This window comes from Macaca fascicularis, chromosome 19 (genome assembly GCF_037993035.2).
Source record: "Macaca fascicularis isolate 582-1 chromosome 19, T2T-MFA8v1.1".
Classification (NCBI taxonomy): Eukaryota; Metazoa; Chordata; class Mammalia; order Primates; family Cercopithecidae; genus Macaca; species Macaca fascicularis.
The window spans coordinates 41,436,063-41,565,400 of NC_088393.1; the positions used below are offsets into that span (position 1 = coordinate 41,436,063).

Genomic DNA, 129,338 nt, shown 5'->3' on the forward strand with positions numbered 1-129,338 from the left:
TCAGTAGTTCATTTTTTGTCATTGCTGAGTAGAATTCCATTGTATTGATATACTGCAATTTTTGAAATCCATTCCTCCGTTGTTCACTTTTCAGTTTCTGGCTGTAACAAACAAAGCTTCTATCAACATGGGTGTGCCAGTCTTTGTATGAATGCACGCCTTTATTTGGATTAATAGCTAGCAGTGAAATGGTTGTGTCAAACAGTAGGTGTATGTTCAACTTTTTAAGAAACTGCCAAACTGTTTTTCAGATGAGATCAGGTGTGTTTAGGGTGATATGGCCGTAGACCCAAACTATTTTTCAAAATGGTTGTTCCAGACTGGGCGTGGTGGCCCATGCCTGTAATCTCAGCACCTTGGAGGGCCAAGGTGGGTAGATCACCTGAGGTCAGGAGTTGAAGACCAGCCTGGCCAACAGGGCAAAACCCCATCTCTACTAAAAGTACAAAAATTAGCTGGGCATGATGTCAGGCGCCTGTAATCCCAGCTACTCAGGAGGCTGAGGCAGGAGAATCGCTTGAACCAGGAGGAGGAGGTTGCGGTGAGCTGAGATTATGCCACTGCACTCCAGCCTGGGCGACGGAGTGAGACTCATCTCAAAAAAAAAAAAAGAAAAACACAAAGTGGTTGTTCCATTTCACATTCCCACCAGAAGTGAATGAGAGTTCTAGATCCATATGTCCAACACTTGTTAGACATTCTAAAAGTATGTAGTGGTATCTTGCTGTAGGTTTTTTACTTATCTAATGACATTAAGCATCCTTGACTCGGTATGGTGGCACACACTTGTAATCCCAGTACTTTGGGAGGCAGAGGCGAGAGGATTGCTCGAGCTCAGAAGTTCGAGACCAGCCTGGGCAACATGGCGAAGCCACTTCTCTATTTTTTTTTTTTTTTAATACAAAAAAATTTATACCAAGCACTTTGGGATGCCAAAGTGGGCAGATGGTTTGAGCCCAGGAGTTCAAGACCAACCTGGGCAACATGTCAAAACCCCATCTCTACAAAAGTAATACAAAAATTAGCTGGGTGTGGTGGTCTGAGCCCATAGTCCCAGCTACTGGGGAGACTGAAATAGGAGGATTACTTGAGCCCAGGAGGTGGAGGTTGCAGTAAGCCAAGATCGCACGACTGCACTCTAGTCTGGGTGACACAGTGAGACCGTGTCTCAAAAAATATATACATATAAAATTTTTAAAAGACATTAAACATCCTTTCATGAGCTTATTTGCCATTCATATATATTTTTTGGTGAAATATGAATTCAAATATTTTGCCCATTTTTTTTTTTTTTTGGAGACGGAGTCTCGCTCTGTCGCCCAGGCTGGAGTGCAGTGGTGCAATCACGGCCCACTGCAGTCTCAACCTCCCAGTCTCAATCGATCCTCCCACCTCAACCTCCTGAGTAACTGAGAATACAGGTGCAAGCCACCACACCCAGCTAATTTTTGTACTTTTTGTAGAGACAGGGTTTCGCCACGTTACCCAAGCTGGTCTCAAACTCCTGGGTTCAAGCAATCTGCCTGCCTCAGCCTCCCAAAATGCTGGGATTACAGGTGTGAACCACTGCACCCGGCCCTTATAAATATGGCCTTCATAAATAATATCCTTTTATTCTCTTAAAAGCATATTTCAAAAGCATTCTTAATTTTGATAAAGTTTAATTTGTCAAATTTTTTTGAGACGGAATCTCGCTCTTTCTCCCAGGCTGGAGTGCAGTGGTGTGATCTGGGCTCACTGCAGCCTTCACCACCCGGGTTCCAGTGATTCTCCTGCCTCAGCCTCTCAAGTAGCAGGGATTACAGGCACGCACTGCCGCGCCTAGCTAATTTTTGTAATTTTTTTAGAGACAGGGTTTCAACATGTTGGCCAGGCTAGTCTCGAACTCCTAACCTCAGGCAATGCATCCACCACGGCTTCCCAAAGTGATTTGTCAATATTTTAATTTGTAGCTTGTGCCTTTAGTGTCCTATCTAACAAATATTTGCCTAACCCAAAGATTTTCTCCTGTATTATATTTTTCTCTTGAACTTTTATAGTTCTAAATTTTAGAATTACATCCATGATCTACTATGTTAATTTTTATATATAGTGTGAGATATGGGTCAAAGTTAACTTTTTGCATATAGATATCCAATTATTTCAGCCATTTGTTGAAAAGATTATTTTTTTTCTGAATTACCTTTGCCACTTTGTTGAAAATTAATTGATCACATAAATGTGAGTTTATTATGAAATCTCCATTCTGCTCATTAACCTATTTATGTGTCTTGACACTGATGGCACATGGTCTTGATTATCATAGCTTTATAGTAAGTCTTGAAATCAGATAGGTTTTGTTTGTTTGTTTGTTTTTGAGATGGAGTTTCGCTCTTGTTGCCCAGGCTGGAGTGCAATGGCGCAATCTTGGCTCACTGCTACCTCTGCCTCCCAGGTTCAAGCGATTCTCCTGCCTCAGCCTCCCAAGTAGCTGGGATTACAGGCACACACCACCACGCCCAGCTAATTTTTTGTATTTTTAGTAGAGACGGGGTTTCACCATGTTGGCCAGGCTGGTCTTGAACTCCTGAGTTCAGGTGATCTGCCCGCCTAGGCCTCCCAAAGTGCTGAGATTACAGGCGTGAGCCACTGCACCCAGCCGAGATCAGACAGTTTTAATCTTCCAACTATTTTTTTCTCAAAGTTGTTTTGGCTACTCCATGTCCTTTGCATTTCTAAATGAATCTTAGAATCAGCTTATCTAGTTCAACAAAAAGAGCCTACTGGGATTTGACCGAAATTCCAGTGAATCTGAAGATCAATATAGGAAAATTAACACCTTAAAAATATGGTCTTTCAAACTCTATGGATGTGGTATATATTTCCATTTACTTAGATATCCTGTAATTTCTCTCAGAAATGTTTTGTACTTTTCATGAGCAGGCCTTGTACATCTTTGGTCAGATTCATTCCTAAGTATATCATACTTTTGTGCTCTTTTAAATTGTTTTTTTGTGTGTGTGTTTTAGAAACAGAGTCTCATCTGTCACCTGGCTGGAGTGCAGTGGCATGATCATAGCTCACTGACACCTCAAACTCCCGGCCACAAGCAATCCTCCTGCCTCAGCCTCCCAGAGTGATGGGATTACAGGCATGAGCCACTGTGTCCAGACTATTTTTAATTTTTTAATTTAAAACTTATTTAAATTTTTTAATTTAATTAAAATATATTTTAAATTTTTAGTTTTTTGCCAATATATAGAAACATAATTGATTTTTTTTTGTCTGTTGATCTTGTATCCTAAACATTTGCTAAACTCACTTATTAGAGTAGCTTTTTATACATTCTATAGGATGTTCCATGTAGACAATCACGTCAGCTGTGAATAAAGACCATTCTCTTCTTCCTTTCCGGTCTGGATGCCTTTTATTTCTTTTTCTTGCCTATTGCACTGGTTTGAACCTGCAATACAATTCAATGGAGGGATGGGTGGTCTTTTCACTAAATGAGTGTGGGTCAATTAGATATTCATATAAAAAAGTGAATCTTATAAACCAAATAGTATCTGAGACAGGTCTCCATCAATTTAGAAGTTTATTTTTCCAAGGACCTGAGAGAGGTCTGTGCATTTCTCCAAAGATGACTTTAAAGCCTTCAGTATTTAAAGGGAAAAAGCAGGCGGGAGGGAATGGTTACATTACTAAATCCACATGTTGCAAAAGAAAAAGAGCGCATAGGGGAGTGAACAGTCAATCATGTTATTAGTCTCCTGCTCAGTAAATCAGCACTTTACATAAGATAAGGTGAACATAGCATAACTACCTGTGGAGATCTTCAACCTTTTATCCACAGCTCTCTGCTTAGGAACGAAAGGAAAGTTAGGTTCTTGCCTGATTCAGCTTTCAGCTTAATTTTTTCTCCTTTTTGCATAGTGAATTTTTTTTTCTGTGTACTCTCACAGAATGGAATGGCATAGTGAATTGGGGTCCCGAGTTTCTATTTTTCTTTCACAACCTTTACCCCTACCTAACACCAAACACAAAATTTAATTTGAGAAGCATCATCGACCTCAATGTGAAAGGCAAACCAAGAACACTATTAAAGAAAATATAACAGATCATGTTAATGTGTAAGCATAGGCAAAGGTTCCTTAAACAGGATGCAGATGCCAGTAACCATGAAAGATCAATAATTTATAGAATAACTTTCAGTTGTACATTAATTAGTAAAATGTGTGTACCTCAAAAAACACCATTAAGAAGGTGAAAAGGTAAGTGACAGGCCAGGAGAACATATTGTAAAACATGTATCAAAGAGCCCTAGAAATTGATAAGAAAAAGACTGACAACCAATTTTTCTTTTTTTCTTTTCTTTTCTTTTTTTTTGAGACAGAGTCTCACTCTGTCACCCAGGCTGGAGTGCAGTGGCACAATCTTGGCTCACTGCAACCTCTGTCTCCTGGGTTCAAGCGATTCTCCTGCCTCAGCCTCCCAAGTAGCTGGGACTACAGGCTCGTGCCACGACGCCCGGCTAATTTTTTGTATTTTTAGTAGAAACAGGTTTTACCTTGTTAGCCAGGATGATCTCAATCTCCTGACCTCGTGGTCTGCCCGCCTCAGCCTCCCAAAGTGCTGGGATTACAGGCATTAGCCAGGCCCAGTTTTTTTAGAGGAGGGGAGGCGCACAGGCTTGCCCTGACCTTCACCAAAGAGGATAGCCACAGGCCAATAAGCAGAAGAAAAGGTGTTTAGCATCATTAGTCCATTTGCAAATTAAAACCAGGACAGAGATGCTGTTGCAGGTCACGTGGACCCCAAAATTGGGGCTTAATCCAAGAAGGTTCTTGGCCTTGCCCAGAAGAGAATTCAAGGGCAAGCTGATGGTGTTAGCAACTTTTCTTGAAGCAGCCGTGAATAACAGCAGCAGAGGGGCCGCTCCTTGCAGAGCAGGGCCACCCACAGGCAGTGTGCCCAGAGGAGCAGCTCAGAGGCAGTGCTGCAGTCACGCGTATACACACTTTTAATTATATGCAAATTAAGGGACAGATTATGCAGAGATTATTAGAAAAAGCGTGGTAACTTCTGGGCCATCAGGTCATTGCCATGGAAAGCGATGGCAATGAGCTGATGACTTCTGAGTGGTGCCATGGCAATGATAAAGTGACAGAGCACACCACTAGGGGTGTCTTATGGAAAGCTGCTTCTACTCAGTCCCTGTTTTAGCTAGTCCTCAATTTGGTCCAGTGTCCAAGTTCCACCTGCGGGGTCGAGTCCTGCTCCCTGTCACAACACCACTACAAACCAACATGCTCAACGCCACTATGATGGAAAACACACGGCATCTACCAAAGCTGAACATACTCTGTGATCTAGCAACTCCATTCTCAGTATAGATCCAACATGAGTGCTGTGTCCACCAAAACACATGTATGATAATGTTCATAGAAGTTTTATTCTTAATAGCTAAAAGCTGGAAACAACTCAAACATCCATCAACAATAGAATGAGTAAATAGATTGTATCCACACAATGGAACACAGTCCTGTGCCACTTAACGATGGGTATACTTTCTGAGGAAGGTGTCATTAGGTGATTTCATTATTATGCAAACCTCATAGTGCACTTACACAAACCTAAATGGCCTGGCCTTTACCCACCTATACTATATGGTATCATCTATTACTCCTACGCCCCTAAATTAATTGTACAGCATGTTACACTGTGGTCAACTGTTACACCGTAGTAGGTATTGGCCAGGTGCAGTGGCTCATGCCTGTAATCCCACTTTGGGAGGACAAGGCAGGTGGATTGCTTGAGGTCAGGCGTTGAAGACCAGCCTGACCAACATGGTGAAACCCTGTCTCTACTAAAAATACAAAAATTAGCTGGGCGTGATGGCGGGCGCCTGTAATCCCAGCTACTCAGGAGGCTGAGGCAGGAAAATCTCCTGAAGCCAGGAGGCAGAGATTGCAGTGAGCCGAGATCTATGCCACTGCACTCCAGCCTGGGCAACAGAGAGACACTCCATCTAAAAAAAAAAAAATTAAGTGTTTGTGTATCTAAACATAGAAAAAGTATAGTAAAAATATAATACAAAATATTTTTCAAAAGGTACATCTGTGCAGGACACTTACCGTGATGGAGCTTGCAGGACTGAAAGTTACTCCAGATGAGTGAGTGAATGAGTGGTGAGTGAACGTGAAGGCCTAAGACATTACTGTACACTACTCTCAACTTTATAAGCACTGTACACTTAGGCAACACCGAATTTATTTTTTAATGTTTTTATTTGTTCCATAATAAATTAATTTTAGCTTTCTGTAACTTTATAAGCTTTTTTAATGTTTGACTTTTGTACTCTTGTAGTAACACAGCTTAACATATTGTACAGCTGCAAAAAAAGTTTTCTTTATATCCTTATTCCATGAATTTTTTCTATTTTTATTTTTATTTATTTATTTTTTTTTGAGACGGAGTCTCGCTCTGTCGCCCAGACTGGAGTGCAGTGGCCAGATCTCAGCTCACTGCAAGCTCAGCCTCCTGGGTTTACACCATTCTCCTGCCTCAGCCTCCCAAGGAGCTGGGACTACAGGCGCCCGCCACCGCGCCCGGCTAGTTTTTTGTATTTTTTTAGTAGAGACGGGGTTTCACCGTGTTAGCCAGGATGGTCTCGATCTCCTGACCTCGTGATCTGCCCATCTCGGCCTCCCAAAGTGCTGGGATTACAGGCTTAAGCCACTGCGCCCGGCCTTTTTTTTACTTTTTAAACTTTTTTGTTAAAAACTAAAACATAAACACACACATAAGCCCGCGTCTACACAGGGTCAGGATCATCAATATCATTGTCTTCCACCCTAACATCTCAGCCCACTAGAAGGTCTTCAGGGACAATAACATGCATGGAGCTGTCACCTCCTGTGATCATAATAATGCCTTCTGGATACTTCCTAAAGGACCTGCCTCAGGCTGCTCTCCAGTTAACCTTTTTTATATAAGTAGAAGGAGTACATTTGAAAACAACAATTGAAAGTATGAGCCAGGCACAGTGGTTCACACCTGTAATCCCAGCACTTTGGGAGGCCGAGGTTGGGCAGCTCACCTGAGGTCAGGAGTTCGAGACTAGCCTGGCCTACGTGGTGAAACCCCGTTTCTACTGAAAATACAAAACTTTAGCTGGGCGTGGTGGCAGGCACCTGTAATCCCAGCTACTTCGGAGGTTGAGGCAGGAGAACCGCTTGAACCGGGGAGGTGGAGGTTGCAGTGAGCCAAGAGCGTGCCACTGCACTCCAGCCTGGGCAACAAGAGCAAAATTCCATCCAAAAAAAAAAAAAAGGATGATATAGTACATACAAATACAAAATGTTTGTGAAAGAAATCCAAGACTTGAATAAATGAAAAGACATGCCATGTTCATGGACTATAAGACTCAACACAGTAGAGATGACAATCAGCCTGAAAATGATATACAGGTTTAATGCAATTCCAATTGCATTGTTACTGAAGATACTGTTTGCTAGAGGGCATGAAGCTTTTAAGTCGGCGCAGCTCATGCACCTGCTCAATGCAGATCTTGTCTTCTTGTACCTGAGCCCTCTGCTGAGTTAACTGCTACAAAGCTTCCTGCTGCTGGAATGCCTGATTCTGCCTTGCTGGTGTGTGTGATTCCTGCCGTGAGTCCTTCTGAACAGGCCAGTTGAATCAATGTTTTTTGTCTGTTTTTGCTTTTGAGATGGAGTCTCGCTGCGTCACCCAGGCTGGAGTGCAGTGGCAAGATCTTGGCTAACTGCAACTTCCACCTCCTGAGTTCAAGCTATTCTCCTGCCTCACCCTCCCAAGTAGCTGGGACTACAAGTGCACGACATCACACCTGGCTAATTTTTGTTTGTTTGTTTGTTTGTTTTTTTAGTAGAGATGAGGTTTCACCATGTTGGCCAGGCTGGTTTCAAACTCCCGACCTCAAGTGATCCGCCCACCTCGGCCTCCCACAGTTCTGGAATTACAGGTGTGAGCCGCTGCACCCGGCCCGTGAATCAGTGTTTAGTTGAATATAAGAAGACCCCGGTGGGCATTGCAGAGTGGTGGCAACAGTAAACTAGACTTTCAGTCCCTACATTTCATTTGGCCAAGGAACTATGAGATGACAGGGATAAGGAAGGAAATGTAGACGAGGCTTTGAATGCCTAGGTAACAGCGTCCATCTACCCAGCTCCTGGCATGGAAAGCTCTCCAGCCCATGATGGGGAGCAGATGTGGGTTGAAATGAAACCAAATTCATATTAAGAGGAGAAACTGCTCAGTGTTCATGAAGAGGATCCAGGTAGAAACCTACCTGTGGCCGGGCTGTGGGGACGGATTCATGTTTGGCTGGGATGGGTGTTGGAGATGGAAGGTGAAGACAATGGAATGATCCTGCAGACCCCGTTCTTGGGATGGGACTGCCACTTGACAAAGCAGGGGAACTGCCAGATTCACTCCAACTCCTCCAAACTCCAATTTATGAGGGAGAAACGTTTGGGAACCCCCAAGACCGTATAGAGCTAAAGCAGACAGGCAGGGCTACAATGGCAACAGATTAGTAGGATTTGGTGAAATCCCATTAAAACGTTAAAGAAAGCTCTCCGAGTGTGGAAGGGGTAACCTAAACAGCATCCGTGAGTCTGAAAAGCTATGGGCTGAGGGTGCACCAGTCAACTGAACCCTGCATTGGAGTCGGACCAGTGTCCTCTGCCGCCATCTAGTGAAAATTCATAGGAATGTGGACATTTTCTAAAGTGACAGGAGATTTTTTTAAGCAGTCATAAATAATTGTTTATTTTAAAGGTCTAAGTCATACTTTAAGACTGGATAAAACCCTTCATTTACATATGGCAGACAGGGGGAAAATATACTTTTTATAAAATGCTTAAACAACTTTCACTGTAGTAAGTTGGTTTTGTTAAAAACTATCATGGGATATCGTTTATGTAAAATATCTAGGCCAGAAAATATATATATATATATATACACACACACATATGCCGGGCACAGTGGCTCACACCTGTAATCCCAGCACTTTGGGAGGCCAAGGCAGGTGGATCACTTGAGACCAGGAGTTTGAGACCAGCCTGGCCAATATAAAGAAACCCTGTCTCTACTTTAATAAATAAATAAATAAATAAATAAATAAATAAATAAATAAAAAGCTGGATGTGGTGGCACATGCCTGTTATCCCACCTACTCAGGAGACTGAGACATGAGAATCACTTGAAGTGAGAAGGAGATTGCAGTGAGCGGAGGTCGCACCACTGCACTGCAGCCTGGGTGACAGAACAAGACTCCATCAGAAAGGGAAGGGAAGGGAAGGGAAGTGGAGGGGAGGGGAGGGGAGGGGAAGGGAGAGAGGAAGGAAGGAAGGAAGGAAGGAAGGAAGGAAGGAAGGAAGGGAGGGAGGGAGGGAGGGAGGGAGGGAGGGAGGGAGGGAGGGAGGAAGGAAGGAAAATGTTTAGAATTCACGGAATAAAAGGAGTATCGCATGCATAATAAAGACTAATTCGGTTGCCTAAAACTGTTTCAGTTGCCTAGCATATGGGATGACATCCCATTGGGGAATAGAAATAGAAATAAAATACAAATCCTGGTGATCACCGAAAGTACTAACTTGTTTTTTGTTGTTGTTGTTGTTGTTGTTGTTGTTTTTCTGAGACAGTCTCATTGTGGAACCCAGGCTGAAGCGCGGTGGTGTGATCATAGCTCACTGCAGCCTCAAACTCCTGGGCTCAAGCAGTTCTCCTGCCTCAGCCTCTCCAGTATCTGGGACTACAGGCGCACACCACCACGCCTGGCTAATTTTTTTGTAGAGACAGGGTCTCATCATGTTGCCCAGGCTGGTTTTGAACTCTTGGGCTCAGGCAATCCTCCTGCCTCAGCCTCCCAAAGTGCTGGGATTACAGGTGTGAGCTACCGCACCCAGCCTGAACTTGTCCTTTTTTGTCAAAGGTGTTAACCAAAGTCTTGGAGGTACACCATTGGCAAAAGTTTAACAAAATGCTTCTGCATGAGAATCTAACCTTAGGGTTATTTCCCTGAAAGTATGTGTCAACTACATTGCTAGGCAACTATTGCTTAGAGTCAAAATGATCATTGGTACCTGGTACCTGGAATCACCGGGTAGTTATATGTGGTGTTTATACCAGTTTTTGCTTTCTAAGTGTGGAATTCTTGTAACTGGGCATGTCCCTTGCAGAGACCCTGGAAGCTATGTTTATGGAATGGTTATGGGGTTGTCTCCTTTGGGGCACAGGGCTTTTAAATCAGGAATGCTGAAAGCAGTGGTTCGTGGCTATAATCCCAGCACTTTGGGAGGTTGAGGTAGGAGACTTGTTTGAGCCCAGGAGTTCAAGGCCAACATGGGAACATAGTGAGACTCCATCTCTACAAAAAAAAAAAAAAAAATTAATTAGCCAGGTATGGAGGCATGCACTTGAGGTTCCAGCTACTTTGGAGGCTGAGGCAGGAGAAGCGCTTGAGTCCAGGAGTTAGAAGCTGCGATGAGCCACTATTGTGTCACTGCACTCCGGCCTGGGTGACAGAGTGAGACCCTGTCTCAAAATCATCAATGAATCCAGCATTTAGGGCAGCTCTCCTAAAGGCCCAATGTAGATCTCGCCTGTCTCGTTGTATCTACTGAGTGAACTGCACCAAGGACACTAGATTTGAGGAATGACTATCTGAAGGAAGCTGCCTTCGTGACAGCTGGGGCCCCCGCGCTTCATCCTTCTAAATACTCTGAATGTGACTCGTGGTCATCTTGTGAGTTTGAATAAGCCTAAGAAGACCACTAGTGGGGATTGCATCAGTTATACCAGCCAAAATCCTTTTTCTTTTCTTTTCTTTTGAGATGGAGTCTCACTCTGTCTCCAGGCTGGAGTGCAGTGGCCTGATCTCTGCTCACTGCAGCCTCCGCCTCCTGGGTTGAAGTTATTCTCGTGCCTCAGCCTCCCAAGTAGCTGGAATTACAGGTACCTGTCACCACACCCAGCTAATTTTTGTATTTTTGGTAGAGACACGGTTTTGCAATGTTGGCCAGGCTGGTCCCGAACTCCTGACCTCAAGTGATCTGCTGGCCTCAGCCTCCCAAAGTATTGGGATTACAGGCGTGAGCCACTGCGCCAGGGCCTCTTTTGTCTTCTTTAATTTGGAATGCTTCTTTAACTTTTTTTTTTTTTCCTTTCATGACATGGACATTTTGAAGAGAACAAGCCTATTGTTTTAGTAGAATGTCTTCAATTTCGCTTTGTCTGATGTTTCCTCATGGTCAGATTCTGGGCTGGGGCTTCCCCCACTTTAGGGAAGTCCACTCTGATACCCTCCCCCAGCCTTGCTCTCAAGTTCACAGCCAAGGGGTCAAGCCCATTGGAGCCTGCCCACTGCCACGTTCTGGAGGACAGGTTGGCAAATTTTTTCTCTAAAGGACCAGAGAGTGAATATTTTAGGATTTGCAGGCCACATGGTCTGTGTCACAATTTGACTTTGCCATTGTAGCCTGAAAGCAGCTAAAGATAATACATAAATGAATTAGCATGGCTATATTCCAATAAAGTTTTATTTACAAAAATCAAGTGAAGGGCCAGATTTGGCCCCTGACTCTAATCCATGTCCCAGTCCCCAAAACCTCCAGAATTCCATGCCCAAACAGCCTCCAGTTTGTTTCCAGGGTAGGCCTCTCTTTCCTGCATGCTGTATCCTGAGGGGCATTATATTGCCATGTGGGTGTATGTTTTCCCTAGACTAAGAGGTGACTGGGTTTTGTTTTGCTTTGTTTGAGATTGAGTCTGGCGCTGTCGCTCAGGCTGGAGTGCGGTGGCATGATTTCAGCTCACTGCAACCGCTGCCTCCCAGGTTCAAGTGATTCTCATGGCTTTGTCAGCCACTGCGCTCGGCCAAGGTGGCTGTTTTGAGGGCAGGTGTGGATACACAAGCTGAGGTGTCTGCAAGAGTGCAGGTGAAGACTTGGCACATTGCCAGGATCAAAGTATCCTCCCACCTCAGCCTCCCAAGTAGCCAAGACCAAAAAGGCATGTATCACCATGCCTGGCTAATTTTTTAAAAAATTTTTAGGCCAGTTGGGGTGCCTCGCGCCTGTAATACCAGCTCTTTGGAAGGCCAAGGCTGGTGGATCACTTGAAATCAGGAGCTGAAGACCAACCTGGCCAACATGGTGAAACCCCATCTCTAATAAAAAATAATTTTAAAAAATAGCCTAGCGTGGTGGTGTGCACCTGTAGTCCTAGATACTCAGGAGGCTGAGGCAGGAAAATCACTTGAACCCAGGAGGTGGAGGTTGTAGTGAGCCGAGATCACGCCACTGCACTCCAACCTGGGCAACAGAGTGAAACTCCATCTCAAAATAAATAAATAAATAAAATAAAAATAATTGTTTGGGCCAGGCACAGTGGCTCACACCTATAATCCCATCACTTTGGGAGACTAAGGCAGGCAGATTGCTTGAGCCCAGGAGTCCAAGACCATCCTGGGCAACAAGGTAAAATTTTGTCCCTAAAAAAAATTTGCTTTACCTAGCTGGCACGGGCCGGGTGTGGTGGCTCACAGCCATTATCCCAGCACTCTGGGAGACCAAAGTGGGCAGATCACTTGAGGTCAGGAGTTCAAGACCAGCCTGGCCAACATAGTGAAACACTGCCTCTTCTAAAAATACAAAAATTAACTGGGCATGGTAGCACACGCCTATAATCCCAGCTACTTGGGAGGCTAAGGCAGGAGAGTTGCTTGAGCCTAGGAGGCAGAGGTTGCAGTGAGACAAGATTGCACCACTGGACTACAGCCTGGGTGACAGAGCGAGACTCCATCTTGAAAAAATAAAAAAAAAAATTTAAAAAAAAATTAGCCGACGTGGTGGTGCACACTTTCAGTCCCAGCTACTCGGGAGGCTGAGGTGAGAGGATTGCTTGAGTCTAGGAGCTCAACGCTGCAGTGAGCCGTGACTGCATCACTGCAGTCCACTCTGGGTGACAGAGCAATACCCTGTTTGACAAAAAATAAATAAATAAATAAGTTTTTGTAGAGGCAGGGTCTGGCCATGCTGCCCAGGCTGGTCTGGAACTCTTGGGCTCAAGTGGTCCTCCCACCTCAGCCTCCCAAAGTGCTGGGATTATACGCTTGAGCCACCAGCCCAGCTACAATTCTAATTTTTCTTTTTTTTTTTTTTTTTTGAGATGAAGTCTCACTCTGTTGCCCCAGCTGGAGTGCAATGGTGCGATCCTGGCTCACTGCAACCTCCGCCTCCCGGGTTCAAACGACTCTCCCACTTCAGTTTCCCAAGTTGCTGGGACTACTGGTGCACGCCACCAGGCCCGACTAATTTTTGTATTTTTACTAGAGACAGTGTTTCACCATGTTGTCCAGGCTGGTCTCAAACTCCTAACCTCAGGTGATCTGCCCACCTTGCCCTCCCAAAGTGCTGGGATTACAGGAATGAACCACCACGCCTGGCCTAGAATTCTAATTTTTAGACATTTAGACGTATGATATATCATCTCCATTTGCACTTTGCACCTGCCCCACAATGCAGGGGGCAGCCTGTGTGAAAGCACAAACGTTTCTCAGAACAGTCTTAGCCAGGCTGGCCTGGTTCCCACAGATGTTCACCTGGGAAGGTAGTCGGCAGACTGGCTTCTACCTCCACATCTCCCCTGGGAGCGTCCGGAGCGATTCCCCGGCCATGCCTCCCAGCCTCCCCTTGCCTGCAGCCACTCAGCTCAGCACCGGGCCCCAGCCTTGGTGCTCAGCTTCTCCAAAAAGACTTCATCTCAAAAAAAAACAGAGCAGAGAAGACCCCAAACTGACCAGTTTCTCAGTCTTCCCACCCTCTACTTCTGGAATCTCTTTTCTTTTTTCTTCTTCTTTTTTTTCTTTTGTATACATTTAGGGGGTACAAGTACAGATTCCTTACATGCATATATTTCGTCATAGTGAAGTCTGGGCGTGTAGCATATCCATCACCTGAATAAAGAACAATGTACCCAACAGGTAATTCTTCAGCCCTCATCCCCCTTCCCACTCTCTCACCTTCTAGAGTCTCCAATGTCTGTTTTTCCACTCTGTATGTCCATATGCACCCATTGTTTAGCTCCCTCTTATAAGAACATGCAAGGCCAGGCACAGTGGCTCACGTCTGTAATCCTAGCACTTTGGAAGGCCGAGGCAGGCAGATCATGAGGTCAGGAGATAGAGACCAGACTGCCTAACATGTTGAAACCCTGTCTCTACTAAAAATTCAAAAAAAAAAAAAAATTAGCTGGGCATGGTGGCGGGCACCTGTAGTCCCAGCTACTCAGGAGGCTGGAGAATGGTGTGAAACCAGGAGGCGGAGGTTGCAGTGAGCTGAGATCGCGCCACTGCACTCCAGCCTGGGCAAGAGAGTGAGACTCCATCTCAAAAGAAAAAAAAAAAAAAAAGATCATGCAGTATTTCACTTTCTGTTTCTGAGTTATTTCTGCTAGAACAATGGCCTCCAGGACAGGCATGGTGGCTCATGCCTGAAATCCTGTACTTTGGGAGGCTGAGGTAGGTGGATCGATCACCTGAAGTCAGGAGTTTAAGACCAGCCTGGCCAACATGGTGAAACCCTATCTCTACTAAAAATACAAAAATTAGCCGGGCGTGGTGGCAGGTGCCTGTAATCCCAGCTACTTGGGAGACTGAGGCAGGAGAATCACGTGAATCTGGGAAATGGAGGTTGCAATGAGCCAAGATCATGCCACCGCACTTCAGCCTGGGTGACAGAGTGAGATTCCATCTCAAAAAAAAAAAAAAAAAACCTAAAAAAACAAAAAATAACAATGGCCTCCAGCTCCATCCCACGTGGCTACAAAATACATTATTTCATCCTTTTCTAGGGCTGAGTAGTATTCCATGGTGTACATGTACCACATTTTCTTTATCCAATCCTCAATTAATGGACACTTAGATTGATCCATGACTTTGCTATTGTGAACAGTGCTGTAAGGAGCATATGGGTGCAGGCGTCATTTTGATATGATTTATTTCCCTTTGGGTATTTACCCACAGCGGTTTTGCCGGATGGAATGGTAGTTCTGTTTTTAGCTCTTTGAGAAATCTCTATACTGTTTTCCATAAAGGTTGTACTAATTTACATTCCCATCAACAGCGTACAAGCATTCACTTTTCTCCGCATCTTTGCCAACATCTGTTGTTTTTCGTGGAATGTCTTTTCTTTAGAGTTTATCTAATTGCCTTTAACCTCCTGATATGTGAACAACAAATTCATCCCTTGTGGCAGCATTAAGACCTTTGGAGGTTTCTTGTTCTCCCTCTCTCATTCATTGAACACACCCACCACCACCACCACCGTACTACCATGACTACCCTATCTCTGCCATCTGATCAGCACAGGGCCCGAAGGCACATTCCCTGTACTCAGAACATTACGAAGCAACAGGATGTTGTAGGAGTTACCATCCTACCAACACTACCGCATGCTCATATCCAAGATGCTTTGGAATTCCAGCTAACAAAATAACACCAATATGGTACCCAGGTCACATAAGCACTCAAGTGTATCCAGAAAGATGACCAGTTCTTTAAAATGTGATCCCATGAAATATCTCTACCTTTTCACAATCTCAAAAGGCAAGTGACAGGTATTGCTCTAAATATCACTTTCAATAATATAATACTTGTGGCAAGGTATCCTATAATTTTAAGAGCTACTGCTATGTAATTTACATAATTACTATAATATAGTAACAGTTACATAATGCACTGTTATTTTCATTATTTTGCTCAGTGTTTTTACTTTTATCCTAAAATTGCTTTCATAAACTCAAAAAGTTGTTTCTTTTAATACTTTTTCTCTAGAGAAAAAGCAATTTTATGAAAGTATTTTGCAATAACATATTGATTAGTTATTCTATCATTTTATTTGGCAATAGTTATACCCATTCCTTAGCATAATTACTTATTTATCTCTTCAATGACCCAGGTCACCATCAGAACACATAATTACTCAAGATAAGAGGTTGGGCAAAGCAGGAATTTTGCACACTAAGAGGTAGAGCCATATCAGTTATTGAGTACGTTAATTTCTTTTGTAACTGGGTGCTGTAATAAAAGAGCTGAGGCTTGGACTTTAAAACTTGTGGTACAAATCTTGACCCAGCTGTCAACCACCTCAAGTCAAGACTATCACCTTCCCCGGCCCTTAGTGCCATTATCAAGAGAGGAACTTACAAGAAAGCATTAATACCGGTGATATTAATGTGCTAGTTGTTATCTCATGATGTGCAAAGTCTTCTCATTGGATCATGATTCCCAGTGCTGTCATGGCATTGCTTTCCTTTGACAGATTGTGATGGTTAATTTCTCATGACAACTTGGCTAGGCTAAGGGATGCCCAGATCACTGGTACAACATTATTTCTGGGTATGTCTGTGCAGATGCTTCTGGAATAGATTAGCATTTGAAACAGGTAACTGAGTAAACATTACTCTCAACCATGTAGGCAGGCATCATCCAATTTACAAGACCCTGAATAGAACAAAAAGACAAGAGGCCAGGTATAGTGGTTCACGCCTGTAATCCCAGCATTTTGGGAGGCCAAGGCAGGAGGATTGCTTGAGGCCAGGTGTTCAAGACCAGCCTGGGCAAGAGTGAGATCTTGTCTCTACAAAAAAATTAAAAATTAGTGGCCGGGCGCGGTGGCTCAAGCCTGTAATCCCAGCACTTTGGGAGGCCGAGACGGGCGGATCACGAGGTCAGGAGATCAAGACCATCCTGGCTAACACGGTGAAACCCCGTCTCTACTAAAAAATACAAAAAAACTAGCCGGGCGAGGTGGCAGGCGCCTGTAGTCCCAGCTACTCGGGAGGCTGAGGCAGGAGAATGGTGTAAACTTGGGCGGCGGAGCTTGCAGTGAGCTGAGATCCGGCCACTGCACTCCAGCTTGGGCGACAGAGCGAGACTCTGTCTCAAAAAAAAAAAAAAAAAATTAGTGTGGCGTGGTGGTGACATGGGATTTGTTCCCTTGACCTTGACCCCCTTCATGAGCAGGAACTGGAGTGGCTCATTTTGCTCAGCCTGCCGCTGGCCACTCCTTGCAAGAGGGAGTGTGCGAGCAAGCGAGTGTCGGAACCCGAGGGAATGAACGCTAGAACCAGGTTCTGGAGGGAGCAGGCTCTGTATGGTCCTCACAGCAGCATCCAAGCCCCCGCCCTCTTCACACCCAAGTTCTTGTCTGGCACCCAGGAAGAATCAGGTTGCATGGTCAGATTGAAGGGTAGCATATGTGGAGGATTTTACTGGGTGATGGAAGTGGCTGTCAGCGGGATGGGAATTGGAAAGGGGATGGTGTGGGAAGAAGGTGTTCTTCCCCTGAAGCCACACCATCTGAAGTTAGCCGTGTCCATCAGTCGTCTCTGATGCTCAGTCGTTTGTGTTGTTCTGCCAGTTGAAATCCTTTTATGGGCACAGGATAGGGATGTGGTAGGCCAAAAAGGCAACATTTGGGCGGAAAAACAGAGTCAGCTGTTTTCACTTAGGGGCGTAGTTCCAGGCTTAAGATGGGGGGGAAGGGGGGTTAGCCAGGAGCCCAGCTGTTCTGTATCAGTGGTGCATACCTCTGGTCCAGCTACTCAGGGGGCTAAGGTGGGAGGATCACTTGAACCCAGAAGGTTGAGACTGCCGTGAGCTGTGATTGTACCGCTGCACTCCAGCCTGGGCAACAGAGCAAGACCTGTCTCAAAAAAAAAAAAAAAAAGAAGAGGGAATTCTCTCTCTTTCTGTTTCTCTCCTTGAGCCAGTAAGTTCACATTTTCCTGCCCTCCGACATCAAAGCTCCTGGTTCTCAGGCATGCACCCTACCCCTACGCCTACACTTTTCCATTCTTTGGCCTTTGACTTCAGACTGAATTACACCACTTGCTTTCCTGGATCTCCAGCTCCTAGACGGCAGATGGTGGGACCTCTCAGCCTCCATAATCACATGAGCCAGTTCCTACAGTAAAGCTCTTCTTATCTCTCTCTCTCTCTCCTTCTATTTATATTTATATTTATATTTATATTTATAGAAGGAGAGAGAGAGACAGACAGACAGCGATTCTCGTGCTCAGCCATCTGAGAAGCTGAGTTTACAGGTGCCTGCCACCACACCCGGTTAATTGTTGTATTTTTAGTTGAGATGAGGTTTCGCCATGTTGGCCAGGCTGGTCTCAAACTCCTGGCCTCAATAGGAGATAGATAGATGATAGATAGATAGATTGATTGATTGATTGATAGATAGATACATCCTATTGGCTCTGTTTCTCTGGAGAACCCTAATACACAGATGATGTTATCTGGACTTTTCTGCACAGGCAGCGGTGTGCTGGAGCTGTCCTCTCTCTTTGTTGGAATTGCACCTTGAGAGTAAGTGCCTCCTTAAATCGTGTGCCCTAGGTGCCTACTTTGCCTCACCCTAGTGCCAGCCCTAGTACTTTGGAGAAAGATGCACAAAAAGCCAGCAGATGCAGGAATAAGCCACTGTAATCATGTCTTGGTCTAAAGAGCTCCGGTTCCTGAAGTTCCTTCATAGAGGAGTTGGCCCTCTCCATTCCTCTGCATTGGGCTGACAGTGGACCTAGAAGTCACTGGATTTTATCTTCATGTCCCATCATTATCATCCATCTCAAGAACTTTTTCATCTTCCCAAACTGAAACTCTGTATCCATTAAGAAATAGTGCTCCAATCCCCCTGCCCTCAGCCCCTGGCAACCACCATTTTACTTTTTTGTGTGTGTGAGACGGAGTTTCACTCTTGTTGCCCAGGTTGGGCTGGAGTGCAGTGGCGCGATCTCAGCTCACTGCAACCTCCGCCTCCTGAGTTCAAGCAATTCTCCTGCCTCAGCCTCCCAAGTAGCTGGGATTACAGGCATGTGCCACCACATCTGGCTAAGTTTTGTATTTTTAGTAGAGACGGGATTTCACCATGTTGATCAGGCTGGTCTTGAACTCCTGACCTCAGGTGATCCACCCACCTTAGCCTCCCAAAGTGCTAGGATTACAGGCATGAACCACCGTGACTGGCCCCACCATTCTACTTTCTGTCTCTGTGAGTTTGACTACTCTAGGTACTGCATATCAGCGAAATCATACAGTATTTTTGGTTTTGTTAGAATATCCTCTTTTCAAAATGAATAAACCCCTGGTTAAAGATGGTGGTTTAATCCTATAGTTTATCACCACTCCCTCCCAATACCCCACTAAAATAATAGTAAAGGAGGTAACAAGTTGGAAATCTACAACGCATGGGAAGCCACCAACAGATAAGAAATTTCAACAAAATTACTAAAGATGTTAAGTAGCCAGGTGCAGTGGTACATGCCTGTAACACCAGCACTTTGGAAGGCTGAGACAGCAGGATTATTTGAGGTCAGGAGCTCAGGACCAACACAAAAAGATCCCGTCTCTACCAAAAAAAAGATTAGCCAGGCTCATCATGTTGGTGTGTGCCTGTAGCCCCGGCTACTCTGGAGGCTGAGGCGGGAGGCTCACTTGAGATCAGAACTTGAGGCTATAGTGAGCTATGATTGCACCACTGCACTCCAGCTCAGGTGACAAAGAACAAGACCCTGTCATTAAACTTTAAAAAAAAGAAAAGAAAAAAAAGATGTAAAGTAGAGGGTGGACCCAAAGGACAAAACTATAGGACCAATACCACTTATATGAGGTTCCCAGAGGGGTCAGATTCACAACCACAGTAGGCAAAATGGTGGTTGCCAGGGGCTGGGAGAAAGGGGAATAAAGAGTTCCTGTTTAAATGGGTACATAATTTTATTTGTGTGTTTGTGGCTTTGTTTTTTGTTTTTGCTTTGTTTTTGTTTTGTTTTCAGACAGAGTCTTTCTCTGTCACCCAGGCTGGAGTGCGGTGGCATCATCTTGGCTCACCACAACCTCTGCCTCCCAGATTCAAGTGATTCTTGTGCCTCAGCTGCCCGGGTAGCTGGGATTACAGGCGTGCACCACCGTGCCGGGCTAATTTTTGTATTTTTAGTAGAGACAGGGTTTCACCATGTTGCCCAGGCTGATCTCGAACTCCTGAGCTCAAGTGATTCACCTGCCTCAGCCTCCCAAAGTGCTGGCTGCGCCTGGCTGGGGATAGAATTTTAGTTTGGGGAGATAGAAAAGTTCTGGAGACAGAGGGTAGTCATGGTTGTACAATAACGTGAATGTATTTAATGCCATCGAACTGTACACAGAGAAATGGTTAAAATGGTGATGTTTATGTTATGTGTATTTCATCACATGCTCACAAAAATAAAGGGTAGCAGTAATGGACGAAGCGAAGCAGAGGCTGACAGGGACTGGAATGGCCACGGAGGGGAGGTGGAGAGGAGAATAGCAGCCAAGCAGGGAGCAACCCATACCTTGCGACCTCCAAGTGGCTCAAGCCCCATAAATTCCCGGTAGAGCAAAGGATAGAAGTAAGACATGGAGTGGAATCTTCCTACACCCTGACCCTCACGCATATGACACAGCGCATTTTGGGAGGCCGAGGCAGGTGGATCACTTGAGGTCAGGAGTTTGAGGCCAGCCTGGCCAACATGGTGAAACCCTGTCTCTATTAAAAATAACAAAAATTGGCCGGGCGCGGTGGCTCAAGCCTGTAATCCCAGCACTTTGGGAGGCCGAGACGGGCGGATCACGAGGTCAGGAGATCGCGACCATCCTGGCTAATACGGTGAAACCCCGTCTCTACTAAAAATACAAAAAACTAGCCGGGCGAGGTGGCGGGCGCCTGTGGTCCCAGCTACTCGGGAGGCTGAGGCAGGAGAATGGCGGGAACCCGGGAGGCGGAGCTTGCAGTGAGCTGAGGTCGGCCACTGCACTCCAGCCCGGGCGACAGAGCGAGACTCCGTCTTAAAAAAAAAAAAAAAAAAAATACAAAAATTAGCCAGGCGTGATGGTGCACACCTGTAATCCCAGCTACTCGGGAGGCTAAGGCAAGAGAACTGCTTGAACTAGGAAGGTGGAGGTTGCAGTGAGCCTAAATCTCGCCACTACACTCCAGCCTGGGCAACAAAGCAATACTCTATCTTAAAAAAAAAAAATCGAATGTCTTAAAACACCCACAATCTGTCATTTAGAGGTTCACCAATGTCTAGAGAATGGCTTCCTTCCTGATCACCCTAAGTGAAGGCCTCCAGTGAGTAAGTCCACTAAAAATACAAAGGCCCTCAACAAATGATTTATGACATCGTTCTCATATACATTCCAATATGGTGACTTTGATGAAAGTCTCCAACATGCAAGACTCACTCTAAGATAAGCAAGCAAAAAGCAGGACCAGGAGGCAGGCACATCTCCATGCTATGGAACTGTCAGCACAGCCGAGCCCATGCTTAGTCAGAACCAGTAGCACATGTGCATAATGGGCCCACCCTATCATGCACACAGCCTGGACAGCAGGCCTGCGTGGAGCAAACAGAGGTAACTCAGGAATAGAAAATAACTTTAAAATTTCTCTATGTACTTGGCCCGTGAGCTAAATCTGCATTTATCATAGCTGGAAATCAATAGACAACGTCCAAAATGGATGAAACAAGAACTGGTGATAATGGGATACTATTCAGCCATTAAAAAAAAAGAAATTGCATCTTTTCACCTGTATCCCCAGCACTTTGGGAGGCCAAGACGGGAGGATCACTTGAGGCCAGGAGTTTGAGACCAGCCTAGACAACAGAGGGAGACCACTGTCTCTAAAAAAAGAAAAAGACATCATGTCTTTTGCAGCAACATGGATGGAACTGGAGGCCATTATTCTAAATGAAACAACTCAGAAACAGAAAGAAAAATACTCCATGTTCTCACTTATAAGTGGGAGCCAAATAATGTATACACAAGGACATTAAGTGTGGACTGATAGACACTGGAGACTAGAAAAGGTGGGAGGCTGGGAGGAGTGTAGATGATGAGAAATGAACAGGTACAGGTTGGGCGCAGTGGCTCATGCCTGTAATCCCAGCACTTTGAGAGGCCTAGTTGGGTGGCTCTCTTGAGCCCAGGAGTTCAAGACCAGCCTGGGCAATAGGACAAAACCCTGTTTCCACAAAAAATACAAAAATTAGCTGAGTATGGTGGTGCATGCCTGTAGTCCCAGCTACTTAGGAGGCTGAGGTGGGAGGATCGCTTGAGTCCAGGAATGCCAGGCTACAGTGAGCAGAGATCGTGCCGCTGCACTCTTGCCTGGGCCACAGAGTAACAGCTTGTCTCAAAAAATAATAATAAAAATAAAAAATAACAGGTGCAACGTACTTTATTCAGATGATGGATGCGCTAAAAGCCCTGACTTCACCATTACTCAATAGATCCATGTAACAACATTGCACTTGTACTCCTAAAATTAACACAAATTTAAAATAGGACCAGGTGTAGTGGCTCAGGCCTGTAATCCCAGCACTTTAGGAGACAGAGGTGGGTGGATCACTTAAGGTCAGGAGTTCAAGACCAGCCTGAGCAACATGGTGAAACCCTATCTCTACTAAAAATACAAAAATTAGCCAGGCAAGGTGGTGCATACCTGTAATCCCAGCTACTCAGGAGGCTGAGACACAAGAATTCCTTGAACCCAGGAGGTAGAGGTTGCAGTGAGCCTAGGTGGGTGACAGAGCGAGACTCCATCTCAAAAAAAATAAAATAAAATAACTTGTGACCTAACCATATTATTTCCATGCAACAATAACCACCAGGAGAAACAGGTGAAGGAACTAAATATGGTTACCTCCATAGGACCACGGCTGGGGAGAGAGAGGCTGGAATGATTTCCATGCATCATAAACCCTCCTGCATAATTTGATTGTTTAATCTTACGCATGTATTAGTGATACTTTGATTTTTTTTAAAAAAATGTTCCAAAGAAAATGACTAGAAGGTTTTTTCTCCTATAGCATTGTTTCATTCTGGAATCTTCCAATTAAGCTTTTGGCTAAACACATAAATATGATAATGATAATTATTCAGGAATCAGGAGGTTTGTAAAAACATTGTGTCATTAGAGTAATCAAGCTCTGCTCTAACACATCTTGGCTTTTTGGGATAATTAGACCACACTGGAGGCCCAGATGGGGTGAATGAGAAAGCCATGGGTGTCTGCCACAGACTAACAAGAAAACATCACACAAACCTACTCAGCTGGTAGTTGAAATCTGCATGTTAACTTTGTACACAAGGAAAAAGGAATAAAAATACTAGATTTAGGGCAAACCATTTCACTTTAAAAACTAAGTACAGAACATGAGTGCAGTAATTAATGTCCTACATAACTTATTTTAAGCCCTTGTGTTAAAATCGACTCTTGGCTGTGGGGAGGGGACAGGTCTCACTCTGTCCCCCAGGTTGGAGTGCAGTGGTGCAGTCATAGCTCACTGCAGCCTCTATATCCCAAGCTCAAATGATCCTCCTGCTTCAGCCCCCCAGTAGCTGGGACTACATAAATGCACCACCACGCTGTAGAGACGGGATTTTGCCATGTTGTAGAGATGGGGTTTTTGTAGAGACAGGGTTTTGCATATTGCCCAGGCTGATCGCCAACTAATTTTGTAGAGACGGGGTTTTGCCGTGTTGTCCAGGCTGATCTCCAACTCCTGGGCTCAAGCGATCTGTTTAGCCTCCCAAAGTGCTGGAATTACAGGCATGAGCCATCAAGCCTGGCCTAAAACAGAATCTTTAAAGCCAGAAGTGATCTCTTCTACAGGTTCCATTTTTTAAAAAATTCACCTCCTACTGTGAGCATAATACCAAAAAAAATTTTTTAACCTATTAATTCATCTAACCAAGATATATTGATTCCTACTCTCAGCCAGGCCAAGCTGGAAGTAAGAATGCAATAGTGAGACCGGGCACGGCAGCTCACGTCTGTAATCCCAGCACTTTGGGAGGCTGAGTGGGTGGATCACCTGACATCAGGAGTTCAAGACCAGCCTGGCCAACATGGTGAAATCCCGTCTCTACTAAAAATACAAAAATTCGCTGGGCGTGGTGGCAGGCACCTGTAATCCCAGCTACTTGGGAGCCTGAGACAGGAGAATCGCTTGAACCCAGGAGGAGAGGTTGCAGTGAGTGGAGACTGCACCACTGCACTCCAGTCTGGGAAACAAGAGCAAAATTCTGTCAGAGAGAAACAAAGAAAGAGAGAGAGAGAAAGAGAGAGAGAGAGAGAGAGAGAGAGAGAGAGAGAGAGAGAAAGGAAGGAAGGAAGGAAGGAAGGAAGGAAGGAGGGAAGGAGGGAAGGAGGGAAGGAGGGAAGGAGGGAAGGAGGGAAGGAGGGAAGGAAGGAAGGAATGCAATGGTGGAAAGACACATACAATCCCTGCTCTCAGGGCGACTTAAAGGCCAGTATAGAATATACACAAGAAAAGAGACAATGTCACCACAATGTGCAATGACAGAGTTTGGTAAAGGAGTACAGTTGTGCGACAACAGAGTTGGTACAGGTTGAGTAACAACTATCTCAGACAGCAGATCTCAGGGCAGCAGTGAGAAATCTCCTGAACTGAAAAATATCTAGGCTGAGCTGCAGTGAGAAGGCTTGATGGGAAGAATCTGGGAGAAGTTTCATGTGGTTTCTGGAATGCAGGACAAAGGCTTGGAGGGATGAGGCACAGTGGCTCACTCCTGTAATCCTAGCACTTGGGAAAGCGGAGGGAGGTGGATTGCCTGAGGCCAGAAGTTCAAGACCAACCTGGCCAACATAGCGAGACCCACCTCTCTCTTTATACTTAATCATATTATATGATAATGATATGGTTTGAATCTGTGTTCCCACCCAAATCTCATGCCGAGTTGAAATCCCCAATATTGGAAGTGGGGCCTGGTGGGAGGTGATCAGATCATGGGGGTGCTTTCTAATGGTTTAGCATCATCCCCCAGTGCTGCTCTCATGATAGAGTTCTCACGAGCTCTCCATGGCTGTTGAAAAGTGTGTGAGAGGTGGCTCCTGCCTGTCATCCCAGCACTTTGGGAGGCTGAGGCGGGTGGATCACTTGGGGTCAGGAGTTTGAGACCAGCCTGGGTAACAAGGTGAAACCCCATCTCTACTAAAAATACCAAAATTAGCTGGACGTGGTGGTGGGCGCCTGTAATCCCAGCTACTCGGCAGACTGAGGCAGGAGAATCGCTTGAGCCTAGGAGGCAGAGGTTGCAGTGAACCGAGATCGCACCACTGCACTTCAGCCTGGGCCACAGAGCGAAACTCCATCTCAAAACAAAACAAAACTTGTGTGACATCTCTCCCCACCACTATTTCTGCTCCATCCACATAAGACGTGCCTGCTTCCCCTTCCCCTCCCACCACAGCTGTTAAGTTCCCTGAGGCCTCCCCAGCCATGCTTCCTGTATAGCCTGCAGAACCATGAGCCAATTAAAACTCTTTTCCTTATCAATTATCAAGTCTCAGGCATTTATTTGTAGCTTTGTGAGAACGGACTAATACCAATAATATAAAAAATATTAGTAGGCCAGGTGTGGTGGCTCAAGCCGGTAATCCCAGCACTTTGAGAGGCTGAGGCAAGCCAATCACCTGAGGTCAGGAGTTCAAGACCAGCCTGGCCAACAAGGTGAAACCCTGTGTCTACTAAAAATACAAAAATTAGTCGGGTGTGGTGGCACACATCTGTAATCCCAGCTACTTGGGAGGCTGGGGCAGGAGAATCGCTTGAACCTGGGAGGCAGAGGTTGCAGCGAGCTGAGATTGCACCACTGCACTCCAGCCTGGGTGACAGAGCAAGACTCCGTCTCTAAATAAATAAATAAAATTAAGTTAAGGCTTGGTGGGAGTAGAGAGACACAATGGGGGAAGGTAAAGGCGAGAGACAAAAGGTGAGACCAGAGATTTAAGCAAGTGCCAACTCACACAGGCTTTTATAAACAACATAACCAAGGATATTCTAAGAGAACAGAGCAAGGAGAAGCTATTAAAGCCATTGATGTCTCTGGGGATGGGGGGAAGTAGAATAGACTGAATGTTTATGTTCCACTAAAATTCATAAGTTAAAACCTTAGCCCTCAAGGGGATGGTATTTGGAAGTAGGGCCTTTAGATTAGGTCGTGAGGGTCAAGCCCTCATGGATAAAATTAGTGCCTTTAGGGTTGGGTATGGTGGCTCATGCCTGTAATCCCAGCACTTTGGCCAAGATCATACCATTGCACTCCAGTCTGGGCAACAAGAGTGAAACTGTCTCAAAAAAATAACAATAATAATTTTATATATATATATATATATATATAGAGAGAGAGAGAGAGAGAGAGAGAGAGAGAGAGAGAGCACCTTTATAAAAGAGATTCTGGCCAAGCATGGTGGCTCACAAATGTAATTCCAGCACTTTGAGAGGCCAAGATGGGAGAATCACTTGAGCCAAGGAGTCTGAGACCAACTTGGGCAATATGGTCAAACACTGTCTCTATTACACTTTTTTTGAATAGTGGGGTGCTGTGGTAAATGCCTGTAGTACCAGTCACTATGCAGGAGGCTAGGGCAAGAGGATTGCTTGAGCCCAGAAATTTGAGGCTGTCATGAGCCATGATTACACCACTGTACTTCAGCCTGGGTGACACAGCGAGACTCTATCTCAAAAGACAGAGACAGCCGGGCACGGTGGCTCACATTTGTAATCCCAGCATTGTGGGAAGCCAAGGTGGGAGGATCACTTGAGGTCAGGAATTCAAGACCAGCCTGGCCAACATGGTGAAACCCTGTCTCTACTAAAAATATAAAAATTAGCCAGGCATGGTAGTGCATGTCTATAGTCCCAGCTACTCGGGAGGCTGAGACAGGAGAATTGCTTGAACCCAAAAGGTGGAGGTTGCAGTGAGCTGAGATGGAGCCACTGCACTCCAGCCTGGGTGACAGAGCGAGACTCTGTCTCAAAAAAAATGAGAGAGACACCCAGAGAGATCTCTTGCCCCTTTCTCCATGTGAGGTTTTAGCAAAAAGACAGCCATCTATGAACCAGGAGGCAGTCCCTCACCAGAGACTGAATCTATCAGCCTTAATCTTGGACTTCCCAGCCTCCAGAACTATGAGAAATAAATTTCTTTTGCGGATAAGCCACCGGTGTGTGATATTTTGTTACAGCAAGCAGCTCAACCGGACTAGGACGGGGGGTGGGCAGGGAGTCTTGAGGGACAGGTCTGGCATCATCAAATTTGCTTTAGAAATATTATTTTCAGGCTGGGTGTAGTGGCTGATGCCTGTAATCCTAGTACTTTAGGAGGCCAAGGCCAGCGGATCACTTGAGGTCAGGAGTTCAAGACCAGCCTGGCCAACATGGCGAAGCCCCGTCTCTACTGAAAAATACACAAATTAGCCAGGTGTGGTGGCACACACCTTTAGTCCCAGCTACTCTGGAGGCTGAGGCAAGAGAATTGCTTGAACCCAGAAGGCAGAAGTTGCAGTGAGCTGAGATCGCAACACTGCACTCCAGCCTAAGCAACAGAGAGAGACTCTGTCTCAAAAAAAAGAATTTTTTTATTCAGAAAAATTAATATAGCTTAGTTTCCATTATTTTGATTACTTTCCAATTATACATGTCTTATCAATTTCTATTGTTCGTTGTTAGGGTAGTTGGACAAATATTTGAGAAATGGTAAGGATAATAAAACTAATTGTAGAATGCTATTAAATTCACAAACCACTTAGTCATGCTTTTACTGCATTTACTTAAGAGGCAGATGGTATAGACAGATTTGCACCTGGTGCCACCATTCTTCTGCCCTATGTCCACTGAAGGCACTGGTAATAGCTCCTGATGTCTCAGACACAGTCTCACAATCCTTCTCAACACAAATCTCCAGGCAAGAAGTATCATCTGCTTAAGTTGTCACTTGATAAAAAATTATATTTGCGCCATCCTAAAATGGTGTAAAGCACCTACATTGTGGAATTACAACCACTTGATTGAAATCCATGACGTCCAGCTTAATACTAGATCTAAGTTACTTGACTTCCACTTTTGAGTGGTGTGTGTGTGCGTGTGTGTGTGTTGTGTGCGTGTGTGTGGTTTTTGTTTCATTATATTTTAGACAGGGTCTCGCTCTGTTGCCCAGGCTAAAGTGCAATGGCACAAGCTCAGCTCACTGCAACCTCCACCTCCCAGGTGTTGCCATGCCCAGCTAATTTTTGTATTTTAGAAGAGACAGGTTTAACCATGTTGGCCAGGCTGGTTTTGAACTCCTGACTTCAAGTGATCCACCCGCCTTGGCCTCCCAAAGTGCTGGGATTACAGGCATGAGCCACCGTGCCTGGCTGGTTTTTATTTTTTGTTTTGGGGAGTTTTTTTGAGACATTCTCTCACCCTGTTGCCAAGGCTGGAGTACAGTAGCATGATCACAGCTCACTGCAGCCTTGACCTCTTGGGCTCAAGTGATCTTCCCAGCTCAGTCTCCTGAGTAGCTGGGACTATAGGAATGTGCTATCACATACAACTAATTTTGTTTTATTTTTGTAGAGCCAGGGACTCGCTATGTTGCCCAGGCTGGTCTCGAACTCCTGGACGCAGGCAATCCTCTTGCTTCAGCCTCCCAAAGTGCTGGGATTACAGTCATGAGCCACCATGCCCAGTCAGTTTTCTCATTTTAAAAATAGACATAAAGACATGTAACAGAGGGCTGCTGTAACTAAATTAAGAAGCAGCAAACTATGAAATTGTACCATCTATGTCTTTATACCAATTCAATGATCCTGTTTTGGAAAGAGAGAGTAAGAGAAAGATAGGAATCAGTAACAATTCCACTCAATGTGCATGCACCCCAGAGCATGTATGAGATGAGAGACACTTTCCCTAGCAATGGTTATTAGTTTCGGTTTCAGTGTGTCTCTCACAGCATGAGAAGTTCACCCAGTGAGAGTGGGTCTGTGGTTTGAAGGGACATATTTTCCAAAACACATGGCCCCCAAATGCAAGCCAACAGCATCACATATTGCTTAAACAAAAGACCAGCAGTCTATCTCAACTTTAGAGAAAAAAAAAACCTAGCTAGGAGGGACTCCCTAAGGATATAACAGATATGCTCCTAATGAATTTAAATATGGCCAAAGGCCGGGTGTGGTGGCTCACACCTGTAATCCCAACATTTTGGGAGGCCGAGGCGGGTGGATCACCAGAGGTCAGAAGTTCAAGACCAGCCTGGCCAACATGGCAAAACCCTGTCTCTACTAAAAATACAAAAATTAGCCAGGGATGGTGGCACATGCCTGTAATACCAGCTACTCGGGAAGCTGAGGCAGAAGAATCGCTTGAACCCGGGAGGCAGAGGTTGCAGTGAGCTAAGATCGTGCCACTGCACTCCAGCCTGGGCAAAAGAGTGAGACTCCATCTCAAAAAATAAACAAATAAAATAAGAATAAAAAATAAATACAGCCAAAAAAATCTTTCAAATTCCTCTTCCAATTAGGCTGTAAAGATCTAAATAAACCACCAGTTTTGTTGTAAACATGGGGGAAAACAGATAAAGTAAAATATCATATTGATTTTTCAGATATCATAAAATAGTCTAAAGGAACTAAATTCTAGAGAAAGGGGACAAGGCTTCATAGGTAGGAAAAATTAGGGATCAGTGGGGGCATTTGCCAAGTCTGGGCATGGGCAGGCAGAAGATGGGCCCTGCCACAGAGGATGGGGCTCTGCTTGGCTAAGAAGAAACCACTGATTCTTTAAACATGTCTATGGGCTGAAGCAACAGATGGAAATATCTAAGAACTCAAAACACAGTGCTAGTCTTCCACTTTTGCTAAGTGGGTTGCAGTGCAGGAGGCTGGGTCTTCCGTCTTCCTCACTGAAAGACAGAGAGAAAACTCCACTAACTCTTCATGCTTGGGTCCAAAATTCCACTAGAAGAAGGGGCCCATAAGACACAGAGCACATCTTGCCCTTAAGACATTTAAAATCCAGGTGGACAAAAGCTAACTGAACCTGCAACTAATCCAACCCCAATTCAGCTCCAGTCTTTTTTTTTTTTTTTTTTTTTGAGACGGAGTCTCACGCTGTTGCCCAGGCTGGAGTGCAGTGGCGCGATCTCGGCTCACTGCAAGCTCCGCCTCCTGGGTTCACGCCATTCTCCTGCCTCAGCCTCCTGAGTAGCTAGGACTACAGGCACCCGCCACCGTGCCCGGCTAATTTTTTGTATTTTTAGTAGAGACGGGGTTTCACTGTGGTCTTGATCTCCTGACCTTGTGATCCGCCCACCTTGGCCTCCCAAAGTGCTGGGATTACAGGCTTGAGCCACCGCGCCCGGCCTCAGCTCCAGTCTTGATTGGATCTGACTGATCAGCTCCTCATCCTAATTGACTGGCAAGAGGAAAGGGCTTGCCCTCTCCAGGGAAAAAATATTTACTTCAGTCACTTTGGTTCTTTACAATGTCTAGTGTACAGTATCTAGCTAGACACAATATCTGGCATAAAATTAAAAATTATGAGATGCAAAGCAGGAAAATGTGATTCGTAATCAAGAGAAAAAACAATCGATATATGCAGATTCTTACATGACTGAGATACTGGAATTTGCAGATAAGGACTTTATGATAACTACTATAAGTATGTTAATGAAATTAGAGCGTAAAATAGACAAAATGATAAGAAGATGATTTTCTTTTTCCTTTTTTTTTCTTTTTTTGAGACAGAGTTTCACTCTTGTCACTCAGGCTGGAGTGCAATGGCATGATCTTGGCTCACTGCAACCTCCAACTCCCAGGTTCAAGCGATTCTCCTGCCTCAGTCTCTCCAGTAGTTAGGATTACACGTTCCTGCCACCACGCCTGGTTAATTTTGCTATTTTTAGTAGAGATGGGGTTTCACCATGTTGGCCAGGCTGGTCTCGAACTCCTGACTTCAGGTGATCCACCTGTCTTGGCCTCCCAAAATGCTGGGATTACAGGTGTGAGCCACTGTGCCGGGCCAACAAGATGCAGATTTTCAACAGAAAAATACACTCTCTTTAAAAAGATAGGTGGACGTGGTGGTGTGCACCCGTGGTCCCAGCTACTTGGGGGGCTGAGGTAGCAGGATCCCCTAAGCCCAGGAGGTTGAGGCTGCAGTGAGCTGAGCTTGCACCCTGTACTCCACCCTGGGTGACAGAGCAAAAGCCTGTCTCAAAAAATTTTTAAAAAATTTAAAAAAGAGAGAAACTCATTAATCTGGGGATCAAGTGTACTAATACTAAGGTGAGATGCAATCTCAGGATAAGACTTTAGAGTATTGTTTACCATATATACATATATATACACCATATATATATAAAATATACACATATACACACACACACACATATATTTTGGAAACGGAGTCTTGCTCTGTCACCCAGGCTAGAGTGTAGTGGCGCCATCTCAGCTCACTGCAGCCCCCTGCTTCCCAGGTTCAAGTGATTCTCGTGCCTCAGCCTCCTGAAAAGCTGGGATTACAGGTGTGTGTCACCACACCCTGCTAATTTTTTTGTGTTTTTAGTAGAGACAGGGTCTCATTGTGTTGGCCAGGCTGGTCTCAAACCCCTGATCTCAAGTGATCTGCGTGCCTCGGCCTCCCAAAGTCCTGGGATTGCAGGCATGGGCCACCACGCCCAGGCACTACCTCTAATTTTTACTGGCTTCCAGAAATAACTCATCATGCTGTTCCAAGAAGTGAAGTTAGCCAACAGGATCTACTTCCGCTTTCAATCCAAGTCCATGCTCCTCCCAGGCAACCCCAGACAACGACAGAACACAGCAGGGGTATTAGGGCCTAACTATTTCTGTTCCAAAGAGCCATCTTTGCTCCAGGGCTTCCTGTTGGGTTGGCCAAGACGTTGTCAGATCTGCAGTACAGTCTGGGGCTCTCCCAGCTCAATCCTGCTTCTTCTCCCTTTTACCTTTCCCAGGCATTACCTCCAATAAACCTCTTAACTCTGGCTCAGCATCTATTTCTGAGAAGAACCAATAGACACACATGGCTTTAGAACTCAACCTGTGGACTGGCCTCCCAAAGCGCTGGGATTACAGGCACTTTGGGAGGCCGAGGCTGGCGGATCACTTGAGGTCAGGAGTTCCAGACTAGCCTGGCCAACATGGTGAAACCACATCTCCACTAAAAATACAAAAATTAGGTGGGCGTGGTGGTGCATACCTGTAATCCCAGCTACTTGGGAGGCTGAGGCACAAGAATCGTTTGAACCAAGGAGGTGTAGGTTGCAATGAGCCAAGATCATGCTACTGCACTCCAGCCTGGGCCACAGAGTGAGACCCTGTCCCAAAAAGAAAAAAAACTCAACCTGTGTAAAGATGTGTCTCCTCCAATATGTGTAAGATGACTGACCCAACAACCAGGCACAAAGTAGACTTCCAGTAGATGTTAGGAATCTTTGCCTTTTGCGTCACTTAAGGTATGTGTTTGCTGCTCAGGAGAGCCTCAAAATAACACTGCCACAAATAGGACAGCTGACAGTCCAAATGGTAAGGTGGCTTCACAGTGTCCCAAAAGTCCTGGACTTCTAGCTGATCCTGTGAAATAGTCAGATAAGTGAGTGAAGCCATCTTGGACCCTCTAGACCAGGCAAGCTGCCCCCAGTGATTCCAGTTGAGGCTACATGGAACTGAATTGCTTAGTCAAGCATGATCCATGAAATTGAGAGGTATAATAAAGTGATAATTGTTTTAAGTCACTGAATTTGTGGGTGGTTCCTGTAAACAGAACACATCTCCTAACTAATACAGAGAGAAAACCTTACTTTAAAATTGTATATCTAATACCATGGTACCACAGCATTTGGAAATTACTACTTTCCTGCTTTATTTTTATATGTTGTTCGTTTTTTTTCCTTTTAAGAAAGTCTTTATGCTCACACAATTCTGTATTCAGTTTTTTTACTTAAATATTATTTCAAAAGCAAGTGCTTGTTTTTGCTACATAACCTCAGTTTTAATAGGGCCATTTTACATGGAAAGTTTGCCTTTTTGAGATAGAATTCACGTATCATAAAATTCACTTTCTTTTCTTTCTTTTTTTTTTTTTTTTTTTTGTGATGGAATCTTGCTCTGTCATCCAGGCTGGAGTGCAGTGGCGCAATCTCGGCTCACTGCAACCTCCGCCTCCCGAGTCCAAGCAATTCTCCTGCCTCAGCCTCCTGAGTAGCTGGGATTACAGGCATGCACCACCATGCCTAGCTAATTTTTTTTGTATTTTTAGTACCATGTTGGTCAGGTTGGTCTCAAACTCCTGACCTCGTGATCCGCCCACCTCAGCCTCCCAAAGTGCTGGGATTACAGGCTGGAGCCACCCCACCTGGCCCAAAATTCACTTTTTAAAGTATACAATTTAGTGGGTTTTAGTATATCTACAAAGTCATGCAACCATTATCATTATATACTACCAGACATTTTTTTTCTTTTTCTTTTTGAGATGGAGTTTCACTCTTGTTGTCCAGACTGGAGTGCAATGGCGCTATCTTGGCTCACTACAGCCTCCACCTCCTGGATTCAAGTGATTCTCCTGCCTCAGCATCCCAAGTAGCTAGGATTACAGGCGTGTACCACCACGCCTAGCTAATTTTTTTTGTATTTTTAGTAGAGGCGGGGTTTCCCCATGTTGGCCAGGCTGGTCTTGAACTCCTGACCTCAGGTGATCCAACCGCCTCAGTCTCCCAAAGTGCTGGGATTACAGGCATGAGCCATTGCACCTGTCCTACTTCCAGACATTTTTATCACCCCAGAAAGAAACCCTGCACCCCTTGGTAGTGACCTCCCATACCCACTCCTCACCCCCATGTCCCAGCCCTTGCAGCCACTAATCCACTAATATTTTCTGCCTCTATGGATTTGCGTGTTCTTGGCATTTCTTTTCTTTCCTTTTCTTTTTGTTTTTTTGAGACGGAGTCTCTCTCTGTTGCCCAGGCTGGAGTGCCTCTTGAGTAGCTGGAATTACAGGTATGAGCCACTGAGAGTGAGCTTATCCTTTTTCCATCTATAACAATTTCCAAATTTACATCTCCATTTCAGATCTCCCGACTTTTAGGGTCATACCAACTATGAAGTAGATGGAATTGCTTGGTGTCCCAACAGGCACTTCCAGCTCAACAAGTGCAAAATTATCTACATCTATTAATATTTCCATCCCCCCCACAAATAAACTGCCTTTTATCCATTCTCCTTATGCCCATCACTGGCCCTAGGACTCACCAAGGTGTTCAGTCCTGGAACTGGGAGTCCTTAACTGGCTACAACCAATCAGTCACCAATCTTGTAGCTTCTACGTTATGTTTTGCAACTCATGGCTTCCTGCACCCTAGGGCAGCAGGAACTATGTATAATGCAACTGATCAGTTGGTAGCCCATAGTGTAATATGCACATTAATCTCCGTTTCGTGTACTAGAAACAAGGTTGAGAACTGTGACACATCGCAGGATTCCTAAAAATCCAAAATCCATTGTTGCTTCCCTGCTTAAAAGCTCCTGGCAGCCTGTAGAAAAAATAAATTCTTCCCCATTAATGTTTTCAGCAGTAGAAGCTCTAGAATTTCTACACTTGAGGAGCTATGGGGTAAGAAAGAAGATCTGGAGGCTTTGCGAGGCTTGTCCAAAGCAATTCCCAGCTAGTACACTGTTTTTTCCTTATATTTGTCTCTATTTTATGAGGCTAGGGGATGGCTGTTGGACAACACGGGAGAAACAAGGCCCTCAACCCTCACCACCTTTGGTGTGGCCACTGCTATCCACTATAACTCCTAATATATTCTGCATACTTTAGGCTCTGGCCATATTGAATTGCTTACTTTCCAGAACATACATCTCACTCTTCCTCCTGTAATCACTCCATCTCCTGTTTGATCTGAAAGCTTCTTAATCCCATCTCCATTTCAGGCAAGATTCGAAGTCCCCCTCATACCATAGACAAAAATTGGCTCAGGATAAATCAAAGACCTAAATGTAAGAGTTAACACATAAAACTTAGAAGCAAACATTGTGGGTAAATATTTGTATCCTGGATTAGGCAATGCTTTATTGCACCAAAAGTTGTTGCACCAAAAGTGCAAACAACAACAACAAAAATGAATAAACTGGACTTTATAAAAATTAAAAACTTTTGTGCTTCAAAGGACACTATCAAGAAAGTGAAAAGACAACCAACCCACTGAATGAGAAGAGACTATTTGCAGATTGTAGATCTGATTAGAGATTTGTATCTAGAATATATAAAAGAACTCTTTCCACTCAACAATGAAAAGGAAAATTGCCCAATTTAAAAGTGGTTGGCTGGGTGTGGGGCTCACACCTGTAATTCCAGCACTCCGGGAAGCCAAGGCGAGAGGCTCACTTGAGTTCAGGCATTTAAGACCAACCTGGGCAACATGGCAAGGCCCTGTCTCTACAAAAAAATACAAAAATTATCTGGGCGTACCTGTGCTCCCAGCTACCTGGGAGGCTGAGGTGAAGGATTGCTTGAGCCCAGGAAGACTGCAGTGAGCCATGATAGGGCCACTGCACTCCGGCCTGGTTGACAGAGTGACACCCTGTCTCAAAAAGACAGACAAATGGCCGGGTGCGGTGGCTCATGCCTGTAATCCCAGCACTTTGGGAGGCCAAGGTGGGCAGATCACCTGAGGTCAGGAGTTTGAGACCAGCCTGACCAACATGGAGAAACTCCGACTCTACCAAAAATACAAAATTAGCCAGATGTGGTGATGCATGCCTGTAATCCCAGCTACTAGGGAGGCTGAGGCAGGAGAATCTCTTTTTTTTTTTGAGACGGAGTCTCGCTCTGTCGCCCAGGCTGGAGTGCAGTGGCCGGATCTCAGCTCACTGCAAGCTCCGCCTCCTGGGTTTACGCCATTCTCCTGCCTCAGCCTCCCCAGTAGCTGGGACTACAGGCACCCGCCACCTCGCCTGGCTAGTTTTTTGTATTTTTTAGTAGAGACGGGGTTTCACCGTGTTAGCCAGGATGGTCTCGATCTTCTGACCTCGTGATCCGCCCGTCTCGGCCTCCCAAAGTGCTGGGATTACGGGCTTGCGCCACCGCGCCCGGCCTAGGAGAATCTCTTGAACCCGGGAGGTGGAGGTTGCGGTGAGCCAAGATCGCACCATTGCACTCCAGCCTAAGCAACAAGAGCAAAACACCATCTCAAACAAACAAAAAAAGATAAACAATAACAGGTGTTGGTGAGGATGTGGAGAAAACTGGAGCCCTCATACAATTGCCAGTGGAAAAGTAAAACAGTGTAGCTGCTTTGGAAAATAGTTTGACAGTTCCTCAAGAAGTTAAACTCTAAGTTACTATATGGCTCAATCACTTCATTCCTAGGAGGATTGAAAACACATGTTCCCACAACAACTAGTTCATAGAGGTATTCATGGATATTTATAATAGCAGAAGTGAAAACAACCCAAATGTTCATCAACTGATTAATGGATAAACAAAATATGGTATGTCCATACAAAGGGATATTATTTAACCATGAAAGAATTGCCAAGCACGGTGGTTCACGCCTGTAAACCCAGCACTTTGGAAGGCCAAGGCAGGTGGATAACTCGAGGCCAAGAGTTTGAGACCAGCCTGGCCAACATGGTGAAGCCCCATCTCTACTAAAAATACAAAAAATTAGTCAGGCGTAGTGGCGTGCACCTGTAATCCCAGCTACTCGGGAGGCTGAGGCAGGAGAATGGCATGAACCCAGGAGGTGGAGGTTGCAGTGAGCAACCAGATGGCACCACTGCACTCTATCCCAGGTGAAAGAGTGAGACTGTCTCAAAAAAACAAAAACAAACAATTCAACTTCCTCGCACGGACCTTGTACTGAAACAGGGATTTCCAAACCTTTCTTTGTAGCCACTGTGCACCAGCACCATCAGAGCTCTGTCTCTCTCCTGCGTCCCTCTCTTATGATGCCAGACTTCTCGCCATTTGCTCACTCAGCTCACTACCATCCTGCCTGTGCTCTGCCTTCATCCTGCTGTTCATTCATGCAGCAAATATTAACTGAGCAGCTGCCCGGAGCCAGGTGCTGTACTAGGCCCTGATGATACAGCAGCGACCAAAACAACATCTCTCTCTCAAAATGTTTACATTCTAGTGAAAAAGACAGACACAAATAATTAAACAGACATACTTGAGAGAGATACATGCTATAAAGAAAATGCAAGCTGAGTTAAGGAGATGTAGAGTGATGTGAGTGGTATTATTTTAAACAAGGTTGTCAGAGACGTCATATCTGGAGGTGATACTTGAGCAGATACTGGAATAAAGTGCTCAAGTACCGGTTGAATTAGACGTGACTGGAATAGAACGAGAAGCTAATTCATGTATATCCTTAGAAGCCAAAGTCTGGTTTTCTCTCTGTGTAACATGGGATCAGTAGAGTGAGTAGAGGAAGAACATGATCAGAGTTCTGTATTTTTTCTTTTTTTTTTTTTTTTTTTGAGACAGAGTCTCGTTCTGTAGCTCAGACTGGAGTGCGGTGGCACAATCTCGGCTCACCACAACCTCCGCCTCCTGGGTTCAAGCAATTCTCCTGCCTCAGCCTCCCAAGTAGCTGGGACTATAGGTGCGCGCCACCATGCCCGGCTAATTTTTTTGTATTTTTAGTAGAGACGGGGTTTCACCATGTTGGCCAGGCTGGTCTCCAACTCCTGACCTGTGATCCGCCCGCCTCGGGCTTCCAAAGTACTGGGATTACAGGCGTGAGCCACCGCGCCCAGCCCTGAGTTGGATTTTAACAAGATCTCTCTAGCTGCTGTGTTGAGAATAAAGTACTGGGGGCAAGGGTTGACACAGAGGCAACTTTTAGAAGGCTACTGCAATAATTCAGCCCGAGTAATCGTGGTTTGTGGGAGAGGTGTAGGGATGGAGATGAGGAGAAGAGGTCAGATTTAGGATACATTGTGTAGATATAACGGAGAGGTGTAGTCAGAACAGATGTGGAAGCAAGACAGAGGTCAAGACTGACTCAAGGCTTTTAGTCTGAGCAGCTGAGTAAAAATGGTACCGGTTACATCAACAGGGAACGGTGGTGAAGGAGCAGGTTAGAGGGGAAATAGGGAGCATGGCTTTGGACCCTTAACGTTGGAGATTGGACAGAGGCTAGGCGCGAAACCCGAGTTCACGGAATTGATCCAAGCTACAGACTGATAATTGGGATTGGTGAGTTACAATGGCGTTGCAAGCCATGAAGCTAGTTCAGACCGGCTGAATGAGAGGGACAGGAAGGGACTAAAACACTGAGCCGTCGGGAGAGCCCCAGCTCCAGGGGCAGCCTCGGGGGAAGCTCCCTGGACGATGGCTGCGGTAATAGAGCCGTAGGAGCTCCACGAGGTGCAGGTTCAGTGTCTTAAAAGGATGAGCAGCGGCTAGCCACAACTCGGAGGCGGGTGGGCAGCGCTCCAGGCGGAGGGCCCCGCGTCGGCAAAGACACAGGACCCACGACAAGGCGGCCAAGGCCTGAGTCAAAAGGAGGGCCGCGCGCCTCCTCTCCAGCCCGCAGCAAGCGGTGCCACGAGGCACTCAGCCGGTCCCCGAAGTTCCTCTCACGCGGCCCCAGGACCACCGCCGTAGCCCAAGCCAATAGGCGCTGCCGGGACTCCCGAGGCCGCGAAGGAGCCGGGAGCCAGGAACCGAGAGCCGCCAGCCGTCGGCCAAGTCTCGCGACAGCGCGGCCTAGCCCTCCCAGCATGCCCCGCGCCGCCGCCGCTGCCGCTGCCGCCGCCGCCGCGCCGCGGCTTGAGGGCGGGAGGCTGGGGGAGGGTAGCGGACCCGGCGCCGCCGCCATGTTGGGTCTGAAGCGGCTGCTGTAGGTGTCGACGGAGCTAGCGGGCGTGCGGAGCGGGCGACAGCGGCGTGGGATCTGCCTCTCTGCGAGCAGCCGGGAGCGGCGGCGGCGGCGCCATGAGCGGGGGCACCCCTTACATCGGCAGCAAGATCAGCCTCATCTCCAAGGCGGAGATCCGCTACGAGGGCATCCTCTACACCATCGACACCGAAAACTCCACCGTAGCCCTTGCCAAAGGTACGCGGGACCGGGCCTCGGGGTGGGGGCCGGGCCGGGCGCCGCTCGGGGCTGCTCCCCGCTCCGGCCCGTGGCCTCCTCGTTCCCTTCCCTCCCTCCGTCGAGCTCCGGCAGGCCTTTCCCCTCTCCCCTCCCTTCTCCGGGCCCCGGCGTCGCGGGCCGGACCGCGGCCTCCCCGCGGCTCCCTGGCTTCCGCCCCCCTGGAAGGTCCGCGCCTGAAGCCCAGGGAACTACGGGACTGAGTGCGCGGCGGGCGGGCGGCCCTGAAGTCCGAGAACGGGCTGGAGAACACGGAGAAACGCGTCTTCCAACTCCGAAATTCGGGGCTTCTGTCGTCTTAGCACAAAACAAAGCCGGAGTATTCAAAGAATTTTTCCGCCCAGCTTGAGTTCATCGCGGATGCATTGACTACACAGCACCCATTTTCTCACTTTGTTCATTTCAATTCGTGGCAATCTTCCTCTGGTGAACTCTGAGTAATGTGCTAAAACTTTGGGTTTGCTCTGCGACGCAGACATTCTCGAAATGCCATCGATGCCGTGGAGCAGATCCCATCTCCCTCGGCTCATTCTCTGTTGGTATTTACCTGTTAAACCGGAATCCTCAAAGCCTGTTGTGCAACCATCTCATTAGGGCGCGTGGTAAAAATGCTTGCTGCTGCCCCGACTGCCCTGTTTCTGGAAACGGGTTCAAGCTTGATCCAGGATCCTTCTTGACCAGGCAAGCTTGACCTTTGATCCAGGCTCAGTGGGCGTTGACTGATCCCTCTGGAGGCTCTCTGGGAAAAGGAATTCGGCCGAGAAAGAAGGTGCCCCTACCCATAGTATTAATATTTGGCATCGCTAGAGTCTGTGTGGGTTTTGTTTCCGTTCACACGTGCAGGGCCTTTGCTCTGCCAGGAAACCAGAAAGTAAATAAACTAGCTCCTGAATCTTAAAGGAAATCTCACAACAGTGTAAAATACTTTGGGGGAAGCTAGATAACCTAGGTGATTTTCCCAGCACTTCTGGTAGAGGTGGGAGCTGCATAGCATGGTTAGGGACTCTCTGGGTAGGTTTGGTCCAAGGATAAAGAAGATTTTTGAAATCTGTAAACTTTTAAAAATCGTTAACTGATAGGGAAGTTGTTTCACGGGATCAAGTATTTAATAATACTTGTTGGATGCTCTGGTAAATCCTTTATTTATTTATTTTTCTGAGATGGAGTTTAGCTCTTTAGATCATGCAATGGCATAATCTCAGCTCACTGCAATCTCCGCCTCCCGGGTTCAAGTGATTCTCCTGCCTCAGCATCCCAAGTACCTGGGATTATAGGGGCCCGCCACCACGCCCGGCTAATTTGGTATTTTAGTAGAGACAGGGTTTCATCATGTTGGCCAGGCTGGTCTCGAACTCCTGACCTCCGGTGATCCACCCGCCTCAGCCTCCCAAAGTGCTGGGATTACAGGCGTGAGCCACCGCACCCAGCCTAAGGTAAATCTTTTTACTAGCCCTGGCGTTGGGACAAATCTTATACCTGAGTAGGGAACCCTTTGATGTTTTAGAACTGTACACCATAAAGGAGTAGTACAAGATGGTGATAGTTTCACAGCTCTGCAAATTTGCTGAAGATCATTGAATTATACACTTTTTAAAATCACCAAGTCTAATTTTAAAAGTAGTATGAAAAACCAGGGAGTACCCCCACATTTCCCTCTTTACCTTGTGAAACATTGTATTATGACACATTACCTCATAAAAACACCTGTAGACTTAGCGCTTCAGTGTCTTTTTAGAAATCCACTATAGGATGCATGATGGTATTTGGTGTTTAAGACTTTCCCAGTGATGTTTCTTAAGTAACTTAGTTTTTGCTTGGCCTTATTTTGAATTTATTTTTATATTTTTTATATAATAGTTATTTAGCTGTATAGTGTTTTTCTGGCTTTATGCAATTATAAAAAAAAAAGCCTGTCTTTATGAAATTATGAAAAGTGCTGGGTGAGAGCCAGATATGGGTTGAAAATAATTTCTCATTAAAGTGGTTTAATACATTTTTTAAAGTATTGCTTTACCTAATCTGAATTGAAAGGTGTCTTGCCAGCTTAGTGACTCAATAAGTTGGCTGTGTTACCTTTATTCCTCACAAAGAAAAAAAACATACATTTGAAAATTTTTAGAGTATTTTTGTTATTTTTTAAAAACTATGAACATATCCTTTTATGCAGGAACCCCAAAAGTTTACATTTTAACAACCCACATTTTAAAAACTTTTCAGCAGCTTTTGGAGTCAGTATTTCATTAGTCTGTAATAGTTAAATTCATATGACATAAAATACAAATTTGTTCTTCGTGTCATGACTTGATAAATATTTGAATATAGCAGTGAAAAAAAATTTTTAATCATTGAATTTACGTTTGTATTCATGCCTTTGATATTTCATTCCACATCATTATATGCTTTTTTTTTTTTTTTTTTTTGAGATGGAGTCTCACTCTGTTGCCCAGGCCACAGTGCAGTGGCGCAATCCTGGCTCCCTGTAACCTCTACCTTCCAAGTTCAAGCAATTCTCCTGCCTCAGCCTCCTGAGTAGCTGGGATTACTGGTGCGTGCCATCACGCCTGGCTAATTTTTGTATTTTTTAGTTGAGACAGGCTTTCACCATATTGGCCAGGCTGGTCTTGAATTCTTGACCTCAAGTGATCCCCCTGCCTCGGCCTCCTAAAATGCTGGGATTACAGGCATGAGCCACTGTACCCAGCTGCTTTTTCTTAAGCAACATGAGTTAAACATGTAACAGGTTTGGGGAATTTGATTATGCTTGCAAAAACTGACATTATCCAACCTTTATATATTATTCTACATATTATCTAATCAAAAACTACATTATAACTGTCTAGTCAATACTGGACACTTATTACAGATTTCAAGATTAGAAGCGAGGAGTTCAGTCTTAAAAATTTTAAATTTACATGACTGGTCGAGTAATTCGATATCAGAAAATTTCACCTTCCATTTCAAAATTTGAATGAAGAATGGTAGTCTAAAATAGTAAAGCCAAAGGTGTTTTCATTTGTTTTGTTTTGTTTGTGTTTTTTGTTGTTGTTGTTGTTGTTGTCGTTGTCGTTTTGAGGCAGAGTCTTGCTCTTGCCCAGGCTGGAATGCAGTGGCACGATCTCGGTTCACTGCAGCCTCCACCTCCAGGGTTCAAGCAATTCTCCTGCCACAGCCTCCCAAGTAGCTGGGACTATAGGCGCCCACCACAGCTGGCTAATTTTTGTATTTTTAGTAGAGATGGGGTTTCACCATGTTGGCCAGGCTGGTCTCAAACTGCTGACTTGAAATGATCCACCCACCTTGGCTCCCAAAGTGTTGGGATTACAGCCGTGAGGCACTGCACCCAGCCTAAAGCCAAAAGTTTATTCGTATAATTTATAATACAGCGTGTATTTGGATGTAGAGATCCCTGTTCCTCTTTTTAAACTATGGATTAAGAGTTAATCTCTTTGAGTAACATTCTTAGAATTCTTTTTTGAACTTTTTTTTTTTTTTTAAATTTATCGGGGAGAGTGTTATTGTGAAACCTAACTGCACAGGCTGAAAAGATACATAAAATAAAAATGAAAATTTTTTTTTTTTTTTTTTTTTTTTTTTTTTTTTTGAGACGGAGTCTCACTCTGTCACCCAGGCTGGAGTGCAGTGGCGCAATCTCGGCTCACTGCAAGCTCCGCCTCCCGGGTTCACGCCATTCTCCGGCCTCAGCCTCCCGAGTAGCTGGGACTACAGGCGCCCGCCACTGCGCCCGGCTAATTTTTTTCTATTTTTAGTAGAGACGGGGTTTCACCATGGTCTCGATCTCCTGACCTTGTGATCCGCCCGCCTCGGCCTTCCAAAGTGCTGGGATTACAGGCGTGAGCCACCGCGCCCGGCCAAAAATGAAATATTTTTAAGCAAACATCTTTGTAACTATCACCCAGGGCAAGACAGACATTGCCAGCATCCCAGAAGCCTCGCACCACCTATATTTTTCCATCACAACTATCACCATCTTAATTTAAGCTAGATATAAATGTTTTTCTGACATTTATAGTTTTACCATGTAAGTTTACATCTCTAAATAGAGTTTAATTTTGCCCATTTTTTAACTTTATGTAAATAAGATTATCTTGTATATATTTTATTTTTAGCTTTTATTGTTTCATAGTATTCCATCATGACTATAACACAAGTTTATTCCTTCTGCCATTGTTTTGGGTATTGCATTTAGATTGTTTGCAGTTTGGGGCTATTATAAACAGTGCTTTTATGAACATTTCTGTTTAAGTACACTGATGCATGTTTATGTAGTTTTCTTGAGGTTATATACTTAGAACTTGAATTGCAAGAACATGGGGAATGTTTGTCTTTATCAGGTAATGCCAAGTAGTTTTCCAAAGTAGTTGTTTACTGGTTTTTAGTTCATTTATTAGTATGTAAGAGTTCTTGTTTCATATCCCTTACCAACAACCATACTTAGTATCATATATTTCAATTCTAGCCAATCCTGGTGGGTATATAGTTGTATTTAGTTTTAATCATTTCCCTCATCACTAAATGAGGCACCTTTTCATATCTGGGTCTTTGGATTTCGTTTTTCATGAAGTGTCTTTGAAATCTTTTGCCTTTTTTAAATTGAAACACGTCTTTTTCTAGAGTTTTGTATTCTGAATATATATCCTTTGTTGGATGTATATATTGCAAACTTTTTTTCCCACTTAGTTTCTTTTAATGAACAGAAGTTCTTCGTTTTAATGTAAACATGTTCATCAATTTTTTATGGCTAGTGTTTTTTTTTTTTTAAACATCATGGAGATACTTTGATTATCTTTAAACCTTTTTGTGCTTTGCTTTTTCACATTGAGGTTTATAATGCATCTGAAATTGATTTTGTGTACAATGTGAGATGTTCAGAGCTTTACATTTAGTAAGGGATTCACTTGGTTTATACGGTCCATATTATAATGTAGGGCTTGGATATTATAATTTAAATGTATCTGGAACTATGAACTACTCTTGAAAGTTTGGACTATTTACATTTGATGTGGTATATAATTAGGGTGACCATATGGCCTAGTATGCCCTGGTGGAAAGTCCTTGTTTGTGCCTGTTCTGGCATAATTATTAAAAACATCCCAGCTAGGCAGGGTGACTCAGGCCTGTAATCCCAACATTTCCAAAAGGTCGAGGCCGGAGTATTGCTTGAGCCTAGGAGTTCAAAACCAGCCTCAGCAATATAGGGAGACTCCATTTCTACAAAAAATTATAAAAAGTAAGTTAGCTAAGCATGGTGGCATGTATGCCTGTCGTCTCGACCACTTGGGAGGCTGAGGCAGGGGGGATTGCTTGAGCCCAAGAGGAGCTGTGATCATGCCACTGCACTCCAGCCTGAGACATAGAACAAAACCTTGTCTTACAAAGTAACAGTAGCCTATAATCCCAGCACTTCCGGAGGCTGAGGCAGGCAAATCCCCTGAAGTCAGAAGTTCGAGACCAATCTAGCCAACATGGCGAAACCCCGTCTCTACTAAAAATACAAAAATTAGCCAGGCATGCTGGTGCATCTGTAATCCCATCTACTTGAGAGGCTGAGGCAGGAGAATCACTTGAACTCGAAAGGCGGAGGAGGTTAGAGTGAGCCAAGGTCGCGTCACTGTACTCTAGCCCAGGCAACACAGCGAGACTGTGTCTTAAAACACACACACGCGCGCACACACACAATAATAATAATAATAATCTGTTTCTCTCTTGAAAATGTTTCAGTGTGGATAAGTTATCGCACCATGTAATCAAAAGCCTAATTGCAGAGGTGCTGTGAAATGGGTGATGTGCTTTATTTTCTGCTAGAGATGTCACAGACTAGCTTTAGTTCTAGCAAGTGAAACAGGTAAGTTTGAGGGGCTTTGATCCTTGGAACCTAAGCATATGTCAAGAAGTCATAAAGGCAACCTAGAAAGGCTTTGATGTCAATCTGCTAAGTATGTTTATAGATGATCTGTGTTGCAGTTTGTTTCTGCCATTTGTTGCAGTTTGTAGTCTATGTCACAGCTCTGAATTTATTTTCTTCTCAGCACTGATCATGACTTACACTTAATCTTCTTTGCTTATTTGCCTATGTGTTTATTGTCTGTCTTCACGTTCCCCCTCACCTCCAGACTCTGAGCTCCTGGGATGAAAGGATGTTTAGTTAAAGAGTGAGTAAATGGAAATGATTTAGCATTTTAGCTTATTGTTCTTGTAGACGTGTCTTGGGGATACCTCCAAATAATGCTTTTCCATGTTAACAATTGCATTTCCCTATAAAATTAAAATATCCTCCCTCACATTAAAGAAATCTTGAAGAATTTCAGTGAGTAGGGATACAAGAGGATGAAATCTAGTGACATAATTAACATTATTGGGGAGGTAAACTCTTTCTGACTCAAGCTCAATTATAATTTTCATTTAAAGTTTAAAGGAAGCCTCCCTTCAGGATGTAGGAGGAAATTACACAGTGGTGACATGTATGAATGTTTTATGGAATAGTTACAGTTGTGTTTGCACCTGTGTCTGTAAGTGAATAGGATGCCTAAATAGGCTAAAATGAATGAAACTCTTATCAAAAATAAATTCTTATATTTAGTTAGCTTACCTGGATAATCATTCAAATGAAAACCAGGTTGCTACTGCATTGTGAAAAGAGACTTTGTGAAGAATGATTATATAAGCCACTTGCCTTTAAAATAAGTTGTCCTTAAAATCAAGAGATTAGTGGAAGGATATAAGAACAAGTAAATTGTTAACAGATTTCTTTAATCATCTGCTAAGTCTGGCTCACTGGCATAATTTATCTACTTTTTGATGTTAGTCACGTAGTCATAAACTGTGACCTTATTGAAGAGAGTGGAAGAACTCTGTGTGATGGATAAAATACCTGTGGGGTGCTTTATTTGATTTCTTGCATTATTGGGGATCTAAATGTAGCAATTCACAAAATTACTACCTAAAATGACAAAGATCTAGTGAAACTTCAAGCCTTGGTTTCTTTTTGTTGCCCTATTTAGTGATGTTGTCAGAACTTGGAACCTTGGAAACAGTTTATTATTGTTACATTGTCCACAGAAATACTTGGTAATTCTGGGAGTCTGAAGTCAGGTGTCAAAAACTGTTCATTTTCTAGTAGGGGTAAGTAAGGTAAGCCATGACTTTCTAAGTCGGGAGTAGAGAAAACAGCATAAAACTGAAGAAAAAAATAGTAGAAGGAAGGAGGTAGAAAGAAAAAAGAAATCTTATCTGTGCATGATACATAGCAAGAGTTTTGTATTTAACTCAGTGCCACAGTAATAATAGCAATAACTACAGATAGTTTAACTTGAATTTAATTACTCCATGCTAGAAGATGCTTGCTATAGAAACAATTTGCCTTTCTCTCATGATGCTGTATATTAATTAGCTGTTTTAAAAACTGGATATCACTGAAGTAAATTTTGTTGTTGTTGTTTTGAGACAAGAGTCTCACTCTGTCACCCAGGCTGGCGTGCAGTGGCACAATCACAGCTCACTGTAGTCTTGACCTCCCTGGGCTCAGGTAATCCTCCCGCCTCAGCCTCCCAAGTAGTTGGGACTACAGGCACACACCACCACACCCAGCTAATTTTCTATTTTTGGTATATACAGAGTTTTGCCATGTTGCCCAGGTCGGTCTCTAACTCCTGGGCTCAAGTGATCTGCCTGCCTCGGCCTCCCAAAGTGCTGGGATTACAGATTTGAGCCACAGTGTCCAGCAGATTTTTTAGTGGACAAAGTGTGAGTTGGTCTATAAAATAATTTATTCCCAAGGGCCTTATTCTAGTTTGGTAGGGTTTTTTGTTTGTTTGTTTCTGAAAGAAAATGTGACCCAAAATGCCAGTTGGAATACTTAGCAGCTTTTTGGTCTTGGACAAGTTATTTAACCTTAGCTTTGACTTCTTCATCTTTTCAATAGGAATGGATAATAATGCCCATCTTTCAGAGTCCTTCTGATAATTAAATGAGGTGATGTAAAAGAAGTAACTAGTTTAATGTTGGTGCTTAATAGAGAATAGCTGTCCTGTGTTATTTCCCACCACCATCTCCCTCTCTGTCTAGGTGCTCAGTCTCTCTAGTAGCCCAACTCTGTCAGTCATTCACACCTACTGTAGTGTACCATCATCTTACTGCCTTTCACTGTCCTGTCATTCCCCTCATAACTTTACTTCCCTCTTTATCCTGCTTCAACTCCATGAGCCACCGTGACAGTCAGTACACATACCCACAGCCCCTACCCTATTCCCCTCTTGCTGTCTTATACAAGAAATCACAACCCTGATTATATCAGCACAGATGTGCTGACCAGCCTCACTCTAAATTTATGTTCGCTAGCCTCAGCAGTCATGGTCACTTCCTAGCAGTCACACTATACTTCCATAATCCATTTCACTTTTCTACATGGCTGTTCCATTCATTTTCCTCAAGCCTCCAACACTTCCTCCCCCATCTTCACTTTCAGCCCTTTAACCGTGCTTTCTGTAATAGTTAACTGAGAAAAGAACAGCAAACGAAAGATAATTTTGATAAACTTACCCCTCATATACCCAATTACCTGCATCCGTCCCCCAAACTTCTATTTTTTTTTTTCTGATAAATATGGATAAACTGTTCTTACTTCTGTCTAAGACCACCCTTCCGCTTGTGCAGTATTCGTCCCCTCTTGGTGAGTCAAGGACATTGCTCCAGCAGTTCTCTACTCTCCTCAGTTTTTCCTTCCCTAACGCATCTTTCTGTCTGCTTACAGACAGGCGATTATTTCTTCTATCTTAAGAACAACCAAAAAAACTCCACTGTACTTGAACTGCATTTCCTCTTTTCTAACGATTGCCCCATTTCTATCCTTCCCTTTATAACAAAACTCCTTGAAGTTGTCTACACCACTGGTGTTCATTCATTTCTGAGCCCTCTTTACTAAGGTTTTTATTCCTACATATGAAGTTTTCTTATCAGAGTTACCAAAGACTTCCATGTTGCCAAATCCAGTAGTCAGTTCTTGGTCTCATTCTACTTCACCAGTCAGCGTTACATGGCACAATTGCTCTGTGCTCTGTGAAGCATTTTCTTCACTTGATCGTATGCCATTTTTTTCCTCATATCTCACTGGTTACCTCTCAATCTCCTATGTTGTGTTGATTCAACTCGGAAGCCGCCAAATGTTGGAGAGCTCCAGGGCTCAGTTACCTCCCCTTTTCTCTCTCTGTCTGTTAGCATTTGTTTAGTCATCTGCATTCTTTTGATGATCTCATCCATCTAGTTCCTGGTTTTAAATACTACCTGTATATCACTGACTCCTATCTCTAGCCTGGATTTCTCCTCTAACTCCTGACTTGTATATCACATTGTCTCTTTAACATCTCTACTTGTAGGGATGTCTGCTTAGAATCTCAATTCAGCATGCCCTAAACCTGTTCCTCCATCAGCCTTTCCCATCTAATCAATTGACAGCTCTATTCTAGTTGGTAAGACCAAACACCTTGGAGCCATCCTTAATTCCTCCCTCTCTCTCTCACCTCATGTGATCCTAACCTATCAGCTCTGCTTTCAAACTAGGTGCAGAATTTGACCTCTGACCACCCCTACTACCATGGTCCATTATCTCTCACTAGTCTATTCAGAGATCCTCAGATTCCTGTTTCTTGTTTCCAGTATGTACCTCTCAGTTGATTCTTTCCACTCCTCCCAATTTTACTTGAGTGGATCTTTGTAATTAAAAAATAAAATACATGGAAAAGGTAGTTGACAAATCTTCTTAGTGAACCTATGTTTTCTTGATTGCTTGACTGGTTGGTTGGCTATATATTTCCAAATTAAGAGTCTTTTTTCTATAGAACTTTGAAGTTACTGCTTTTTGTTCTTCTGATATACTGGGGTTGGTGGTGCCAGTCTGATTCTCAGTCACTTTTCTCTCTGGAAGCTTTTATTTCGAATTCTCTGTTCCTGGAATTCACAAATGTGACCACACTGGTTTGTTGTTGTTGTTGTTGTTTGTTTGTTTTTTGGTTTGGTTTGGTTTTTCCTCTGAGTGTTTCTCTGTGGACCTTGTGAATCTGAAGAGTCTTTAAATCTAAGAAAAACTCTTTAAATCTAAGAAACCCATTCGTTCTCTCTACCTCCGACACTCCCTTCCTCCCCTCTCCCCCACCTCTTTCTAGTTCTGTCTCAGATTGATTTCTATCTTGTCTTCCATCCTCTAGCCTTGTTGCTGTTGTTTTTTAATTCCTCATGGATGCGTTTATCCTCCCCCCTGCTTTTTCACTCTTATGTCATATTTTCATATCTGACTCTTGGTTTTATCATTTGGAGATTAAAATATAAAAACAGCCATAAGGAGGCCGGGCGCGGTGGCTCAAGCCTGTAATCCCAGCACTTTGGGAGGCCGAGACGGGTGGATCACGAGGTCAGGAGTTCGAGACCATCTTGGCTAACACGGCGAAACCCCATCTCTACTAAAAAATACAAAAAACTAGCCGGGCGAGGTGGCGGGCGCCTGTAGTCCCAGCTACTCGGGAGGCTGAGCCAGGAGAATGGCGTAAAAACCCGGGAGGTGGAGCTTGCAGTGAGCTGAGATCCGGCCACTGCACTCCAGCCCGGCGACAGAGCGAGACTCCGTCTCAAAAAAAAAAAAACAAAAAAAACAGCCATAAGGAAGAATGCCCAACTGAAAGCAGCTTAGAAAGTCAACATTAAATTTAAACCATTGGGTAAATATAGCAAACTGGACATGCTTTTACTTTTCCTTCCTGTTGATAAATCCTATCAAAACTACATGAGAGGGACTTTTAAAAAAATACGTAAACCCATAGAGGACAAAGTAGATTTGGAAAGGAGACAGCATCAACACAGTGTGGAAGACTGAAAAGCAAATACATGACTTTAAATGACTTAGCAAAGTTGAGAGCGGCAACCTAAGTAGGCAGTGGGAAAAGCCAAGATGTAACTTGACTTTCACCCTAAACTCCTAAAAGGCTCAGGAGTTGATATCAACAGGCACAATGGAAACTAGAAGATTATAGTAATTGGGATGAAGGGTATAAGTTTTGGGGTATAAGTTTAACCTGTTAACTTTTAACTTTATTGGGTATAAGTTACATACTATAAAATTCACCCACTGTAAGTGTGCAGTATAATGAAAGTTGTGTATCTATCACCACAGTCCACTTTTCTAACAATTCCATCAACTCGAGAGGCTTTTTTGTGGACGTTCGTCAGTAGCTGCCTACGACCCCTAGTCCTAGGCAACCTCTGATCTGCTTTCTTTTCTAGACTTCCCTTTGCTGGACGGAGTTTTACAATTGTCACTCAGGCTGGAGTGCAATGGCGCAATCTTGGCTCACTGCAGCCTCTGCCTCCTGGGTTCAAGTGATTCTCCTGCCTCAGCCTCCTGAGTAGCTGGGATGACAGGCATGCACCACCATGCCAGCTAATTTTTGTATTTTGAATAGAGACGGGGTTTCATCATGTTGACCAGGCTGATCTCCAACTCCTGACCTCAGGTGATCCGCCTACCTTGGCCGCCCAAAGTGCTGGAATTACAGGCATGAGCCACTGCTGCCAGCCTTTCCTTTGCTTTTAATATGTAAATTATACTTATTAAATTGATTTTCTAATATTAAAACTTTCTTGCATTTTTAGAAACCTTAAATTTCAAACAACTGTATTTCTCTGTATCAATTATCAGTTGGAGTAATTAGCCATTATCTATAATAGATTCATTACATGGAGTTCATGGTAGATTTCAGGGAGTCTCGATCCCCTGAAGTTATAAGCTATTTTTATTTACATACGGAAACATTTGGGAAGAGGGTTCACAGATGTTTTTAATTTTCCAAGACCCAAATAAATACAAGCTACCTTCGCTATGCCTAAGATACAAGTTTTAACGTATCTTTTTACTTTTCTCCCTTTGTCCCATTTTCCAGGTTTTATCTAATTTGGGGTTTAAATTACCCCTTAAGAGCAGCTTTATTTACAGTGTTGACTTAGATAAAACTGAGTTTTTTCCTTTTTTTTTTTTTTCTTTTTTGACACAGAGTCTTGCTCTGTCACCCAGGCTGGAGTGCAGTGGCATGATCTCAGCTCACTTCAACCTCCGCCTCCCAGGTTCAAGTGATTCTCCTGCCTCAGCCTCCCAAATAGCTGGGATTACAGGCGTGTGCCACAACACCCAGCTAATTTTTGTATTTTTTTAGTAGAGATGGGGTTTCACTAAGTTGGCCAGGCTGGTCTCTAACTGACCTCAAGTGATCCTCCCGCCTCGATTTCCCAAAGTGCTGGGATTACAGGCATGAGTCACCGGTCCTGGCCCTGAGTTCTTATTTTACAACTCAACACTATTAAATTTGTTTGTCTGGTATTTTTTTTTTTTTTTACAACAAAGAGACTTTCTATGGATGGTTATTCTGAGCTGTATGTCTGCTAATATCCCTTTTGTTCTCTCTGTGTTAATATTTTGCATTACCTGGTATCTTCCACATTGTCCATTGTCTGCTTGCATTTACTGCTCCATGTGAAATGTTAGATACCAGTCCGATTCTCTTTTGTATATAAAGAATGTAGTTATTGGTGGGCTTTCCCACACACTTCCCACTGGAACTCTTGGAGGGCTTTTTTCTTCCAACATTCCTGTCTTTTAAGGAATGCATGTCGATCCCAAGAATCAAGCCTTTCTTTAGCTCAGGAAAACTTGTTTTTCTTTGATATTGCTTCTCATTGTGGAACTCCTATTGACAGTCCATTTTAAACATTTATGCTCCTTGTTGTTTATTTTTGTTTTCCAGCTTTTAACCCTTTCTGCTGTAGATTCTGAGAGAGTTCCTCAAACCAGTCTTCTGATTCACTGATTTGGCATTCACTAGTTTCCCTTCTGTTTGATGCTTCTATTGAGTTGTTGTGGGTATGGTGGAGATGTGTGTTTCTTTAAAATATTTGTGTTTAAGTAGAGAATCAATGCATGTGATAAAAACATTTTCAAAAATATACTCAGTGAAAAGTACAGTTTCTTTCCATACTATTGTAGAGGTATGCAGTGCTTATATAAGGATATGTATAAAAATACCAAAATTGGCTTTTTGTTTTCTATTTACTTCTCTTTTCTTTCACAGCCTGCTCTTGTTAGATTTTAATACAATTTTCTCTTTCCTGTATTGAATTGGTTTGCATGGGTATTGTGTGCTCTGATTGTCAGTCTTGATCTCCTTTCAGTCTGGCTAGTCCTCATGTGGCCCTTTTGTTTTTACCGAAATTTATAAACGGAAGTCTAGAATGACTGCTTTTGGTAGCTGGCGTATGCCCTTTTTTTGTTTTGTTTGTTTGTTTAGTTTTGTTATCGAGACAGAGTTTTGCTCTTGTTGCCCAGGCTGGAGCGCAATGGCACGATCTCAGCTCACTGCAACCTCCGCCTCCCAGGTTCAAGTGATTCTCCTGCTTCAGCCTCCCAAGTAGCTGGGACTACAGGTGCCCACCACCACACCCGGGTAATTTTTGTATTTTTAGTAGAGATGGGGTTTCGTCATGTTGACCAGGCTGGTCTTGAACTGCTGACCTCGTGTGATCCACCTGTCTCAGCCTCCCAAGGTGCTGGGATTACAGGTATGAGCCACTGCGCCTGGCTGGGGTGTATGCTCTTTTAACAGCAATGTAGGTCACTGTCCACTGTCCAACTATATATGTCCCAATCCATAGTTCCTCAGTGAGACTGACTAGTATGTGAGGAGTCCTCACTGAACGATTACTTATTAAGTGCACATTGGGGAGATACCCTGTTTTAAGGGATCATGAATTCATTCCTTTGGCTAATTGGTTAGTCAAAATAGAGCACAGGTTAATCTCCTAATTGCCATTATTTATTAATTTCTGTGTGGTGTAATGCCTTTTAAATTATTTATTTATTAACTCTGTGCTAGTTCCATAGAGGATACTCTTTTAGAGTCTAGACTTTTGGTAGCCATAGCCACCCTTTGCCATCTTCCTACCCAGGAGATACATAAATGAATGCCCATGGTTAGGGAAAGCGCACTGAAGCTATGAACTTGGTAGGATTTCGAAGGAGAGTTCACATCACACCTTGAAGTGAACAGTGAATGCCCAGACCAGACACCTGAAATTTGTCCCTTTGCCTCATACTCTATATTCATTCAGTTCTTTGGATTTTACCTCCTAAATACTTTTGACTCCATCTGCTACTTCTCTGCATCTTCCCCAGCCCAGGTTTTCTTCACCTCTTAGATGGTCCACCATTGTCCCTCTTTCTATAGCATGGGCCACCCTCTGGCACAAGTGATCTTTTCAAAACACAAAATCAAGTTGCTCTCTTTTTTTTTTTTTTTTTTTTTTTTTTTTTTTTTTTTGAGACGAAGTTTCACTTTTGTTGCCCAGGCTGGAGTGCCATGATGCAATCTTGGCTCACTGCAACCTCCGCCTCCTGGGTTCAAGTGATTCTCCTGCCTCAGCCTCCTGAGTAGCTGGGATTACAGGCGTCTGCCACCATACCTAATTTTGTTTTTACCATGTTGGCCAGGCTGGTCTTGAACTCCTGAGCTCAGGTGATCCACCCGTCTCCGCCTCCCAAAGTGCTGGGATTACAGGCACGAGCCACCGCACCTGGCCTCCAGTTGCTTTCTGTGGCTTTCTGCTTTTAGTGGTTTTCTGTTCTTAGAAAAACTGGAATCCTTACCCCACTCTTTGGTGCTTATTCAGCTTTATTTCATAGCACACGTCCCCTTCTGCCCTTTACTTCCCTTTCCTTTTTTGTTCCATGAACACGTACAGGTCATCCTTCTGGCTTCACCCTACTCCTGTCCCATATTCATCACCAAATCTGAGTTCAGATATTTATGTTGCCAAAGAAGCTTTCTTTGATCTTCCCTCTATTGTTTTATCTTTTTTTATTATTTATGAGAATAATAACCACTTGTACTATACAGAATCCTTGTGAGAGTTAACTAAATTAATACATATTATAGTGTCTAGCGTATGGTAAGTACTCACCAAATGTTAAGTCAGTGTAAAATCTTATATCCTTCGTGTTTTTTCTTCTTTATATATCCTCAAGCTCTTGTTTCTGACTTGTCCTCATACCCATCCCCTTTCTCAGTCTTTACTGTCACCCTCCATGATTTAGGAAATCATTGCTTCTTGCTTTGAATCTAGCCTCCTCCAATAATTTCTCAATTGTAAAAACTACTTACAGTATTTACATGGCCACTGCTGGTGGTAGTTTTTTTCCTGAAACACAGATCTAGCTGATGTCCCTCCTAAAAAATTTTTAATGACTACATTTCTTTCTGGATAAAATCTAAATTTAACAGAGGTCTTCCCTCCCTGTCGCCCTGCTTGTCCTAATGCTTTTCAGGGGGCAGGGGGCACATGTTGTACCTCTTTCTAGAGTGCCCCTCACTTGTTGGATTCCTCTGTAATATTCACCCTAAGCACCAAGCATGTAAAAGCTTCCTTTCTGCCCCCTTAAATTTTCTGTACTTACTATTTAATAAGCTCTTCATTCAAGAGAACTACTCAGCTCCTGCCATAACTATACGCTAGACACTATGCTTTGTGCTAAGAAACAAAACAACGGAGACAAAGTTCTTGAGGACACAGCATTTAAGCTGGGGCCTGACAGGTGAGTTAGAATTAGCCACATGTAGGCCGGGCGCGGTGGCTCAAGCCTGTAATCCCAGCACTTTGGGAGGCCGAGGCGGGCGGATCACAAGGTCAGGAGATCGAGACCACAGTGAAACCCCGTCTCTACTAAAAATACAAAAAATTAGCCGGGCGCGGTGGCGGGCGCCTGTAGTCCCAGCTACTCGGGAGGCTGAGGCAGGAGAATGGCGTGAACCCGGGAGGCGGAGCTTGCAGTGAGCCGAGATCGCGCCACTGCACTCCAGCCTGGGCAACAGCGTGAGACTCCGTCTCAAAAAAAAAAAAAAAGAATTAGCCACATGTAGAGGCTATCTAGGAAGATGTTAAGGCTATCTCTTATGTACAGTTACAGAGAGATCCTTTGTAAATGTGTTTTGCTTTGTAATAAACCTTCTAAGGAGCCAGTATTGTTTTGTTATTACATCCCTATCTAAATATTCAAATTACCTTTTTGGTTTTATAAGGACCAGATGGGCTCTTAACAAGATGGCTTTGGGGTTTTTTCAGTCGAAGATGATGTAACCTCTAGAGTTAAGTGCGAAGAAGTTGATTTTGAGAATATGTTGCAGAAGGTGAGAGGAACGTCATCTGGATTATGACCTCTGGAGGTGGAGGTAATTTTTTGTCATTGGGTCACCAGTGCTTGGCATGTGATCTGTAAGGTGATTGAGAATATTGCAGACACCAGGGTAGGAGTAAAGCCTCTGTTAGGGGTGTTAAGTTCGTAGTGGGTTCAGGAAGAGATGGTGGAGGCTGAGGGACAGATGTTTTTATTCGGTGCAGTTATGTTTGCTAACAGGAAGCAAGTAGTGTGGGTAAGGGTGAAGAAGGCCAGAGAAGGAGTGTAGACGTGCGGAAAGTGAGAGTTTGTGGAAGCAGGCTGTGATGTGGTTCCAAGAGCTGGACTGTCGAATCTTATTTTTGTAAAGCTCTGCTCTTAAGTAAAAAACCCAGAGTCAGCTTTCTACCATTCTTACCTTTAGGGCCTGGGAAAGAGTACTGTGTTATAGAAGAGATGGTGCTTTTTAGTATTTAAGTAATTAAACCTTGTTGTATTAAATCCATGTATAATACCTTATTCCAAGAGATCTCAGATAGTTTCAGCAAGAGTTTGTGTATGGCACCAAATGGACAAGAGCCGTACTTATGTATAAATGTCAGAAGGAGAAGAAAAATAGTAACTGTAACTTTTTTGTTTCCTGGTTTGCTACTTTTGCATGTAGACTGTTTTTTAAATATGCTGAAGTTGGGTTTGTTTTTCCCACTTTCCCATTCTGTCAACGTCAGTTGTTATTTACTCTAAGCAACCGTTCTTTCATTTTATCCTGTTAGTTTCTTTTATAACTTAATTCAATTCCCTTGATATTAAACACTGTTAAGTATTTTTGGAAGTAGCTTACTTAATAGCTTTTTCTACTGTGTGATTTATTCAAGAAATACTCAAATGTCAGCTGTATGTAGAGCACTGTGTTAGATTCTGTGGGAGTTGCAAAGATGATCTAGTTACAGATCTTTCTCCTGAAGATCTTTAAATTCTAGAAAGGTAGTCTAGACAGAATGATAGAATGCTGTGTGGTTTTCAAAGGAAGAACAGATTACTTCTGCCTGGGTGGAGTTGGGTGATGGCTAATTTTATGTGCCAACTTAACTGGGCCACAGTGCCTAGATATTTGATCAAATATTCTTGATGTTTCTGTGAAAGTATTTTTTATATGAGATTAACATTTAAATTGGTAGATTGTGAGTAGCCTCCACTTGTGGGTGGGCCTCATCCAATCAGTAGAAGGCCTTTAATAGAACAAAGACTGACCTCTGAGCAAGGAGTTCTGCCAGCCTGCTCTGCAGATTTTGGATTTACCAAAAGGCCTCCTTAATCCCCTGGGCCAATTCCTTAAGTCTCTTTCTGTGTTTATATATGCACATCTGATTTATTCTGTTTCTCTGTAAAACCCTGACTGATACCTGGAATCTTCAAGTTGAAATTTAGGATACTCTAGATGTGAGGAGAGAGAAAAAATAGAGGACAGAAAACCTGATCTGTGAACTGAGAACAATGAGCTTGGTTGGAATTTTTAAATTTGAGTATGTTGGGACCAGATCTTGCAGCTGATACTTGACTGAAGAGTTTTAACTTTACTACATCATAAATCTTATTCTAAGTTTTCATTTGAACTTGGTCTTAGTTTCTTAACTTACTTTGTAAGCGTCTTTTGAATAATTCAGTGTTTCATTTGTTGCTCTCAAATTTTGGTATTCAACAGACTTGTTTCTTTTTATTTTCAGTTAACATTAGAGCCTAATTTACAATTTTTAGTTCATGTCAAAAAAAAGTTCAGGCCGGGTGCAGTGGCTCACACCTGTAATCCCAACTCTTTGGGAGGCCAAGGCAGGCGGATCACAAGGTCAGGAGATCGAGACCATCCTGGCCAACATGGTGAAACCCAGTCTCTAATAAAAAAAAAGAAAAAAATATAAAATTAGCCCGGGCATGGTGATGCACACCTGTAGTCCCAGCTACTTGGGAAGCTGAGGCAGGAAAATTGCTTGAACCCAGGAAGCGGAGGTTGCAGTGAGCCGAGATCACGCCACTGCACTCCAGCCTGGGCAACAGATCAAGACTCTGTCTCAAATAAAATAAAGTAAAATAAAAGTTCAGTCTTTGGGAATTTTTTTTTTTTTTTCTTTTGAGACAGGCTTACTCTGTTGCTTGGGCTGTACTGCAGTGATGTGACCTCAACTCATTGCAACCTCCACTTCCTGGGTTCAAGCAATTCTCATGCCTCAGCCTCCCGAGTAGCTGGGATTACAGGTGTGTGCCACCACAACCGGCTAATTGTTTTTTGTTTTTTGTTTTTTTTAGAGACAGATTTCGCCATGTTGGCTGGGCTGGTCTCGAACTCCCAGCCTCAGGTGATCTGCCAACTTCACTCTCCCAAAGTGCTGAGACTACAGGTGCGAGCCACCATACCTGGCCTGGAAAATGTTAATAGTGTCATTTGGGGGGTACTAGCTTTACTTAAGTATGTATTTTAAGTATGTAATGTTTATCATGCTTAAAGTTAGAACATTTTTGGTGTTTTATAATGGAGGTATGGTATTGGGAAGTTTGTCACTACAACTCATTTCTCTGGCCTTGTACTATGATTGTATATACAAGTATTGTATACACTAACAACCAGTTTGACATTAGGATGATGTTGAGTTTGTCTAAATCTGGAGACTGGATTAGATGAGTGATTTTGCCAAATAATTTGACCCTGTTTTTGTTTGTTCATTTATTTGTTTGTTTGATGCATGGAATGCATTTCTATTTTAAAAAATCTTTGGTGTTATTTCGAGCTAGAAATAGAAAATTGATTCTTTTCTTGAGACTGATAAAATTATTAGCTAGGCATCATGGCCCACATCTGTAATCCAAGCACTTTGGGAGGGTGTGGTGGATGGATTGCCTGAGCCCAGGAATTGGAGACCAATCTGGGCAACATGGCGAAACCCCATCTCTACAAAAAATTTAAAAATTAGCCAGGTGTAGTGTGTGTGCCTGTAGTCCTAGCTACTCAAGAGACTGAGGTGGGAGGATAACTTGAGCCTGGGAGGTAAAAGTTTCAGTGAGCCGAGATGGCACCACTGCACTCCAGCCTGGACTGGATGACAGAGAAGGGACTCTGTCTCAATAAAAGAAAAAAGAAAGAAAACATTATTAAAGCAATGTAGCAACATGATGAAGTTTAAAATGTAGAGGACAACCGCCCCTAGTTTCCCCATTCTCCCCAACTACTTTTGTCATTTTCTGTATTCTCTTGTAGGCTGTATTTGTAGGTGTGCGTGCTCATGTATGTTTGAAGTTGAAATTCACATAACATGCAATTAACCATTATAAAGTGTACAATTCAGTGGCACTTAGTGTAGTCACAGTGTTGTGCAACTACCACCTCTCCTTGGTTTCAAAACTTTTCATAATCCTACTAAAATAAAATATCCCTAGGCATTAAGTAATCCCTCCTTATTTCCCCCATACCCTGTTAACCACTAACCTGCTTTCTGTCTTCATGGCTTTTCCTATTTAGGGTATATTATGTAAAAGGAATCATACACTGTGTGACGTTTTGTATCTAGCTTCTTTTACTCAGCATAATGCTTTCACGCTTCACTCTTGATGTAACAAGTATCAGCATTGTGGGTTTTTTATGGCTGAATAATATTTCATTACATGTATTTTAAAATATATATAACATACATATAAGATATATAGAGAACGTAATTTGTCTTTTCATTTGTTGATGGGTATTTGGGTTGTTTCTACCATTTGGCTGTTATGAATAATGCTGATATAAACATTTGTATACAAGTTTCTGTGTGGACATAATATAATCTCTGGCACTTTGTTTTGGCAGCCCTAGCAAACTATATTGTGTGCTTTCTTTCCAGTGTAGTGCTTAGCACACTTGCCAGACTATAAGTTCCCTGAGGGTGAGGACATAAATATAATGCCTGCCTAATATTACTTAAATATTCTAAGCCTGCTGAATTATTATTTTCATTAATTCATGATAATCCCCCAGATATCCCAGAATCAGATCAGTATCTATTCAGCTACATTTTGACTTAATAGTAGTAGTATGGCTTAATCTGAAGCCTAATGCTGTGTTAGCTTCAGAGATTAGGATGTTGAGAAACCAATAGTAGTACTTATTAGAGGCATTGCAAGTGGTATTGAGTGTTTAGTGGACCTTCAAATCCAATTCAGTGACATCACATCCAAGTAAGCAAATAGATTGAGCTCCTTGAGAATAGGAACTGGTTTCCCTAGCATCTAGCATAGGACCTGGGACAGGTGGTGCCCAGTAAGTATTTGAAAGAAACGGGATGAAATGCAATGACATACAGCACCTATGTTCAGCTTAAAGCTCTAGTCACATTACCTATGGGTATTTACATTGGAATGTGTAGTTGCTGTAGAATCCCAAAATGAATAATAGAGTAAAAATGTTCTTTCTCAAAGTACTATGTGTTATGAATGAAAAAAATAATAATAATTAGAACATAATTCAGATTTTGCCAGCCAGGCAAAGGCATTTGTGCTGTAATCTGAGGTATGCCTTCCTGCACTAAGAGGAATGGGGTTTATGGGAAAACTAGGATTAGGAGCAGACCATTAGAAATCTGTGCATCTTTGTAATTTAAGCACTAATGTAAACCTAATAAAAAATACTAGTGTGCTTAAAGATAAGTTAAAATTTTTAAACAAATAATTCGGTAAATTTATAACTTTCCCTTTAAAAACAGTAAAGGTAACCAGAAGTGATGGCACTACTCATGGCTAGGTGTATTTAACTGTTGTTACCTGCAAATGCAAAAACTAAATAACATTTTAGGAAAAACTGGAAATGAACCAATGTGATTTCTGAATGTACTGACATAATTCCCTTATTTACTGATTGCATATGAGCTAATGTATGTGTTGTAGTAGAATAGTTCCGGTAGCTCTTTACCTTTTCTATGCTTGTCATGCCTCCTTCCTCTCTACTCTTAATGCTCAAGTTTTAACCTTCCAGACTTCTCATTTGTTCTGTAACAGTATCTTCTAGCCATATGTGCCCTTCTAATCTGTCTTGTGGAATTTGTTCTTCACAATACTACAAGAACTTGATTGCACTGAAAACCCCAAATCTTATTAAGCCAGCCTCCATCATTAGAGCATGTTTCTCAAACTCTTGGTGTGTGCAAATCATTCTTATTCTGTGATTTCTGTTTTCATGCTTTTTCAGTTTGCTTCATTTGCCATATGATAGAGTTTTTCTTCATACCATATTTTGGAAAGTATGCTCTTGGTTTTAAATTCTACTATGGGTTATTTCCAAGACCCATAGTAGAATTTAACAAATTCTTTCAAATAAAAAATTTTAAAGCCTTCGCTTAGTGTCAACTAACCAAAAAAAAAAAAAAAAATGTGTCAAGTGACTCCTACTTGACATGATGAGAGATGAAAGTGTAAGTTTAGATACTACTACTGTCTGTTCAGTTTTCCTTTTTCTCCATTCATTTTAATCTCCCAATTTTTGTTAAAATGTTGTGATATACTGTTCTTAGTTTGTTACACTTTGTAACTTTCTAGTCTTTTCCAGAACTATTTCTATTCTAGAACCATAGTAAATTGTCATGTACACATCTTTGTTTAAATGAATTTATTGTCCATTTCTTATCTTTGGATGCCACTTTTTTTGCATTCTTTATTTTGATATACCATAACATAAGTCTCTGTGGCTTGTAGTGGTCTGATGTTTTTTTTTTTTCCTGGAAATACAGTGAAAACTTTTAATGAAATTTAGACCTTCATGTCAAGACATTTCTATTCTGTTATAACTTTAATTTTATTTTCTCTTATTCTTTTGTCTGTCTCAGGGGCAGTAGTTAACTGTTGGATCTTCATAACTATCATCTTTTCTCTAACCTTTTTATTACTGTACTACTTTTTCATGACATCTCGTTTACGTTTTCTCAAAATTATTGTCTTCTAGTGATTTGGTTTTAACTGCATTGACTGTTGATGCATTTATTAGTTATGCTGTTTTATTTATCTTGTATAATTTTCTTTCCTTAATTCTGCATGCTACCCTTTCAGTGTTGTTTTGATCATAAGAGTCTATGCTGTTTTTCTTGTGAATGTCGAAGCAGTCCTTTCAGAAAATTTCTTCTATTTTCTGTGATAAATACTGATACTGAATGTATTTCATCCACCTTTTGAAGACTGTGTCCTCTCTGTCAGGGCAAACCGCTGGTAGTGGAAAAAAACAGAATAAGCAAATGAAGACCGTGTCCTCTTTGATTCTTCTCTTCTTTCCTGCCTTTTTTCTTTATTTTGATATACCTTTTTCTTTCCTTCCATCATTGCCTCCCTCCTTTCCCTCTTTTCTTCCCTTCTTTCCATCTTTCCTGTAAAATTTATCTTGATTCCCTGATGTTTCTACTTTTTTTTCCTTAGTAGGTCCTTTCAGTATCTGCTGCTTGCGAAAACGTGAAATGCAGATTCTCTTTTACTTCACTCTGAGTTCACCTGGCTAAGCTCTATTAGGCCTTAGGAAGCTTAATAGAGCTTCTCTAGTTTTGTAGAAGAAGGGCCTTTGACTCTTGCCCCCTCTGCTTCAGGATGATCTCATCTGCTACTTTGGAAGCGTGAGACTTTATTCGCTGTGATGGTACTGAGGTTAGGGGTGAGATTGATTTATTTGTAATTAGTCCTTTCTCCTCCTTACCCTTCCTTTTGGATAAAGGTAAAAATATAAAATCCTCCTGCCTGCTAAAGTACTGTTTGGCCACCAGAGAAGGGGAGTTTCAGGTAGGGCGTTCCGCATTTTTTTCCTCATCACACCTGTGTCCCTGTCCCCATCTTAGCAAGTTGAAGATGCTAGTCAAAATTTCTCTCAGGGGAGGAGAGGGCAAGGGATACTTACATATGGATTCTGGGCTTGGTCTTTCAGTTTCAACTAACTCATTCTGTACCTTAATTGTACTGTTTAATAAAATTTCATGGTATGAGTTTGAGAACTTTTCGTGATTTTAGGGATATTTTAACTTCCTTTTTGTTTTTTTCCTTTAGTTTTAGGGAAGGATCTTCTGCCAAACTACCTGTGCCACTATCTTTCCTGAAAGTCTCATAAGTACTAGAAAGAACTTTTAGAATAAGAGTGTAGGACATTATTTACACTGAAATAATATTCTTTTTTAATTATTTATTTATTTTAAGTCAGATTGTTGCTCTGTCACCCAGGCTGGAGTGCAGGGGCACCATCTCGGCTCAGCTCACTGCAACTTCTGCCTCTTGAGTTCTGCCAATCCTCTCACCTCAGCCTCCTGAGCAGCTAGGACTACAGGTGCACACCAACGTGCCCAGCTAATTATTTTTTGTATTTTTTGGTAGAGACAGGGTTTCACCATTTTGTTGAGGCTGGTGTCAAACTCCTGACCTCAAGTGATCTGCCCACCTCGGCCTCCCAAAGTGCTGGAATTACAGGCATGAGCCACTGCATCCAGCCTGACATTCATCCTTAATCTAGCGCTGCATCAGTTCTGCAACAACAACAAAAAAAGCATATGCATTAAAAATGTTAAGGGGGCCAGGCGCGGTGGATCACTTGAGGTCAGGAGTTCTAGACCAGTCTGACCAACATAGTGAAACCTCATCTCCGCTAAAAAAAAAAATACAAAAATTAGCTGGGTGTGGTGGCACACGCCTATAATCCCAGCTACTCGGGAGGCTAAGGCAGGAGAGTCGCTTGAACCCAAGAGGCGGAGGTTACAGTGAGCCGAGATCGCGCCACTGCACTCCAGCCTGGGCAATAGAGTGAGACTCCATCTCAAAAAATAAAAATAAAAAAGGACCGGGTGCGGTGGCTCACGCCTGTAATCCCAGCACTTTGGGAGGCCGAGATGGGCGGATCACGAGGTCAGGAGATCGAGACCGTCCTGGCTAACACGGTGAAACCCCGTCTCTACTAAAAATACGTTTAAAAAAATGAGCCAGGCGTGGTGGCGGGCGCCTGTAGTCCCAGCTACACAGGAGGCTGAGGCAGGAGAATGGTGTGAACCCGGGAAGTGGAGCTTGCAGTGAGTGGAGGTCGTGCCACTGCACTCCAGCCTGGGTGACAAAGCAAGACTCCGTCTCAAAAAAAAAAAAAAAAAATGTTAAGGGGTTTATTACTTCCTTTAGGATACTCTTTAAAATGAATAGTATATGATGTTTCATATTCTCTATTTGGAACTTCTCTATGGATGCAGACATTTTCAGAAATCTCCCAGGACAATGAACCTGAAACTTTTGTATTTATAAGAAACTTGGGATTTGGTTATTTTATTTATTTATTTTGAAATAGGGTCTTGTTCTGTCACCTAGGCTGGAGTGCAGGAGCACAGCCACGGTTCAGTGCAGCCTCAATCTCCCAGACTCAAGAGATCCCCTCATACCTCAGCCTCCTTATAGCTGGGACTACAGGCGTACACTACCACACCTGGCTAATTTTTTTAATTTGTTTTTTTATTTTTTGTAGAGACAGGACATCACTATGTTGCTAGGGCTGGTCTTGAACTCCTGGGCTCAAGCAGTCCTCCCACCTTGACCTCCCAGAGTGCTGGGATTATAGGCGTGAGCCACTGTGCCTAGCCAGAAATTGGCTTAAAATGCAGATTTTTGGACCATGTCCCCAGCAAAAAGATTCAGTAGAAATCTTTATTTGTAGCCAGCTTACTGTGTTGCAGGTGGTCCCTGGTTTAACTTTGAGTAATGCTATCTTCATTGTTAAAATAATCAGATTTAATTATATGGTAGATATTTTAGGTAACTAGGGTATTTCAGGCTGTCCCATGGGCCTGAATAGCTGGCAGCTACTCGGCTTGGCTTCTAGAGGACTTACTGCTCAGCAAGGTAAATAAATTAACAGTGAGCCAGGCACAATGGCACAGGCCTGTAATCCCAGCACTTTGAGAGACTGAAGCAGGAAGATCTCTTGAGGCCAGGAGTTCAAGACCAGCCTGTGCAAAATAGCAAAACCTCATCTCTACTAAAAAATAAAAAAAATTAGCTGGGCTTAGTGGCACATACCTGTGGTCCTAGCTACACGGGATGTTGAGATGGAAGGATTGCCTGAGCCCGGGAAACGGAGGCTGCAGGAAGCCGTGACCACACCACTGCACTCCAGCCTGGGATACAGAGACCCAGGCTCATCAATAAATAAATAAATAAATAAAGGACATTTTAACACCTCACTACAACCACTAAAGATACAAATAAATAAAAATATAAGAGGAGCACAACCTTGTAATACTGATAGTCTTTTATATTGCGTATATTTAACTTCAGGCAAAACCCACTCTATTTTCCTCTTTTAAAAAAATTATTTAGCTATAGATTAATGAATACTTTCTCAGACATTTCAGAACTACTGCTTAGTACTTGAAATACAACACTTAGAATCTGGGGTACTACCTGAATGTAATGAGTAGTCACACATCTCATATCCTTTGTTTTCTTGCCAGTTCGATCCTTTGGTACAGAAGACAGACCGACAGATCGTCCAATACCACCTCGAGATGAAGTCTTTGAATACATTATATTCCGTGGGAGTGACATTAAAGACCTTACTGTTTGTGAGCCACCAAAACCACAGTGTTCTTTGCCTCAAGACCCAGCTATCGTTCAGGTAACTGATGGTAAATTTGTCTTGGAGTACAGGTAAACTCCACACAGGGATAGCCTTGGCTTTTTTCTTTCCAGTTGAATGTTCATGTAGCTTATCATTTTCAAGTTACCTGGATACCTGAAATTACTGGATAATGTTCTCATCTAGGTTTTTCTCTAATCATAAATTAGAACTAAGATAAGAAACAGCTGAAGAATTTGTTATGAAATATTTTCTAATGTCAACAACAATTGCGGTAGCTAACCTTGAAGGCTACGCTGTGGAAGTGGTGTACATATAAGACACCCTCTGAGGTTGGTGCCATAATTATTCTCACTTTTAACAAGTGAAGAAATTCAGGTAGAGTCACTATTTGAACAGATCCAGGCAGCCTGCTTTAGAATCTAGAATCCGTGCTACCATGCTATTGAGATAGGGTTTATATTGCAAACCAGGGCAATAACAGGTACTCTTAGGTAAGATTATTAGGCTTAATGGGGAACAAAAAGCGAAATCACATTGTTCTGCTTATGTTACGATATGCAATGTTGGGGGGTTTTTTTTCTTCCTTTTTTTTTTGAAACAGTCATTGGAGTACAGTGGCGCGAACTCGGCTTACTGCAACCTCCGCCTCCCTGGTTCAAGCGATTCTTCTGCCTCAGCCTCCTGAGTAGCTGGGACTATAGGCACACACCACCACGCCCGGCTAATTCTTGTATTTTTAGTAGAGATGAGGTTTCACCATGTTGGCCAGCCTGGTCTCAAACTCCTGACCTCAGGTGATCCGCCCACCTCAGCCTCCCAAAGTGCTGGGATTACAGGCATGAGCCACTGTGCCTGGCCCACAATGTTATATAATAAGAAAACACAAACATAAATGCATTTTAACATATTTAGGTCAACTCTTAAATCTCCCAATTTAAACTTTTTAATCATCTACTCCTACCCTTGTTAAGTCTTATTTTGGTGAAAGGAAACCTGAAAGAATCGGAGAAAATGTAAATCTCTTTATTTTATTTATTTACTTTTTTTTTGAGATAGAGTTTTGCTCTGTTGCCCAGGTTGCAGTGCAGTGGCGCGATCTCGGCTCACTGCAAGCTCTGCCTCCCGGGTTCATGCCATTCTCCTGCTTCAGCCTCCCAAGTAGCTGGGACTACAGGCGCCTGCCACCACGCCCGGCTAATTTTTTATATTTTTAGTAGAGACGGGGTTTCACCGTGTTAGCCAGGATGGTCTCGATCTCCTGACCTCGTGATCCACCCGCCTCAGCCTCCCAAAGTGCTGGGATTACAGGCGTGAGCCACCGCGCCTGGCCGAAAATGTAAATCTCTTTAAATGGAGAAGGAAGAGACACTTTCTTAATAGAGATAGCTCCCTACACCAAACACTGGTGTTACCTTACCGTCTCTTTTATATGGCTTTCGATAATTCTCCAGGAAACCAGTTATTTGAGTAATCAGTTTTATAGAAGGAGAAAAACTAAGAGAGTGCATATGAAAATGGTGTTGAGTAACTTCTTCCAGTCATCACAAACTTCTGCTTGATCTTCTTATTCATTCATTCCGTAGTATTTACAGAGTGTCTGGCATGTACTTAACACTAGTAGTGAACACAAAGAAAAGGTCCTGCCATCAGTGAATGTATGTCCTGGTAGCCTTTAATACACTTCATGTTTATATTATGAAACAGTTTATAATAAGATAATATATGAAGTACATGTATTAGTATATGTTATATATTTTATATGCTTTAGGTTTAAGTTAGTTTTTATAAAATGTTCCTCCACTTAATATAAGTAAACATGTAAATGGTTTTATGTGGGATATGTTTGTTTCTGCATCTCTTTCATGTGAATATAATAGTAGGCCTCAAATGATTGAAAATAAGAGTGAAATCACATGTGAGATTTATATCAGCATCAGACTAAAACCCATTATTACTAAGTGTGATTTTTCTCATATTTTTCTTTAAGCAAAGTTACTGTACTTAAGTAACTTTCTTTCCTCAATCTATAAAACTCTTAAATGGGGAGTTTAGTGTAGAAAAAGTATTCGTAAGTTACATTGAGTATAATTGGCACATTATAGACAAATATTGAAATCAGAAGGTCGTTTGGCTATTTTAATGTTAAGTGCATGTTGTAATTCGTTTTATATTTAGTAGTTTTAATAGTTTTCTTAAAAGTGTAAAAATCTGGAAATTTTTTTCATTATATACATGTTGCTTAGAGCTTGGAAAGATAACTCATGATTTTCCTTCAGTCCTCACTAGGCTCATCGACTTCTTCATTCCAGTCCATGGGTTCTTACGGGCCTTTCGGCAGGATGCCCACATACAGTCAGTTCAGTCCAAGTTCCTTAGTTGGGCAGCAGTTTGGTGCTGTTGGTGTTGGTATGTTTTCTTTTTCTTTTATTTTTTTGTTTGTTTTTGTATTCTTCCTTTCTTTGAGTTTATAGAAACTCAACACAAACTTTTAGAAATGTTGTTTGATGTTTCCTTTTGTAACTTTGTTTTATGGCATTCAGAACATATTTTGATGATATCTTAAAGCCTTTATTTAATATTCTTAATGATATTAGTGGGTTTTTAAAAGTCAGTTTTCACGAGGTAACATTTTTTTTACACCTGGGTATATCCAGTATCTACCAAATCTTATTGGTAATTGGATTTTTTTTTTTTTTTTTTTTTTTTTTTAAGACAAAGTCTCACTCTGTCACTCAGGCTGAAGTCCAGTGGCACTATCTTGGCTCACTATAACCTCCGCCTCCTGGGTTTAAGCAATTCTCGTGCCTTAGCCTCACAAGTAGCTGGGATTACAGTATGTATCACCACACCTAGCTAATTTTTGTATTTTCAGTAGAGGTGGGGTTTCACCATGTTGACCAGGCTGGTCTTGAACTCCTGACCTCAGGTGAGCCCCTGTGCCTGGCCTGGATTTTAATTAATCAATTTTTTTTTTCTTTTTTTTTTTTTTGAGGCAGAGTCTCACTCTGTTGCCCAGGCTGGAGTACAGTGGCATGATCTCCACTAACTGCAACCTCCATCTCCCAGGTTTAAGCAGTGCTCCTGCCTCAGCCTCCTGAGTAGCTGGGATTACCGGTGTGCACCACCACTCCCGGCTAATTTTTTTGTATTTTTAGTAGAGATGGGGTTTCACCATGTTGGCCAAGCTGGTCTCGAACTCCTGACCTCAAGTGATCCACCCACTTCAGCCTCCCAAAGTGCTGGGATTACAGGCATGTGCCACCAAGCCTGGCCTAAAACGTTTATTTTAAACATACATAAGACATGCACACATAAAGATACACATAGCATGATTGAGGGCTTGGTGTTTTGTTTCTGTAACACTGGGTTTGAAACAAAACTAATGAGAATGTATAGCAGGGCTGAGCGAATGACAGGCTTACTTACGGCTGGAGGGTCAAGGGCTATTGAGTGCAAAAGCTGGATGTAATCAGATTAGCTCAGTGTTGTTTTGTTTTTATAGCTGTGCATTTTAGTGTTTAAGTACACCTTTATTCCCACGGTAAAGAACAGCTTTAAAAAAAAAAAGCAACTTTAAATCTCAAGCTTTTGCCCCTAATCTTTTAAAATTTCTTTGAAATAATTATATTATCAGTTTACTGTTTCACTGCACCACAAATTTAGTTTCAGGTGTATCTTGACACTCATTAATATGCTAACAAGTTTTATTAATATTATTAAATTCCTTCCAATGAATATACTTTTTATACAGGTGTGACTTAAGCATTTAAATGTTTTACTTATTCACAAAATAAAAAAGAACGGCAAAAAAAGCAAACTAAAACTGAATGAGCTGGGCGCGGTGGCTCACGCCTGTAATGCCAGCACTTTGGGAGACTAAGGCGGGATAGATCACCTGAAGTAGGGATTTCGAGACCAGCCTGGCCAACATGGAGAAACCGCACCTCTACTAAAAATACAGAATTAGCTGGACGTGGTGGTGCATGCCTGTAATCCCAGCTACTCGGGAGGCTGAGGTAGGAGAATTGCTTGAAACCCAGGAGGCAGAGGTTGCAATGAGCTGAGATCGTGCCATTGCACTCCAGTCTGGGCCACAACAGCGAAACTCCGTCTAAAAAAAAATAGATAAAACTGAATGAATATGAACAGAGATACCACAGATGCTATTACATATTAAATTGATAATCACACAGAAGAAAAAATAATTCAGATGACTTTTACGCACTTAGTAGGATATATTCTAACAACAAATAGAACTATTTAGAAAACTTGACTTTGATTTGTATTATTGGTGTTTTTGGTTTTTGGGTTTTTTTTTGTTTGTTTTCTTTTTTTTGGAGATAATATCTGGCTGACACCCAGGCTGGAGTGTAGTGGCACGATCCCGACTCACTACAACCTCTGCCTCCCAGGCCCAAGCCATCCTCCCACCTCAACCTCCCAAGTATCTGAGATTATAGGCGTGCACCACCACTCCCAGCTAGATTTCTTTTTTTTTTTTTTTTTTTTTTTTTTTTTTTTTTTTTTGTATTTTTTGTAGAGACAGGGTTTTCCCCTGTTGTCCAGGCTGGTCTCAAACTTCTGACATCGAGTGATCTGCCTACCTTGGGCTCCAAAAGTGCTGGGATTACAGGTGTGAGCCACTGCACCCAGCCAGGTGTTAATTCTTAAACTGTTTTGTATGTATTATAGAATAGGGCAAATGAATAAAATACTTATATTGGGAAATAGTGTTTTTACCATGGAGAAGGGAGATATAAATATGGAATGGGAAAGGTGAGAAAGAACCCTGTGATGCTGAATGTAAATAGATGGTATGAGTATGGACCCATTTTTTAAAAACTGGTGAGTTCCTAGCTCTGTTCATAGAAAGGACCTAGAAACAATGGAAACCCAGTAACAAAGAACACATGTAGACTCAGTTTCTAAATACCACTCCCCACTAAAAGGAACCAGGGCCCATTGAAAAACAAAGGAAAAGATCTACTTTTTTCACATAAAGATGTCTGCTAATAAGTAGAAGGAGTGGTAAATAAAATTGATAAAGAAAATTGCCATTTTCTAATCTCAGTATAATAGTTAGCAAGGATTATCATTACATGTTGAAGTCATTGGGTGAAAGGTGTTAGGACAGGATATTAAGATGATCTTAAAGTATCATCCCACAGTTTACAAAGGGGGAAAAATGTACCCTTGTAACACAGACATCTGGTGGTTACCAACTTCGTCAAGTGTTCAAGTTTAGCATTGCCATAAACAATTATGTGTCTCCTGTTGCGATTATTGGGGTGGGGGGCAAAACATAATACCACTTTTGTGGGGTTCTTGCTGAATATGCAGAATCTAATTTTGAAGAAATGGGCATATATATCCAGAAGGTGGGTTGTTTTGCAAGACAGTTTTCCACACTCTTCAAAAGATTCAATATTACAAAGAATGGAGAGAGGCAGCAGAACTGTTTTAGGCTGGCAAAGACTGAAGAGACATAACATCCAAATGTAATATGGAATCGAATCCTGGGCTTTTAAAAAGTTGGCGTGTTTGGCCGGGCGCGGTGGCTCAAGCCTGTAATCCCAGCACTTTGGGAGGCCGAGACGGGCGGATCACGAGGTCAGGAGATCGAGACCATCCTGGCTAACACGGTGAAACCCCGTCTCTACTAAAAAATACAAAAAACTAGCCGGGCGAGGTGGCGGGCGCCTGTAGTCCCGGCTACTCGGAAGGCTGAGGCGGGAGAATGGCGTAAACCTGGGAGGCGGAGCTTGCAGTGAGCCGAGATCGCGCCACTGCACTCCAGCCTGGGTGACAGAGCGAGACTCCATCTCAAAAAAAAAAAAAAAAAAAAAAAAGTTGGCGTGTTTGTTTCCTGCAGGGGAGAAAAAGAAAACTTAAAGAAAAAGTTGGTGTGAAGAACATTTTAGGGACTGCTAAGGAACTTTTGAGTATGGACTAATTGTTGGATGTTGTTATTACTGTTCATTTTCTGGTTAATCATAGGGGAGAGTGTTTTTGTTTGGGGGAGGTGGTTTTGAAGTATTTAAAAGTAAAGAACCAAATTGATTTTAGCCTCTCTAAACAAAAGAAAAATGTGCATATTAAGGTATAAAGATGGAGAAGCAGAGTGGGTTTGGTTAGATGTTAGCAGTTGATGAATCTAGGTGAGGAATATATTGATATTCTCTGTACTCCTTCAATTTTAACATAGGTTTGACATTTTTCAGAATTAAAAATTAATTCCTTTTAGACTTATTTTAGGTGAAATAGTGTAACTTTGGTCCATAAATTTCCAAATCCAGTAGTAAGATCAATGTTATTCATGTTAAATCAAGATATACTGTGTGTTAACTATAACTTAGAATCCTTTCTTGGGGATTCAAATAAGGAATGATTGCAAATTGTATTATCCTTTTTGAGGCTTCTTTGACTAAATTAAATAGTTAACTGACTTTGAGATCATCATTGTACTTCTTATGTTACCATGAAGTTTATGTAACTAATTATGTTCAAAAATTTGAGCAGGATCAAGCACATAGTATCTATATAGTAACTACTGCTTCTGCCATTCTTCAAGGTTTACTCTCTAGTCAGAGTATTTTGTGGTTGTGAAATGCTTTTTTTTTTTTTTTTTGAGACGGAGTCTCGCTCTGTCGCCCAGGCTGGAGTGCAGTGGCCGGATCTCAGCTCACTGCAAGCTCCGCCTCCTGGGTTTATGCCATTCTCCTGCCTCAGCCTCCCGAGTAGCTGGGACTACAGGCACCCACCACCTCAACCGGCTAGTTTTTTGTATTTTTTTAGTAGAGACGGGGTTTCACCGGGTTAGCCAGGATAGCCTCGATCTCCTGACCTCATGATCCGCCCGTCTCAGCCTCCCAAAGTGCTGGGATTACAGGCTTGAGCCACCGCGCCCGGCTGTGAAATGCTTTTTATAAATATTTTGATCTAATTTTAATATTATTGTGGGTTGTTGTTTTATTATTTGGATGTCACAAAAGTAGAAGATTTTACTGGTGTTTTCCATGTCAGTAGAATAATTTGTGCAGGGTCAGATTATTTTTGATTAATTGATTTCCATATTGGTTAGGATAATTTGTGAAGTGGCTAATTAGAAAACTAAGTGTTACAAGTTACCAAATCAGGAAGAGGAAAGCTGTGGCATTGGTCAAGGTGACAGATGTTTTTCAGAAAAGGAATTAACTCAAATTTAGCTTGGTTTTTGAGACGACGTCTTGCTCTGTCTCCCAGGCTAGAGTGCAGTGGTGTGATCTCGGCTCACTGCAACCTCCTCCTCCCAGATTCAAGCGACTCTCCTGCCTCAGCCTCCTGAGTAGCTGGGATTACAGGCATGCACCACCACACCTGGCTAATTTTTGTATTTTCAGTAGAGACAGGGTTTCACCTCGTTGGTCAGGCTGGTCTCAAAATCCTGACCTCGTGATCCGCCCACCTCAGCCTCCCAAAGTACCAGGATTACAGGTGTGAGCCACCGTGCCCAGCCAAATTTAGCTTTTGTTGGCACAAAGTAAACCAGATTTTAAGCTAGGCCTCTTTTCATTTTTGGTTCCTAGTATTCTGATTTTAAAAGGAAATTTAAATGAATCTGGATCACACTATTGCTATTTGATGAGAAAATTTTATATGTTTACATTTTCGTGTTATTACTATTGCTTTTTATTTTTATTTATTTTTTGAGACAGGGTCTCGTTCTGTCACCTAGGCTGGAGTTCAGTGGCACAACCATGGCTCACTGCAGCCTAGACCTCCTGGGCTCAAGCAGTCCTCCCACCTCAACCTCCCTGGTAGCTGGGACTACAGTCATGTGCCATCATACCTGGCTAATTTTTGTATTTTTTGTAAAGACAGCATTTCAGCATGTTATCCAGGCTGATCTTGAACTCCTGGGCTCAGTCTGCCTGCCTCCGCCTCCCAAAGTGTTGGGAACCACCATGCCCACCCTTATTATTGCTTTTTAATAAGTTTTTTGTTTGGTTTTTTTTTTTTTTCATTTGTTTGGTTGGTTGGTTTGGTTTTTGTTTTGTTTTGTTTTTGAGACTCTGTCTCCCGGGCTGGAGTACAAAGACCTTAGCACTTTGGGAGGCCATGGCGGGAGGATTGCTTGAGCTCAGGAGTTGGAGACCAGCCTGGGGGCAACATGGCTAAACCCTATCTCTACCAAAAAAAAAAAAAAAATTAGGCAAGCATAGTGGCACACTCCTGTAATCCCTGCTCCTCCAGAGGCTGAGGTGGGAGGATTGCTTGAGCCTGAGAGGTAGAGGTTGCAGTGAGCCAAGAGCGCACCACTGCACTCCAGCTTGGGAAATAGAGCCAGACTGTGTCTCAAAAAAAAAATAAAAAATCACCTTGTTTATAGTGAAAAACATACAAATTAAATCTACACTAAGACACGATTTCTCACTATCAGTTTGACAAAAACTCAAAAGCTTCATTATATACATACTCTTTTGGCAAGTCTATGAAGAATATATACTCTCATACATTGAGAAGAATAATATACCAGGTAGAAATAAAGCACCTTTCTTAAAGCTGATGCAAAAATAATTCTTATGTATAAGAGATTAGATCATTACTGGCCTTAATTTCTGAACTCTCGGAAAAATTAAACATCTCACAATAAATGAAGCATCAAAACAGTATTTCCCTATGTTACCACTGCACAGTGGCAAGAGCTTGCTGCTGCAGTTAGAAAAAGGATTAATAGAAACAGTGAAAGGTATAGATTGACCAACTATCTAAAGTAACTCTATAGCAAGGATTAAAATGAAGAAACATGTAGCAATTAGATATTTTTTCTGTTATATTTACTCCAATTGATAAGGTCAGCTGGTTGTTCTCAAATAATTGAGATTGTTGACTAGCATGTCGTGGCATGCTGTTTAAGTCTCATAATCTTATGTGCCAGATGGAGGAATATTGGCTGAATAGACCATCAGTAGGTACATTTTAGTTGATGAAATAGCCAAACCATATTGGAGGATGGTTCTCTTAGGGCTCCAGTGTTTGTATAGACTAATTTTTAATCACTGAGTGATGAAGCTTGAAGAGATGCTTATGAACTTCACAGTTAGCATAAAGTCAGGGGGTGTTTCAACCATTATGGATGTTAAACTAAGGATTGTTAAAGATCAGACCAGGCACAGTGGCTCACGCCTGTAATCCCAACACGTTGGGAGGCTGAGACGGGTGAATCATTTGAGGTCAGGAGTTCAAGAGCAGCCTGGCCAACACGGTGAAAGCCTGTCTCTACTAAAAATACAAAAAAATGAGCTGGGCATGGTGGCGTGCACCTGTAATCCCAGCTACTCAGGAGGCTGAGGCCGGAGAATCCCTGGAACCCAGGAAGCAAAGGTTGCAGTGAGTCAAGATCATGCCACTGCACTCCAGCCTGAGCGACAGAGTGAGACCCTGCCTCAAAAAAAGAAAAAAAAAAGATTGTTAAAGATCTACTTTGGTAAAACGTTGAAGGGATTAAACATTTCAATTAAAAGGCAGAGAGTGTCAGACTGAATTTAAAAAAAAGAGACAAGGCCCAACTATATTATGTTTATAAGAAATGCACTGAAAGTGAAAGAATAGAAAAGGTATACCATGCAAACACCAATAACAAGAAAACATACATTAATATCAGACAAAGGAGCTTAAAGATCAGGATTACCTCTGGAGATAAAGCAGGGGCGGGGGTTGGTTCTTCATAAAGGTAAGGATCAATTCATCAGGAAGCTACAACAGTCCTAAATGTGTAACTTTATAATACAGCGTACCCAACAATTGCAGAATATTGTTTTGATCTATATTGCTCAACAGTATAGATCAAATACTGGATCATAAAATAAGTCACACTAAATTCCAAAAGGAATAAAATCATACATGGTATATTCTTAAATCACAAAATAAACTTTAAATTAATAAAGGTAACTTGAAAAATCCTCAGATAATTTGATATCAAGTAAACTTGTTAATCACTAATAGATCAAAGGAGAATTTAAAGGGAGATTAGAGAATATTTTTAATCTAGGCCAGGTGTGATAGCATACACCTGTAATCCCAGCACTTTGGGTGGCCAAGGTGGGAGGATCACTTGAGGCCAGGAGTTCAAGACCAGCCTGGGGAACATAGGGAGACCTTGTCACTACAAAAAAAAAATTTTTCATTAGCTGGGTATGGTTGTACATACCTGTAGTCACAGCACTCAGGAGGCTGAGGTGGGAGACTTGCTTGAGCCCAGGAATTCAAGACTGCAGTGAGCTGTGATGCTGCAGTGAGCTGTGATTCTGCCACTGCACTCCAGAAAAGGCGACAGAGCTAGACCTTGTCTCTTAAAAAAAATGATATACTTTTAAAATAATGTATTTTTAATTTAATAACCAGAAAGTTTGTAGGTGTAGCTAAAACTGTGTTTAGGAAAACTTTCATAGCACAGTGGCTCGTGCCCATGATCCCAGCACTTTGGGAGGCTGAGGTGGGCGGGTCACTTGAGGTCAGGAGTTCGAGACCAGCCTGGCCAATGTGGTAAAAACCCGTCTCTACTAAAAATACAAAAATTACTCAGGCACGTTGGCATGCACCTGTAGTCCCAGCTTCTTGGGAGGCGGAGGCAGGAGAATTGGTTGAGCTGGGGAGGAAGAGGTTGCAGTGGGCCGAGATGGCGTCACTGCACTCCAGCCTGGGTGACAGAGCAAGACTGTCTCAAATAAAAATAAAAAGAAAATAAGAATTTTAAAAGTCAGTGCTCTAAGCTACCAGTTAAAGAAGCTAGGAAATGGCCAGGTGTGGTGTCTCCCACCTGTAATCCCAGCACTTTGGGAAGTCAAGGCCGGCAGATTACCTAAGGTCAGGAGTTCGAGACCAGCCTGACCAACATTGTGAAACCTCATCTCTACAAAAATACAAAAATTAGCCAGGTATGATGGCAGGTGCCTGTAATCCCAGCTACTCAGGAGGCTGAGGCGGGAGAATCGCTTGAACCTGGAGGTGGAGGTTGCAGTGAGCCGAGATCGCACTGTTGAACTCCAGCCTAGACGACAGAGCAAGACTCTGTCTCACAAAAAAAAAAAAAAACAAAGGAAAAATGGTTAGCTGGGCATGGTGGTGAATGCCTGTAGTCCCAACTACTTGGGAGACTGAGGTGGGAGGATTCCTCGAGCCCAGCAGTTCAAGGCTGCAGTGAACTGTGATCGTGCCATTGCATTCTAGCCTGGGTGACAGAGTGACACCATGTCTCTAAAAACAGTTGGTGAGGACGTCAGGGGACAGCTAGGAAAAAAGTGAAAGAAAATTATTCCAAAAGTAGTAGAGGGGGAAGAAAATAAAAAGATAAGAGCAGAAATCAGTAAAATAGAAATAGATTATATATCAGCAAAGACGAGTTTCTTTGGGGTGGGTTTATTTATTTATTTATTTATTTTATAAGATTGATAAGCCCCTAACAAAACTGATTAAGGGAAGAAAGAAGAACCAAGCAAGTTGCCAATACCAGGAATGAAAGACTAGACATCAGTGTAGACCTTAAAAGAATAATATGGGAATATATGAATTGCTTTGTGTCAACAAATGTGATAGTTTAAATGAAGTGGACAAATTTCTTGAAAAATAATAAACCAACACAAGAGGAAATAAAATCTCAGTTATCTCTGTATCTTTTCATGAAATTGCAACAGTAATTTCAAATCACCCAGAAAGAAAATTCTAGACTGTTTACTGTTACTTTCTACCAAACATTTAGGGAAGAAATAATTTTTACTAATCTTACACAAACTCAGACAGCTATGCACCATGATACATGCCTGTAGTCCCGGTAACTCGGGAGGCTGAGGCGGGAGGATCTCTTGAGCCCAGGAGTTTAAGGCTGCAGTGAGCCATGATCGTGCCACTGCACTCCAGCCAAGGCAACAGAGCAAAAACCCTGTCTCTTAAAAAGGAAAAAAAGGCTGGGTACGGTAGCTCACACCTGTATTCCTAGCACTTTAGGAGGCCGAGGTGGGCGGATCACGAGGTCAGGAGATGGAGACCCGCCCGGCCAACATGGAGAAACCCCGTCTCTACTAAAAATACAAAAAAAAAAAAAATGAGTTGGACATGGTGGCGTGCACCTGTAATCCCAGCTACTTGGGAGGCTGAGGCAGGAGAATCGCTTGAGCCAAGGAGCCGGAGGTTACAGTGAGCCAAGATCACACCACTGCACTCCAGCCTGGCGACAGAGCAAGACTCCATCTCAAAAAGAGAAAAAGAAAGTTCAGAGAATAGAAGAAGAGGAAATATTTGCTGACCCTATAACCAAAGCCAAATAACTGAAATACCAACTATGACTAGATTGTTACAAGACAATTATAGAGCACTGTCTCCCATGAACATAAATGTAAGAATGTTCATTAGAAGTAGAAACCAGCACTTCAGAAGAAGGATTGTATATAATGACAAAGATTTATCTCAGGACTGGGAAGCTGCAACATTTGAAAATCCGTTGTAACTTACCACATTAACAGACCAGGAATAAAGAATAGAGAATCCAGAAATAGACCCACTCAAATACTTACAACAGAGTAACAAGACAGTTCAATGGAGAGAAAAGACATTGTTATAATAAGGGGTGTTGCAGCAGCTGGTTATCTGTGGAAAAAATAAAACTTGACACCTGGCTTAAACTATAAATTAAAAGTAATTTGAAATAGATTATAGACATAAATTGGTAGTAGAATTGGAGTAGAGGGAGGGGTATGTGTCATGATCAGGAACTCACGTAAGAGATTTGCTCTAACCATTGAATGTGTAATCCAGAGGACAAGCAATGGCAGGCCAAGCCAGGTGAGGAAACACAGAGCAGCATGGAGATGGAAACATACATCTCAAAGTGGCTGATGTCTTGGTCATCGCCTAAGAATACTAGAAATAACTGGATGGGTTCTACTCCCTACAGAATTCTTGAAAGCACCAGTCCCTACATTTCTGGGATATTATGGGTAGTTGTGTTAGGCTTCTCCTGAGCTTACTGGAGCTCTAGCCAGACTGGATTTCACCTTCAAGGGAGTCCCACTAGCTCCCCTTGTCTAAGATACTAAGATACTGTGCTGTTTTCTGAAGCCACTTTTTTAATTTTTTTTGAGACAGAGTCTCACTCTGTTGCCCAGGCTGGAGCGCAGTGGCCCAATCTTGGCTCACTGCAACCCCTGCCTCCCAGGTTCAAGCAATCCTCCTGCCTCAGCCTCCCGAGTGCTGGGACTACAGGCGTGCACCACCACGCCCGGCTAATTTTTGAATTTTTGTAGAGACGAGGTTTCACCATATTGGTCAGGCTGGTCTTGAACTCTTGACCTCGTGATCTGCCCACCTCGGCCTCCCAAAGTGCTGGGATTACGGGTGTGAGCCACTGCACCTGGCCCTGAAGCCACATTTTAAGAGGGATAAGAACAAATAGAATTCATTAAATTAGGAGTCCAAGAAAGGAAGGGGAGAGTGTTATAAAGACCATGTGAAGTGAGTTATGGTTGAAGGAACTGGAGCCTGAAAATGAGCAGATTGCAAGGGGCATGATTGTAATCTTCATGTGTTTTAAGAGCAGAAGGATAAACTTCTGCTGTGGGCTAGACTGGTGAAAGTATAGAAAATGATGAGAGAAGAGGTAGGTTTTATTAACTGAAGTAAGTAGTTTGAACTTTTATCTTGAGGGGAAGCCATCAGAAGGTCTAAAGCACGATAGTAGTGTGATTACATTTATATTTTGTAAAAAATCACTCTGACTACCATCTTTAGGTTGGATTTAGAGGTTGTGGAGCAGGGAGGTGCTGTTGAAATATAGTGAAAACCTGCACAGATGAAATACTAAGGAGAGAGCACAGTATATCAAAAGTGAATGATCCCTAAGTACTGTAGAAACTTAAAGAAATTTGATATAACCTAGTATGGCAGAGAATTGGGCCCTTTCTAGGGACTTTGTTACTCATATTGCCAGAACTTTTTGCAGCTGCTTTAGGCAGAATGCAGCCTCACAGTCCCATCTTAAGGGGAAGCCTTGAAACCAGTCTGTTGCCTTGGAAATGCTGAAAAAGCTCCTTGTAAACCTGTCTGCTAATTTGGCTATTTGTCCAGATACTTAGTATTAGAATCATTGAACCTTAATGTTGGTGTTGAATGTGCCATTTCTGCTACTTCTTTAGCTGATATGGGTCCTTGCTGTCCCATCTGCATATCTGCCTGGGACAGTATTCCATGTGTTATAAACATCGCTTGCATCCAAGGATAGTGGACAGTATATTGGCTCCCCCACCCCGCTCCCCATATTGCCATAGAATTCCCAAACTATTCAGTACACTTCAATTTCCAAGATTATTAATTTGTACAGATTTTGGGGGGAGAAATAGGCAATTACCATCATTAAAATGCTACATTACTTTATATCATTGAAAAATGTAAAACATTTTTTTAAATTTTTTTATCATTTAAAAAAATCTCTTTAAGCTGGAAACTCTTTGACGTCCTTTGGAACAGAAACATCAAACAGTGGTACCTTACCCCAAAGTAGTGCGGTTGGTTCTGCCTTTACACAGGATTCAAGATCTCTAAAAACACAGTTATCTCAAGGTAAGCTATCTCATCCTAAAGTATTTCCATTCTAAACTTCTATAGTGGTTTTTCTCTTTTTCTGAATGTAAGAGCTTTTGCAGCTTGTAAAAGTTTTCTCCAAATTGGTGTATTGCAATGAATATATTATTGAATGACTCTCACTATTTAGACTTATTACAGTTCTTAGATCATGAAACTAAAAAGTTGAGCATTCTCTAAGTTGGACTTTTTTTGCAAAGAAATTATATAACTTGTATGTAACACTGAAATATATCAAATTAGGCTCAGGCTCACCATTAATAGTTGAGCTATCCAAGATGAATTGGAAATATCATCTGAAAAAAACTGTGTATTATGCTGTTACATTTTCCCTAACATCCCCACAGGATGGAGAGTAGTAGTTCTCAATGTAGGCCACCCACAACTGAATCATCTGGGTTGCTTCTTAAAAATTTAAATCCTGAGACTTATACATCAGAATACCTGGAGCCTGAGGATTTGTATTTTAATAAGCTTCTTAAAGGATTATTTTATTTATTAAAATTCTGCTTTTCAGCCAGCCAGTCTCATAATTTTAAATGGTTATCCATACCTTTTATTCTTTGTTTTCTTTCTTTCTTTTTTCTTAATCTTTTTCTTTCTTTTATTTACTTATTAGAGTTGAGGTCTCCCTATATTGCCCATGCTGGTCTCAAACTCCTGGGCTCAAGCGATCCATTTGCCTTGGCCTCCTCATAGTGTTGGGATTACAGGCATAAGCTATTGGGCCTGGCTTTTTTTTTTTTTTTTTTTTTAGGAGATGGGTCTCACTATGCTGCCCAGACTGAAATGCAGTGGCTCTTCACAGGTGTGATCATAGCACACTGCAGCCTTGGACACCTGTCCCCAAACAAGCCTCCCGCCTTAGCTTCCCCAGTAGCTGGATCTACAGCCTTGTGCCACCATGCTCGGCTTATCTATTTGTATCTACTTCTAATATGGGTATTTTTGGCTCATTGCTTTATGTGAATGGGTTTTTTTGTTTGTTTGTTTGTTTGTTTAGTAAAGCAATGTTAAGTCATTTCAGAAAGACTTATAATCACAACAGTGTTTTAAAAAGCTATTAAGGTTGAAAATTCAATGCTAAACATAATCTTATGTATTTCACTTAAGATATTTTGAAATAGTTCTTACTGTTACTCATATTGATTAGCTTAATTTTTTTCTTTTTTCTTTCTTTTAAGATGGAGTCTTGCTCTGTCACCCAGACTAGAGTGCAGTGGCACAATCTCGGCTCACTGCAACCTCCACCTCCCAGGTTCAAGCGATTCTCCTGCCTCACCCTCCCAAGTAGCTGGGATTACAGGCACGTGCCACCACGCCCAGCTCATTTTTTGTATTTTTGGTAGAGATGTGGTTTCGCCATGTTGGTCAGGCTGGTCTCAAATTCCTGACCTCAAGTGATCCACCCCCCTTGGCCTCCCAAAGTGCTGAGATTATAGGCGTGAGCCACTACGCCCAGCCTACTTGCTTAATTTTTAAGCATTCTAAAGATTGTTTGTTCTTGGGATAGGGTCCTGCTCTGTCTCCCAGACTGGAATGTGGTGGTGTGATCATGGCTCACTGCAGCCTCCCCCTCCTGAGCTCAGGCCATCCTCCTAAGCTCAGGCCATCCTCCCAATTAGCTGAGATCACAAGCAAGCACCACCAGCTAGTTTTGTAGGGATGGAGTTTCGCCATGTTGCCAAGGCTGGTCTGGAACTCCTGGGCTCAAGTGATCCACCCACCTCAGCCTCCCAAAAGTGCTGGGATTATAGGCATGAGCCACAGTGCCCAGCCTATTCTGGAATTTTTAGTTAAATCAGGAACACATGAAAAAGAAGAAGCATAAATATTGAAATTAGTGTTATTCATGAAGAATGAGAACTAATTAAGGAACTTAAATTAGGCAGAGGCAAAATGTAAATTAAATATACAAAAGTCAGTAGTTCTGGCCAGGCACAGTGGCTCATGCTTGTAATCCCAGCACTTCGGGAGGCCAAGGCAGGTGGATCACCTGCGGTCAGGGGCTCGAGACCAGCCTGGCCAACCAACATGGTGAAACCCCCATCTCTACTAAAAATACAAAAATTAGCAGGGCATGGTGGCGTGCACCTGTAATCCCAGCTACTCAGGAGGCTGAGGTGGGAGAATCACGTGAACTCGGGAGGCAGAGATTGCAGTGAGCCAAGATCACGCTACTGCACTCCAGCTTGGGCAACAGAGCAAGACTCCATCTTAAAAAAAAAAATAGTCCTAAAGCCTAATCCATTGATTATGTAATAAGGAGAAAAGATTACAGTAATGTAAAATAGAAATTGTATACAAAATATATATAAGAAATAAGTTAGTCATACTAAGAAATATGACCAACTTCTATGATAATGTAAGAGAGGGACTTAAAAGTCACATATAGGCCGGGTGTGGTGGCTTGTGCCTATAATCCCAGCACTTTGGGAGGCCGAGGCGGGCAGATCACGAGGTCAGGAGATCGAGACCATCCTGGCTAACACGGTGAAACCCCGTCTCTACTAAAAATACAAAAAATTAACCGGACGTTGTGGCGGGCGCCTGTAGTCCCAGCTACTCAGGAGGCTGAGGCAGGAGAATGGCGTGAACCTGGGAGGTGGAGCTTGCAGAGAGCCAAGATCATGCCACTGCACTCCAGCCTGGGTGACAGAACGAGACTCCATCTCAAAAAATAAAAATAAAAAAAGTCACATAATGGAAGAAACATCTTATTCCTAGATAAAAGAACAAGAATGTTACCAGCACTTAGGGAGGCAGAGCCAGGATGATCACCTGAGTCCAGGAGTTTGAGACCAGCCTGAGCAATGTAGTGAAACATCATCTCTACCAAAAAATTTTAAAAATAAGCAGAGTATGATGGTGGACATCTGTGGTCCTAGCTACTCAAGAGGCTGAGGCAGGAGGATCACTTGAGCCCAGGAGGCCGAGGCTGCAGTGAGCGCTAACTGCACCACCTCACTCCACCCTGGGCGACAGAAACAAGACTGTCTCCCAAAAAAAAAAAAAAGATTCAATATTGAGAAGACTTTACTTCTCATAGCTATCAAATTTATTGCAAATTAATTAAAAATCAATGCAAATAGAATAGTAGGAGAACTTAGTAAAACAGATTAGCTTTAAAATAAACATAGAAGTGTGGCTGGACATATTTGAAAAATAAAAGTAATGGGCTTACTGACATGATAATAAAATGTAGCAATGCAGTAAAAAAAAAAAATAAGATGAATAGAATGCAATAGGCAGTCAGAAACAGATCCAAGTATAAATACAAATTTATCCTGGGTGCAGTGGTTCATGCCTAAAACCCCACCATTTTGTGAGGTCAAGATAGAAGCTAGGAATTTGAGACTAGCCTGGGCAACATAGCAAGACCCTGTCTCTCAAAAAATAAAAAATTAACTGGGTGTGATGGGGTGCGCCTATCAGCTAATCGAGAGGTGAAAGCTAGAGGATTGATTGCTTGAGCCCAGGAGATCAAGGTGGCAGCAAGCTGTGATTGCAGCACTGCACACTAGCCTAAGCAACAGAGCAAGACTTCGTCTTAAAATAATTTAATAGATGATAAAGGTATTATTTTAAATTAGTGGAGACAAGACTGTCTGTTCCAATTAATAACATTGCCTGATCATTTGGAGAAAGTCACTCTAGATTCTTTCCCTCATACTGAGCACCAAAAAATATATAAATAGTAAATAGATTAAAATGTTAAAAACTTTGAAGTATGTGTTTATTAAAAGAAAGAGGGGCCGGGTGCGGTGGCTCAAGCCTGTAATCCCAGCACTTTGAGAGGCCGCGACGGGTGGATCACGAGGTCAGGAGATTGAGACCATCCTGGCTAACACAGTGAAACCCCGTCTCTACTAAAAAAATACAAAAAAATTAGCCGGGCGAGGTGACGGGCGCCTGTAGTCCCAGGCTGAGGCAGGAGAATGGTGTGAACCTGGAAGGCGGAGCTTGCGGTGAGCTTAGATCCGGCCACTGCACTCCAGCCTGGGCGACAGAGCGAGACTTCCTCTCAAAAAAAATAAAAAGAGGTGTATTTACAAGTAGCTATGACAAAGAAGTCCTAGGGTTTGCATTTAAGTTTTATCAACTAAAATTTCTGAATTTCACAGAATTTAAATTCCTAGAATTTTCTTTTAAGTATAATAAGATTGTGAAGATAGCTGAAGGGAGTGGGCCTTTATTATGCAGAAATCACTTCTGGATTTATTCCTAATAATGTGTCCAGTATCACAGTATCACCTGTATTTCCCTGTTTATAACAAAACTGGCATCATGATGATTATTAGGCCTTAATAGTAAAAAGGCTTTTTAAGTACACAACAAATGTTTCTGTACTTGCTGTGATTGCCCCATTGCTTATACTTCTGTAGTGCTTGTGAGCTGTAGGATCTCTTCTCAAAAGCCTTGATAAAGTAGTTTTATAAACTTATAAGATGATTTAATGTAGTACCATAAAATTAACTGTAGCAGTAGGCTTTTTCAAGAAGACCCATGAAATAAAAAAATTAGCAAGGTTTGGTAGCGCATGCCTATAGTCCTAAGAGGCTGAGGCAGGAAGATCACTGGGGCCCAGGAGTTAGAAGTTGCAGCGAGCTGTGATTGCGCCACTACACTCTAGCTGGAGCGACAGAGCAAGACACTACCCTGTCTCTAAAAAACGAAAACAAAACAAAATGTGTTTTATAAGTGATTATAAAATGTGTTTCCTTAGACCAAAACTTATATAAACCATGATTTCCCATTATAATCCAATGGAAAAATTACAATGCTTCTATTAGTGGTAACTTAATTTTGAAGTGTTAGATTGTGCCTGTGTTGGTTTCTTCGTTTTGATAAATGATCATTTATTTGGCTAACTTTGCCATTAATAGCTAAAATACTATTGCACATTTGGAATTGCATACTTTAGATAATCATAAATTGGGGAAATATTACTAATAAAATATCCCTGAATCATCTGGGTACATAATAATGCATTGTCAGCATTCACTAGTTGTTTGACGCCTGCAAATATGCACAGATGGACAGTAACATTTGCAGCATATTTGGGGGGTTTTTTGCATGAAATGGGCATTATTTTTTTAAGCAAAATATTATATTTTGGAATAAGTATGAGATGTGAGTGCCTGAGCAGAGATTTACAGCAAACATTATCAGGACAGAAAGCATGATGGGAGCACCCGATGTTACATTCTTCAGTTCATGCTGTGACCAGGCTCTGGCCTCATAAAAGGAAAAATATAATTTGTAAGTACAAGTCCCGTTTTTTGTTTTGGCTCTTTTATTTTTGTATTTTTTGAGACAGGGTCTAGCTTTGTCACCCAGACTGGATGCAGTGGACCAATCTCGGCTCACTACAACCAGTGCCTCCCTGGCTCAAGTGATCCACCCACTTCAGCCTCCTGAGTAGCTGGGGTTACAGGCATGTGCCAACACGCCTGGCTAATTTTTGTATTTGTTGTAGACACAGGCTTTCGCCGTGTTGTCCAGGCTGATCTCGAACTCCTGAGCTCAAGTGATCTGCCCACCTCAGCCTCCCAAATTGCTGGGATTATAGGTGTGAGCAACCGCGCCCAGCCAAACCCCATATTAAGCAAAAACTTGCCAAGTGATCTTTTAAAAGGCAAGGAATGAGTATGGCTACTGTGTAATTATCTGAAGAGTTTTGTTTTTTGTTTTTTTTTGTTTTTGTTTTTGTTTTGCTGGCGTTTTAGTTTTTGTTTAGTTACCCAAGCCCCTAAAGCATTAAAGAACTTCACCTGTCTAACTTTCTAGTTCTTTACTTTTTATTTATTTATTTATTTATTTTTGAGACAGGGCCTCACTCTGTCACCTACGCTGGAGTGCAATGGCACGATCTTGGCTCACTGCAGCCTCTGCCTCCCGGGTTCAAGCTATCCCATCTCAGCCTCCTGAGTAGCTGGGAACACAGGCACACGCCACCATGCCTGGCTGATTTTTGTATTTTCAGTAGAGACAGGGTTTCACCATGTTACCTAGACTGGTCTTGAAATCCAGGGCTCAAGCGATCCTCCTGCTTTAGCTTCCCAAAGTACTAGGATTACAGGCATGTGCCACCGCTTCTGGCCCTTTACTTTCTTATAATAGAAATTTAATGGAGATAGTACCTGTAGATAGATGTAAAGGTATTGTTTTAGTCATCTACAGAAAGTACTAAGAAAAATTAAAACAAGTTACCATAGTCTTATGGTTGTTATTGGGGAAAGCCTGTGTTTGACCTGACTACAATATAGCCTTTGATAATTCTAGGGAATCTCGTACCAGGCCGCAATTTTTTTTAAAGGTAAACTTCCACTAAGTAGAAATAACAGATAAAATTGTGAGGGGGAGGGGGTTTTGAAGCTGTTGAAGGTTTTTTTTTTAATTATTATTATTTTTTATTTTTAACCTAATGACAAGCCCACTAAGGATAACCATTCTTAATATCTGGTCTGATAAGTGGATTAATTCAAATTTATGCTAAGGATTTGAATTGGTAGAAATAAAACTGGACAATTTTATTTAGGGTCTAGATTATTTTTGAAATCCCCAATAGGGTAGTTTCTTATCTTTTGGTTACGTTTTAGGTCGTTCAAGCCCTCAGTTAGACCCTTTGAGAAAAAGCCCAACCATGGAACAAGCAGTGCAGACCGCCTCGGCCCACTTACCTGCTCCAGCACCTGTTGGGAGAAGGAGTCCTGTATCAACCAGGCCTTTGCCATCTACCAGCCAAAAAGCAATAGAGAATCAGGAGCACAGGCGAGGTAGAACTTTAGCTGTTTACTGTTCCTTAATTGACTGATCAATGTTTTCCGCTCACTTTATTTTCATTAGAAGGATTTACATCATATGAATGATCCCAGAAAATTAAACTGAACGTGATAGAATGTTCGGTCTTTCAAATTTGACTCAAAGTGTTGGTGGTGTGGGTATTGTTTTTTGGGCATTGCACAGGCTTTGTTTTGGGATTTTTGGTTTGTTTGTATGTAATTCTGACTACGGAAGTTTTTGATGATGTGCCCTGAGTTGATTTGACACTTTGCACGTCTTCTTCTATAGCTGAAGTACACAAAGTTTCAAGGCCAGAAAATGAGCAACTCAGAAATGATAACAAGAGACAAGTAGGTAAGTTCTTGGATCCGAAAGTCATATCCTATGCTTCTCAACAGGGAGAATATTTTAAATGTATGATACATAATTACTATAAAAAAAAGAAAGGTGGGGGTTGTGACTCTAAAGGAGGAGCACAGGGGAGTGTCACTGTGGTGACAGAACAGTTCTTTATCTTGATTGTGATGGTGGTTATGCAAATCTATATATGGTAGAACATCATAGAACTATGCATAAAGACATATCAGAAAATGAGTACATGTGCAAACTGGTGACATCTGAGCAAGGTCTATAGTTTAGTTAATTAGATTGTGCCTGTGTCAGTTTCTTGGTTTTGATAATGTACCATAATTATATAAGGTGTGACTGTTGGAGTTTGGGAAGTTGGGTGATGGGCACAAAGGGCCACTCTGAACTAGTTTTTCAATTTTTCTTTTCTATAATTACTTGAAAATAAAGATTTTTTAAAATTTTACCTTTCTGGAAAAAAAATTCTACTTAGTGATAGGCCTTTTTTTTTTTTTTTTGTCTGAGATGGAGTTTCACTCTTGTCGCCCAGGCTGTAGTGCAGTGGTGTGATCTCGGCTCACTGCAGCCTCTGCCTCCCAGGTTCAAGTAATTCTCCTGCCTCAGCCTCCCGAGTAGCTGGGATCGTGCCACCACACCCAGCTAATTTCTGTATTTTTAGTAGAGACAGGGCTTTGCCATGTTGGCCAGGCTGGTCTCAAACTCCTGACCTCAGGTGATGTACCCACCTCAGCCTCCCAAAGTGCTGGGATTACAGACGGGAGCCACCACACCCAGCCAGGCAGTTATCTTTTAATATGTTCTTGAGTATTTCCTGCTAGTAGGATTTGTTCGTTTATATTTACATTTTCCTATGACTTCTACTTTTGTGGTTCTTTTGTGTCAGTTTCATGTTAGGATTATAAAATCGGTTTTCATTGTTTTCTATGCCTTTGGGAATGGAATTATCTTTATGTTACAAGTTTGAAACGTTTCCTCATTAAAATTAAGTCCAGAGGCAGGCACGGTGGCTCACACCTGTAATCTCAGCACTTTGAGATGCTGAGGCGGGCAGATCACGAGGTCAGGAGTTTGAGACCAGCCTGGCCATATGGTGAAACCGTCTCTACTAAAAATAGAAAAATTAGCTGGGCTTGATGGCGCACGCCTGTAGTCCCAGCTGCTTGGGAGGCTCAGGCAGGAGAATCACTTGAACCCAGGAGGTGAGGTTGTAGTGAGCCAAGATCGTGCCACTGCACTCCAGCCTGGGTGACAGAGTGAGACGCCGTCAAAAAAAAAAAAAAAAAAAAAAAAAAATTAAGCCCAGATCCTGTTTTTTTTTGTTGTTTTTTTTTGTTTTTTTTTTGTTTGTTTTTTTGAGACGGAGTCTCGCTGTGTCACCCAGGCTGGAGTGCAGTGGCCCGATCTCGGCTCACTGCAAGCTCCTCCTCCAGGGTTTACGCCATTCTCCTGCCTCAGCCTCCGAGTAGCTGGGACTACAGGCGCCCGCCACCTCGCCCGGCTAGTTTTTTGTATTTTTAGTAGAGACGGGGTTTCACCATGTTAGCCAGGATGGTCTCGATCTCCTGACTTCGTGATCCACCCGCCTCGGCCTCCCAAAGTACTGGGATTATAGGCTTGAGCCACCGCGCCCGGCCTCAGATCCTGTTTTTGAATCAGTTAAGAGCTATAATTTTCTTTTATGGTTTTGTATTTTATCTGTTTTGTGATACATTCCAAAATCATTCATTTTATTAATATTTTCAAATTTATTAATGGAAAATGAATTATAATTTTACAGCTCTTCTAAATTGAAAAGGCAGTGTATAATCTACCTTATTTAGAAGATGATTGAAAAATAATCTTTCGTTTTAGAAACCTAGATATGATATTTTTAGATGTATATGTACTCTTACTTACATCATTTATATATATATATTTTTATATCCTCCCACCCCCCCCCTTTTTTTTTTTTTTTTTTTTTTGAGACGGAGTCTCGCTCTGTCACCCAGGCTAGAGTGCAGTGGTGCTATCTCAGCTCATTGCAACCTCCACCTCCTGGGTTCATGCCATTCTTCTGCCTCAGCCTTCCAAGTAGCTGGGACTACATATGCCATGGAATACAGAATTTTGTTTAATTTGACTCATTATATTTTACCTTTTTTATTCAGAAAAAGAGCTCCCCTCCCAAAATAAAATAACTGCCATACTATCTTTCATTGCCCTTCAAAACTCACCCCACCAAAGAGGTTCGTTAACAGAACAGTGAATATTCTTCCAGATTTTTTTTTGTAGATTTTACAGCCACAGACATCTATACTATCCAAAACCCTTTTTTTTCTTTTTTCTTTCTTTTTTTTTTTTTTTTTTTTTGGAGACAGAGTCTCGCTCTGTTGCCCAGGCTGGAGCGTAGTGGCGCAATCTTGGTTCACTGCAACCTTCGCTTCCTGGGTTCAAGCGATTCTCCTGTCTCAGCCTCCTGGGTAGGTGGGATTACAGGCATGCGCCACCACGCCCGGCTAATGTTTCTGTATTTTTACTAGAGATGGTGTTTCACCATGTTGGTCAGGCTGGTCTCGAGCTTCTGACCTCATGATCCGCCCGCCCTGGCCTCCCAAAGTGCTGGGGTTATAGGCTTGAGCCACTGCGCCCAGCCCCAAAACACTTTTTTTAAGACAGAAGGATTATGGTGTAATTCTGTCTTGTGGCTGAGGCATTTTTAATAGTAGAGGTGAATGTTTTAAACATCCTGCTTATCTAGATTTATGTCTGGATATGCTGCTGTGGGGTTTTGTGGTTTGTTTTCTCAAACCCAGGCAGTTTGCCAAACCTCAGCAAACAGCATAAACCTGTCTGTTACCCTGTAGTCACTTCTCATCCTTGTCAGTATGTGTGGAGCATTTCACACAATTGTGATAATTAAACTCATACTGCTTTCTGCTCTGCATTTTTCAATTAACATCAAATATTCTTCCCTCTGGTTTTTTTTTTTTTTTTCTTGTTAGTCATTTTTTCTTGTGTTGGATATTTGGGTTCCCACATTTTTCACTATAAATTATGCTGCTTTGTATTGCTTTATGATGTCTCATATGATTGGCTGAAATTTTACTGTGTTATAGAGGAGAGAGAATGTATAGATACAGGAAGGCTTGAATAATGTGGAGCCATCTAGAGAGACACAGTAAAGATGGAGTAGGAAGTGTTCGGAGTCAGTAAGGATTGGTGCTTGTTTGTTTTTATCTGTGATGTGGAAATAACACCTATTTTCTTGAAATTTGTGCCAGTTAGTGTTTATTTTTCTTACTATAAATCTTGGTTCCTGTTATTCTTTCCATAAAAGGTTTTCTACATTTTGAGAACCCACTATGTGTCTGGCACTTCAGTGTGCCGGTGTTGGGGATATAGCAGTAAAGAAAACAATGCCCCTGCCCTCAAGGAGCATATATTAATTTAGTGCAGAAGTCTCCACACTTGCCTGACTGTATACTCTGTCAGTAACACGCGTGAGTGTGGACCCCATAAATACAAATGTTTAGAAATTTTGTGTGAGCTATTCTCAGTCTACATAGTAAATATTAGTGAAACTTAATTTTTTATTTTGTATAAAAAATACAAATACAATAAAATATATAGAGACCTGTAAGCATTTCTGTTGTTGACTGTTGAATCTAAAGAGCACAATAGCAACATCTGTGCTAAACCAGCTATTACATATTGAATGTCCTTTGTATATATTCTTTTATTATCATAGCTCCAGGTGCTCCTTCAGCTCCAAGGAGAGGGCGTGGGGGTCATCGGGGTGGCAGGGGAAGATTTGGTATTCGGCGAGATGGGCCAATGAAATTTGAGAAAGACTTTGACTTTGAAAGTGCAAATGCACAATTCAACAAGGAAGAGATTGACAGAGAGTTTCATAATAAACTTAAATTAAAAGGTAAGCTTTGATTTTTCTATTCAGAAAATAATCTTACTTGATCTGTGAATTATGGATGTTTCTCAGATTAGGTGTTTTTATGTAATTCAGATTAGCTGTCTTGACTTTTATGATATGTGCTTTTGTTTGTCCTTAGAAGATAAACTTGAGAAACAGGAGAAGCCTGTAAATGGTGAAGATAAAGGAGACTCAGGAGTTGATACCCAAAACAGTGAAGGAAATGCTGATGAAGAAGATCCACTTGGACCTAATTGCTATTATGACAAAACTAAATCCTTCTTTGATAATATTTCTTGTGATGACAATAGGTACAGTCTTTAAAGCTGTTCTTTTGCTTTTATGATGTTGATTGAAGTGTAAAATGGTTTCATGTAAATTCACAAGATTTAATGAATACTACCATAATTGTTTTGTTTTGAGACAGTCTCACTCTGTTACTCAGGCTGGAGTGCAGCAGTGCAGTCACAGCTCACTGTAGCCTAAACTCCTGGGCTCAAGCAATCCTCCCATCTCAGCCTCAGTAGAGGAGTCTACAGTTGTACACTACCCCACCCAGCTAAATTTTTTCATGTTTTTGTAGAGATGGGGTCTCGCTATGTTGCCCAAGCTGGTGGTGAACTCCTGGCCTCAAGACCAGTCTCCAAAAGTACTAGGATTACAGGCATGAGCCACCACACCTGGCCATAATTGATTTTTTAATGTTTTATTTTGCTAAAAGAAAATATATGCTAAAGTTCTAAATTATTCATTCATAAGAAGAAATATCCATATACTTTTTTTTTGTTTAAGGATATATTCATATTTGAATATTAGTAATTAAAACAGAAGCATTTAGGTAATATCTAAGTAGGGCCTTTTTTTCACCCCTCTACATTGTAGTTCAAATGAAGCCAGAACCGAAGTGCTAATCTACTTTGAAGTTTGCTGATACCATAAAACTGCCAGACTGTAGTAAATATGGGTCCAGAAAATTGGCAAATTATTGAGAGGTTAATTAAAGGACCCAGTGTGAGGATTAACAGTTCTAGAGGTTCTCCTGCCCAATCCAGATTGTCCTTGTCCTTGTCCTTGTCCTGGCTGAAGTTTGGTGCCCTCTGGTGGCAGTTGTTTGCTTCAGTATAAACATAGATGGACATAGTTCTGAGTCCCACGATTGGCTGGATGACAGCAGCAACAATTCAGATACTTCTTGGGTTAATTGGTATCGGGTCCAGAGATTGGGCCAGCAACCTAATGGGGACCTAAGGGCCCACCTTCCATCTCTTAGCTTCCCAAGACAAGGCCTCCCTGTCTGACTTTACCTTCTTTTCCCTTGGGGCTGAGTGGAAAGCGAAGTCAATTACCAATCTCATTATATCTGAATTTCCATTATATTGGGGCTGTTACTATGTTTAGCAGGTGTATTTGCAAGAAACTAATGTCAGTCATGTGTTCACATGAAGTTTAACAGAATATTATAGGAACATATTGAACTCATATGCCTTGGACAACTTGTGATAAGAGTTTTTTTTGAAACGGAGTTTTGCTCTTGTCACCCAGGCTGGAGTGCAGTGGCGCGATCTCAACTCACTGCAACCTCCACCTCCCAGGTTCAAGTGATTCTCCTGCATCAGCCTTCCGAGTAGCTGGGATTACAGGCGCCTGCCACCACACCCAGCTGTTTTTTGTATTTTTGATAGAGACGGAGTTTCACCATTTTGGCCAGGCTGGTCTCGAACTCCTGACCTCAGGCGATCTGCCCCCTCAGCCTCCCAAAGTGCTTTGATTACAGGTGTGAGCCACCATGCCTGGCCAAGATGCTTATTTCTAATCAGCTTTAGTAATCACTTAGCCTTAATTTGGGAATAGCACTGCATATTTTGGCTGAGGGATATTCTTTTAAACCTGATATGCTGAAGATTATTTGCTTTTATAATAGAGAACGAAGACCAACCTGGGCTGAAGAAAGAAGATTAAATGCTGAAACATTTGGAATCCCACTTCGTCCAAACCGTGGCCGTGGGGGATACAGAGGCAGAGGAGGTCTTGGTTTCCGTGGTGGCAGAGGGCGTGGTGGTGGCAGAGGTGGTACCTTCACTGCCCCTCGAGGATTTCGAGGTGGATTCAGAGGAGGTCGTGGGGGCCGGGAGTTTGCAGATTTTGAATATAGGGTAAGTGTTCTTGTTAATGAATTCTTTGGGGTTGACATACATTTTACAAGACTCAAAACATTTTTGCTTGTTTTTGTTTTGGGTGAATTGAGGACATTAGAATAATTTCCATTTTGACTTTTCAGTAGAGGATATACATGAGTCAGATGTGTATATAAAAACACTATACAAAAAAGGACAGTATAGTATCACCTTTATTTCATGTTAACAATACACTTTTAACACCAAAAGAGTCTATCTAGAAAGCACATCCTCCCAGAATGGAAGGGCAAGCTCTAACATTTAATAGCAGTTAACATTTATATAGTATTTACCAAGTACCATTCATTGTATTAAGTATTTTTTACATATTAACTTATTTAAACGGCACATCAACTCTGTGAGGTAGGTTCTATTATTATCTCCATTTTACAAGTGAGGAAATAGGTATAGAGATATTAAGTAACTTGCGAAAGGTCACATAGCTAGTAAGTGATGGTGCTGGGTGTTGAGCCCAGCAAGTTTCCTGAGTTACTACTCTTAATTTGGTTTTGTAGAAAACTCAGTACATTTTCCCTGGTTTTCTCCTTTCACCATGAACTTGAAAACGTTTCGATATATTGGCCTTCAGGAGCTGCTGCTAGAGAATTCTATAACTCTGTATAGTAGCTTTATGTGTATAATTTAGCTTTTGACAGATGTCTGTACATTAAGTCAGCATAGTAACTATCTCAGTTAACAGTAAACTATCTTAGTTTATTGATTTTAGAAGTAATGGAGAGGAAAGGCTGTACAGAAAGGATCAAAATCTTGTAAAGAGCTCCACTTGTAATAGCAACAGGCAGCTGGAAACAGAAAGACCTGTTAGCAGGAGTTCCATTGCCCAGTACTTAAAACTGGCCATTGTTGAGATCTCTCTGGAAAGAGATCAGTATTAATGGCTTTTGGACCTGCTCTATTAATTTTGATGCCTTTGATATTGTGCCATCACAGCCAAGACTGCCAAAAATTATACTCAACTCACCAGCTTATGCCATCCACCGTGGTGGCCTTATGCAGTTGCAGGACTTCTGACTTGCAAAATCCCCTTCCCAGCTAGGAGAATCTGTCTTAGGAACTCCAGAATAGCCCTTGCTTATCACCGTTACTGCCCTTAAGTTTGCCAGTGACACCTTGCTTACAGAATTCAGCAGTAGTATTTTCACAAATATTTTATTTGCCATCAGCTCCTCTGCAGTATTTGACACTGACCAACCACCCACTTTGGGGTCTTTCTTCCTAGTCTTTAAAATACTCTTCTAGGTTTTCAATTTATACTTTTACTAATTTTTTAATACTCTTCATTCTTTTTGGCGGGGAGGGCTGTGGAAGGTGGGGTGTCAGGGTCTTGCTCTGTTACCCAGACTGGAGTGCGATGGCATGATCATAAGTCACTGCGGCCTCAACTTCCCAGGCTCAGGCAGTCCTCCCACCTCAGCCTCCCATGTAGCTGGGACTACAGGCACGCACTACCATGCCCAGCTAATTTTTAATTTTTTTGTAGACACGGTCCCACTCTGTGTTGTCCAGGCTGGTCTTGAACTCCTGGGCTTAAGCAATCCTCTCACCTCAGCTTCCCAAAGTGCTGGGATTTTAGGTGTGAGCCACGGTGCTTGTTCCATCCTCCCTTTTGTAAGCCTGTCTTGGACCCTATATGTTTCTGCACTGCATCTCTATCTTCACTGTCCTGCTGTCAGCTTAACCTTCCTCAGACTGACCTCATCATCTTCCTTCTCTCCAGTCATCTCAGCTCTGCCTCCTCCCAGTGTTCCATGTTGGCTCATGGTATACTGCCCAGGCACTAGAGGTATCCATGATTATGGCCTATTGCTATGTCGTCACATTTATTCCTTTGAGATGTCCCTGTCAACTACCATGATAACCCACCAGTTGGGCTTCAGACCTTCATCTCTCTTTACCCCCACTTTAAGGCAGATCAGCTGTGTTTTGAAGAACCTATGACAACTGCTTGTTGAAGACCACATTGAGCCAGCTTGGTTTGAGAAAAAGTATGTTTAAATTAGACTTGGATCCAGATAATAGCAATAGTTACTAGTATGACCTTTCAGACCCTTAGTTTCGACATTTGAGGATAAAGAGTTGCACCATTTATTCTGAAATACACCTTTTAAAGATCATTAAACTTTCAGAGTTGGAAAACATCTGAGAGGTCTGACCTGGTTAAAACATAAACCTCTTCTGCAGTATCTCTTATAGGGGGTAGGAGCTTACTCTTCCCAAGGGCATCCATCCCACCCCAGGGATGTTCTAATTGTTACAATCTCGTCTGGGCATGGTGGCTCACGCCTGTAATTCCAGCACTTTGGGAGGCCAAGGTGGGCAGATCACCTGAGGTCAGGAGTTCGAGACCAGCCTGGCTAACATGGTGAAACCCCGCCTCTACCAAAAATATTAAAAAAATTAGCCAGGCGTGGTGGCACACGCCTGTAATCCCAGCTACTCAGGAGGCTGAGGCAGGAGAATCACTGAATCTGGGAGGCAGAGGTTGCAGTGAGCCGAGGTCACGCCACTGCACTCCAGCCTGGGCAGCAGAGCAAGGCTCCATCTCAAAAAAAAGAAAAAACAAACCTTCCATGTAGTAACTGTGTGTGCTCCATGTACTTACTAATACAAACGTTGTTTTGACATCATGTCACACTGTTTATCATTTTGAGCCTTTTGTAAAACTCCTATCACATATATTGCAGAATTGAAAATGCATTGTCGTAGTTATCTGCATGCATCTTTGTCTACGCTCCTGTAATACTTGACAGATAGTCCAGCCTCTGCTTAGGTGTTGCCAGGAGTGATGGACTCAGCGAACCCTCAGGCATGGCCCAGTGTTTAGGAGGCTCAGTTGTGACATTGCAGTCCCTGCTCTTCTTAATCATGTGAGGATCCCACTTGATGTATTTGGCCTCATTCCTCATTACCCTTTAACCTTTAACCTGATTCAAGCAGATGAGAACCTCTTGGCTTTAGTGAATATGTATTCTACTTTTCTTTCCACCACAACACTCAGCTCAACAATGGAGCCATAGTGGGCTTGAAGTAATTGCTTATCATGTTGATTAGGAATTTGCCACTCCAGCCTTCAGTGAAGCCAAAGGTCTGTCAGTGTGGCTAGCCCTTGATTGTTCATTCCAGAGTTGCATAACCCTTTCATCTGCCACTAGAGCCCCGACCCCAGCAGCCCTACACCTCCTAAATTATGAAATCATTTCACCTTGCACCTTTAAAGGTAGAAAATGGTGAGTGATCACTGTACATAAAGGAAATTTACCACTGAAGATTAAACTCATATCTGAAACATCTAACACTTCCTCCCAGAGATGGACATGGATGACATTTTCTGCAGCTTTCATGAAATGAGTTGGCTTAATTTTTTGTGCTATATTAGCATAAGTCATTGTAGTTTGGGGGTAAGCATAAACGAGATTGGTTGTTTAATGAAAACATGGGTAAAGATAAAAGCATAAAGTTTTAGAATCGTTAAAAGAATCAGCCAAACTAGAATCTCTGCACTACCACACTCACATTAGATGATTAGGAGACTAAGGACCCCAAGAAGTTAATTGTGTGATTGAGGTACAAGCTAACAAAGCCAAACTCACTCTCTTGACTTCTGGCCTGATTTTCCTTAAGGGTAATGTTGGAAATGTAGGCCAGTGCAATGGTTTACACGTGTAATACCAGCACTTTGGGAGGCCAGGGCAGGAGGATTGCTTAAGCCCAGGAATTCAAGGTCAGCATGGGCAACATAAGGAGTCCCTATCTCTATAAAAAAGTTTAAAAATTAGCTGGAGTGGTGGCACATGCCTGTAGTCCCAGCTACTCAGGAGGCTAAGGCGGGAGGATCACTTGAACCTGGGAGGTCAAGGCTGCAACGAGCCATGATTGCACCACTGCACTCCAGCCTGGGTGACAGAGCAAGACCGGTCTCAAAAAAAAAAAAAAAAAGAAAGAAATACAAACTTACGGTAAGTTTGGTTTTATGGTGTTTCCCACCCCTTTCCCTTCCCCCGCCCCCCAGTTTCTTTTTTGAGGTGGGAATGGAGATCAGGACTAGGATTAATAATGTAACTAGCTCCTGTTTTATATGCTGCTGTCAGGGAGGTTAAGCCACCATGGTGGGTGATAAAGATTGCATCTATGTTTCTTCAGATGGGGTCCAGAGACAACAAAGTGTCTGAATGACTCAGCATAATGTTCTCTCTCCTCTCCCCCTTTCATTTTCTCCTTTCTCTCTCTCCTGTCCCCGTCTCTTTCTTTTTTTTTTTTTACCTTTCAGAAAACCACAGCTTTTGGACCCTAAAAGGTCTGGACTGATCGTACTGCTTTCTGAAAGGTAAAAAAAAAAAACAAATACCTTGGGAGGTGTGAAGGTTGGCTTTGTGGGGGACAGCAGGTTCATCTTTTAGCTCATTGCTGTCAACTTATGCTATACCGTATGTATTTCAACTTAATAACATTGTGCAAATGTTTTAGTGTGATATACACAGATGAAGTTAAGTCTCACCTAGGAAATGTCTGTTTCTAACAGTTGGAGTGAGAATCAGCAGTAAAAATCAGGTATATAGTAGCAACTGGTCTAGAGGAAAATAAAAGCCCTTGGCTCCCACCCTTTGTACACGCCTTTAGTTTAGGGTCAGTCTCACTGGAAATCTTGAGATTTTTATTGCTTTCTCACTGGTTACTTTTTTAAAATTCCCCAGTCAGCTTTCCGCTTTTCAGAACTTATTTTAGATTTAAAAGTTATCCCTTTAAAATTGATTTTTAAACCATTGCTTCCTCCTGGCATGAAATTTTGGAGAGAAATGTTATACTGTCTGGGTATTTTATTGCCTAGTAAAGACATCAAAGACTTGGGGATTTTATGAAACTTGTTTCAAAGTATGTTGACAGTTGTATTTGATGAATTTGACTACTGAGTTGAGGGTTTAAGTTCTATCACGGCTTTTAAAAAATTATTAGGGAGAACAACCAAAGATGAGGAAGTACACCTGTATTTTGGGCTGGGGTTCACCGTTACTTTAACCTCTGCTGACTGGAAGATGCAGTCAACAATGAGGTACTACTGAGTATGGAAGTTATAAAAAGACTTTCGTGGAAATCAGTGAGAGATTTTTCTATGAAAGTAAAAGGGGGGTATATTTAAAGATAATTTCAAATAAACTTGAGCAAAGTAAAAAGAAATACGCCAATAATTTGGAACATGAACTAAATTTTTTTTTCTTTTTTAGAAAGACAACAAAGTTGCTGCATAGTCTACAAACAAGTCTCTGAAAATAGGTGAATTTCTAGCTCTTCATGGTCCTGAAAATTGATTTCAGTCTTTGCGAAGAATGAAGAAGTGAATTCGCTGTACATTTGTCACCAGCACTGGGTTTTTGTTTTTTGTTTGTTTTTCCGCTTAATTTCAAAGATAAAATGCAGTTACTTTTGGGGGTGGAAGGCTCATCTTAAAACATGAGCATTAAATCTATTTGGAATAGCAGAAGGTTAAGTAATTTCTTATGTATAGTTAAACTAAAGCAGTACTTCAGTGGGACTTACAAGTATTTTTTCATCACTGAAAGGTTTTTTTTTAATCACTAAATTGTATTTGGCAATTGCAAGTTGCCTGCAGATAGGGCCGTGATACTGTGTTTTGAGCCACAGAAGGTAATGTGTGTGCGTGTGTGCGTGTGTGTGTGTGCGCGCGCGTGTATCTCTTTCCTCCTTTCTTTTGGGGAATCCTGTAATATGAGGTAGCTTATTTCGTCAATTAATTAGGGTGCTGGATGGTAGAGAATTTTGTCAGTCAACTATGTACACACAGTAAATACTGTTTCTTAGGCAAAGGTAACTTTTTTATATAGTTGTAAAATTCCATTATATTCCATTGCCAAAGAAACATTAAGAACTTTGTATAGCTGTATAAAAAGCGACTAATTTTTTAAAGAATAAACATTTTAAAGTCAGCAAACATACTGTGTCCTTGCAGAAGTTGATGTGCTGAGCAGCAGCATTATGGGTGGGTCTTTTTTTCTTAGTTTTCCAGGCTTAACATTTTTGATTTTGTTTTTTAATGTTTGGAACATAAATGAAGATTTGATACATTCTTTCGTTATCTAAAAAGGATTGATTATTCATGCTCATTGTAAGAACTTCATTTTGTAGCAAATGGCATATCACAGGATCTGTCCAGATAATCAATATTTTCAGTATACAAATGTAAATAATCATAGATGAGAATGTACTTAGCTGTATTTTCAAATCAGTAATCCTCCCCACCTTTTTTAGGACTTTAAAACTAGGCATCAATGAATCTGTTTTTACTATTATGCCTGGAATTTAGTCATGATACCTTGACTCATTCTGTCATATTTCAAGAGGATTCAGAGTCCTTGAAATTACTTTGGCAGCCTGTAACACACGGCAACACTGGTCCTTGGGCCTGTGACCCACAGATGACTCAGTATAGAGTTCGTTGCTAATTATAAATTACTAGTGAATCTTTTTGATATTTTAAGCTCTAGTGGGAAAAATCTGGCCACTTTCGTGTTTTTATGAAGGCCATGGAATAAAAGGATCCAAAGATTTAAATATTTTTATCTAATATTTTGATTGTTTTATTAACTTTCTCCTTAAAACATTCAGTAGTGATAAAGATACAGAAACTGCACTGTAGGAGAATTGGAATATTTAAGGCTGGTTGATATTTTTTATTTTAATTTTATATCTTTTGTATAGCTCTACAAGGCAGTGTTTTGTAATTTGGTTTCATTATTAAGATCCAGTACTTGGCAGCCATAGTTTAGATAATATTGTTTAGTGCTGTTTGTTTGCATGTTAACAACAAAACCTTTTAGAGGACCCACAAATCATGATATTGAACACATTTCTGAGGCATTCAGAGCATCAAAGCAAGTACCATGGCAATACATGTGTAGACTGTTTGAGATGTCCCAGGCCAATTTCAAGAAAGAAAACTGTAAATACTAGTTCTACTTGCTCCGAAAGTATGAGTTCATGCGTTTTCCCAGCCCTCTGAATCACTGACTGGGGCGTTTTGTGCCCCAACAAAAACTGGCAGCATGGCATACCTGCAGCACACCTTACAATATTAAAGCAAAGTTTTTATTCTAAAACAGAATAAAACTGTTCAATAAAAAATGCTCGTCAAAGTTCTTTCTCTTTAGTAACACTCTGTTTCAGTAGGAACATAACGAAAGGCATCTTGTAAATGGAAGAGCGGAATTATGATGTTTGTATTCCCTGTAATAACTATAAATCAGTTACTTTATTTCTAAGATTGAGTTATTGTTGCAGATGTTTAGGGAAAGCTAAGAGCCCCTTTCTTCCCCTCCTGAGTGTAAATAAAATACTTCTGAGATCAGATCCGTGACATGAGGAGACTAAGCCAACTAGGCACAGGCCAAGCTGGAAACAGCAGCCGGAACACACTCCCTGTGGGCAGACGCCTGCAGAAGATGCAGAACCTGTCTGTTCGAATCGTTCCCTCCAAAAGCTGGGCTTCATGTGAGGGTGGGGCAAGAGCTCGGGAACGGTAGTGCGGCACAGTGGCTCTCTGTCGGGTTGACCTGACATCCTAGGAGCACAGTCATCTACTGCTTAATAATAGCGACATGTTCTTATTTTTAAATGACAATGAGGTCTCACTTCGTCGCCCAGGCTGGTCTCTTCACTCCTGGGCTCAAATGATCCTCCCAACTTGGCCTCCCAAAGTGCTAGAATTACAGACATGAGCCACCATGCCCGACCATGACACATTCTGAGAAATGTGTTAAGCAATGTCATCATTGTGTGAACGTCAGAGAGTGCACTACACAAACCGAGATGGTATGGCCTACTGCACACCTAGGCTATGTGGTATAGCCTGTTGCTCCTCAGCTACAAACTGTACAGCATGTTACTGTACTGAATACTGTAGGCAGTCATAACACGGGTATTTCTGTAATTAAACACATCTAAACATAGAGAAAGTATAGTAAAAGTAGGGTATCATAATCTTTGGGACCACCATCGTATACGCAGTCCCTCGTTGACCAAAACATCATTAAGTGGTGCATGAGTACTGAGGAATGTGAGGGGATATGTTTTGGTTGTCACAATGACTGGGGATCACCACTGGTATTTAAAAGGAAGGGCCCGGATGATAAATGTCCTATGCTGTGCCACACAATAAATTATCCAACCCAAAGTGCAGTAGTGGCCCTCTATTCTGAGAAACAGTGGCTAAAGTCCCTCCACATGGAAAGACAGTAAGTGAGAAATTATTTCCTGCCAACTTGAAAAATAAAAAAATTTACTGCTTAGGAAATTGTCCGCATGGGAGTATTAATATAAAGGGAACTTACTTCCCGTAGCACTGTCAGTATTGTAGAAACATTATCACATAGGAGTTAGGGCTTCATCCTGTTCTCTATCAATGCTTCACAAATCTCTGATCAGAATCTACCGAGGAACTTTTCTAAGTACAGATTCCCAGGCCCAGAGAGTCTGATTCTGAAGTTCCCTAGTACAGCAGAGCCCAACATTTTTGGCACCAGGACTGTTTTCACCAAAGACAGTTTTTCCACAGACGAGTGGGAGGGGGGATGGTTTTGGGGTGATTCAAGTACATAATATTTATTGTGCACTTTGTTTCTATTATTACATTGTAATACATAATGAAATAATTATACAATTCACCATCATGTAGAATCAGTGGGAGCCTGAGCTTGTTTTCCTGTAACTAGATGGTCCCATCTGGGGGTGATGGGAGCCAGTGACAGATCATCAGGCATGATCAGTGAGTGCGCAACCTAGATCCCTCACATGCACAGTTCACGATAGGGATCCCAATCCTGAGAATCTAATGCTGCTGCTGATGTGACAGGAGGTGGAGCTCAGATGGCAATGCTCGCTCGCTCGTCAGCCCGCCTCTCACCCGCTGTGCGGGCTGGTTCCTAACAGGCCACGGACCACAACCGGTTTGCCACCCAGGGATCAGGGCCCCCTGCTCCAGTAGGTCCTGGGAATCTTATTGGTCCCACAGGTAGTTGTGATTAGCTAGGTTTGGAAAGATGGCTGTACAACACCAAAGCTGGCTCCTGCTTTGGGGGTGTTGGTACATTTTCCACAGTAGGATTATCTTAGCATTTTTCCCATCTTTCCAAACCCAGTATATCCAGATTGTGACTGGGGCATGAAGAGAGGGACGGGACTAAGTGTAAAGGAGGGAACAGTTTTGCAGGATGGAATCAGGGGAAATGGGGAGGTTGAGACTCGCGTTTCCTCCAGAGTTTGGGTGCTTTGAGTACTGAGTTTTATTTATTTATTTATTTAATTTATTTATTTATTTATTTATTTATTTATTTATATTCCTGGCATAGGGTTTGTGTTCTTTCTGTCTCTTAATTTTACATGCCAGTTGTCCCTGCCTCTGTGGGTTCTCTGCCCATCAGAGAAGCCGCTCTTTCTGCAGGGCCCGTCTGTTCACAGCATAGGCTGAGAAGCAACTTCTTTTCCTAAGAAGGGCTACTTAGGCCATCTAATCACATCTGGATTCGGTGTGTTGCAGGACCCCCCTGCCCTGTTAGTTCAGAGATGAAGCTGTTTTACATAGTAAAGGTGGGGAGAGTGTCATGGTATAAAGTAATTGAGGTGAATGGTCGCTTCCTGTGGGAGCGCAGGTGTCATCAATTTGCTTTAGTTGACTGGTTTGGGGGGATTTTTTGAGATGTCACCCAGGCTGGAGTGCAGTGGTGCGATCTGGCTCACTGCAACCTCTGCCTCCCAGGTTGAAGTGATACTCCCCCCAAGCAGCTGGGATTACAGGCGTGTGCCCCCACACCCAGCTAATTTTTGTATTTTTAGTAGAGATGGGATTTCACCATGTTGGCCAGGCTGGCCTCGAACTCCTCACCTCAAGTGATCCATCTGCCTCAGCCTCCTGAAGTGCTGGGATTACAGGTGTGAGCCACTGCGCCTGGCCTGTTCTGTTTTTAAAAGATAAAAAGTAGGCCGGGCGCGGTGGCTCAAGCCTGTAATCCCAGCACTTTGGGAGGCCAAGACGGGTGGATCACGAGGTCAGGAGATCGAGACCAACCTGGTGAACATGGTGAAACCCCGTCTCTACTAAAAAATACAAAAAACTAGCCGGGCGAGGTGGCGGCGCCTGTAGTCCCAGCTACTCGGGAGGCTGAGGCAGGAGAATGGCGTGAACCTGGGAGGCGGAGCTTGCAGTGAGCTGAGATCCGGCCACTGCAACTCCAGCCCGGGAGACAGAGCGAGACTCCGTCTCAAAAAAAAAAAAAAAAGTATTAGTAAAATGAATCAAATTTAGGAAAGTATCATAGTACCATTAATCTGTCAATCTGAAGATGCTAAAAGGAGATTTGCTTAGCAGGCTGCCTTGGCTTCTCCCAAGATGGAGAGACGGACAACTTCTTGGAAGCAGTGTCCTCCAAACAGAAATTGATCAAGGAAGGGAAGTGGGAAAGAGAGCTTTGAGCAGCAGAGGCTTGGAAGCCAGCCAGCCAGCAGCCAACAGCGCATGCGTGCATTGGGAAGCTAGTGGTCCAGGGACCAGGCATTGCCCCTGTGGGATCCGTCCCAGCCCTCTAAGGAGTGGTGCAAAAGTTCTTATCCTGTTTATCGGAGTCAGTGTCCAGAAAAGGAGGCTTGCGGTTTGAGACATCTATAAATCTGGTTCTGAGAGCACGAGGTAGGACTCTGAATCCTATGTGGTTTCTGTTCTCCGTGATGGTACAGAGCTGTGAGCCAGTGGTAGGGTGTCCTTAAAATTCCAGTTCAGTTCACTAGTTAATGAACTTGGCTAACTGATAAAAATATTTTCAGGTTTAGCTCATAAGCATATCAACGTAGACCTGAATATAATTCCAGTTCATCATGAGTGTTGATTTTTGAGAAAATGCTTTAAAATGTCCTGATGCCCATGTTGTGGTTTATAAACAAAGCAGGTCTGTGAGGCCAAAGCATATTTCAGTTCAATAGTAAGGCTTTCTTAGAAAGAATGACTCATAGTCACTCAGAATTGAGTTGCACAGAAACAACTGAGAGCAGACAGCAAGGAACGCAGGGCCCAGAAGGTCCAGCCTTTCTCTCCAGGCTTGAAGGGTTAGGGAAGATCACCAACCTTGAAGAAGGTAAGAGAGGCCTGGGCCCAGGTGAGATTGTACTGAACTCCAGTAAACGGTGTACAGTTGTTCCAGGACAGAGGACAGGAACATGTTTACTAGGTGTCTGGAGTGCATCTCTGTAATCCTCATATGCACTTAATCCAGATAATCCTGGGATGCCAGCCTCACGCAGGATCATTGATGAGAATGCAAATCCCAACATTGCAATTCAGGATTTTGCTTGTGCTGAAAGCATTTTGTCAACGTTTTCTTTTGGGGTTAGCTGGGTGACAGTTCTCCCTTGCTGTATTGCCAGTACTTAATAGTGTTTCTTTGACTGAAAGTGGATATGTGGAACATTGTAGACTGCAATTTATAAAATATAATTAGGTATATATTTTCATTATAAAAGTAATACATGTAAAAATAATGCAGGCTTCTTGTCTGATTGGATGGTATTTTAAAAAAGAAAGAATGCAAGCAATGTAGTTTTTTTTTTTTTTTTTTGAAGGAGAAGAAAAAAATTCTCTAATCCCACCACCCAGAGCTGACCATGTTTTTTTTGTTTTGTTTTGTTTTATTTGTTTGTTTGTTTTGAGACGGAGTCTCGCTCTGTCACCTGGGCTGGAGTGCAGTGGCTGGATCTCAGCTCACTGCAAGCTCCGCCTCCCGGGTTTACGCCATTCTCCTGCCTCAGCCTCCTGAGTAGGTGGGACTACAGGCGCCCGCCACCTTGCCCGGCTGGGTTTTTTTTTTTTTTTTTTTTTGTATTTTTTAGTAGAGACGGGGTTTCACCATGTTAGCCAGGATGGTCTCGATCTCCTGACCTCGTGATCCACCCGTCTTGGCCTCCCAAAGTGCTGGGATTACAGGCTTGAGCCATCACGCCCGGCGGAGCTGACCATGTTAACACTATTTGGGTATATATTCTGTCTGGCATTGTTCAGTACAGCAAAAGTGGATTTGGCCGGGCGCAGTGGCTCATGCCTGTAATCTCAACACTTTGGGAAGCCGAAGCAGGCAGATCACTTGAGGTTAGCAGTTCCAGACCAGCCTGGCCAACATGGTGAAACTCCATCTCTACTAAAAATATAAAAATTATTAGCCGGGCATGGTCCGGGTTCCTATAACCCCAGCTACTTGGGAGGCTGAGGCAGGATAATTGTTTGACCCCGGGAGGCAGAGGTTGCAGTGAGCCGAGACCATGCCATCACACTCCAGCCTGGGTAATAAGAACGAAACTCCATCTCAAAAAAAAAAAAAAAAAAAAAATTGGCCGGCTGTGGTGGCACGTACCTGTAATCTCAGCTGCTCGGGCAACTGTGGCACAAGAATCACTTGAACCTGGGAGGTAGAGGTTGCAGTGAGCCAAGATCACGCCACTGCTCTCCAGCCTAGGTGACAGAGCAAGACTCCATCTCAAAAAAAAAAGAAAGAAAATAGCCAGCTTTTTAAAATTCAGTACCATTGTTTTATTTTTGAAGTATAATATGCATCTAGAAAAGTAGATGGCCACAGTGGCTCACGCCTGTAATCCCAGCACTTTGGGAGGCCAAGGCAGGAGGATTGCTTGAGCCCAGGAGGCTGAGGTTGCAGTAAGCCATGACCACACCACTGCACTGCAGCCTGGGTGACAGTCAAAAAAAAAAAAACTCCACATCTCTAAATGGGAAAATCTGAAGGTCTCGATCTGCTGCCAAGGGTCATTGGCCGCGTCTTTTGAAACATTTTTATCATGAAAGTGTCATGTGGTTATAGGAAATGAGCTGCTTCAAACAGGTCCTCACTAAAGACCAATGACTGGCATTGCCTGGGCAACATAGGGAGACCTTGTTTCTACTATTTATTTATTTTTTATTTATTTATTTATTTAGAGACAGAGTCTTGTTCTGTTGCCCAGGCTGGAGTGCAACGGCGCGATCTGGGCTCACTGCAACCTCTCTGCCTTCTGGGTTCAAGCGATTCGCCTGCCTCTGCCTCCCAAGTAACTGGGATTACAGGCATCCGCCACCGTGCCTGGCTAATTTTTGTATTTTTAGTAGATGTTGGCCAGACTGTTCTCGAACTCCCAACCTCAGGTGATCCACCCTCCTCGGCCTCCCAAAGTACTGGGATTACAGGCGTGAGCCACCACGCCCGGCCTGTGCAAGTAATTTTTTAAAAATTAGCTGGGTGTAGTGGTGCATGCCTGTAGTCCCAGCTGCTTGGGAGGCTGAAGCAGGAGGATCACTTGAGCCAGGAGGTTGAGGTTGCAGTAAGCCCTGACCACACCACTGCACTCCAGCCTGGGCAACAGAGCAAGACCCTGTCTCCAAAAGAAGAAAAGCACACATCATAATTACCTATGTAACCAGCACCCAGGTTATAAATCAGATTATTAACAGTACCCCAGAAAGCCACCAGACTCCCTTCCAGTAGTCCCCATCCCTTCAAGGCAAACTACAATCCTGACTTCTGACACCATAGATTGCCTTTGGTGTTTTTTCTTTATATAAACGGAATTACACAGTATATACTCTTGTGTTTGGCCTCTTAGCGTTGTGTTTGTGGGATTCATCTCTCTTGTTGCATTTGGCTGTGGACTGTTCATTTTCATTACAGTATAATATTCCATTGTGTTAATAGACCACAGTTGCTTCTTTCTACTGTTGATGCCGTATTGGGGTGGTTTCTAGCTTCTGGCTATTAAAATAATGCTGGTACTGTTTTTTCCTTCGGGAGAGAAGCCAGAACTAGAGTGGGTGAGAGGAATGCTGACCTAGCCCTCTTGAGGACTTGGAGCATAGTGAACCATATGGTAGTGCCCCGCTTGTCACTAACCATAAAGTACCATAAAACCCTTATGTACGGTAGACATAGATGTAGATAACCGTATATATTAGAGCAGATCCAGAGTTAATCCTCCGTGTGCCTAGCTCTGTCCCCTAAGGACACTGCTCCCCCATTGCCCTTACTCTCTGGCGGCAGTGGAATATGTCTTGTCCTACAAAACTGTGTTCAGGATGTGGACGTGGCCTCCTTGCTTCCCTGCTGATAAAAACTCCTATCCCAGTGAGGTTCATGTGATCCCCTCACTCTCCTGGTGATGACCATTTAATGACCTGATCTCTGCCCACCATCGTGAAAAGTCTGATACCCGTCTTCCTCTTCCTCTCCCCTTCTGTCCTATTCAAAGTGACTTCAGCTGTTATGTGATCTACCCATCTGTATTGGGAGTCCCCAGGGTAATCACACGCATGGCTATGATATATTACAGTGACAGGATGCAAAGCAAAATTCCCAAAGGGAAAAGATGCGTGGGCAAAGTCTGGAGGAAACCAGGCTCAAACTTACAAAGGGGACTTAGAAAGTAGAACCTCACAGGACGTGCTTAATTCCCCCAGCAAGGAGTTGCAACAACATGCGTGGAATGTTGTCTACCAGGGAAGCTTCAGACTCAGTTGCCCAGGGTTTTTATTGGGGGCTGAGTACGCAGACACCTTCTGCATGGCACATGCCAAAATTCCAGGCTCCCAGAAGTAAAGCACAAGTAAACCACATTGTTTACAACAGTCTGGTACAGTCTGGATGCAGCGCACCACTCTTAACCAGTTCTGGGAATGGTGGGAACCCTCCTGAAATCCAAATGTTAGGCAAGAGCCAAACTTATAAGCAGGTTTTGTAAACGACAGCAGTCAAACCTGCTTCGTTAACTCCTCTGCACACTCGCCCACACCCTGGGTTCCTTCCTTGTCCTGTGACCTTTTCCTGTCGTCCCCTCCTACCCAAAGCTGTAGACACACCTGGACCTTGTCCATCAACCTCAGCTGCAACACCTCCAAATCACAGATTTAGATACCCCACTCTTTGACCTTCCAGCTGTCTTGCTCAAGAAATAACTTAAAAAGAAAAAATTAGGCCGGGCGCGGTGGCTCACGCCTGTAATCCCAGCACTTTGGGAGGCCAAGGTGGGCAGATCACGAGGTCAGGAGATCGAGACCATCCTGGCCAACATGGTGAAACCCCTGTCTCTACCAAAAATAGAAAAAATTAGCTGGGCATGGCCGGGCGCGGTGGCTCACGCCTGTAATCCCAGCACTTTGGGAGGCCGAGGCGGGCGGATCACAAGGTCAGGAGATCGAGACCATCCTGGCTAACACTGTGAAACCCCGTCTCTACTAAAAATGCAAAAAATTAGCCGGGCGAGGCGGCAGGCGCCTGTAGTCCTAGCTACTCGGGAGGCTGAGGCAGGAGAATGGCGTGAACCCGGGAGGCGGAGCTTGCAGTGAGCCGAGATCGCGCCACTGCACTCCAGCCTGGGCGACTAAGCGAGACTCTGTCTCAAAAAAAAAAAAAAAAAATTAGCTGGGCATGGTGGGCGTGTGCCTGTCATCCCAGCTACTCAGGAGGCTGAGGCAGGAGAATCGCTTGAACCCCGGAGGCAGATGTTGCAGTGAGCTGAGATCGCGCCACTGCACTCCACCTGGCAATAGAGTGAGACTCTCTCAAAAAAATAAATAAATAAAAAGCAGTGACCTAACCCATTCCCTTTCTTAGTAACTGTTTTTAGCCTGGTGCAGAACTCCAGGTCTAGAATCTTTATACTTTCTCTGACTTTATTAGTTCCCTCTTGCTTTCCCCACCACCATCTCCAAGCAGCCTAAACTCCGTGACTCACTCCTCATTTATCTTGCAAACACCCTAAACTCCCTTGCTTCTCTTTTGAGCTTCTTTTTTTTTTTTTTCCGAGACAGAATCTCGCTCTGTCGCCCAGGCTGGAGTGCAGTGGCCGGATCTCAGCTCACTGCAAGCTCCGCCTCCCGGGTTTATGCCATTCTCCTGCCTCATCCTCCTGAGTAGCTGGGACTACAGGCGCCCGCCACCTCGCCCGGCTAGTTTTGTTTTTTTTTTTTTGTATTTTTTAGTAGAGACGGGGTTTCACCGTGTTAGCCAGGATGGTCTTGATCTCCTGATCTCGTGATCCGCCCCTCTCAGCCTCCCAAAGTGCTGGGATTACAGGCTTGAGCCACTGCGCCCAGCCTGTTTTGAGCTTCTTATGCTCCTGCCTAGAGAAACTTCAACCCTGAAAGCATCATTCATCCACATTGTCAATGTCTTCACCCAGAGGATTGAGTCCTGAGGACAAGAATCACAGTTGAGCAAATTAATGCCACTGTAATTCTGATTACTACCCTCAACCTTGGCCCTGAACTTTGCCATCAAAACCAGGTATATTTCTGTAATCACCTCTCTGCAGTCAGCAAGTGCTCTTGCCATCTATTTCAAAGACAACTGGTGGCTGTGGGATGAAAACAGTTTCAGACGCTTACCACACTCTAAACCAGCCTCATCTGCATCCCAGGCCCTATTAAAAGGAGGAAGGGGCTGGGTGCGGTGGCCCATGCCTGTAATCCCGATACTTCAGGAGGCTGAGGTGGTAGGATTGGATTGCTTGAGGCCAGGAGTTAGAGACCAGCCTGGGCAACATAGCGAGACCTCATCTCTACAAAAAATTTAAAAATTAACTGGACATGGTGGCACATAACTGTAGTCCCAGCTTCTTGGAAGGTTGAGGTGGGAGGATCACTTGAACCCCAGAGATTGAGGCTGCAGTGAGCTGGCTATGATTGCCGAGACAGGTAAATCGCTTGGGCCCAGGAGCTCGAGATCAGCCTGGGCAACATAGTGAGACCCCATCTGTAACCAAGAAAGAAAAAGGAGATTATCCTGGGGATCCTACACCTCCCACTCCTGTTTAACTGTCAGGATTCCTGAAGTGAAGGCAGACTTCACTTCTCGAGCCACTTGACCTATTCCACTGAAACAGTTCTTAGTAATATCACCAACAATCTCCAGTGAGCCTTTTGTTTTGAGACAGGGTCTCACTCTGTCACTCATGCTGTAATGCAGTGGTGTGAACATAGCTCACTTCAGCCTCCTGGGCTCAGGCGATCCTCCCACCTCAGCCTCCAGAGCAGCTGGGACCACAGGTGTGCCACCACGACTGGCTAATTTTTTAATTTTTTGTAGAGACATAGTTTTGCCATGTTGCCCGGGCTAGTCTCGAACTCCTGGGCTCAAGCGATCTGCCTGCCGCAGCCTCCCAGTGCTGAAATTATGGGCATGAGCCACGGTGCCCAGCTCTGTGTATTATCTTGGTTTTGTTTTTGTTTTTTACAGTTTTTTTCCCCAGGAGTTTCTGATTGGCTCTCGGATGTTCTCTGTTACTGGGAATTTATTCCACTCTCCTTGTGAGACGGAGTCTCGCTGTGTCGCCCAGGCTGGAGTGCAGTGGCCAGATCTCAGCTCACTGCAAGCTCCGCCTCCCAGGTTTACGCTATTCTCCCGCCTCAGCCTCCCGAGTAGCTGGGACTACAGGCGCCCGCCACCACGCCTGGCTAATTTTTTTTGTATTTTTTAGTAGAGACGGGGTTTCACCGGGTTAGCCAGGATGGTCTCGATCTCCTGACCTCGTGATCCGCCCGTCTCGGCCTCCCAAAGTGCTGGGATTACAGGCTTGAGCCACCGCGCCCGGCCGCATTTCTTCTTTGGACTGTTTTTTTCTGTACAGCTTTTCGGTTTTCCTGGAGTTTCTAAATGTTCGTTCTTCCTGGTGTTTGTTGCCTTTATCCTATTCTCAAGTTTTTCCAACTCCTCAACCATGCTATGATTTAGTCTACAAAATCTCCTTTTTTTCATAGAGACTGTTCTTCCATAACCTCCCACCATTCTGCTAAGATCCAAACAGGCCAGGCGCCGTGGATTATACCAATAATCCTAGCACATTGGGACGCTGAGGCAGGCAGATCGCTCGAGCCCAGGAGTTCAAGACCAGTCTGGGTGACATAGTAAGATCCTTGTCTCTAATAAAAAAGACAAAAAAAAAAAATTTGAAAAAGATAAATAGGCCGGGCGCGGTGGCTCACGCCTGTAATCCCAGCACTTTGGGAGGCCGAGATGGGTGGATCACGAGGTCAGGAGATCGAGACCATCCTGGCCAACACGGTGAAACCCCATCTCTACTAAAAATACAAAAAATTAGCCGGGCGTGGTGGCGAGCACCTGTAGTCCCGGCTACTCTGGAGGCTGAGGCAGGAGAATGGCGTGAACCCGGGAGGTAGAGCTTGCAGTGAGCCGAGATTGCGCCACAGCAGTCCAGCCTGGGCAACAGAGCCAGACTCTGTCTCAAAAAAAAAAGATAAAGATAAATAAATAGGCCGGGCGCGGTGGCTCAAGCCTGTAATCCCAGCACTTTGGGAGGCCGAGACAGGCGGATCACGAGGTCAGGAGATCGAGACCATCCTGGCTAACACAATGAAACCCCATCTCTACTAAAAATACAAAAAAATTAGCCGGGCGAGGTGGCGGGCGCCTGTAGTCCCAGCTACTCGGGAGGCTGAGGCAGGAGAATGGCGTAAACCCGGGAGGCGGAGCTTGCAGTGAGCCGAGATAGCGCCACTGTACTCCAGCCTGGGCGACAGAGCGAGACTCCGTCTCAAAAAAAATATATAAAAAATAAATAAATAAATAAATAAATAATAAAACCCAAATATATTGCTTCCTGGCATCAACAAAGTCACGATCCCGGGATTTTGCCGCCACTGCTCTCCTGGGCTAGAATTACAGTTACTGGCACCATGTTTTCCATTTCTTTGTTTACGGGAGTTTCTCCTTAGGGAGCTTTCTAGACAGTAAGGTCTCTGTCACACCTTCTTCCTTGTTTCTTTTCTTTTCTTTTTTTTTTTTTTTTTTTTTTTTGAGACACAGTCTTGCTCTGTTGCCCAGGCTGGAGTGTAGTGATGCCGGCTCGGCTCACTGCAGCCTCTGCCTGCCGGCTTCAAGTGATTCTCCTGCCTCAGCCTTCCCAGTAGCTGGGATTACAGGCACCTACCACCATACCTGGCTAATTTTTGTATTTTTAGTAGAGATGGAGTTTCACCATGTTGGCCAGGCTGGTCTCGAACTCCTGACCTCAGGTGATCTGCCTGCCTTGGCCTCACAAAGTGCTGGGATTACAGGCATCAGCCTCTGCACCCAGCCCCAGCCGCCTTTGCTTATTTAACAAGAAAACATCAAAGCAATTCTTATCTTAGTTGCTGACCCTTGACCTAGCATGCAGTGATGCTAAGTCTAATGCCAATTGGATTTTTTCTTTTCATTGTAGATGACCTGTTTTTTCCTCTGTGGAAACAGCATGATCCTTTCTGTTAAGAAATGTTATGACTTCTCAGAGTGTGGGTCTTTTTGTTTCACTCCAGTATTATGCTGGGCAGTTGGTAGGCCCTTTTGATTTAATGGTTTGTGTCTTCCCTTTAGCTCTCTTTTTACTTGGATAAATTTTTTCATATCATTCTCCCTCTGCTTTCACTGGAGGTTTCTTTTACTCAGATATAAGAGCTGCCCATTTGGCCGGGCACGGTGGCTCACACCTGCAGTCCCAGAACTTTGGGAGGCTGAGGCAGGCGGATCACTTGAGGCCAGCAGTTTGAGACCAGCCAGGCCAACATGGTGAAACTCCATCTCTACTACACTACAAAAATTCATTGGGCCTGGTGGCACGTGCCTGTAATCCCTTGAACCCGCTTGAACCCGGGAGGTGGAGGTTGCAGTGAGCCGAGATCACGCTACTGCACTCCAGCCTGGAGGACAGAGCGGGACTCCGTCTCAAAAAAAACCAAAAATTCAATCCCTGTATCTCTTAGTTTTTTCTGCTATTTTCTTTCCTTTGCTATTGTTTATCTTGGTCTCTTTCCTGTAGTAGGCTTTATTAAAATAGCGGATTCTTGGCTGGCTGTCATTAGAAGGAGGCAAAGAGGTGCCCTGGCGCGCTCTGTGTGACCAGGATTTATTAACCGGAAGTGTTTGCTTTAAGGTAGTGATCTTTATTCTTGAGATTTCTGAATTCCAGAGGGCTTTGTTGTAGGACGCCAATCTCTCCAGATCCCATAGGTATCTACAAAGAAGATCTTCCTTTTTTTTTCCCTCTCTTAATCACTGATATTTATTTATTTATTTATTTATTTATTTTTGAGACTGAGTCTCGCTTTATCATCCAGGCTGGAGTGCAGTGGCATGATTTCGGCTCACTGCAACCTCTGCCTCTGGGTTCAAGCAATTATCCTGCCTCAACCTCCCGAAGACAGATATCTGCCACCACACCCAGCTAATTTATTTATAGTAGAGACAGGGTTTCACCATGTTGGCCAGGCTGGTCAACATGCTGGGATTACAGGCGTGAGCCACCACACTTGGCCTATTTTTATTTATTTTATTTTATTTTATTTTATTATTATTATTTTTTTTTTTTTGAGAGAGAGAGGGTCTGGCTGTGTCGGCCAGGCTGGAGTGCAGTGGCGCAATCTCGGCTCACTGCAACCTCCACCTCCTGGGCTCAAGCCATCCTCCCACCTCAGCCTCCTGGAGTAGCTGGGATTACAGGCACATCACACCATGCCCAACTGGTTATTAAATTTTTTTTGTAGAGATGGGGTCTCACTGTGTTGCCTAGGCTGGTCTCATTCTGGTCTCAAGTGATCCACCCACCTCAGCCTCCCAAAGTGCTGGGATTACAGGTATGAGCCACTACACCTGGCCCTGTGAGGTATTTTTCAGCAACTTTCTAGATTGACAAGAGCAGCTGGAAGCATGGCAACCTCGGGCAGAGCATAGGGTGCTGCTGCCTGGACCGTGCTCAAAGGGCACTAGTGTGTGGGAGGAGCCACCTGCCTGGGCCTCTGGAAGGCTTCTACCTCTGAGCCAGCAGGTGCAACACGAAACAAGAGTGAGAAGGGGACTTGAAAACAGGAAACCTGGCCGGGCACGGTGGCTCAAGCCTGTAATCCCAGCACTTTGGGAGGCCGAGACGGGCGGATCACGAGGTCAGGAGATCGAGACCATCCTGGCTAACACGGTGAAACCCCGTCTCTACTAAAAAAAATACAAAAAACTAGCCGGGCGAGGTGGCGGGCGCCTGTAGTCCCAGCTACTCGGGAGGCTGAGGCAGGAGAATGGCGTGAACCCAGGAGGCGGAGCTTGCAGTGAGCTGAGATCCGGCCACTGCACTCCAGCCTGGGCGACAGAGCGAGACTCCGTCTGAAAAAAAAAAAAAAAAGAAAATGGGAAACCTAATTGAAGGTCTGCACAAGTAGTGAACAAACCTGTTTCTCACTGCTGCAGTCAGCATGGCTTATAATTAAGCAGCATACTGTTACAAAAAACAAACAAATAAAAGGAAGAGTCTTGGCTGGGCGCAGGTGGTTTATGCCTGTAATCCTAGCACTTTGGGAGGTTGAGGCGGGTGGATCACTTGAGGCCAAAGAGTTTGGGAGCAGCCTGGGCAACACAGGGAGACCCCATCTCAATCAATCAATCAATCAATCAATCAATAAACAAACTAAAAAATCAGCCAGCCATGGTGGTGTGTGCCTGTGGTCCCAGCTACCTCAGGAGACTGAGGAAGGAGGATTGCTTGTGCACAGGAGGTCGAGGCTACAGTGAGCTGTGATCATACCATTGCACTATAGCCTGGGCAAAACAGTGAGACCCTGTCTCAAAAAAATAAAGTTTAAAAAAATTAAAAATTAGCCAGGCATAGTGGCGTGTGCCTCTGGCTCCAGCTACTCAGGAGGCTGAGGCAGGAGGATCCCTTGAGCCCAGGAGGTTAAGGCTGAAGTGAGCCATGATTGTGTCACTGCACTCCAGCTTGGGCAACAGGCAACAGAACCAGACTCTGTCTCAAAAAATATATAAAAATAAAAAATTACTTTAGAAAGAAAAAATACTTCACAGGCTTATTCCTGCCCAATTCTATTTATAACTGTTGATTTATTCATGTGTTGACATCTTAATGCAGTCTTTTGAAATAAAAGCAACTTCATTAAGAAAGTAAAGGAATAAAAGAATGGCTACTCCATAGGCAGAGCAACCTTTAAGGCAGTCTTTTGTTTTGTTTTGTTTTGTTTTGTTTTGTTTTGTTTTGAGACGAAGTTTCCCTCCTGTCAACCAGGCTGGAGTGCAATGGCGCGATCTCGGCTCACTGCAACCTCCGCCTCCCAGATTCAAGTGATTCTCCCGCCTCAGCCTCCCAAGTAGCTGGGATTACAGGCATGTGCCACCACGCCTGGCTAATTTTTTTTTTTTTTTGAGATGGAGTTTTGCTCTTATTGTCCAGGCTGGAGTACAATGGCTCCATCTCAGCTCACCACAGCCTCCCAAGTAGCTGGGATTACAGGCATGTGCCACCACGCCTGGCTAATTTTTTTTTTTTTTTTTTTTGAGATGGAGTTTTGCTCTTATTGTCCAGGCTGGAGTACAATGGCTCCATCTCAGCTCACCGCAACCTCCGCCTCCCAGGTTCAAGCGATTCTGCTGCTTCAGCCTCCCGAGTAGCTGGGATTACAGGCATGCGCCACCACACCTGGCTAATTTTGTATTTTTAGTAGAGATGGGGTTTCTCCATGTTGGTCAGGCCGGTCTCGAACTCCCGACCTCAGATGACCTGCCCGCCTCAGTCTCCCAAAGTGCTGGGATTACAGGCGTGAGCCACCGTGCCCAGCCAGTGAAGTCTTAAAGGCAAAGAAGGTAAACATTTGTGCTTGGTTTCCGATCTAGAGTGAGCAAATCTCTCTGCCTCTACCCTAGTTCAAAGCCCCTTCACCTCTTGCGTGGACTATGGTAACCTCATTGGTTATCCTCTCTTCTGTGCCATGGTCTATGCAGAGGCCAGAATACACTTTGGGGAACACAAATCTGATTGTCAAATTCTGACACATGTCTTAGAGGAGGCATCTAATCTGGAAGCCTTAAGAGATTGTGGCCAGGCAGGGTGGCTCAAACCTATAATCCCAGCACTTTGGGAGGCCGAGGCGGGTGGATCATTTGAGGTCAGGAGTTCGAGACAGTCCGGCCAACATGGCGAAACCTGTCCCTACTAAAAATACAAAACTTAGTTGGGCATGATGACACATGTCTGTAGTCCCAGCTACTCGGGAGGCTGAGGCAGGAGAATCAGTTCAACCTGGGAGGCGGAGGTTGCAGTGAGCCAAGATCGTGCCACTGCACTCCAACCTGGGCGACAGAATGAGACTCTGTCTCAAAACAAAAAAGAAAAAAGAAGAGACAGTGTCCTTCTGGAAGTGGTATTACCACAGCTATGGTCTGATGGGAATGAGATCATGGTGTCAAACAGACCCATGCTACCCACAGAAAGCAGCCCCCAGGCAGAGACTCATCTCCCCATGGCCTCAGTACCGGTCTAGGCCTCTGAGTCATAGATCTAAAAATAAGTCACAGGGCTGTGAGCTAGCAGGACAGCTGCACACCTCTGGGTCTATGGTGAGCCAGTGGTCCACAGTGGGGACGCCCTGTGTCCAGCACTGCTGCTGCTCCTTCGTCTAGAGGTCTTCCTTGACAGATAAAGCAAGCAATGCTGGGTAGCCCACACCCACTATGACTTTGGCCTGGAGGTGTCCCTGGATCAGATGCCTGTCTGAGTCTGGGCTTCTAAACTGTCAATGGCTTGCTCTGCAGCTTTCACCAATCCAGGTCACGACTTGTGCTTACAACACCTCATTGGCCGGGCATGGTGGCTCATGCCTGTAATCCCAACACTTGGGAGGCTGAGGTGGGTGGGTCACTTGAGGTCAGGAGTTCGAGACCAGCCTGATCAACCTGGTGAAATCCTGTCTCTACGAAAAATACAAAAATTAGCCAGGCGTGGTGGCACACGCCTGTCATGCCAGCTATTTGGGAGGCTGAGACAGGAGAATCACTTGAATCCGGGAGGCAGAGGTTGCAGTGAGCTGAGATCGCACCACTGCACTCCAGCCTAGGCGACAGAGCAAGACTCCATCTCAAAAAACAAACAAACAAAACACCTTGTGTCTGGGCCAGCCGGCTTTCCTCCTCTTTTAGCTGGTACTTGGTTTAAATCTGGAAATCCTGGAGTCTTTGGAACTTCATTGATTTGAGATGGGTTACTGTCCTGGTTGGTATCTCTCTCTAGCATGGTTGGAAGGTAGCTGTTCTTATGAATGGAAAGGAGGTGCTGGTGTCAGATGTGTTTATAGTTGCATTATCTCAACTTGAACTTCGCCTTGTTCTCACCTAACTTGAGGAAGCAAGGAAATTTGGAATTTGAATATTCTAATAATATTTGTTATTGAGGACATTCAAATAATATTATATTCAAATATTAGTAATGTCTGTTACAGCAAACTACCAGAAAAGGACAGTAAGCTACAGATGACCTGGCAATGATGAGCCCATAGGGACTGCTGGTGGGAAGGCTGACGATTCCCGGCACGAGCCCCAGGGTGCCTTCTAGAGCAGGCTAACATCTTCTCACATTTGATCCCGCCCCCCGCTCCCCTATGCACAAATGGGGTGTGCAAACAGTCTGTTTAGCTTTTCAAAAATAAAGAGGAGGCCAGGCGGGGTGGCTCATGCCTGTAATTCCAGCACTTTGGGAGGCCAAGGTGGGTGGATCACTTGAGGTCAGGAGTTCAAGACCAGCCTGGCCAATGTGGTGAAACCCCGTCTCTACTAAAAATACAAAAATTAGCTGGGATTACAGGTGACACACACCTATAATCCCAGCTACTTGAGAGGCTGAGGCAGGAAAATCACTTGAACCCAGGAGGCAGAGATTCCAGTGAGCTGAGATGGCACCACTGCACTGCAGCCTGGGCAACAAAGTGAGAGTCTGTCTCAAGAAAAATAAAGAGGACTTGGCCAGGCGCAGTGACTCATACCTGTAATCCCAGCACGTTGGGAGGCTGAGGCGGATGGATCACTTGAGGTCAGGAGTTCGAGACCAGCCTGGCCAACATGGTGAAAACCCATCTCTAAAAATACAAAAATTAGCTGGGAGTGGTGGCGTGTGCCTGTAATCCCAGCTACTTGGGAGGCTGAGGCAGGAGAATCTCTTGAACTGGGGAGGTGAACGTTGCAGTTAGCCAAGATCACGCCAATGCACTCCAGCCTGGGCCACAGAGCAAGACTCTATCTCAAAAAATAAATAAATAAAATAAAAATAAAGAGGAGATTAAAATTCTCAGCAAACTAGAAATAGATGGTAACTTTTTTTTTTTTTTTTTTTTTTTTGAGATATAGTCTTGCTCTATCGCCCGGGCTAGAGTGTATTGATGAAAACATGGCTCACCGCAGCCTCCAACTCCTATGCTTAATCAGTCTTTCCACTTCAGCCTCCCAAGAGGCTGGGACCACAGGCCTGCACCACCATGCCTGGCTAATTTTTGCATTTTTTGTAGAGATGGAGTTTTGCCATGTTGCCCAGGCTGGTCTCAAAATCCTGGGCTCAATTTATCCTCCCACCTCAGCTTCCCAAAGTGCTGGGATTACAGGCATGAGCAACTTTGCCTGCCCTACAATTAAGTAAAATATCAAAATACACAAACATTTGTTTCTGGTTTTTTTTTTTTTTTTGAGACGGAGTCTCGCTCTGTCCCCCAGGTTGGAGTGCAGTGGCATGATCTCAGCTCACTGCAAGCTCCGCCTCCCAGGTTTATACCATTCTCCTGCCTCAGCCTCCGGAGTAGGTGGGACTACAGGCGCCCGCCACCGCGCCCGGCTAAATTTTTGTATTTTTAGTAGAGACGGGGTTTCACCGTGGTCTCGATCTCCTGACCTTGTGATCCGCCCGCCTCGGCCTCCCAAAGTGCTGGGATTACAGGCGTGAGCCACCGCGCCCGGCCAAACATTTGTTTCTATCTACAAGCAACAAGTAATTAGAAAATGAAAAGTCAAAACACTGCCATTTGGCCGGGCGCAGTGGCTCACGCCTGTAATCCCAGCACTTTGGGAGGCCGAGACGGGTGGATCACGAGGTCAGGAGATCGAGACCATCCTGGCAAACACGGTGAAACCCCGTCTCTACTAAAAAAATACAAAAAACTAGCCGGGTGAGTTGGCGGGCGCCTGTAGTCCCAGCTACTCGGGAGGCTGAGGCAGGAAAATGGCGTAAACCCGGGAGGCAGAGCTTGCAGTGAGCTGAGATCCGGCCACTGCACTCCAGCCTGGGCAACAGCCCGAGACTCCCTCTCAAAAAAAAAAAAAAAACAACAACAACAACAACAACAAAAAACCACTGCCATTTGTAATAGTACCCCACCCAAACAATAAAATACCTAGCAATCTAATGAAAAACGTGCAAGACTTCTGCATTGAAAACTGCAGAATGCTGTTGGGAAAAGAGCATATCTTCAAGACCTTGGAGTAAGCAGAGAGGACACAAAAAGTGATCAAGTCTTTGGGAGGCTGAGATAGGAGGATTGCTTGAGCCCAGGAGTTAGAGGCCAGCTGGGACAAAATGGCGAGACTCCATCACTACACAAAAATGTAAAGGTCAGGCACGGTGGCTCACGCCTGTAATCCCAGCACTTTTGGAGGCTGAGGCGGGCAGATCACTTGTGGTCAGGAGTTCGAGACCAGCCTGCTGGCCAACAGGGTGAAACCCTGTACTAAGTACAAAAATTAGCTGGGTGTGGTGGCAGGTGCCTGTAATCCCAGCTACTCGCAAGGCTGAGGCAGGAGAATCACTTGAACCTGAAAGGCAGAGGTTGCAGTGAGATGAGATCACTGCACTCCAGCCTGGGTGACAGAGCAAGACTCCATCTCAAAAAAATAAAAATAAAAATAAGTAAATAAATAAATAAAATAAAAAACATCTCCGCTTGGAACCATGTAGCAACTTCAGAGCTGGCTTGGAGGACTCTGGCACTGTGTGGAAGGAATGAAGACTCACACATTAGGTCCTCCTTCCCACTGTGCCTGGAGGGAGCCGATAAGCTGCGGGCTGGTTGGCTGGCTGGCTGGCTGGCTGTGAGCTCCTTCCAGGCATCAGGATCGCTGCCAAGGACAGCCATTCTGACAGCCACAGTACCCTTTTTGTTAGGGCTAATAAGTCCCCTCTTGTTTTAGTGAGAAGGAGCTGGGGTTATTACATTTTGATAACCAAAAGGAAAGTCCACTTACATGGGAAAAGGGGACAGAGTTCTAGTTTCTTCAGCCAGATGAACCCAAGAAGATTTCTCACGCCCCTTAGCCCTGGCCCCTGATGGGTTTAAGAATCTGAGGGGATGCTCATAATTTTCATTGTTCAGAACCCCTCCAAAAAATGTTCAACTTAGGCCGGGCACAATGGCTTGCGCCTGTAATCCCAGAACTTGCGGAGGCCAAGGCAGGCAGGTCACTCGAGGTCAGGAGTCCAAGGCCAGCCTGGCCAACCGGGTGAAACCCCCATCTCTACTAAAAATACAAAAATTAGCCAGGCATGGTGGCATGCGCCTGTAATCCCAGCTACTCAGGAGCCTGAGGCACAAGAATTACTTGAACATGGGAGACAGAGGTTGCAGTGAGCCGAGATCACGCCACTGCACTCCAGCCTGGGTGACAGAGGGAGACTCTGTCTCAGAAAAAAAAAAAAAAAAATGTGTTCAACCTCAACTTCTTTTTTTTTTTTTTTCCTGAAGCAGAGTCTCCCTCTGTCACTCAGGCTGGAGTGCAGTGGCCTGATCTCAGCTCACTGCAACCTCCACTTCCCAGGTTCAAGCAATCCTCCTGCCTCAGCCTCCCGAGTAGCTGGGATTACAGGCACACACCACCATGCCCGGCTAATTTTTTTTGTATTTTTAGTAAAGACAGGGTTTCACCATGTTGGCCAGGCTGATGCCGAACTCCTGACCTCAAGTGATTTGCCCGCCTCAGCCTCTCAAAGTGCTGGGATTACAGGCGTGAGCCACCATGCCTGGCTCGACCTCAAATTCTTTACAAGGCCACAGAATTGACTCTGCACACGATCCTCTAACAATTCCTGGGAGACACATCTTGTCGGACCAGAGTCTCAATGCGGGACTTCTGAATGCAGGTGGGGCCTGTGGCCAGGTCCACATATGGGGATCTGGGAAGGACAGGACCTTTGCTCTGTCAGCTGTGGAATGGACAAGAGCTACTCTTGACTTTCAGTATAGCACTTGCGCCCAGGAGGTCAAGGCTGCAGTGAGCCATGATTGCAGAACTATACTCCAGCATGGGCGACAGAGTGGGATCCCATCTCTAAAAAAATGACTCCAAGGTCACAGTCCTATGGCTCCACCAACACTAGAACTGTGCCTAGGGTCCCTCCCCAACACACCTGTCCTTCCTTTCCTGGTTATAAGAGCCCTTAGACTCCCTGGGAGTTTGTAGGACCTAGAAAATCTCCCTCCTGCTGGGCACGGAGGCTCACACCTGTAGCCCAGCACAAGGCGAGAGGATCGCTTGAGCCTAGGAGTTTGAGACCAGCCTGGGCAACATAGGGAGACCCCTGTCTCTACAAAATAAAAATTAAAAAATAGCCGGGCATGGTGGTGCGTGCCTGTAGTCCCAGCTACGGGAGGCTGAGGTGGGAGGATCACTTGAGTCAGGGAGGTTGAGGCTGCAGTGAGCTGAGATCAGGCCACTGCACTCCAGCCTGGGCAACAGAGCAAGACCCTGTCTCACAAAAAAAGAAAGAAGGAAAAAGAAAAAAAAAAACCCTCCCCATTGTGCAGATCTTCACAGCTGGTAACTGATGGATATAGTCTCCAGGTGGCCCCTAGTCCCTTGAGTAGCTCACCCTCCACACACACACCCACACACAAACACACACACACCCACACACAAACACACACACACACACACACACACACACACACACACAAAAGATACTGTTGCTTCACCAAGCCCTAGAGAGCCCTCAGGGAGCCCTGCAGCAGCTCCTCCTACCTGTACCTTAGGTTTCTCCATCTCCACACCACCCCAGCAGCCTGTTACTCAGGACTTTGCAGACAGTAAAATCAACAACATGGTATCAGACCTCTTGTCCTGGCTGCAGTGGAAGGGGCCTGGACTCCTGGGGTCCAGCTCACCCATCAGAAATCTCCCAGGCTCCTGGCCAGCACCAGACCACGAGGACAATGCAAGGTGACCATAGCTTACTGCAGCCTCAATCTCCTGGGCTCAATGAACACCACCGTATCAGTGGGGTGAGATAAAAGCAGATTACTCTGCCTGGCAAGGGCTTCTTAGCCACAGCACAACTGTTTCCAGCCAGTGGGGGCTGGGGCAGAGAGGGCACAACACGGTCCTCACAGAGTTATGGGGAGAGAAGGGAAGGGGAACTTCCTCAGGGAAGCAGTTTGGAGACTGAGGGGGAGAGGTCCCCTTCCACACTTAACCCATGCTGCCCTCAGCTCTGTTCCTTCCTGGGCTATGCCACCTAAGCCACTGGCCTGGCCTCACCTCAGACTCTCCATACCCAGCAGATGCAGCCAGTTGCTCTGTGCCCAAAATATCTAGCCAGCTCTCTCCAGACTTGTTCCCAAACCCTGCGGACTCCGGAATGCAGCTACCTTTCCTGGGGTTCACCGCCCATCTCACAGCTTTCACATCCTGCCCAAGGGAGACCAGGAAGGTAAAGTAGAAAAGTTACTCTTGGCCGGGCGCGGTGGCTCAAGCCTGTAATCCCAGCACTTTGGGAGGCCGAGATGGGCGGATCACGAGGTCAGGAGATCGAGACCATCCTGGCTAACACGGTGAAACCCCGTCTCTACTAAAAAATACAAAAAACTAGCCGGGCGAGGTGGCGGGCGCCTGTAGTCCCAGCTACTCGGGAGGCTGAGGCAGGAGAATGGCGTAAACCCGGGAGGCGGAGCTTGCAGTGAGCCGAGATCGCGCCACTGCACTCCAGCCTGGGTGACAGAGCCAGACTCCGTCTCAAAAAAAAAAAAAAAAAGAAAAGAAAAGTTACTCTTGGCCAGGTAAGGTGGCTCACACCTGTAATCTCAGCACATTGGGAAGCTAAGGTGGGAGGATCGCCTGAGGCTAGGAGTTGAAGACCAACCTGGGCAACAAAGTGAGACTCCATCTCTACAAAACATTTCAAAAATTATCTAGTCATGGTGGCACCCACTTGTAGTCCCAGTTACTGGGGAGGCTGAGACAGGAGGATTGCTTGAGCCCAGCAGTTCAAGGCTACTGTGAGCTATGATTGTGCCACTGTGCTCCTGCTGGACAACACAATGAGACCCTGTCTTTTAAAAAAAAAAAAAAAGTGACTCTGCAAACAACCCCAGTGCCCCCTCCACCACCAAGAGCACTTGGCCGTGAAAACCCCTTTCCTGAAGGCTCTTCCTTCTGATATTCCCACTGAAACTAACATGTAAAGCCCAGCCTAGAAGCCCTGACTTTTATTTCCATAAGGAATGCACAAGCCAACAGTAATAACTTTGGCTACTTAAGAAAATCAGTTCTGGCCGGGCGCGGTGGCTCAAGCCTGTAATCCCTGCACTTTGGGAGGCCGAGACGGGCGGACCACGAGGTCAGGAGATTGAGACCATCCTGGCTAACATGGTGAAACCCCGTCTCTACTAAAAAATACAAAAAACTAGCCAGGCACGGTGGTGGGCGCCTGTAGTCCAGGCTACTCGGGAGGCTGAGGCAGGAGAATCACTTGAACCTGGGAGGCGGAGCTTGCAGTGAGCTGAGATCTGGCCACTGCACTCCGGCCTGGGCGACAGAGCGAGACTCTGTCTCAAAAAAAACCCTGACTCACTGCAACCTCTGCCTCCCCGGTTCAAGCAATTCTCCTGCTTCGGCCTCCCAAGTAGCTGGGATGACAGGTGCCTACCACCACACATGGCTAATTTTTGTATTTTTAGTAGAGACGGAGTTTCACCATGTTGGCCAGGCTGGTCTCCAACTCCTGACCTCAGGCGATCTGCCTGCCTCAGCTTTCCAAAGTGCTGGGATTACAGGCATGAGCCACCTTGCCTAGCTTTTTTTTTGTTTTGTTTGTTTTTTTGAGATGGAGTCTCCCTCTGTCACCCAGACTGGAGTACAATGGCGTGATCTCGGGCTCACTACAACCTCCGCCTCCCAGGTTCAACCGATTCTCCTGCCTTAGCCTGCCGAGTAGCTGTGATTACAGGCGTGTGCCACCATGCCTGGCAAATTTTTGTATTTTTAGTAGAGATGGGGTTTCACCATGTTGGTCAGGATGGTCTCGAACTCCTGACCTCAGGTGATCCACCCGCCTCGGCCTCCCAAAGTGCTGGGATTACAAGTGTGAGCCACCATGTCCAGCCCAGGGTGCATTTCTTTGGCATCTCTTATAAATGCGGGTCTTGTTCATCCAGCTCTTGGGTCATGGAGGAGCTCCTGAAGCCTCCTTCTACTCATTTGTCACAGGCACCAATCTCAGAGACGCTCATGCTTTTCACGGGACCTGGCTCTAACTCTGCCTCTATGCAGATACACAGGGGGCCAGCTGCATTCTGGAGAGGCCTCTGTTTCCTGGTCTTGACCTTCTTGGCCTCCTAAACAGCAAATTACAGGTGTAGGTCTGGTGGTCTCTAAGGCACCATCTCATGCCTATGCACGTGCTGAGGCTCCGATTCACAGACCTTTCTGCAGAGCTGGAAGGCCATAGCTACCATTACTGAAGAGGAGGGCCTGGCTTCCATCTTTAGACCTGTGGACTCCACCCCTTTTTCTCTTCTCTTCTTTCTTTCTCTCTCTTTCTTTTCTTCTTTCATTTTTTTTGTTTCTTTTTGAGACAAGGTCTGACTCTATCGCCTAGGCTGGGGTGCGCAGTGGCGCAATCTCAGCTCACTGCAACCTCTCCCTCCTGGGCTCAAGTGATCCTCCCATCTCAGCCTCCCAAGTAGCTGGGACTACAGGCACATGCCACCATGCCAGGCTAATTTTTGTATTTTTTGTTTTTTGACATGGAGTCTTGCTCTCTTGCCCAGGCTGGAGTGCAGTGGCGCGATCTTGGCTCACTTGCAACCTCTGCCTCCTGGGTTCAAGCAATTCTCCTACCTCAGCCTCCCAAGTAGCTGGGACTACAGGCATGTGCCACCATGCTTAGCTAATGTTTTTGTATTTTTACTGAGACAAGGTTTCACCACATTGGCCAGGCTGGTCTCAAACCCCTGACCTTGTGATCTGCCCACCTCAGCCTCCCAAAGTGCTGGGATTATAGGTGTGAGCCACCACACCCGCCCTAATTTTTGTATTTTTTGTAGAGACAGGGTTTTACCACGTTGCCCAGGCCGGTCTTGAACTAGTGAGCTTGAACAATCCTCCCACCTTGGCCTCCCAAAGTGCTGGGATTACAGGCGTGCACCACTGCATCTGGCCTCTATCTTTTTTTCTCAACAGTTTGGTGCAAGGAACGTGGAATAAAGAGGTGGCATGAGGTGATGAGTGCCTCAAACCTATGTGGTGGGTACATGGGTGTTTTTTCCCTCCTTCTCCATATGTATATTTGATGAATTAAAATAAATAATTCGAACTTGCAGGGCATGGGTGTAATATCCGCAGATGGATTCACAAAACAGAAGGTGGTATGTCCACAATACAAAATGCTGTCAGGTAAGCTTGAGAGGTCCAGGGCCGTCTGCTCCCCAGAGCACCACAAAGGCCACCAAAAGGGCCCCAAGGTTGTTAATGTTCACACAGATCTCAGAACTGCATATATAGCTGAGTGGTTCTCCAGGACTCCTGGCCCACGGAAGGGGCCAAAATGGTGTGAGCATAAGCGGTTTCTGGCACATTACTCTGGAAACATGAGGTTTGGGGTAAAGTGAGCCACAGCTTTACATGTTAGTTTCAGTGGGAATGTCTGAAAGAAGAGCCTTCAGGAAAGGGGTTTTCACAGCCAAGTGCTCTTGGTGGTGGAGGGGGCAATGGGGTTGTTTGCAGACAGTCACATTTTTTTTTTTTTTTAATAAGATGGAGTCTCACTCTGTCTCCCAGGCTGGAGTGCAGTGGCGCAACCTTGGCTCACTGCAAGCTCCGCCTCCCGGGTTCATGCCATTCTCCTGCATCAGCCTCCCAAGTAACTGGGACTATAGGCACCTGCCACCACGCCCAGCTAATTTTTTGTATTTTTAGTAGAGATGGGGTTTCACCATTCACAGGGTGGTCTTGATCTCCCGACCTTGTGATCCGCCCGTCTCAGCCTCCCAAAGTGCTGGGATTACAGGCGTGAGCCACTGCACCCGGCCACTTTTTTTTTTTTTTTTTTTTTTTTGAGACAGGGTCTCACTCTGTTCCCCAGCAGGAGTGCAGTGGCACAAGCTCACAGCAGCCTTGAACTGCCGGCCTCAAGTCATCCTCCTGCCTCAGCCTCCCCAGTAACTGGGACTACAAGTGGGGGCCACCATGCCCAGCTAATTTTTGAAATTTTTTGTAGAGATGGATTCTCACTTTGTTGCCCAGGTTGATCTTCAACTCCTAGCCTCAAGTGATCCTCCCACCTCAGCCTCCCAAAGTGCTGGAATTACAAGTGTGAGTCACTGCACCCCGCTGGGAGTAAATTTTTTTTTTTTTGAGGCGGAGTCTTCACTCTGTCGCCCAGGCTGGAGTGCAGTGGCACCATCTCGGCTCACTGCAAGCTCCGCCTCCCGGGTTCGCGCCATTCTCCTGCCTCAGCCTCCGGAGTAGCTGGGACTACAGGCGCCAGCCACCGCGCCCGGCTAATTTTTTGTATTTTAGTAGAGACGGGGTTTCACCGTGTTAGCCAGGATGGTCTCGATCTACTGACCTCGTGATCCGCCCGCCTCGGCCTCCCAAAGTGCAGGGATTACAGGCGTGAGCCACCGCGCCCGGCCGGGAGTAAATTTTAACCTTCTTGGTCTCCCTTGGCAGGATGTGAAAGCTGTGAGATAGGCTGTAAGCCCCAGGAAGGGTAGCTGCATTCCAGAGTCCGCAGGATTTGGGAACAGGTCTGGAGACGGCTGGCCAGACACACGTGGGCAGGTGTGTCAGAGTCTGCCCCATGGAGAAAGGGTCAATTTAACATCTCATTTGTGGCTGGTTGTGGTGGCTCACACCTGTAATCCCACTACTTTGAGAGACCAGGCTGGTGGACCGCTTGAGCTCAGGAGTTCAAGACCAGCCTTGGCAACATGGTGAAACCCTGTCTCTGCAAAAAATACAAAAACTAGCCTGGCATGGTGGCGTACGCCCATAGTCCCAGCTCCTTTGCAGGCTGAGGTGAAAGGATGACTTGAGCTAAGGAGGTGGAGGTTGCAGTGAGCCAAGATCATGCTACTGTACTCCAGTCTGGGTGACAGAGCCAGAACCTGTCTCAAACCAACCAACCAACCCATCTGGTGTTTACCAAGTACATCCAGGTGTGGTCACTGAAGGATTCTGTGGCAAGGTCCAGTGCCCCCTGGGGCTTGTAGCAAGAGCTAGGGGGACCTCTGAATAACAGATGGGCTTATCTGAGACTGCAGGAGCCACAACTGGCACACTCAAAAGCTTGCCACTGGCCAGGCATGGTGGCTCATGCCTGTAACCCCAGCACTTTGGGAGGCTGAGGTGGGAGGATCGCTCTTGAGCTCAGGAGTTTGAAACCAGCCTGGGCAACATGGTAAGAGCCCATCTCCACCAAACAAATGACAAAACTTGCCACCATCATTTCTAGCCCCTTTTCCAGCCTAAGCAAGAGGACGCTAGCACCCAGGCACACTTCCTCCAAGCCAGCTGTCCTCTTCCCTCTTCCCTCTCTCCTCCTGTGGTTCAGGTTCTACAGCTCAGTCCATCATGTCAGGAACACTCTTGCCCTACTCTCCATTACTCAACCTTCTGAAGAATCCTTGCTCAACCTTCTTCCCTTTTACGTAAAAGCTACTGGACAAGTCCCTTAGTAGAAAGATGTCTACAGGCCAGCACGGTGGCTCATGCCTGTAATCCCTGCACTTTGGGAAGCCGAGGGGGGCAGATCACCTGAGGTCAGGAGTTCGAGACCAGCCTTGCCAACATGGTGAAACCCCATCTCTACTAAAAATACAAAAATTGGCCGGGTGTGGTGGCAGGCACCTGTAATCCCAGATACCCAGGGGCTGAGGCAGGAGAATCGCTTGAACCTGGGAGGTGGAGATTGCAGTGAGCCGAGATCGTGCCACTGCGCTCCAGCCTGGGTGACAGAGCGAGACTCCATCTCAAAAATTAATAAATAAATAAAATAAAGGAGATGTCTATGGTTGTCAACCTGCAGTGAATCCTCAGTACTACTGGGAAATTCTACCACGTTTCTTCTGTCCACTCACCTTTGTGCTTCCAGACCTTTCCCACTCCCCTCATTCTTTGCTGCAGTCTAAGGTAAACCTAACACCAAGCATTTTATTTATGAATTCATTTATTTTGAGACAGAGCCTCGCTCTGTCACCCAGGCTGGAGTGCAGTGGTACAATCATGGTTCACTGCAATTTTGAACTCCCCGGGTTCAAATGATCCTCTCACTCCAGCCTCCTGAGTAGCTGGGACTACAGGTACATGCCCCTGCACCTGGCTAATTTTTGTATTTTTTGTAGAGACAGCGTTTCACTATGTTGGCCAGGCTGATCTCAAACTCCAAGGCTCAAGCAATGAGCCCACCTCGGCCTTCCAAAGTGTTGGGATTACTGGTGTGAGCCACCATGCCCGATCCCACCAAGCATTTTAGATCCCCTCCCTCAAGCCTTTTCAGAACTTCACAAGAAGAACCAGATCATCTCTCTCCTATAATCTCAGCCTCTTTCAACCAGATCCTCCTCTCTGACCTTAAAACATGCTTAACTCTTTTCTACCTTAAAAAATCAACCACCAAGGCTGGGCGCAGTGGCTCACACCTATAATCCCAGGACTTTGGGAGGCCGAGGCAGCAGATCACTTGAGGTCAGGAGTTCGAGGCCAGCCTGGCCAACATGGTGAAACTCCATCTCTACTAAAAATACAAAAATTAGCTGGGCATGGTGGTGCGTGTCTATAATCCCAGCTACTTGGGAGGCTGAGACAGGAGAATTGCTTAAAACTGGGAGGCAGAGGTTGCAGTGTGCCGAGATTGCGCCACTGCACTCCAGCCTGGGTGACAGAGTGAGACTCCATCCAAAAAAAAAAAAAAAAATCAACCACTAAGAAAGGTATTCCCTCAATCTACACTGACATCTCCAGCACATACCTCTCTTATAAGCTCCAGATCCTCACATCCCCAAGCGCCTTCTTGGTGCCTCCTGTTTGATGCCATGTTCACACTGGAACTCGGGTCATTCTTCCCATCCTCCGCCCTCCCAAATATGGTCCTTTTCCAGGGTTTCCCAAAAAAGTGAGTGCCAGCACAATGGCTCATTCCAGAGACCCAGGAGACATTCAGGATTCCCACCTCTCCCTCACCCTCCATATCCATTTCACCAAATGGATTTTATTTCACCAAAGATTTTATTCCAAAATCTTTCTCAAATATGACTTTTTTTTTTCCATCCCCATTGCCACTACCATAGTCCATGAATGGTTTTCAAAGGGAGGTTCACGTACCTCATAGTATGGGAGGGCCATCCATTGGGATACTGGGAGAAAATATTAGAACTACTATATTTCTTTCCTTTTTTTTTTTTTTTTCCGAGATGGACTCTCATCGCCAAGGTCGGAATGCAGTGGTGCAATCTCAGCTCACTGCAAGCTCCACCTCCCAGGTTCAAGTCGTTCTCCTGCTTTGGCCTTCCAAGTAGTTGGGATTAT

At 43.8% G+C, this 129,338-nt stretch overlaps 1 protein-coding gene and 2 long non-coding RNA genes across 6 annotated transcripts in view; 1 reads left to right on the forward strand and 2 right to left on the reverse strand.

The window, feature by feature from the left end:
• The window catches only part of LOC135968591 (uncharacterized), an 8,417-nt gene extending 871 nt beyond the window's left edge, over positions 1-7,546 (reverse strand). The window contains exons 1-3 of the long non-coding RNA XR_010583497.1: positions 7,079-7,546; positions 3,302-3,442; positions 1-101 (exon numbers count right to left, since the gene is read on the reverse strand). The exon at positions 1-101 is cut by the window's left edge and continues 871 nt beyond it. This is a non-coding gene — a long non-coding RNA (uncharacterized lncRNA). The remainder of the gene's footprint in view (positions 102-3,301; positions 3,443-7,078) is intronic.
• Positions 7,547-15,895: 8,349 nt separating this feature from the next.
• LOC135968663 (uncharacterized) lies at positions 15,896-39,668 on the reverse strand. Its single transcript, XR_010583587.2, has 2 exons — positions 39,570-39,668; positions 15,896-17,729 (listed from the first exon to the last, which is right to left on the reverse strand). It is a non-coding gene; the product is annotated as an uncharacterized lncRNA (long non-coding RNA).
• LSM14A (LSM14A mRNA processing body assembly factor) lies at positions 38,700-98,650 on the forward strand. 4 transcript variants are annotated; one of them, XM_005588776.4, is made up of 11 exons: positions 38,700-38,983; positions 64,712-64,875; positions 67,116-67,245; positions 79,306-79,428; positions 86,052-86,228; positions 86,524-86,589; positions 90,332-90,514; positions 90,651-90,822; positions 92,433-92,664; positions 96,974-97,030; positions 97,926-98,650. In XM_005588776.4, the coding sequence occupies exons 1-10, from the start codon at positions 38,863-38,865 to the stop codon at positions 96,995-96,997; spliced, it is 1,392 nt and encodes a 463-aa protein (XP_005588833.1). In that variant the 5' UTR covers positions 38,700-38,862; the 3' UTR covers positions 96,998-97,030; positions 97,926-98,650. The 4 variants fall into 4 exon arrangements, with proteins under 4 accessions (XP_005588833.1, XP_073879206.1, XP_005588832.1 ...); XM_074023105.1 differs by having other exon boundaries at positions 90,654-90,822; XM_005588775.4 differs by lacking the exon at positions 96,974-97,030.
• The last annotated feature ends 30,688 nt before the right edge of the window (positions 98,651-129,338 follow it).

Bases quoted from the DNA above. Each gene is read 5' to 3' on its own strand.
- LSM14A (XM_005588776.4), top strand. From the start codon at position 38,863: ATGAGCGGGGGCACCCCTTACATCGGCAGCAAGATCAGCCTCATCTCC. The intron at 86,590-90,331 runs GTAAGTTCTTGG...TTATTATCATAG, and splicing joins TGATAACAAGAGACAAGTAG to CTCCAGGTGCTCCTTCAGCT. The intron at 90,515-90,650 runs GTAAGCTTTGAT...GTTTGTCCTTAG, and splicing joins TAATAAACTTAAATTAAAAG to AAGATAAACTTGAGAAACAG.